The sequence below is a fragment of the Urocitellus parryii genome, chromosome 1 (genome assembly GCF_045843805.1).
Source record: "Urocitellus parryii isolate mUroPar1 chromosome 1, mUroPar1.hap1, whole genome shotgun sequence".
In the NCBI taxonomy this organism is placed as follows: domain Eukaryota; kingdom Metazoa; phylum Chordata; class Mammalia; order Rodentia; family Sciuridae; genus Urocitellus; species Urocitellus parryii.
In genome coordinates, this window is record NC_135531.1 from 70,082,610 (window position 1) to 70,226,788 (window position 144,179).

The 144,179-nt window shown below is 33.1% G+C and overlaps 2 protein-coding genes, 1 long non-coding RNA gene and 1 other non-coding gene across 4 annotated transcripts; 1 reads left to right on the forward strand and 3 right to left on the reverse strand.

Moving 5' to 3' along the window:
* The first annotated feature begins 971 nt into the window (after positions 1-971).
* On the forward strand, positions 972-103,457 carry Rasa1 (RAS p21 protein activator 1). Its single transcript, XM_026409027.2, has 26 exons — positions 972-2,049; positions 45,784-45,936; positions 47,114-47,249; positions 47,860-47,930; positions 52,894-53,011; positions 56,036-56,067; positions 59,325-59,377; positions 62,043-62,193; positions 66,375-66,453; positions 74,133-74,253; positions 75,208-75,364; positions 81,175-81,262; positions 83,610-83,687; positions 85,225-85,382; positions 85,868-85,944; positions 87,020-87,192; positions 87,735-87,894; positions 88,917-89,059; positions 90,649-90,764; positions 91,594-91,680; positions 93,849-93,916; positions 95,618-95,706; positions 96,886-96,963; positions 99,158-99,292; positions 100,493-100,622; positions 101,657-103,457. The coding sequence occupies exons 1-25, from the start codon at positions 1,532-1,534 to the stop codon at positions 100,574-100,576; spliced, it is 3,123 nt and encodes a 1,040-aa protein (XP_026264812.2). The 5' UTR covers positions 972-1,531; the 3' UTR covers positions 100,577-100,622; positions 101,657-103,457.
* LOC113196934 (U6 spliceosomal RNA) lies at positions 23,167-23,274 on the reverse strand. The gene has a single exon (XR_003302632.1). It is a non-coding gene; the product is annotated as a U6 spliceosomal RNA (small nuclear RNA).
* Positions 87,063-91,261, reverse strand: LOC113196923 (uncharacterized). Its single transcript, XR_003302630.2, has 3 exons — positions 91,140-91,261; positions 90,600-90,658; positions 87,063-87,145 (listed from the first exon to the last, which is right to left on the reverse strand). It is a non-coding gene; the product is annotated as an uncharacterized LOC113196923 (long non-coding RNA).
* A 94-nt stretch (positions 103,458-103,551) lies between the features above and the next one.
* Positions 103,552-120,502, reverse strand: Ccnh (cyclin H). The gene is made up of 9 exons (XM_026409028.2): positions 120,245-120,502; positions 118,892-119,014; positions 117,047-117,120; positions 115,568-115,778; positions 113,454-113,617; positions 110,222-110,292; positions 107,318-107,429; positions 104,424-104,484; positions 103,552-103,862 (listed from the first exon to the last, which is right to left on the reverse strand). Exons 1-9 carry the CDS (start codon positions 120,359-120,361, stop codon positions 103,824-103,826), a joined length of 972 nt encoding a protein of 323 aa, XP_026264813.1. The 5' UTR covers positions 120,362-120,502; the 3' UTR covers positions 103,552-103,823.
* Between the last annotated feature and the right edge of the window lie 23,677 nt (positions 120,503-144,179).

The window sequence follows — 144,179 nt, forward strand, 5'->3', positions numbered from 1 at the left end:
AATAAAGCCCCTCTCTTTGGCTATTTGAAGGGTAAAACTTGAATTTATTGATAATTTTGGAAACTATATATAACTGGCACTCTGGGACATTCTTGAGGTTTGACATAAAGGTGCTCTGTCCATTGACACATGCATCTTGGATCATGTTCTGCAGTCTTGCGCAAAAAGCAGGACAAAAGTAGATTTATTTGTCTTCTGCAGCACCTTTCGTTTTCATACTTCTTCATTAGCACCTGACAGACTTGTAATGGCACAGGAAAATACGTTTATGTGAGACAGCAGGGGAAGAAAACATACATATGTGCCAGAAATGTGACTTCACAGCTACTATTTCTACCCAAAATTTCCATCCCTCTTTCTCACATAGCTCCCTTTATCCATTTCGTTTCCTTTCTTGAGTGCCAGGATCTAGTTTATTTATTTTTTTAAACATGTAATTGTTATATGCTGATTTGTACAATGCAATACAAGAACGAAGAGCACGTTAATAGTACTGCCCTGATCTTTGCAGCAGGCTACTCGCCCCTTCTAGTTTCTGTGCCGCCGGCTGAGGCGGTTTTTTCCACAGGTCAGAAAGTAGGGAACTAGCTTCGGGCATTTTCGTTTTCCTTTCCTTCCTCTACACCGCCGGCAGGTTCCTCCAGCACTCCCGTCGCGTTCTTAAGTACTCTTCCCTCCTGCGCATCAGACAAAGCCCGGTGAGGCAGGCGCGCGCCGCTGGCCACAGCGACTAGAGAAGGGACCGCACCGCCACGCGCTCGGAGCCCAAGGGACGCGGCGAGCGCGTCCCCGCCGCTTCCTTCCCTCCCTACTCTTCCCTTTCCTCCCTCCAGACCCGGCCCCTCGGCCCTGCGACTGGAATGCGCCTGCGTAGAAGCTGCCCTCTCCCTCCTCCTTTACCGCCCTTCCTTCCCTCCCTCCGCCCGTCCTCCCCTAACCCGCCTTCCTTTCTCTCTCGGGTTTCACTGAGTGCTCCAGGTAGTGAGCAGTTCAATTTCCCCACTACCCCGCCCCTCTTCCTTCTCTCCTCCCCACCCCTCGCCGCTCCAGCCGGGTGGAGAATGAAGCGGCTGCAGTGGCCCCAGCCCCAGCCCCAGCAGCGGCACCGACTGTGGCTGCGGTGGGGGTGGCCGGAACTGGGGTGGTGAAGAAGCGGCGGCGGCGGCTGAAGGAGCAGCAGCCGTCTCAGCCGCTTTCCCTGGGCTTCCCTTCCTCTTTACTGAAGCCAGGAAGTTTTCCGCTTCTGTGCATGTGTGTGCGTGAGTGTGGGTGTGTAAGGTGAGGTTTGGGTGGCGTTTGTGCTGGCGTTGGGTTTTTTGCCCACTTCGCTTCCCGTATCCCAGGCTGCTCCCGATCTTGGGCTGTGGCCCGAAGAGGGGGCGCGGCGGCGGACTCTCTCCTTTTGTTGTTGTTTCCTCCGCCTAGGGAGCTGAAGTGGGGACGCGTCTGGGTGGGGCGGCTCGGAGCCGGGGCCTACTGGCCCCCGGGGCTCCCGGGCAGGCAGGGTAGGCAGGGTAGAGCGGGCTTCAACATGATGGCGGCCGAGGCCGGCAGTGAAGAAGGCGGCCCGGTGACTGCCGGAGCAGGAGGCGGTGCAGCAGCGGGCTCCAGCGCCTATCCGGCAGTGTGTCGGGTGAAGATACCCGCGGCCTTGCCCGTGGCAGCTGCCCCCTATCCTGGGCTAGTGGAGGCTGGAGTGGCCGCGACTCTGGGTGGCGGAGCTGCTTTGGGGTCAGGGTTCCTAGGAGCCGGGTCCGTGGCGGGGGTACTCGGGGGAGCTGGACTGACAGGGGCAGGCGCTGCTGCTGGCGTGGCTGGTGCTACTGCTGCCGCCGGACCTGGTGGAGAGATGGCTCTCACCAAGGGGACCATTTCATTGCCTTCTGAGACCCTCGGGCCAGGCGGCGGATTTCCCCCTCTGCCGCCGCCGCCTCAGCTGCCCAGTTTGGGCGCGGGCCTTGGCACAGTGGACGAAGGTGACTCTCTGGATGGACCAGAATACGAGGAGGAAGAGGTGGCCATACCGCTGACTGCTCCTCCAACTAACCAGTAAGTCATGATTTCTGTTCTTGGATTGGAGTAGAAGGCTCCAGGCAAGAAGTGGGAATAGACTAAAGCCTACCTTGTTCTTTGAGCTGTGATGTGTTCAGAAAAGTTTTGAAGCTTCAGGTTTCATGGATCGGAATTTAATTTGATCAGTAATCTCCCCTACAGGCATACTCCCTGGTGTTTTCGTGTATTTATTGCTCCTCTGGGAAAATGTAAAAATTTAAGATGGGAAGAAATGTGTATCTAGTGAGAATCATATATGGGTTTGCCCCTCCCAAACTGAGGTGGTGTCCCAGGATTCAGCCCAGCCTGTAGCTATTAAGGCAGTCACAGCCTATAATAACCTGTGTTTGTTCCCCATCGAAGCTGGATGTTTAGTGAGAAACTAAAGTATAAATAATGAAATGAGTGTTGTATTAATAAAATTTGGAAAACGCTTTGGTCAGAATGCTTTCTTTTTGTTAAATTGCAAATCCCAGCTTCTGTCTACCAAAATCACTAAAAGTGATTCAGAAGTGCTTCGATTACTTATGAGAAATCAGAAAAAAAAGTTGTGTGAATTACACATATGATTAAGGCCCTACACTTCCAACAATGTTTGTAACTTGTTCTGTGGAATTTCTGTTTATTAGTATTTGTGTAATACTTTTACATTGAGACTTTGTAAATACAAATTGAAGAAAACCAATAACTAATGGTGCTTCTCTTCAGCACTTTTTGTTGGTGGGCAATATAGTATTCCATTTGAAACTTAATTTTGATAGTTTACTTCAGAACATACAGGACAAATCACTTTTGTATGAGGTAGAACCTATTCCTTACATCTACTCTTCATAAATGAAACTAGGTATGTATTTATAAAGGTGGGCCTCCATGAGAAGAAAATGTTGAGATGTGATGTGGTAATATGCAACACTTGCTTGATACATCAGTTTTTAAATTAATATTAAGAAAATATTCTATTAGGAAAAAAAGATTTGGTTCATATGGACAATTCAAAAGATTTTTTTATAAGCTTCTTTAGAGGATTTAGAAAGGACTTAAAAAACTAATTAGGAAAAGATTCTGTAATAATCATTTTTTACTTAAGGCTATACTTTTTGATAATTAAGGTGGAAAGTAATCTTATTTATGCCAGCCATGGTATAGAAATGTTGTATTCCTTTTATGTTATTCAACAGTTTATTTTTTTGATCTAATTTTGTTCCAACATATATTTGTATATTGCATACTTTCCTGGGAATGTTCTGGAAGTGTTCAAAATTCCATTTTTACACACCTTACAGTTACACAAATATTTATTAAATGCCCAGTACATGCTTAGTACTGTGGTTATAATAAACAGAATGCAGCTTCTAATATTGAAAGGATATAGTCTTGTGTCATTTCATAACTGAATTGGCTTGGGAATATTTAACATTATAGTTCTTACATTGTTTTTAATAGACTTTTTTAGAGAAGTTTTCGGTTTACAGCAAAATTGAGTGGAAAGTACAAAGTGTTCCCATTAACTTTTTAGTAATAGACCTGATTGAGTACTTAGGAAAAATTGTGTTTGTGAGAATTTCATTAGGTGACACTTTTATCATTATATATATTTAGGAATAAGAATAAAATTGGTATGACTATATTGGAATTGCTAATGTTATAAAAAGTACTCTCCATTTCTAGTATTTATTTTTTCCAGTGCTGGAAATCAAACCTCATGCTTTCTTTGCTCATACAAGGCAAAAAGCTCTACCCACTGGGATACATCACCATCCTATTTTCTAATGTAATTATAAAATTTTGTCATTCAGAAATACAAATTTCCTCTTCTCTCCCTTTTAAAAAAAATATGTGCCTTAGATATCAACCCAGAATTCTTGGAGGCAGTAAAGTGTAATTGTTAAGCATGTAGATTGTGAAGTTGGTCAAGATTTGGGATGGAATTTTGTCTGTGTTACTTGATGGGTGATTTGGAAATGCTAGTGTTCACATCTGTAAAATAGGGTTAATAATGGTACCTCTCTTATGGTTATTTTTAAGATTTAATGAGAATTCTGAACTATTCAACACAGTGCCTGGTACATAGTTAAGTGTCCTAATAAATAAGCAGTCCCCCCAAATAACAGTAATATAAGTTTATTGTCAATAGATTGCTTACTAATTCTTTTGTTAGAACATCTTCTTTATTAATAGCTATTTAATTATTTTGAGATAAGGGGTTAGTATATTGCCCAGCCTGGCCTCAAACTCCTGAGTTAAAGTTATCTTTCTGCCCATTCTCTCAAGTAACTGGGACTACAGGTGCTAATACCATACTGGCTCAGAGAGCTGTTTTAGAGAATGTTTTGAACTCCAAAGACAAGCCTACCATGATTGATTTTATTTAAAACTTTATTTTAATTTTATAAGGGCTTCCAGCAAAAGGTAAAACATTTCTAGAAGTGACATTCAAATGTTCTATATAAATTTTTATTTTTATATGGAAGGAAACAGACTTGACAACTTGTTTAAATAATGTCAACTTTTGTAGAAAGAATTGAAGAAGTGTTCTTGGATTAAATAAATATTTGACTACTAATAACTGATCATTTTAGTTATTGATAGTGTGGTATTACAAAGGTGTAGGTCACATTATTGAGAACTAATAGTTTGATAGACGAGGGTTCTCTGGTCAGGAAAATGTTTAATCTTGTTTTCAGCTGGTTTTGTGCTGTTGAACTCGAGAGTCCAGTGGCAGTCTGTAGACCGATCAGTGGAAATATATTAACACTATTAGTATTTTGTAGCCTGTCTGTGTGCATGATGCATCATTAGTCTCATGCTTATTACTAAGCATTTTCATGAATTTGGTTAAGGTTGGAAGTGTTTGTGTAAGTTTAACTATTATTTTTAAAAATATCTTCCTTTTTCAAGTTTTTTGAAATAAAAAAAAATTCTCCCTGTATTTTTTTTTTTTTCCTGCTGTGAAAATTTCTGTATCTAAAACTTCTGGCATTTCTTTTTCAATAGAAAGAAAGTTTAAATTAAAGGACTTTGTCAGTGGTACTCTGTAATTTTATGAAACTTTTTCATAGTCCTTGTTACTTTTCTATAGGACTGAAGGGTGATGATAAATGGGAATTGTTCCCCTAGTGTACCTTTAATAATTTAGAGATTTTTGAACTGTTAGCCTGGAGTACCAGAGACCTTTGATGAGAATCCAACCCACAGATATATAGTTTGCTTTTAGTCTACTTGGAATATTTAGTAATTAGTCGCCATCTTTTAAAAATAAGAAGATGTCACATTTAAGAAGTCTTAATTTTTGTAACCTCTTGAAAAGTCACAGAATGTGGCTATACCTGGTGGCTGTTCCTGATTGAGAGTAGATTGTTAGAGCTGAGTAGTGGTTGCCAGTTTTATATGGGTAGTTGGCTCTCCATTTTGCTGTAGTTTCCACCAGGCATGCTTTGCTTTTGATATTGTTTGCCTGGCATCTGGCTTAGGTCTTGCCCTGGACCTAATAATATTCAGGCATGTAAAGCCTGTGTTCTTAAAGAAGAGAAAATGGAATTATAATAGCTTCTTTTTTTCCTTAAAAATAATTTTACTGTCTTTATAAAAGTAAAATCATGCTTAATTAAGTTAAATAATTGTTGAAGGTTAATGTTAGGACATGTAGCATTCATTAACTTTGTTACTGATTTCATTATAAGTATGGGTGAGTCATTGTTTCTTAATAAAAGTAATGGTGAGAATTGCAAAGATTAGTTATGGACAGAGTAGCTGCTGACCAGGACTCAAGATAATTTTACTGTATTTGTATAAGTGGTAGAGGTGCTTTAGGGGTTATGGCAATGAGTAAAATGCTCCCTTTCTTAATGAGTCCCTCTTCCAGGGAAGTTTTAATTCTAGTAGGAGGAAGTTAAGTAAACCAATAACTACTATATTAAAGCTAGAGTAAGGTTAATATCATAACTGAATTATGAGCAAAGGGAATGGGGGCTAAAATAAGAAATTTATATAATTAAAATAGATTCATTGAGGGAAAGTAGCAGATATAGTTTTCCTGCTGCTTAATTTATTTTCTAAATAAGAGATTATAGGTTCTGATTTCCTTTGCCTAAGGATTATATCGGGTCAAAAAGAATTATGAGTTAAATGAGTGTAATAAGCTTTTGGTCCTTAGTGAGGAGTAGTCTCTGCTGAACTTTACCTGTGTTATAGAGAGAGGTTAAAGAGGGTGCCTGTAGTTACTGAGGTACAGAGCACAGAGCAAAACTGAAGGCTACGATTGGTCTGAATGATTGGTAAGCTACTCTGGGTAAACTAGGCAAACTTTCTTGATTGAAAAAGAACAAGGACAGCCATAAATCAGGAAGAAAAAAGGGAAAATGAAGAACAGTCCTTTCTGGTTGTTTTACTTCTATTTCTTTACTGGTCTCATTAGAGAAAAGAACAGAATGCCTTCAACAACACTACAATACCCAAAACAGTAACTTCAGTAGGGGAAATATTTATTATAATTTGCAGTAGGAATTACCACTGACCTTTTTTTTTTTTTTTAATTGTAGATGGACACAATACCTCTGTTTTATTTGTTAGTTTGTGTGTGGTTTAGGGGATTGAAACCAGTGCCTCATGCATGCTAGGCAAGTGCTCTACCACTGAGCCACAACCCTGGACCCAACTGACCTTTTTTTGTTGTTTACTACCTAACAGGAAATATTCTTTTCGCTTTACTTGTTTTGGATATCTGTTGTTGCATAACTTTCCAAAACTTATTTGCAAAACCACCAACAATTATTTATTTATTTTTAATTATAAAATTCAGGCAAGGCTTGATGGTGACTGTTCCATGTGTCATCTTTTGGCTATAATTCCAAGATAGCTTCTTAACTCATAAAGCTGGTGCCTCAGCTGTGATGGCTTTTAAAGCTGGTGGGTAGCTGGGCATTTTACTGGACATTTCTCCTCTTTCTTCCCTCCCTCTAGCCTCTACATTTAAAGAAATGTGGGCTTTTTAATAGCAAGAAACATTCTAAGAGAACAAGAACATGTTCTTAAAGAATAAACCCCAGTGTGCTAATACTTACCAAACCTCTGTATTCCTCGTGCTTGCTAATGTTTCAATGGCCAGTGCTAGTCCTATGATCCTTTGGAAATTTAGTGTGGGAGGTGACTATATAAGAACACAAATACGGGAGGTGAGATTTCTTGAGGTCAATTAAAGGTAGTAGTGTACCACATGTCTTATTCATTTGTATGTATTGCAGGATAATATTAGATATTAGTGGGAAGACTGGGATGGGAGAAAGGACAAATATAAGTTCATTCCTTAGCCCCAACATGATAAGTTGTCTTTCATTACATGAATCATATCACAACAATAGATGTTATTTTTTGGCTACCATTATCTTAGTTTTAAACCAAAAATATCATCAGGATACTGGATATGGTTTGTTGTAGATATTTGTTTGATGGGTGTGTTATCTCCAAATCACCTGCAATATAATTCAGTTTGGGGCTAAGTTAAAAATAATTGTTACTAGGTACAACTTAATGATAACATCTTCATATATCTTATCTCAGCAGAGTTTGTGGTATAATTTTAGTCATTTTAGTGATTATATGTTTTAATGAGTAAAAAAATGAACACTACATGACAAAATTATAAGAACATATAGGATTACTTAAAATGAGGGATTATTCTGAGAAATTAGATGATAAGAATTAATCTATAGACACATTGTACAGGTAAGTTTTATAAATTCAGAGTATATTTGTTGTAGAGTTGAAGGAATGAAAGACAGTAAATGAAAGAATGATGTTGAAATTTCATACTATAATTGTAATTAGAATTTTTATAAAGTTTGATTACCTTTTGATATGCATTTTAGTGATTGAGGGAACATTTATTGCCCAAGTTTGGAAGCTGACTGAGGTAGAATAGCTTGCTTAAATTCACATAGCAAGGAAGTGGTAGAACTGAGATAGACTTTTGTTCTCATATTTTTTCCACTGTGTCTAGATTTGGGTAAAATTTATAATCAAGTTTTTTTTCTTCCATTTTTGAAGGGACTAGAAGGCAAAGGCCTACTACCCTGCATTTGCTGATCATTTTCTAGATGTCAGGCTTTTACATAAATATCTTATTCAGTTCTTATAACTTGATATCTTATTCAGTTCTTTTAGTTGACAAATATTATCTTAATATTTAATATTGAGAAAACTGTAATGGAAATGGAATTCTAATGCAAATACAGGTTGAGTATCTCTTATCTTAAAAGCTTGGGATCAGAAGTGTTTCAGATTCTGGAATATTTGCATAGACTTTACCAGTTGAGCATCCCAAATTTGAAATCTGAATGAATTTCAAGTTTACAGATTAGATATGCTCAATATGTACTATGCTTTTTCCTTTGCTTTGTTCCCTTTCAGTACATAGAATACCTCACATATATGTATGTATACCATACAAAACAGTATACAGCAGGGTTGGTAGTCAGTTGGGTGTTAGGGACTATATTATGTCTCCCCCTCCCATTATAGATTGAATATCCAACCCTCAATGTGACTGTATTTGAATATAGGTAATTAAGGTTAATGGGATCATAAAGTATAGCTCACAATTCCAATAGAACTGGTCTCCTTATAAGAAGAAACACAGGGGTGTGCATGCACAAAGAAAAGGTCATGTGAGGACACTCAGAAAGCTATAATCTGCCAGCAGAGGAGAGACGCCTTTGGAGAAATTGACTCTGCTGGCACTTTGATCTTTCAACTTCCAGCCTCCAGAACTGTGAAATTTTTTTTTTCTGTTCTTTAAACCTTTCAGACTGTAGCATTTTGCTATGGCAGCCTGCACTGACTAATACATGGATAATTTTGCATATTTAAGTATGGATTTGGATAATTTTGGAACAGATTAAATACAGCTACTACTTGAATAGAGTTCTCACTGTAGAAAAGGAAACCTTGTCTTTACCTTCTTTTTTTATGAGTCAGTGCCTTATATCTCTTGGCTATAACTGTGTTGAAAGATGGAAAGCTTATTTAAATTCATATCTATTTTTTTAGGAAGATCTTTACACATGACTGTGGTAGCTATGGAAAATCTTGTGGATGAGATATCACTCTAGCAAGTTTTCTGTACTTATTGAGTGTTTCTTGTAATAACATTCAATATTACTTTTAATATTTACTTTTAACATCATTAATTATTAACTTACTTTTAATATTATTTTCAATATTTGAAAAAATTCTCTTTCTCTAATATGTCTGTGTCAAGCTTAGGGAAAGACTTAGAGATCTCAACTCTTTTTGTCTTTTTTGTTGGTATAACTCTCTAGACTGGATTCTTACTTCAGACATATAATAAAACGGTATCCCTCTTCTGTCCTTGTTTGTCTATTTAAATATTGATCTCAATTTTAAATTAAGCTTTTTCTTTTGAGATAATTATCGATTCCATGCAGTTTAAAGAAATAATCAACACATGTATCCTTCACTCATTTTACCTCAGTGGTAACATCTTGTGTAACTGTAAAAGTGCAATGTTAAAACCAGGAAATTGACATTGATATAATGCACTTCTTCAGATTTTGCTCATTTTATACATTCACTTGAGTGTGTGCATACATTTGCATGTGGTGTATTTAGTACCATGTAGTTTTATTACATGTGTAGATTCATGTAATCATCGTCATATTAGAGGTACAGGAAAATTTCATCACCACTAGGATCCCTTGTGCTGTACTTCTATAACAAATTTTTTCTACTTCTCTCCCTTCTAACCCCTGGCAATCAATAATCTGCTGCTCATTTTGTCATTTAAAAATGGTTGTATAAATTGACTATGGAATATGTAACCTTTTGGGTTGTCATTAGTCACTCAGCATAATTTCCTCCAATTTCATCTAAATTTTTTTATGTATTAAAACTTTGCTCCTTTTTATTGCTGAGTAGTATTCCACGATTATGGATGTACCACAGTTTGTTTAACTTTATTTGGACCTCTTCCAGTTTTGGTTACTATTTAATTTATGTGTAAGTTTTATGTGAATATAAGCACAAGTTTTTCATTCTTTCGGATAAATGCCCAAGAGCATGTTCACTTTTATAAGAAATTGCCAATCTGTTTTCTAAAATGGCTATGTCCTTTTACAATCCCACCGGCAATGTATGAATGATTCATTTTTTCTGTATCTTCACCAGCATTTGATATTGTCATCATTGTTTTAGTCATTCTGATATATGTTTAGTGATATCTCATTGTGGTTTTGATCTTCATTTTTCACATGATTGCTAATGTTGAAAATCTTTTCACATGCTCATTAACTCTTTTATGTATATACATCCTCTTTGCTAAATGTCTGTTCCTGTATTTTGCTCATTTTCCAATAGGATTTTTTTTTAGTGCTGAATTTTGATAGTTCTTTATAAATTTCAAATATTAGTCCTTTGTTGCATATGTACTTTGCAAATATTTTCTTCCAGTCTGTAGCTTGTCTTTTTTACCTTTTAGTTCTTAATAGAGCCTTTTGTAGAACAAATAGTTTTATTTTGATGAGGCCTAATATATCAGGTTTTCCTTTAATGGATTGTGTTTTTAGAGGTAAGTCTAAGAACTCTTTGCTTTTAGAGGTAATTTCAAAGAATTTTTTTGCCTTGATTAGATCTCAAATATTTTTTCCTGTTTTTACTGTTTCTGAAAGTCATATAGTTTTGTTTTATAGTAAGTTCATGATCCATAATAAGTTAATTTTTGTATAAAATATGAGGTTCAAATTGAGGTTCATTTTTTTTTGCCTACTATAGTTGAATTGCTCTAGCACCATTTGTTGAAAAAGCAAGTATCCTTCTTCATTTGTTCTTACACTTTTGTTAAAAATCAGTTGGGCATATGTGTGTGGGTCTACCTTTTGATTTTCTGTTCTGTTCCATGAATCTGTGTGTCTCCATGTACTAACTAATACAGTAGTCTGCATTTACCCTGTTTCACTTTTCTCATTTTCATTTTTCATCAGCTGTGGTCCAAAATACTAAATTGAAAATTCCACAAGTTAATAATTCATCAAGTATTAAATAACTTTTTAAAAAGTATATTGTTATAATTGTTCTATTTTGCCATTTGTTATTGTTGTTAATTTCTCAGTGTGCCAATTTGTAAATTACACTTATCATAGGTAGAGAAAAACATACTATATATAGGCTTCAGTGTTGTCTTTGGTTTCAGTTACCCACTGGGGGTCTTACCATATATCCTCTGATATGGGGGGACTACTGTATCACACTTGATTACTATTGTTGTTATGTATAATGTCAAGTGGAGTGATTTCTTCCCTTTATACTTTTTCATTATGTGTTAGTATTTTAGTGATGTTGCCTTTACATTTAAGTTTTAAAACATGCTATTCCATGTTTACAAAATCTTTGTTGAGATTCCTTTAGGAATTGCATTGATTTATGGATGATTTTTGGCAGAATTGATGTCTTTATTGTCATGGGTACACATGGGATGTGTGCCTTCATGTATTTCTCTAAGTCTTGTTTTTTTTAAATGAACATTTTATAATTTTCAGTATATAAATCCTGTAATCTTTTTTTAAATTTATATTTAATCTGTTTATTTTATTTGAAATGTTTTGTAAATGTTATTGTGTTTTAATTTTAGTTTCCACATGCTCATAGTATATAGAATGTCATAAAAAACGCAATTGGTTTTTGTATTTTGGTCTTTTATCTTGCAGTCTTGCCAAGCTTACCTTTTAGTTCCTAGAATTTTTAGATTCCATGGGATTTTCTATACAATCATGTCACCTGTAAATGTGGACAGTTTTCTTTGTTTCTGATGTGTGTGCCCATGTTGGATAAGAGTGGTAAGAGTGGAAATCCATGCCATGGTTTGTTAGTTGTCTTAAATAGAAAGGATTTAGTGTTCAACCATTAAGCATATGATGTTAACTATAGGCTTATAGTTCATGTAGTTGGTAGGTGCTCTTTATCAGGTTGAGGTAGGTCACTTTCTTCTGCTCTTCTGAGAGTTTTTATTATGAATGGTTTGTTGGATTTTGTTAGATGTTTTTCCTGAGTCACTTTTTATGAGCAAATGATTTTTTTTTTTTTTAAGCTGGTTGATGTGGATTTTTGAATGTTAAGCCAGCTTGCATATCTGGAATGAATCCTACATGGTCATGGTATATAATCCTTTTCAAAGATTGCTGAATTCAGGTTCCTGATAACATGTTGAGGATTTTTTTGTCTTAAGTTTAAGAGAGATACTGGTCTATAAGTTTCCTCCGTATGTCTTTCACTGGTTTCAGTATTTGAACTATACTGACCTAATAATATAATGTAGGAAGTTTTCCTTCCTCTTCTAGTTCTTCAAAGAATTTATGAAATATTTATTAAGTGTTCTTTAAATATTTGGTTAAATTTACCAGTGAGACCATCTGGGCCTGTGGGTTTTTTTTTTTTTTTTTTTTTTTTTTTTTTTTTGTATTTTGGTCTTTGCTCCTCCCCCACTTTTTAAAAGGTTTTAAATTATGAATTCATTATTTTAATTGTTACATGGCTACTCATCTATTTTGTTCTAGTTGAATTTTTAAGTTGTGGTTTTTGAGGAAATTGACTTATTTCCATTTATTTAATTTGTGAGCTTAGACTTGTTTGTAATATTCACTAATTATTCTTTTAATGACTGCAGTTTATATGGTGATACCCCTTTTTGTTCTTCATGTTGTTAATTTGTATCTTCTCTCCTTTTGACAGTCTTGCTAAAGGTTTATTAGTTTTAATATTGATAGACCATGGCTTCAGTCTGCCTTTTTATACTTTATTTTCTATATCTGTTCTTCATTTCTCCTTATTTAAACATTTGTTAGGATTACATACTGACTTATCTAGGGTGTTTTTGGATGTATCATTTTGCAATATTTTCTTAGTGGTTGTCCTGAATATTAAAATGTATACATAATTACCACAGTCTACTGGCATAAACATTTTATTTGAAAATGTTTAGATACGTATATACATGCATTCTGAAAGGTTATCTCAGGCAATACAGGAAGAAACTTTGTTGTCTCTGTACAAGCATTTACTAAAGTGATGGAAATAACTTTCTTAAAGTTGAATGGGAAGCAATGATAGGCCTTTTTTTTGCTTTGTTTTCTTAGGTTATCTTCTTTGAAGAGAATATTTTTTAAACTAAATCATTGTTAACTTATTTATTGAGCAACAACTGTGTAGAATATTGTTTAAATGACTAGGTATCTCTCTACATTTGTAGATAGATAGACAGGTACATACTTAACTTTTTGTATCCACCTAATTTGTAATTTAGGGTGGCTGCCAAAGCACAGATTCAGAGGATTTGCTAATCACTGGGTTAAATAGTGACCATATGAATATTTAGGAATATTTTATTGCTTTTTAGTTCCTACTTAAGAAAGGCAATCTAGGTATGTAGAGTGGAATTGTTACTATATTTATATTATTTATGGGACACCTTGCAATGCTTATTGCTGGTTGTAGGAGAAATACAATGTTAATAGAATCACTTAAGAATTCTCTTTGCCATTGCTGGCAATTAAAAAGGAGTTAATTATGTGTTTTGGTTTTATGTGTTTGCATTAATTTATTGCATAAAACTGATTATTTTCTTATGGGATTTGGAAGAAAGAAACACTAATCTCAGACAGACTGCAGATTAAATCCTCTAGGTAAAATATTAGAATTTGTTTATATTATCCTCTTTTTATGATCTTAAGATCAGAATGTTTTTATCATGAAGCCTTTTAAAAATATTGTCAAATTGAATTGAAAATAATTAATATTTTTATTGACATTGTGTTTAGGGTTTGTAATATGATCAAATAACATGTAACAGTACAGTTTAGTGTTAGAAATCATGTAGTGTCTTAGATTGCTGTGGGGGAAATAGTACTTTTAATCACATAAGAGTTTATTTTTGTGGAAATAGTATTTGCCTTCTACACAGGGCTTATGAAGGAGAACAATAAAAGAAAGATGAAATATAATACCTTGGAGACCTATTGTATTATTGAATGTCATCTTAAGGGCTTATGTTTAGTAGTGTAGATTTGTGGAATCCATAGAAATTCGATCTTTTTCTTAACCTTTAAAAATATATATTTTTTTATTTTTAAGATTTCTCCTTCTCTCTCATTCTGGTCTAATTAGTTGCCAAGATTGTTTATTCTACCTCCTAAATTGCTTTAGAATCTTAACTAACATATCTCTCTCTCTCTCTTTCTCTCTTTCTCTTTCTCTCTCTCTCTTTGTTTCAAACCCTCATTTTCTCTTTCTTCCTATTGAAGTAGTCTGTTAATTTTCTCCTTGTTCTTAATGTCTCCTTCAACCAATTAACAGTTCTCATTATTAATGATTTTCAAAATGTTTTGACTTCAACTGAAGTGAACTTCTTTATACATTGTGACACAGTACTTGTATGTGTCAAAATTGGAAAAAAAAAAGAAAGTAAAATTTAATGAAAAAATGCCCTTTTTAATTACTATTCATGATGCATCCTATTCTTATTTTAATTTTGTTCTATTCTACTGAAAACAAAAATTAGTGGAAAGCAACTAAATTGAATTTGAAAAACCACTTTATATTGTTTCCAGCATGATCTTGTTAAAGACAAATCTTAGATGGTCTCTTGAAACATTTTTGAGAGTCTCCATTGTCCAGACAGTAGTAGCTTTCAAACCTAATTTTGAGGATGACTCAGAGAAGAAATAGGTTCTACTTCTCATGCATGGTAGCAAGTGCTTTACCTCTGCACCACAACCCCAGCCCCATCCTTTCTTTTTTAAATGCTAAATCTTCGTGAATTTTCTAGGAATAGGGAAATAACTTTCATAATCAAATATAATGAATTTACTATCAATATAATATTATGTATAGACGTTCTTAATTGTTGCTATAATGTCCTTTATATCTGCTTTTGATTTTAATGAATTGCATTTGTTATGTCCCCTTAGTCTTCTTTAATTTAGAACAATTCCTTCAAGTGTTTTTTTCTTTCATGGCATCAACATTTTTGAAGAGTCCAGGATAGGGTCCCCCCACCACCACCACCGAATATGTCTCAATTTGTATTTGATTGCTTCCTCATGATTAGTTTTGGGTTAACTATTATTAGTAGAAATAGTTCATTTGTCATTAGTTCTTAATGCATAACTTACAGGTACAGATGTCACTTGTCCTATTAATGATTTGCATTAATGATTTGAGCTTGTTTGTACCATATTTTGCCATTATAAAAGGTACGTTTTTCTTTGTAGCTAATAAGTAGTCAGTAAATACCCAATTGTTTCAATATCCATTGATGATTTTTGCCTGAATCATTTATTTTCCTCTTGTAATGATGTTGTGAAGTGGTGATTTCTTTCCCCCTATTAATCACATCTTTGAAATTTACCAGTTGACATTCGCCATTATAAAAGTAATGATTAGAGTTTGGCTTCCCCTCTTGTCAGGCCTGCCAGGGAGGTTAAGCTGGGCAGAGAGATATGCAGACATTGATTTTTGTTAATGGATTAATTGTCCTTGTGGTTTCTTTATTAATTACTTGTGACCTTTGTTAGAATAGATCCACAACCTTAGGTTCAGTCAATTCTTCAAATTTGACTGACTCCAGATTGAATCGTACATACTAAGTCACCTTGCTCCCTTGTCAAATTAGTTGATTACATTTATTTATTTTTAAAATATATTTTCAGTTGCCAGTGGACCTTTATTTTTTTTTTAAACTTACTTATATGTGGTGCTGAGGATCTAAACCCAGTCCCTCACAAGTGCAAGGCAAGTCACTGAGCTAGAGCCCTAGCCCTGATTATATTTATTTGAGTCCATTTTTGTTCTCTGTTCTGTTGACCTGCTTATATATCCTTTTGCCAATACCACATAGTCTTGATTATAGTAGCATTATGGAAAGTCTCAAAGAATGAATTTCTAGTCCCCCAACTTTGTTCTTTCAATATTACAATGACTTTTCTGGATCTTTTTTCCTTTCCATATAAACTTTAAAATTAGTTTGTTGATATCCACAAAATAACCTGCTGGGATTTTGGTTGGGTTTGCATTGAATGTGTATATCAGGTTGAAAACTCACATTGTGATAATATTGAGTCTCCCTATCCATGAACATGGACTTTTTTTCTTCGTTTATTTTGTTGTTTGCTGGTTTTTATCAGAACTTTACAGTTTTTCTCATACAGATCTTGTACATATTTTGTTAGATTTATACTTAATTATTTTATAATTTTTTTGGGTGGTAGTATAAAGGTAATATGTTTTTAATTTTCAAATTTTGCGTTTTCATTGCTGGCTTATATAGGAAAGCCATTAACTCTTGTATCCTGCAGCCTTGCTATAATTGCTTGTTAGTTCTGTAAGGTGTTTTTTTTTTTTTTTTTTACATTGACAGTCTTGTCATCTGATATGTCTTTATCTGACAAAGATAGTGTTATTCTCAATCACTAAGCCTTTTATTTTTAAAAAAGTTTTTTTTTTGTCTTATTGCATTAGCCATCACTTCAAGTACAGTGTTTAAAAGTAGTGGTAGAACAGATAAATGGTAAGGCAAATCTTGCTTGCTTTGTTCTCCATCTTAGTGAGATAGTTTTGAGGTTCTTACTATTACATGTGATGCTTGCTGTAGTTTTTTTTTTTTTTTTTTTTTTGTAAATGCTCTTTATGGAAGTTCCCTCTATTCCTATTTTGCTGAGCAAATATTTTAGTCATAAATGGATTTTGGATTTTTGTCAAGTGGTTTTTTTGTATCCACTGATATCTTGTGATTTTTAAAAATTTTTCATTGTGATTGCTTGCATTAATTGATTTTTTAAAATCTTTAATCAGCCTTGATAAATTGGTTATGGTGTTTAATTCTTTTTATACATTGTGGGATTTGATTTACTAGTATTTTATTGGAGAATATTCACATCTATGTTAATGAGAGATATTGGTCTGTATTTGAACTGTGTTCTTAGGAATTGTTTTGTATAATCTTCATGTATTGAGATTTTCCATCTTTTTTTTTTTTTTCCATTGATTTCCAGGTTAAATTCATTGTGGTCTGGTAGAAAATATTGTGTGATTTCTATTTCTGTAAATTTGTTGTGGTACCTTTTCTGTTCCAGAATGTAATATGGGGCGTGTTGGTCAATGCCTTGGGTACTTGAAAAGAATGTGAAATCTGTTGTTTGATGAAGTAGTCTATAGATGTCATTTATATCCAGTTGATTTGAGAATTCTGTTGAGTCGATGATTTTTTTGCCTGCTGGATCTGTCCATTTTTGATAGAAGCATGTTGAATTCTAAATTGCAGTTTTGTTTTTTTCTTATGTATTTTTCTTATGTTAGGCACATACACATTAAGGAATATGTGTTTTAGATTATTGACTCCCTTGATCACTATGAATACCCCTTTGTATCCCTGATGACTTTCCTTGCTCTGAAATCTTCTCTGTAGGAAATTAAAATAGTGATTTCTTTTTTCTTTTTCTTTCTTTTTTGGGGGGCGGGGAGGGTAGTGGTCACTGGGATTTAACCCAGGGGCAATTTGCCATTGAGCTGCATCCCAGCTCTTTTTATTTTTTTCTGGGTACCGGGAATTGAATTCAGGGTCACTTGGCCACTGAGCTACATCCCCAACCCTATTTTGTATTTTATTTAAAGACAGGGTCTCAACTCCCTTTTGCTGAGGCTGACTTTGAATTCTCAGTCCTCCTCCCTCAGTCTCCTGAGTTCCTGGAATTGCAGGTATACACATCCATGCCCTGCCTCTGTTTTCTTTTGATTAGTGATAGCATGGTGTATTTTTATCCATTCCTTTGTTTTTGATCTGTACATATTGTTAAGTACATATAATTGAGTCTTGTTTTTCATCCACTCTGACAATATCTTTAAGTTAATATATTTAGACTACTGTTGTCTAGGGTAGTGAGTTTAGACTACTGTTGTCTAGGGTAGTGAGATTAATATTCACCGTATTTATTATTTATTCTATCATTTACCCTTTTTGTTGTACATTGTGTCTTCCACACTTTTTGCTGTTTGTGGTTTTAATTGAGTATTTTATGTTTCTATTCTCCTTCTCGGCATTTTAATTACATTTTAAAAAAGACTTTTAAAAGTATTTGCTTTGGATTTTACAGTATACATTTATAACTTATCCATGTCCATTTTCAAGTAATAGTATATTCCTACATCTGTAGTGCAAATACTTAACAAAATATTGCTACTTCTTACATCTGTACTTATATTCCTGCAGTCATTTGTTCTACTTACAAGTATGTATAATTAGATCATGCATAATTAGATACCTTGTTGCTATTATGTTGAACAAATTGTTACCTATTAGATTAAGAATAAGAAAAAATTATTTTACCTTTTATCTTTGCTTATTCATTCTTTTGTGCTTGCTATTCATTCTTTCCTATGCTGTTTTTCTTTTTATGTAGATCAGAATTTCTATCCATATCATTTTCCTTTTCTGTGATGAGCTGCTTTAACATATTGTGCAAGACAGATCTGTTGACAATAAATCCATTCATTTTCTCTTTGAGAATATCTTTATTTATCCTATACTTTGAAGGATAATTTTGCAGGGTACAAAATTTTAGGTTGATGTTGTTTTCCTCTTAGCTCTTTAAATTTTTATTCAATTTTTTTTTGCTTGCCTTGTTTTTGAGATGCTGGGTGGAATCCTTAGCTTGGTTTTCTTTAGGTAAAGTATTTTTCAATTTCTGGCTTCTTTCAAGGTTTTTTTCTTTGATTTTTTTAAGTTTGAATATGATATGCATAGAAGTGTTTTTTTGTGGGGCATCTGTTTTGTCTGGAGTTCTGAGTTTTATGGATCTGACATTATTTTGGGGAAATTCTCAGTCATTATTGTTTCAAATATTTCTTGTTTCTTTTTCTTTAACTTTTTATTTTCATATTATACAGAAATTTGTACCTTTTGGGAAATAGGAGGAGGAAAGTGGGGAGGGAGTAAAGGAGACACTGGGGACTGAAATGGAGCGAATTAAATTAGCATGTATGATTATTTCAGAATGAATCCAACTATTATGTATAGCTCAAATGCACTAATGAAAGTATTTTTTTCCTTAAGTTAGACCTTTTGTGGTTGCTTAAGATTTTTTTTTTTTTAAAATCAGTCTTTTTCTTTCTTTTCCCTTTTGGAAGTAATATCTATTGTCATAACTGTATGCTCAGAAACCTTTCCTCAACTGTGTTCAGTCTACTAATGAGCCTACTAGAAGCATTCTTCATTTCTGTTATAGGGTTTTGATTTCTAGGGCTTCTTCTTTATCTTTAGAATTTCCATCTCTCTTTTTACATTATCCATGTGTTTAAATGTTGTCTTCCTTTTCATTAAAACACTTAGCATAAAATTAATCATGGTTTTAAAAAAATTCCCAGTTTAATAATTCCCAAATCTCTTGATAATGTCTGGTTTTGATGTTTTTGCTGTCTCTTTAAACTGTGTTTTTTGCCTTTTATTAGTATGTCAGTAAAGGGAGCTGGAGTCGTATATTTCCTTTTTCCTACAGGTATGTTAGGCTTTGGTAAATTAGTTTTGCTGAAGGCAGGCCTTGTTAAGAATATAGAATGCTCTGGTATATTTTAAAATTGTTCCCCTTCCACTTCTCCCTATCACAAGCATGGGGAGATTTATCTCCTGTATTTGCTGTGGGACCTGGGAGAGTTCCTGGAGATGAAACCATATGATTGGGTTCTCTGGAGATTTTAACTCAGACCTGTTCATACTGAGTCTCCTCTATTCTGGCACTGGTTCCCAGGCAAGTTTCTCTGTGGGTTTTCTTGTGGGTTTCTGTTCTGGTGTGCTGTGATTTTCTGCATTTGCCAGTTGCTCAAGTTTTGGAGCAGTGGTTTGCCCTGAGGTCACTTCTCTGAAGAATTTAACAAGAGTATTGATTTTTCAGTTTGTTCAGCTTTTTACTTTTTTGTTAGAAAGAATGAAGTGGTGACTTCTAACTTTGTTATTGCCAGATGGGAATCTGGATGTGTCTAAAAGAAGGGTGGTGGTTGTTTGTTTTGGTATTAGGGATTTAATCCAGGGGTTCTTAGAGCCACATCCCTAGCCCTTTTCAATTTTTAAATTGTGAAACAGGGTTCTCCTTGCATTGCTTGGGGCTTCACCAAGTTGAAGAGGTTGGCCATGAATTTAGAATTCTCTTGACTCAGCCTCCTGAGTCCCTGAGATTATATGCATGCACCAATGCATCCAGATGAAAGGAATTTGAAGTTATTTTTTTTTTTAAAGAGGTTGGAAAGAGATTCTTTTGTGGGAATTTGGAAGTCTTTTAAGAGAAGGGTTGATAGAGGAGATAGCCAAGTAAGAGGAACAGTTTTTTCAAACTAGCAAAAAGATGAAATTTGATAAGTTTTTAAAAAATTCCTATTTATAAATATTTAACTGTCTTTTTAGATAGTTATTGAGCTTGCATTTCTTCTTTTTTACTTCAGTACATTTGACAGTGATGCTTTATTTTTAATATTTATTGAAATACTTAATCGAAACTTAAAAAAAATATGGCAGACATTTTATCAGAAGACAGTTTTGAACAAATAGAGGGAACTACTATTAAGTTAACAAGTATTATCTGTTTCATAAGCTTGTTAGAATTTTTAAACAATGCACTTTGTTGTGTAGTTAAAGGAATTTGTATTCTTTGACCTTTTTGACAGTTTAATAATTTGAGAACTTCTGAATTTTGAGTCTTGTTTATTTTTTTTCCTCCTTTGCAAATCCAGAATGCACATTAGCAGAGGTGTTCTAAAAGCCTTATTATACTAAACTGCTTTTTGTTTAACTCTGCTTTTCCTAAACTTACATGCTTAGTGAAGAGAGCATGTTCTTTATTTTTTGTTTTCTTTTTTTAAAAAAATTTAATTTGTTGTATATGAAAACAGAATGCATTATAATTCATATTACACATATAGAGCACAATTTTTCATATGACTGGTTGTACACAAAGTAGAGTCACATCCTTGTGTCTTTATACATGTACTTAGGGTACTGATGATCATCTCATTCCACCTTCTTTCCTACCCCTATGCCCCTTCTTCCCCTCCCTTCCCTTTTTCTCTTTGCCCTATCTAGAGTTCATTTAATCCTCCCATATTCCCCCTCCCCCTCCAGCATATTATGGATCAGCATCCTTAAATCAGAGAAATCTTTCGGCATTTGGTTTTTTGGGATTGGCTAACTTCACTTAGCATTATCTTCTCTAACTCCATCCATTTACCTGCAAATGCCATGATTTTATTCTCTCTTAATGCTGAATAATATTCCATTATGTATGTATATCACATGTTCTTTGTCCATTCATCTACTGAAGAGCATCTAGGTTGGTTCCACAGTTTAGCTGTTGTGCATTGTGCTGCTATAAACATTGATGTGGCTGTGTCCCTGTAGTATGCTGTTTTTATAGACTGAGGTATAGACTGAGGAGTGGGATAGCTGGGTCAAATGGTGGTTCCATTCTCAGTTTTCTAAGGATTCTCTATACTGCTTTCCATATTGGCTGCACCAATTTGCAGTCCCACCAGCAATGTATGAGGTGTCTTTTTCTCCACATTCCTTGCCATCACTTTTTGTTGTTTGTATTCTTAATAGCTGGCATTCTGACTAGAGTGAGATGAAATCTTAGAGTAGTTTTGATTTGCATTTGTCTAATTGCTAGAGATTTTGAACATTTTTTTATATATTTGTTAATCGATTGTATGTCTTCTGAGAAGTGCTTGTTCCTTGGCCCATTTATTGATTGAGATATTTGTTTTTTTGGTGTTAAGAATTTTGAGTTCTTTATATATTCTAGAGATTAGTGCTCAGTCTGACATGCATGTGGTAAGAATTTGTTCCCAATCAGTAGGCAGTCTATTCACCTCACAGATTGTTTCTTTTGCTGAGAAGAAGCTTTTTAGTTTGAATCCATCCCATTTATTGATTCTTGATATTAATTATTAAGAGAGTCTTATTAAGGAAGTTGGGGCCTAATCTGACATGATGGAGATTTGGGCCTACTTTTTCTTCTAACAGACGCAGTTTCTCTGGTTTAATTTGTAGGTCCTTGATCTGCAGGTCCTTGATCCGCTTTGTGTTGAGTTTTGTGCATGGTGAGAGATAAGGGTTTAATTTCATTTTGTTGCATATGGATTTCCAGTTTTCCCAGCACCATTTGTTGAGGAGGCTATCTTTTCTCTAATGTATGCTTTTGGCGCCTTTGTCAAATATAAGAAGGATGACTGTAAGTATGTGGGTTAGTCTCTGTGTCCTCTGTTCTATACCATTGGTTTTACAAGTCTATTTTGGTGCCAATACCATGCTGTTTTTGTTACTATTGCTCTGTAGTATAGTTTAAGGTCTGGTATAGTGATGCCACTTGCTTCACTCTTCTTGCTAAGGATTGCTTTAGCTATTCTAGGTCTCTTATTTTTCCAGATGAATTTCATGACTGCTTTTTCTGTTTCTATGAGGAATGTCATAGGTATTTTGATTGGAATTGCATTAAATCTGTACAGTGCTTTTAGTTGTATGGTCATTTTGACAGTATTAATTCTGCCTATCCAAGAACAAGGAAGATATTTCTATCTTCTAAAGTCATCTTTAATTTCTTTCTGTAGCATTCTGTAGTTTCATTGTAGAGGTCTTTTACCTCTTTCGTTAAGTTCAGAGCATGTTTTGAGAAACACAGTAATTGCAATTAGCTAAGTTTCTGTATATCTGGTGCTTGCAGTAAAAGTAGATTAGAGAAAGGACCCATATTGTAGGCTTTGGAAAACCTGTATGTTTTTAGTGAATTACTGTACTGAAAATAATTTTATCATGATTCAGCGTTTACTTTTGTGTATAATGGTAGCATTTTACTTTTAAAAATTTATAGTGATGTTGACATTTAATTTTCAAAAAGACTTTAATAGTATGTATTTTACATATAAGATTTTTGTATGGTTCTTTTTTCATTTTAAATATAAATTTCAGATATAATTTGATATTTTGATATACATATGTAGTGAAGTAATTTTTACAGTCTGGTAAATTGATATATCTGCTCTCTGTGTGTGTGGGGGGTATGGTAAGAATACTTTAAAAATACAGAGTGCTTCACAAATTTGCATGCCATATTTGAGCAGAGGCCATGCTGATCTTCCTCTGTATCATTCTAATTTTTAGTGTATGTGCTGTAGAGCAAGCATTGTGTATATGGTTTCTAAAAAGGGAAACATTTATCTTTTGATGGTAGGTGAGACTGATGTGAATTGTCATGAGAATCAGAAAGTTGTTTTTTTTTTTTTTTTTTTTTTGTGGTACTAGGCATTGAACCCAGGGGTGCCTTACAAAGGAGTTTCACTCAGGGACTGTGATTGGCCTCAAACTTGCCATACTGCTGCCTCAGACCCCACTGAGTATCTGGGATTACAGGTCTTTGTTACCATGCCCAGTGGAAACCTATATAAATATTGAAAAAGTAAAGGAGTCAAGTATGTAAGTGAGTGGAATGTTAACACTTACATAGAGACAGTAATGCCAAGAAATCATGTTGTTTTCCTGTATTTTTTTTTTCTTGACACACTATCATGTGTGTCCAGGAAGAGATGACCAAAAGGCAAGAATAGATAACCTTATTGGTACTTGTTTAGATTTGGAGGGAATGAGAAAGTCTTCTTAGCCAAGAAGGTTATTCTACTTATTGATGACAAATATTATAGAAACATGACAGAAAAATTTTTGAATAAAATCACATGCATTTGTTTTTGAAATATCTACAATTCTGATTGTTTTATTCTACGCATGCTGAAATGATGAGTTCTAGAATAAGGACTATTGAGGATGGAAGAACATAAAATGTGACGATAAACCATTCAGAGTTTTTTTTTTAAGTTTAAAGTGTGATTGATATTATTGAAGTTTATGTAATTACTTAATGAACACAGAAAGTGAAAAGTAGTGACAAAATCCTAAGAGGCAAAAAAATACATATGCTAAATGAGTAGAAGCATGAATTTCTGTTATCTCTCTGATCTCGGTGAATATGAGGCAGTAGTCATGTAAAGGCAGGAAGAAATGAAGCAGGACTCAGGCCTGGCTTTGTTAACCTTTAGTTCAGCTGCTAATGCTGACTAAAGTTTTAAGTTATAGAACAGAACATGAGAGAATTAGCAGAAGTTACCAAAGTATTGGCTTATATAAACATAAGGCAGTATTGGGAGTTAAATACAAAAAAATGAGATATATGAGGGGAAAGATTATGTCTGGACAGAGCACTGTTATGAAGTGTTTACAATATATATTTGATTGCCCAATAATTGTTTTATAGACATGTGTACTCTAATGCTAACATTTTAAAATAATATTTTTAGTTGTAGATGGACACAATACCTTTACTTTATTTTACTTATTTATACATGGTGCTGAGGTTTTTAGGGGATTTTTATATGTATTTCTATATAGAACTATGTATAGTTCTATTTATAAGTTATGTATTTTATAAGTTATGTATTTTTATGTTGCATTATTGGGTATATGCACATTTAGAATTAAATTCCCGATGAATTGACCCCTTTATTATTGTGAAAAGCCCTTTATTACCTCTAATAATAATTTTTATCTTAAAATCTAGTTTGTTTTGCTAGCTAGCTTTTCATTGCTATAACCAAAATACCTGACAAGAACAACTTAGAGGAGAAAAGTTTATTTTGGTTCAAGGTTCACAGTTTCAAGACTTCAGTCCATTGTTGACTGGCTTCAAGGCAGAAACATGTTGGAAGGGTATGGTGGAGGAAAATGGCTCAATTCATGACAGTTGGGAAGCAAAGAGAGAGAGAGAGGTAGAGAGAAGTGAGGGGGCCAAAAACAATTACAGTCCCAAAGGACATGCCCCCATTGCTTCCTTTGCCATGTTCTACCTGTCTGTAATTTTCACAGTCTTTCACTAAATTCATTCAAATTATTGAACAAGTGAATTGATTCACTGAGGTGGTCATAGCCCTCATGATTCAATCATTCCTCTTCTAAATATTGTTGCATTGCTTAACACATGAGCTCTTAATTAGCAATAGTGTGGTAGAATTTTTTCTATCCTTTTAAAAATTTCTGCATTCTTATTAAGATGTCTCTCTTTAAAGTGGATTTAAAAAATACAATCTGCAAATCTTAGTCTTTTAGTGATTATCCTAGAGATTACAACATATTGTTGGCTTATTATAGTCCATTGAAAATTTTTGTTTTTCCTAACAATTTTAAAAACTTAGAATCCTTGAACCTTAGTTATCCTTCTCCTGATTTTTAAATAAATGTCCTGTATTTTCATCATACATATGTTTTAATACATATTAAATTATTGTTACTGCTTTATAAATTCAGTGTATATTTAGATTCACCCATGATTTTATTCTTTTTATTCTTTTTGATGCTCTTCATTTTTATACTGCATTTCCACCCTTCTCTGTAGGAACATGTTTTGGCTACAGATCTTCTTTTAGGATTTTTTGGTAAACATCTATTGTCAAACAAATTTACTTTTTGTTTATCTGAAAGCATACTTATTGTGAAGGATATTGTCTCTGTGTTCATAATTATTTTCCTTAAAAAATGTGAAGATATTCCATTTTGTCTCACTTGGAGTACTTTTTTAAAGTTAGCAAAAATTCTTATTGCTATTTCAATGAAGATAATGTCTTTCTGATTACTTTTGTGATTTAGTCTTGTTTTTGGTTTTTAGCAACTTTGCTGTAATGTGCCTTGATAATGGCATGTGCTTATGTGTTTTCCTTCTTTCTCTTACTGGGTTCAGTTCAATGCTGTGGATTAAACTCAGGGCCTCAGGCACTCTAGGCAGGTGCTGCATTGCTGAGCTATACCATCCCCAGCCCCAAATAATCGTTATTTTAAAGTCCCTCATTTTAAAAGTTACTCACCTTTGGATCCAAAATTGATACTTTGTGACATTTTCATCTTTGATCAGTCTTGCTAGGATTTGTTGATTTTATTTCTCTAAGAACCATGTTTTCTTTTTCTCCTAAACTTTTATATTATACTTTTGTTTATTCCTTCCCTGCCCCCCCCATTGTGTCCTGTATCTTGGCATGCTATTAAATTTTAATTAAATGCCAGACATTGTGTTTGGTAATTTATAGAATATCTGAATGATAGTTTGCTGTAAAAGATGGCTTTTCCTTCTGTTAAGCTGATAGAATGCAATCAGATCACCTGGATAACAAAATTTCTTACTCCCTTTTTGCTATATAGACTTTGCTTCATTATTATCAGTATAGCTTCAGAATTCAGTGAAGATGTCTAGAGGGGAAATAGACTGTGGTTCAGTTCTCTGTTTCCCTTTTATGATTGAAATCCTGGCCCTTTACAGCTTTTAATAGTTGGCCTACCAGCTTTGTGAGATTGACTGAAAATTCAGCTGAATTCTTTTCTTCCTGTTAGAATCCAGGCAGAGGATCTGGGTCTTTTGAATACATTCTCAGAATTGTGACCATAATAGACAATATTCTGAGGGAAAAAAGTATCAAGTGGCTCCTGAATAGTGCAGTTACTTTTTGAGGTTCCTACTTTTTCTCAAATGTTGATTCATGAAGTTCTGATTTCCTCAACAGCTCTTAGATGATTAAAAACAGTCAGCTTTCTTTTTATTGACTTATTTTTGTATTTTATTTTCCTTTTCTAGCTTTTCTTGGTTGGAGGATTATTCTGCTCTAAGTAATGTGAAAGTATTATGTGATAGCTCTTGTTTAAAAACAAACAATGCAAGGGGGACTGGGGTTGTGGCTCAGTGGTAGAGTGTTTGCCTAGCACATGTGAAGCACTGGGTTCTATCCTCAGTGCCACATAAAAATAAATAAAATAAAGATATTGTGGCTGTGTACAACTAAAAAAAATAAAAAACCAAACAATGCAAGAAAAAAGTATCCACTCCCTAATCTTATTGTTTCTAATAGTGATCATTGCTATTGTGCATATATACATGTATTTATATATGCATATGTATAACTTATATACATTATTGTATATCTATGAAGTATGTGACTGTTATGAGGAATCTTAAATTTTCCAGGGCTGTGGGAGTAGCTTGGTAGTAGAGCACATGCTTAACATGCACAGGGTCCTAGTTCTCCTCCCCACCCCTACTACCTCCTACCTCCATCACCAAAAAAAAGTTTTTCAGTAGGCAGTATACATTTATGCACAGGAAAAAATGGAATATATACATTTGTATTTTTTAATTAAAAAGATCCTCTTCTTTTATTGACATTAGTTCCCCAAATATACTTTCTGTGGTCAACTCTTGGCCACATTTCTGTACATTTGTTTAGCAGATTTTTTTTTTTCCCTAACTTAATGCTGGGCTCTACCTTTTTCCTTGCAGGCTACATTTTGCCAGAAGAAGAAAAGTAGTAAATATCATAAAAGAATAAATTGTATAGAATGTGAAAAGTAATAAGTGCTATGAGAAAAAAGAAAACAAACAACAAAAGAATAAAGGGGTATTGGCAATGCCAGAAGAGAGAGTAGTCAAGATAGGTCTCACTGAATGAAATTTTTGTGCATAGACTTGAAAGTAGTATATGGTAGTTTATAAGTATATGGTAGTATATAAGTATATAAGGCATTGTTTATGTAAGTATATAAGGCATTGTTTGTATATTTATGTATGTTTGAATTATTTTATTCTCTTAAGTGGCTACACAGTTTTCTATTGGATATACATAATTTATTTACCTTGATTTTTTTTTTACCTAATCCTATGATATTGCACTATAGTGATGATCCTTGCATGTATATGAGCACATGTGCACTTCCTACTTTTATTTTGATATACTTTTTATATTGTTAGGTCTTTGTTATTTTTTTATCTGTTAAGTATTTTTGTCATCAATATTTTACATATAAACATTTTTATAGTTTGATAAATATAATTATTGGCATTTATTTTTGGTACAGTTTTAGAGTATGTTGATTATTTTTTAAGCATGAGTGTTACAGCAATATTTACTGAATACTTTTGTGATGTGCTTCCCATTATATATTACAGTTTTATTTTATGTGATAGGGTTCTTTTCTAGGATTGATGTGTACATACTAGTAGAAAGATCTGCTACCTGTTGGGTAGCATTTTAGGGGAAGGAGAGATATATAGTCTTAACCAGAGAATAGTCTTAGGTTGTGGACTGTGGCAAGTGATGTCAAGGAGCTTGTTGAGTTTGAAGATCAACTAGGTGGTAGGTATTCTTTTTTTCTTAAGGCTTTTTTTTTTTTTTAAATACTTGTCTATTTTGAAGTTTCTTTGTGAATAACTTAGAGTTTATCTGTAAGACTTTCCTAAGTTGTTGCTGAAATTATATTAAAGGTAAAAAATATAGCAAACCATCATCTACAAAGGAATTTTAAAGAATTCCATACATTAAAGAAAAATTAAAAGAATTTCATGATTTAGTTAAGGAAAATTAGTAATTTGAAGAGACTGGAATGGATCATTAAAATGTTTGTAAGCAGAATGCTGCCAAAGCTAAGAAGCTTAACAAAATTTGAAATATATCAATAAAATACAATGTGAATTGAATTACTAAATTACATGGAAATGATTTATTTCCAAAATTTCTATGCTTATTTCTTATAACAGACTTGATCTTATTTAAAAGCAATGATAACCAGAAATTCCATAACTAGTGGAAGCTTGGTGGGCATGGCCTAACAAAATAGAAAGGAAGGAATTAAATTAAAACTTTGGTTATAATATTGAAGATGTTTGTGTCTTTTGTGTGAAAGTTGATAGATTTAGACTATTCAAAAGAGCAGTTGGAATAGCTTTCTTGTAATTGAGTCTTATTTAGTCTACTTTCACTAGACTATTTGTTCCAAATCCTGGAGTTCCCTGAGACTCTTTCAGGAGATTCATGAAGTCAAATGAATTATGTAATAGTAAGGCATTATTTGTCATTATCACATTCTTGACATTTGTTCTGGTGGTACAAAGTGATGAGGTAAAATTTCTGTTTCCTTCTAATGCAATGATACCTCATTGTACTAACCAGTCATCATATTCTTTGCTACCACATACTTGTGAAAAAGATAAAAAAAAAAAAGCCTGTCTCAATTTAAGGGTGTCTTTGATGGAACAGTACAAATTAATAATTTATTAAGTTGCAATCAGAGTGTATGTCTGCTTAATAGTCTGTTATTGAAAAGGAAAATACATATAACACTGCATGTGGAGGTTCAGCATCTTGAGGAAAAGCAATTATGTGATTATTTCAGTTGAGAGCTGAGCTAGCCACTTATTTTATGGCTCACTAGTTTTGCATTGAAGAATGACTGAAAGACAAAGAGGTTTTTAAGACTTGAGTATTTGACAGACTTTTTCTTGAAAAAGAACTGATGGTATTTGACAATTTTATGCAAAATTAGAATTTTGGGAACCTTGTATCTGCAACTGAGAATTTAGGAACTTCATATTTAATGACTTTTCTATGAAATTGATTTTTTGGAAGTCTCTAAGACAACATTCGGGTTTAGTCATTTGCTAACAGGAATAACAGAACACATAGTAATAGTTTGGTAAACTATTACCTAAGTAAAGCATTATTATTATAGTAAAAAGAGATTAAAATCAGCAATGACCAAAAGCTGCATAGCGAAGAGTTCAGGAAAGACTAGATAAAAACTTCTAGTTTTCCTCTTCTGGAGTCATATGGATAGTGCTTAATTTTCCAGCAATAATGTATGTATGATAATATTAATGAAATGTCTACAACCAGGAAAACACACCTGACCCTTGGTGTCTAAGATTTTTATTGGGGGTTGATTATGTGGGCTGGAAACACCCATGTGGTTTATGTTAGTAACTTTTGTTACTCCCATCATTTTGACGCCAGATGTGAAACTGATTTTGAGTGGACCAAGGCCCCCACCATAAATCACATTTTTAGCATAAACTCTCTGGTGTGGATCAAGGCTCCCAGTAAGCAAAAGCACTCTTATTAAGTAGAGTATTTCAAAGGCTTAAATGCTAACTCCCATGAGTTGGGCTAGAGCCAAACCTTTTTTGGGAATATCAGTATTTGTGTAATAATGATATAAGGAATGTGATGCTTTGGCATTGTAAATGAAATAAAAATTGTAAATTTTCCACCTGGAAAATCTATATAGCTCAGCAAACCAATATTTTTCAAATGACCATTGCATAATGCTACAAAATACGTATGAGTAAATGACAGACCAATGGATTTAATGGAGTGGAGTATAGATGTTTTTAAGTATGGTCAGATTGAACATTTCATCTAAATTAAAAGTAACTATGTTAGGTTATATCTTTATGTACTGTGAAACAAAACATACAGCAACAGGTTAAATGCAGAAATGGATATGAAAATCCAGCTGTTATTAAGTTATATATTAAAGAGTTGTGCAAAATGTAAAATAGTGCTATTCTTTACATAATTTTGTTATAAAAAATGTTTTATGTAAATAATACATTAGCCATATTAACAATAACTCCATCATCTGTTATTTTAAAGTTTATATTTAAATTGTTTAAAATATATTTTTAATTTTTCCATTTTTAAGTTGTATTAGTTTGGAGGCAAAATTTAAAGATCTCTACAGTGGGATGGGAGGACTATGCCGGCTGAGGAAATAGTTTGAGTGGGAGAATACAAGACTTCTTTAATTTGGCTAGATAATGTGGATTCCAGTGAGGGATTATGACTTTATAATTTATGTGTAAGCAAGGGCTACTATCTTTATGGCATTGTGCCAGGTGATAGAGAATTGTGAATATGATTTACTTGTTCCCAGTGTCCTTAAGTACCTTTGATTTAATGGTGAAAATGACTAACAGAAAAAAAAAAAAAAAACACCTCCCAAAAAAGAACTAAGCAAGGGACATGATATAAGATTAATTGTGAACAATCAAGGAGATGGCACTTTAGCTAGGCACTGAATAATGAAATGAATTTCTTTAGGCAAAGAGTTGGCAATAAGGGCATTTCAGATTAAAATAATAGTATGATCAAAGGGATAGAAGCTTGAAAGTGCATGATTGGTATGTTTAGGAAGTGGCAAGTAGTCCAGTGGAAATTGGCCAAGATTACTGAATGAATACCATGGATTTCAATTTATAAGCAATGGAACTGTTTAATATCTCAGTTCAAGTTTTGATTTGTGATTTACGGCTTAGCCATAATATTAGAATATTACAGGTGTATAAGGAGATAGACAATCAGTAAACTGGAAGATCTTTTGTGGGAATTATTACTGGATACTATGAGAAAGGATATTGACAGGAAAAGGAAATGATAAGATGGAACAAAGAGCATTGAGAAAGTGGGATTGCTAAAAAGGCTTTTTGACTGATTGAGTATGAAAGAAATAGGACAGAGGAGTAAGACAGATAAACTCATGAGAAGTGTGCAGTATGTTGAATTAGATGTATTTCTTTAACCTTATAAAACAGCAGATGTTCTAATAGCTTGGTTGACTGGATTGATGTAAAGACAAAAAGTAGAAGAGGAAGGCTGTAGGAAGACTATGAGGTCTTTTTTTTTTTTTTAATATGTTGGATTTAATTGTTAGTTGAGATATCCAGATTGAAAGATTCACCAGCTGATAGAAATGCAATACTGTCTTTAAAGTTGATGGGAGAGTTAGAAATGATTTAAATTGTTGAACACTTTTTATCATGACACTGGATAAAAACAATGGTATATTTGTGACCTAGATTATATAAGTGGTAACTTTAAAGTTTGTTTTGGAGCTCTTAAACAAAACCTCCTTAAATACACATTTTGGGATGACATTTGGGGTCAAGGCAGAGTGTTTCCAAATTATTTAAGATACAAAGGGTTTTAATTAAGGTGATTATATTATTTTAGTTGTCTTATTTACTCTTCAAAATGAATATAGAATCATATCACAGCTGCTGTTAATGGTACAGGTAAAAGCTATTATGTATGGTTTGGTGGGGAATTTCAGAGAACAACTCGAATCTGGAGTTAATATAGCATATAGAGTACTGTTTAATATCTCTTATTGAACTAGGCATGATGGTACACTCCTACAATCCAAGCTATTTGGGAGGCTGAAGCAAAAGGATCACAATTTCAATGCCAGCCTGGGTTGCTTTGTGAGACCTTGTCTCAAAATAAATGGGGGATAAAATGACCTGATATAGAGCTTAGTGGTAGAGTGCTTACCTACCACATGCAAGGCCCTGGGTTAAATTCATAGCAATATAAAAACAAACCCAAAATAAAGAACAACAGAGCAAACAAACAAAAGCTCTTCATATAATAATGCTTGTATAGAAGAGGATTGAACAATTGTTTTTTTGTATTACTTTATGTAGCAAATGAGAAATGGTGACTTGAGAATATCAGCCTGTTAGCTTTTCTATTACAGTAAAGTACACTATAAGTGAAAGAAAAGTTTAATTTTTAAAAATTAATATGTAGACTGGTACTTCAGCAATTCCTTTCACTCTGAACGTCTTTCTTCTCCAAGATTTCTAGACCTTTCTTACAGAGATTAAAAACTGAGTGGAGTGTGGAGTGTTGGAATAAGAAAGTTGCAAGATCCTTGGTGTATCTATGTTTTCCCTGTTTTGCGGGAACTTCTGCACATAAACAATCAAAGCCTCTCATTATTACAGATGCAAAAAGGTGGTTTCTGGTAACTATGGACTAATTTCTTCTTCCATGTGGGAAACGATCTTTGGAATTAATACTACTCTATACAATGTCAAAGAGGATGAGTTTCTGGGGAAAAGTTACCTGAATGTACTACTTGGATACTACAAATTTGTGGTAACTTTTTCAGTGCCTTTAAAGCGGCTCTGCAGAGCTTTTATTCATATTTTCCAGACTTCTAATATATTTTTTATTTTAACATACTGCTGAAAGCCTATTTCCTTCTTCATGTCCTTGACTACTACTTTATTGAGGCAGTTGAATATTGGGAGTTGAGTATTTTCAAATTCATTTATCCCTTTACTTACTTGAGACCTTAAAAAATTAAACTAGAATAAGACTGAGGTTTCTTCCTTCACAGAAGTTTCATCTCAAAATAATTTTCTCTACTTTTTGCCTTCAGGCAGTTTTATATTTGGCCTTTTCCATTCCAGGATTGCAAAAAATATATCTTTATCCATTGTCTTTTGTCTCTTCTGTTTTTAAGGAAAGATAATCTTTCTCTTTAATAAAACTGACCATTATTCACATAGTTGCAGAAAGGATGGAAACAGTATGAAAAAGGAAAGAGTGCCTGAATTAATCCATGAAGAAATGGAAATTGAGGAATAATCTGAAATAAGTTGTAAGTGCAGTCTATAAATGGGCAATAGCTATATGGTTAGGGAGATGGGAACTAATCAAAGTTGATTTTGAAGTTTTGAGTTTGGCACTAGGAAGGATGCTGTTGGCTATTAAAAATATGAATGAATAAAGAAGAAGAGCAGCAGGTATGTGCACCTGTGTATATTTATAGAGGTTGCAGTTTTTTAGATGCAGCTATATTCTCAAGATAAAGTTTCTTAACAGGTAACTTACCGCTGGAGCTTAGAGGGGAAGTCAGATTTAGAGAGGGAAATGTGGAAATTATCTTCATAGAGGTTATAGTTTGAATTGAAATTCATAGGAAATGCCTTAATTTTAGGATGACCTTTGAGTAAATCATAATTTTTTTCACTTTCATTTATTAAAAATGAGAAAGCATATAGGGAGAAAAGTAATGTTTAAAACAGTGCCTGGCCCACTGTAGTAGGTGCTTAAAAAATCATTGTTTGATGAATAAATACAATTTGTTTCGGATACAGGGTACGTCCAAGAAAATAATAAACGTATTTTGGAGAAGTTTGAGATAGATAATATCCATCCTTCACACCCCTAATAGGGTTGTTGCTGAAACCAGTTTAGAGGGTAGGTCTGAAATATTTTTAACTTTAAAATTTTTCTATGACTATATTTCTGTTTGAGGAACTGAAAGAAATTTAGCAAGATTATAAATCTCTAATTTGAAAGCTTATATTGTTTCCATTTCCTCTTAAATGATAGTTAAGTTTATAAGGTATACTTTGAATGTTTAGAAGTATTTTGTTCATATATCTGTCGATAAATCATAAACTTTTTTTGTCTGATTTTCTCTCCTGTGATATTATTCTTGCCTACTTTCTCAATTCTTTGCTTTTTCCAAGTAAGTTGTCACTAATCTTACAGGTTTCGGTTTATACATCTGCTTTTGTCAGGAAGGGTACACTAAAATCTTAAGATTGAGACAGGCGTTTTCTATGTGCCCCTACACCCTACTACTTATTACACAAGATTGTAATATCTTATTTGTTTTCTCCTCTGTATTATAAACTTCCATGTCATAGTGCTCTTCAGTGTTTGCTGCTGTATTTTTACAATAAAGCATAATGAGTGGCACCTAGTTTTTTGGAAATGGACTGAATAAAAGGTACTATTAGGAGCTGGTGGTCCATGCCTACTACTGGGGATGCTGAGGAGGTAGGAGGATCATTTTTTTCAAGGCCAGTGTTAGCAATTTACCAACACCCTATCTTTAAAAAAAAAAAAAAAAAGTTAAATTTGCTTTTAGCCTTCAAGTTCAATGGTTTAAAGATATTTCTTAAAATAAAGGTTAAGTGTTTTAGTTGCACTAGGTACCTAATGAACCAATATACTTTCCAAAGTTTAAGATTGAACATTGTCAAGAAAAATAATTTTTTTTCTTTTTAAGTAAAGGATTACTTCAAGGTAGTGTACAGTGATGTTGCAACAGTGCATTGGACCAGATGGTCACAAGTCATTTCCTTGCCCTGTCTTCATGTGCTGAGTAGTATGATACTGTAATTGTTGAAGTTCCAAGAAAAACAGATCTGTAAAAATTAACAGTTTTTTTTTTTAAGAATTCAAAGTACACAGATATAATAAAAGATCAGAAGATGTGATGTAGGACCCGATCTTAGCTTTCTGCTACATGGTAGTGTACTATTTCTGTCTGTCTGTCTGTCTGTCTCTCTCTCTCTTTTTCAACATTTGATTACTGCATGATACTTTTGAGAGGTGTGACTTTTTCTATTCTGCATTATCTTTCTAGGATGATGGGAGTTAATAGGGAGTGAAAAATGGTGCAATCTTGGTTGAGTGAATTTCAGTATAAACTAACACATGGATTCTTAATTTTGATATTAGTCTTTCAGCAGACTTAATTTTGGGTGGATAGAACATATAGGACAGTGCTGTCTCTCTAGAAATACTTCCTCGAAAGCAAAACCTGTTTTTGGACTCTGTAAATATGTTATCTATTGCAAAAGAAATTGTATTTCAGTGGGCTGTGGTTGTAGCTGAGTGGTAGAGCACTTGCGTAGCATGTATGAAGCACTGGGTTTGAACTTTAGCACCACATAAAAATAAATAAAATTTATCAATTTTTTATCTACAACTAAAAAAAATTCAAAAAAGAAAATTATTTATGCTCTACCTTTAGGTAATTTGGTCTGAGGTACATAAATACATTCACGCACGTGTGTGTGTATACACACACACACACTCTTGATACCTGCCTTGAACATGCCAAGAGTATCCAGTGTATACATACAAGTATTTCTTGTCAAGTTTAAGTAATGTACATAGTTGGTCGAAGGTTTACTATACTTATTTTGCTTATTTTGCCATCTTTGTTATGAACATGCACATAACATCATTGGATCAATCTCACTCGCTGGTACTTTCCTTTTCCCTTTCTTCTTCCCTCCCTCTAATATGCTTGTGCTCTTCTATTATTATTGTTGTTATTTAATCACTGCATTATCATTATATATATGTAGCGGGATTCATTGTGGTATATTCATATAAGGACATAGCATAATTTGGTGAATTTTGTTCCCTAGTACTTCCCTATGCCTCCCTGCCTCCCTCCTAGTTGGTCCCCTTCCTATACTCTATTGGTCTTCCAAATGAGTCCACATTGGTCCCCAAAATCTATTTTGGTGAGATTCTGCCCTCTTTTATTTTATTTTTTTTTTTATTAACCCCCATCACCAGCTTCAACATACGAGAAAGAACTTTCTACCCTTGACTTTCTGAGTCAGTTATTATGATGTTCCCATCCATTTACTGGCAAATGACATAACTTTATTCTTCTTTATGGCTGAGTAAAACTTTGTTATGTATATATACCAAATTTTCTTTATCTATTTGTTGATGAGCATCTAGGCTGGTTCTATAACTTGGATCTTGTGAATTGTACTGCTATAAACATTGGTATGCATGTATCATTATAATAGGCTGATTTTAGTTTCTTTGGATAAATACCAAGGAGTTGTGGTTCCATTTCTAGTCTTTTTAGGAATCTCCATACTGCTTTCCAAAGTGGTTGTATTAGTTTGCAGGGCCACTAATGAAATATATGTACCTTTTCCACATTCTCACTAGCAATTATTGTTATTTGTATTCTTTCAACTTTTTTGAATCAGTGCATTATTATTATACATAACAATTGAATTCATTTTGACACAATCGTACACTCATGAAATTTTATTTACTCCATTTTAGTCCCCAGTTCCCCATCACCTACACCTTTCCCTTCCCCTATTTTCCTTTTACTCTACTAATGTTCCTTTCAGTTGTTTATTTTTGATTGATGCTTTATACATGTACATAAAGGTAGAGTTTACTGTGATATGTTTATATGTCCATAGTATGACTTTTGTTAAATTTATTATTCATCTTCTCCCCTTTCCCATACCTCCGTCTTCCCTCTTGGTCTACTTTTTATACTCCACTGATGTTCCCATTATGTTAATGATATCTGATTCCTTCTCCAACCACTGTCTTTTCTTTATTTTGCTCTAGCTTCTGCATATAAGAGAAAACATTAGACCCTTGATTTTCTGAGTCTGGCATATTTCACATAGTATGATGTACCCATGTACCAGTAAATACCATTATTTTAGTCTTATTTACGGCTGAGTGAAGCCATTTTCTTTACCCATTCATCTACTGAGGAGCATCTGAGCTGGTTTCATAATTTGGCTATTGTGAATTGTGCTGCTATAAACTTTGATGTAGCTATATCACTGTTGTATGCCGATTGTAGTTCTTTTGGATAAATTCCAAGGAGTGGGATAGCTGGGTCATATGGTAGTTCCATTCCTAGATTTCTGAGTAATCTCCATACTCCTTTCAAGGTTGTGCTAATTCATAGTCCTACTAGTAATGTTATTATTTGTATTCTTGATGGTTGTCCACATCCTTGCCAGCATTTGTTATTATTTGTATTCTTTTTTTTTTTTTTTTTTTTAAAGAGAGAGTGAGAGAGGAGAGAGAGAGAGAATTTTTTTTTTTAAAAGAGAGTGAGAGAGGGGAGAGAGAGAGAGAGAGAAAGAGAGAATTTTTAATATTTATTTATTTTTTTTAGTTCTCGGCGGACACAACATCTTTGTTGGTATGTGGTGCTGAGGATCGAACCCGGGCCGCACACATGCCAGGCCAGCGCGCTACCGCTTGAGCCACATCCCCAGCCCATTTATTTGTATTCTTGATGGTCACCATTTTAACTGCAGTGAGATGAAATCTCATTGTGGTTTTGATTACATTTCTCTGATTGCTGAGGATGTTGAATATTTTTTCATATATTTGCTGGCCATTTGTATTTCTTTTTTGAGAAATGTCTGTTTAGTTCATTTGTTCATTTATTGATTGGGTTATTTGGGGGGGCATTAAGTTTTATGAGTTCTTTACATATGCTGGATATTAATTTCTTATTGGAAGAATACTTGGAAAAAATGCAATGACATTTTTCACAGAATTGGAGGAAATAATTCTAAAATTGTAGGGAAGGAAAAAATCTGGAATAGCCAAAGCAATACTGATCAATGACAGTAATGCTAGAAGCATCATAATTTCTGATCTCAAATTATACTGCACAGCTATAGGAACAAAACAGTATGGTGCTGGCACAAAAGCAGACTTGAAGACCATGTAATAGAATAAAAGACACAGAGGCAAATCTACATAAATACAGCCAAAAATTTGTCTGATCTTTACAAATTTTTGACAAATTTTTCAAAAATATACATTGAAAGAAAGATAGTTTTTTAACAAATGGTGCTGGGAAAACTGAATTATCTATATGTAGAAGAATGAAGCTAGATTCCCTGTCTCTCATCCTGCAAAAAAATCAACTGGAAGTGGACCAAAGACCTAGGAATTAGACCAGTAACACTCAACTGGTAGAAGAAAACATTGGGTCAACACTCCCAACATGTTGACACAGGCAGCAAGTTCCTTAACAAGACTCCTAAAGTTCAAGAAATACAACCAGGATGAATATGTGGAATGGCTTCAAGTTAAAAAGTTTATGTACAACAAAGGAAATGACTAAAAGCATGAAGAGAGAGCCTACAGAATGGGAGAAAATCTTTGTTGGCTACTATTTTTCTTTACCTTTATCTCAGCCTATAAGATTATAGGAACTGTTTGTTAAAAAGGAAATAAGGAATGTTAGATTTATAGTCAGCAAATATATACTTTGTACAATAATCGGAAATAACCAGTTTAATTTCAGAAAAGACATGTATAAGTGTGTATAAGATTGAGAGTTGCAGAAGACCTTTATGAGTAGGCATACAACCACTTGGTTCATGTGAGAGGAAATTTCCTAGCAATTGGGATTTCTGGATATATGTTTTTCTATAAGAACTCTGGTGTCAACAGGGGTTGGGTGGGGCGGAAGGGGGCAGGTCTATAATTCCAGCTACTTGGGAGGCCAAGGCAGGAAGATGGTAAGTTCCTGGCTAGCCTGGGGAAGTTTAGGGAGACCTTATCTCAAACTACAATTTTAAAAAAGGCTGGGGGTATAGCTCAGTGGTAGAGTACTCATGGATGACACAATGGGTTCAATATGTAATAACAACAAAAACCTTGTGCCTACCAGTAATATAACTAAAAGGAAGAGCATATTAGAAAGTAAAAACAATCTGTTGGGAAATTCAATTTCCTTTTTATTAAAAAGCAAGTCTGTAGATATTAGCATTATTTTAGTTGTTTTCTACTGTGGTAGACAGTTTCCATTTAGGATTGTCAAGTTAGTTTTAAATTATTGTACAATTTGAATGAAGTGTCTGTTTATATTCACATTGGTTGCTTTTTCATTGTGTAGATTTCTCTATTATTTCCCATCAGGGAAGACAGATTAAAAAGTACAAATATCCTCTGAGGCTTCTCAGATATACTCCAACAGTACATGGCACACATTAATAAAGACTATTAATGCGATTTGACATTTAAAAGTAGAACAATTCCTACAACTTATCTAAGGTGTCTCTTTTATTGTTCTTTTATGTAATGTGTAGTTTTATTTTGGATGTTAGGATATCTTAGATAAATTAACTTGTGAGTCTAATAAAATGAAATCAAGGACTCTATATCTACCTGTAAGATTTCTTGACAAAAATTTGCAAAATTAGCTGAGGGGATAGGCATTTTACTTCTTGAACTTATTGTTTCTTTTCTCCATCTTTCTTAAAAGAGAGAGACACACAGAAAAAGAGGGATAATTTATTTTTAAAATAGGAAGGAAGACATTAAGTATTTTTTATTAAAGTGTTATATTAGACAAATTTAATTCACAACATCTAAAATGCATATCATCTTGCCATCTCTCCAAAGAGTATATGCACCTTGGGAAAACAGTAGGGCTGTTTAAGGATTTCCTGTGGAATTGCAAAGACAAATGGAAGAATTTCTAGTTTATGAATACGATGGCATGTCCTACCCTAATTAGATTAATGTGTAAAATCTCTGATGTTCAAAAACCATTTTTTTAAGGGGGGGGGATTTTTAAATATTTATTTATTTATTTTTTTAGTTTTCGGTGGACACAACATCTTTATTTGTATGTGGTGCTGAGGATCGAACTGAGCGCCGCACACCTGCCTGGCGAGCGCACTACTGCTTGAGCCACATCCCCAGCCCCCCAAAACAGTTTTGAAAGTAGTTTTCTCCTAAAATCAATGCTTTAATAGAAACAAAGATTAGTTTCTTCTTTTCCCAAAATTAAATGGACAGTAAGCAAGACTGGGAAAAAAGGAAGATAATTAGGACTTAAGATAGTTTCCAGTTGGATCATCTTTAGGTAGCAGTCATAAAATAGAGTTTTCATTGATAAAGTTACATATTCAGTTTTATAGACTTTAGTGCCCTTTATTCCCCCTTGATATTGGTTTAATAATAATTAAGTTAATGTTTAGTGGGATTTTACTATATATATTATCCTCATCTAACTATCTTTATGTTTTAGCTCACTGAATAATACAGGTTGAGTATTCCCTATCTGAAATGCTTGGGACCAGAATTTTATGTCAGATTTTGAAGTTTTTCATGTTTTTCATAGACTTTACTGGTTGATCATTCCTAATCCCAAATCCAAAGTCTGAAATGTTCTAAAATCTGAAAATTTTTGAGTGTCACATCAGTGTTAAAAGTTTTGGATTTCAAAGTGTTTGGGATTCTAGATTTTTGGATTATGTATGCTCAGCCTGTAATATCAAGCCAACCTTTAATGAGGTAGGCACTATTATCATATATCCTGTTGTAAATTAGGAAACTGGAGCACAGATTAAGTAATTTGCAACAGGTAGGTGGCAGAGCTGTGATGGAAAGTTCCAGAGTCTTTACTCTTAACCATTATACTCCATAGCATATGTGATATTTTTTGTTTTTGTATTTTATGAAAGGAGTTTAGATTGAGTATTTAATTTATACTGAGGTTGAATCAAGTTATTTTCCTTATTTTTACAAGTGATAGTAATTGCATAAAAATATATAGTCTTTCTCATATTTGTGAAGAAACTTTCTGACAATTTGTATCTAGTAAGTCTTGGTCCTCTATTGGTCAGTTTAGTTTCTTTTGGAAGAAATTTAGGGGATGTCAGTATAACCATCCTTCTTTGAGTTGTATTAGCCTAAACTGTTCTCACATTCTTTTTGGATATGCATAATAGCCCTCAAAGATCAGAACTTTGTGAACACTTTTTTTTTTTTAAACATCAGCAAGAAAGTTAAACTAAATAACTTGTGTTTTACATCCTTATATTTTATGATTTAATACTTCTTCCCCCAGTCAGGAAACATTTTTGAAAATTATTCCTATCTCTGAATTACAATTGCCATAAATCTCAGCAGATTTGTAAAGTTTAGGTGATTGGGCTTGCCATTACATTATTTTAGTAATCTCGTGTTATACTCAAAATATCCTTATTTTCCAATGTAGCACTTTTGACTGTGTTTGAAGTTTTAAATATTCTGGATCCGAATTGAAATCCCCCCACAACTTTATTTGAAAACAATCACCAGCTACCCTTAAAAGAGATATAATAAGGCCTTGACTGTAAACACTTGGACATAGTGGGGTTGATTAAATATTTTCTTTTATTTCTTTGTAATGCTGCTGCTATAACTGTTTGCAAAGGCAGAAAGCCTAGCATATTTTTTTTAACTGAATATTTTAGTTATCTACAGGGAACTGTCCATTCTTGGGGAGTATCATATCTTTGTTATTGAGGATGTGTTTTTTTAAGAAGCAATATTCCATATCATTTTATATCTAAAATAAAATTGCATTATAGATATAAGAAAGTTAAAAGTAGCAAATTTTTTGGCTTCTGGAGTTCAGTAGAAAATATGATCATGAGGAACTGCTGCTACCTTAGGGACTCTGAGTCTCTTGAATGTTTATAAAAAGAGATTTATGGATGAAAAAAGATTGAGAAGCATTATTTTTGAGTAACAGGCCTAGGTTTTAATTGATATAGAAATTTAGTTGGGGGGTTGGGGTTGTGACTCAGTGGAAGAGCGCTCACTTAGCATATTCGAGACCCTGGGTTCAAACTTCAGCATCACAAATAAATAAATAAATTAAATAAAGGTATTGTGTCAACTACAACTGAAAAATATTAAATAAAAAAAGAAATTTAGTTGGGTTCTATAAATCTGTGAAATGTCTGAATTAAATCACACCTCACTATTATTTGTAAAATATTTGTTTTGGTTGCATATTATATTGATATATTCAATTTAAGTGACTTTTTAAAATCTAATGTTAACTATTATTTTGATTTTTTAAATGGGATACAGACTTCATGTATCAATGTAGTTAAAGTGCTTTTTCTGCTTTAAAAGTAAGTTACAAGGGATTGGGGCTATAGCTCAATGGCAGAGTGCTTGCCTAGCATGTGCGAGGCAATGGGTTTAATCCTTAGCACCATATACAAATAAAATAAAGGTATTCTGTCCACCTACAACTACAAAAAAATAAAAAATAAAAATAAACTTAAAAAAAATAAGAAGTAGTTACAAGTATGTGGGCAGAGGCATTTAAAATATTTTTGTTGCTAGGATTCACCATGATAATTCGAAGTAAACAATAAAATAGTTAAAATTCTCATACTTAATTTTACTTGGTTTTCCCAGATCAGCTAGAGGTTTGTAGTATTAAAATATTTTAGAACTTTCTGAGGAGCCGGTCAATTACATATATTCTAGAAGATGATTGATTGTTGGATAACTTAATTGCAGTTTATTGTCATAATTAAGAATTGACATATTTTACTTTGTTTCTTTAGAGTTACATACTTTTGGCATAAAAGGGAATCAGCAATATTCAGGAAATAAAGTTGTTTAATGTCTGTTTTGAACTAATTACCTATTTTTTAAAAATATTTTTTAATTGCAGATGGACATAATACCTTATCTTATTTATTTATTTTCATGTGGTGCTGAGGATCAAACCCAGTGCCTCACACTTGCCAGGCAAGCACCCTACCACTGAGCCAAGGCCTCATTCCTGATTACCCATTTTAATGCTAAAATGTTGACATACATAAAGGTAAACACTGAAAGCCCAACTTGTGTAATACTCCATGAAATTTTGTATCATCTTATGCTAAATTTACAAAGTGGAGATTAAACAAAATCTTTTAATCTTATTATTTTGCGTAAAACAAAAATAATGGTTTGCTTAAAATTTTCCTTAATTTTTCTTCCTTTGATGTGTAAATCTGCTTTGTGGAATATCTCCATAGCATTAGGTAATGAAAAAAATCTGTATTTTATATTCTAAGAATGTCTCATACTTTCCTAATTAAATAAATTTCTAGCCTGAAATTTCAAACTTCTGTCTTCATATGTCATTAAATTTGAACTCTTGAAAGGGACCTTTAGTGATCTCTAGTTGTTGTCTTCTTACTTGAGCGGGGAGGGGGTACTGGGAATGAACTCAGATGCAATCAACCACTGAGCCTAATCCCCAGCCCTATTTTGTATTTTATTTAGAGACAGGGTCTCACTGAGTTGCTTAGTGCCTTGCTTTTGCTGAGACTGGCTTTGAATTTGTGATCCTGCGCCACTGGGATTACAGGCATGCACCACTGTACCCAGCTAACTTAACTTTTCCTTTTAGATTAAAAAAAGTGATAAAAATGAAACAGCTCTTGAAAGTAAAATTTACTTTGTCAGTCACATTAAAGATAATGAGATATGAGATTGTTTTTTCCCTTCTTACAGTTTATAATTACGTTTTTCTTATTAGGTTATAATGACAGTACGATTGTCTTATTATTTTATTTGCAATTTTATGCACAGGCCTCTAAATAAATAGACTTGTTTTTAGAAGAAAACAAAAAATAATTCTTTTGAGAAATTCTCAATTTTGTGAATTTAAAAAACAAACTAGTCAAGAATAATCTTTCATTGTATCAGGCTTATAAAAATAGAGTAGTATAACATTTTTATTTATCATTCATGTTTTAGTCAGTGTTTTTGCTGCTATGACTAAAAGATCTCATCAGAAAATTGTAGAGGTGGAAAAGTTTATTTGGGAGCTCATGGTTTCAGAGGTCCTGGTCCGCAGACAGTTCCTCCATTCCTCAGAGTTTGAAGTGAGGCAGAACATCATGGTGGAAAAGTGTGGTGGAGGGAATCATCTCACATGATGATTAGGAAGCAGAGAGACTCCACTCAGATACCAAATATATAACCCAAAGGCAGCCCTTAGGGACTCCCCTCTTCCAGCCATGAAGTACAAGTATTCAGTTACTGGTCAAATAATCCCCTCAGGGGATTAATTTAATTTACTAATTGGGTTAAAGCTTTCATATATAACCCAGTCATTTCTTTCTTTAAAAAAATAAAATTAATAAAAATTAATAAAATAATAAAATTAGTTCTAGATGGACAGAATGCCTTTATTTGTTTACTTTTATGTGTTGCTGAGTATTGATCCCAGTGCCACACATGTACGAGGCAAGTACTCTGCCACTGAGCTACAGCCCCAGCCCCTATCATTTCTTCTTTCAACTTTCTTGCATTGTCTCACCTATGAGGTTTTGGGGGACACCTCACTTGCAACCATAACAATTCACTTGTATATTTTTGGTTTTTTTTCTGAATAGTTTAAGTGAGACTACCAATACGTAAGAATAAGTTTAGCACATAAAAAAAATGTAAGAATATTTTATATTTACTTTATAGGTTTACTTTCTCATGCCCATATAATAGTTCTCTTTCTAAGTATGTTTCTGTTTATATTGATTCATGAGGCTTTATAAGTATAGATTGAAAGCGTGGATGGTCTAGTTTTAGGTAGTTATTTAAGCAGAATATCTGATAGCTTAAAGGGACAAAGGAGCTATTTATTCCCCACATTTTATTTTTTATTTTTATAAACTTAGGAAGTTCAAATATGTGGTCATGGAGTAGATCATGTTAGAATCAAGGGGGAATGATCAGCTTTATTTAGAAATAAGAAATTATTAAAGCAGCATCCTGGCTGTGGTGGTGTACCTCTATAATAATTCCAGGGACTCCAGAGGTGGAGAGGAGGATGTCAGGTTCCACAGGCCAGCCTCAGCAATTTAGCAATGCCCTTGAGCAACTGGGTGAGACCCTATCTCAAACTAAAGAATAAAAAGGGATGAGGATGTAGTTCAGTGGTAAAGCATCCTAGGGTTCAGTCCTCAGCTTTAAAAGAAGGAAGAAAAGAAAAGAGGGAAAAAATAAAAGAAGAAAGAGAAAAAAAAAGAAAAGGAGATAAAACAAAGGAACTGCAGCCTTCAGACAGCATAATGCTTTTTTCCTGTCACAGGGCACAGACACTTAATTAAAACAGTTTATTTTCTCATAGGTTCCTGTGCCTTGTTAATGTCAAGTATTGGTTCCTTAATGCATAGATTAGTTGTACATAAATAATTTCCATTTATCCATCTTTTATTTTTCTAATTGATTCCAGTAGTGTTTGTAATTTGAATAGATGAACGTGGAGGTTGGAAGATGGGTAAAAATAGAAGAATTTTTCAGTTATTTTTTTTAATTGTTTATGGACCTTTATTTATTTATTTATATGTGGTGCTGATTGAGAATTGAACCCAGTATCTCAAACGTGTTAGGCAAGCTCTACCACTGAGCCACAACCCCAGCCCGAGAAGAGGTTTGTGTATGATTGGACCTGAGTTTATAGAACAAACTTAAAAGTGAGTAAGTGCATATATTTAGAGAAACTGAGAAAAGGTAAACAACTGGCTCAGAGTAAAATATAAATGTTTTAAGTTACATGTAGATATTTAAAATTTGTGATATGTTTTTCAGCCAACTTAGTAATTTTATGGTTGCTGTTTTTATTCTCTTTTATCTTTTTTGCTCTAGGTGGTATCATGGAAAACTTGATAGAACTATAGCAGAAGAACGCCTCAGGCAGGCAGGGAAGTCTGGCAGCTACCTTATAAGAGAGAGTGATCGGAGGCCAGGATCCTTTGTACTTTCATTTCTTAGCCAGACAAATGTTGTCAACCATTTTAGGTAAGTCTTTATTCCTATTGTGAGGTTGCATAGTATAGTTATTTTGATGCAGTATTCATAAATATGACTGCTTATGAAAATGTGAATGACCCAGTGATATTTAAGTAATAGAGGAGAAAACTTATTCTCAATTAAATGATTTAATCAGTAGTTTAGAATAGGCATTGTTTATATTTTTTGCTTAAAAACATGATTATTGATCATTACTGTACTAATCCCCAAATATACTTACCACTTTTAAAGTACAAAGAATTAAAAATAAACTCTGAAAAAAATTTAAAGCTGAAATAAAAGAAATGTGTACGTTTAAGACTACAGAGTAACAAAGCACCAGAAACACTACTTAAAAACAAGATTAGCTTCAATGTTCTGAAATTCTGTAGACATTTGCTTTAGTGAAACAGGTATATGTTTTTTCAAGTACAGATACCAAAATATGTGTATAAAAATATATTTACATATATTATTCTATTTAATTTGTGTGGGAGAAATTGAAAAAAATCATCTATTGCCAATAATGTTAACTTATAAAATATTCATGTATCTTTGATGTTTAGATTTTAAAATAAGCTTTAAGAGTATTATCATACTTCTTACGTAATATTTACATAAAGTATAATTTTACACAATTTAATAGTAATCTAATTTAATATTTGATAGTATAATAATTTCTTAGGTAAAATTATATTTCTATATAAATTTCAAGATATCTTTGAGTGAATTTTGGGTAGAGAAAATTTACTAAAATTGCTAACTCAATCTTAAATATGGAAAATGAAGGGGAGATAGCAGAGAATGAATTTTTAAATACTTGATTGAATTATGTAATTGAAGTTTTTAAGTCTGATATGTATTTCATATCATATGCTTCTATATGTATATATGTTTTTTTAAAAAAATAACCCCAAGTAATTTGCCTGTGGTTAAGATATTAGCAAATGATATTTTTAAAGCAGGGATATACTTAAAAGAATATGAAATTTATAGTTTGATAATTTCTTTGTTAAATTTGGTCTTACAAATTGACTATAGAGGTTGGAGTTATAGCTCAGTGGTACAGTGCTTGCCTGGAATGTGCTAGGACCTAGGTTTCATCCCCAGAACCACAAAAAAAAAAAAAAAAAAAAAATGGCTGTAAAGATTATTGTTATACTGTATTTTTTTCCTGTCCAAACAGGATTATTGCTATGTGTGGCGATTACTACATTGGTGGAAGACGTTTTTCTTCACTGTCAGACCTAATAGGTTATTATAGTCACGTTTCTTGTTTGCTTAAAGGAGAAAAACTACTTTATCCAGTTGCACCACCAGAGGCGAGTAGAACTTGACTAAAATATCTTTGAAACTTAATTATTTCACTGTAATATGGATTTTACCCATTTAGTTTATGATATTTATTATTCAAGAAGTATTTGTTATTAAATTTTAATTTTGGTTATAATGTCAGAACAACACTAATAACTTCTTTTAAAAAGTATTTTTTCTTTAATTTTGTATTTAGGTAATACATTTAAAAAAATTATATTCATAGCTTCACAAATATTTTTTGAATATATTTGGAGTAATTATGATTTCATAGTGCTAACTGGGAAATGGCTGCAAAAGTTGGCTTCTACATCATGGCAGAAAGGAAATTTATATGTTGCATGTAGATTACTTAAAATTAAAAAAATCATTTTTATTACCTGATAAAACACATATTGATTAGACTTTTGAAGGAATTTCTATAAAAACATAAAAATAAGAGGATCAAACACTTTTAAGCTTTGAGTATTTAGTCAGTAAAAATTAAGTTGAATGATACTAGGGAGTATAAAACGTGGACTTTATTGGCTATAACTTTGTTTGGACATACCTCTTTGACTTTGAAGGATAGATGATTTGTCATTTTTAAATCTTGATTTTTTTTTTAATAATTTCTAGCCAGTAGAAGATAGAAGGCGTGTGCGAGCCATTCTGCCTTATACAAAAGTACCAGACACTGATGAAATAAGGTATTTTATAATGTTTCTCATGTAGTAGGCACCAGAAACAGGCATTTCAATGAGCTTGGAATTGAAGATTTGTTGCTCTTAGACTAGGAAAGGTTTGGAATTTGAGGGAATAGCATATAAAAAGGTAAAACTGCCAATATTTGGGGGTTAGTTGTTTCATACTACTGGTTTGGCTTATCAGACTGAAAATTTGAATCTGGCTAGCCACAGTGAAAATGACAGGGGAAAGAACAGCTTTTATTACACCCTATCTCTGACAGAGTAAGGAGAGTTCTCTTATAATACATACTCTGTTTTAATTTTTATTACACCATGACATTTATGCCTCAGCTACAAATGAAATTATAATGATAATTAAGCTTCTATATTATGTAATGAGTGAATAATTTTAAATGTTAAGAATGTTATAGAACTATAGACCATGATAGTTTTCTATTTTTATTATTTTATATAATTTAGTTCATTCTATAATTTAATAACCAAATTATCATTGTCATTTTATAAGCTGTTTAACTCTTCAGTAGAAACTTTGTTTTTTACCTATAAGTTGTTACGACTATTTCTGAATTATTATTGATTCTGAGTAGTTTCTCTTTGAAATCAGTAGCAGCTAAGATGGACTAAGATGGACTGCTTAGGTTACAGATTTCACAATTCAATCATTTCACTTCTAAACATTTCTGTATTAACACAGATTTTGAGGGACACCTCATATCCAATTCATAATACTCCACTCCTACCCCTCTAAAAGTTCACATTTACCTCACAATGCAAAATGCATTTAATTCTTCTTCAAGAGTCCCAAGGTCTGAACAGTCCCAAGTTTGCCCACAAAGTCCAAGTCCAAAGTCTCCTTTGAGATTCACAGCAAACTTTTGGATGTGAGTCCTGTAAGAATCAAAAGCAACTTACATATATCCAATATATAATGATATAGAGTAAACATTCCTAGTCCAAAAGGAAGGAGTAGGGGCATAGAAAGAAGGGATTGGACCAAAATACAACTGGGCAAACATGTCCTGTAACTCTAGGACATGTGGTGGCAAGATGTCCTCTGAAATAGGCTTGGATAACCCTACTACTTTGACCTCTCTGGTTGCAATGCAATGCCCATGGGCTGACTTTTAGCCTGGGCCACTCTATAGCCAGTAATTTTCCTTAGCAGCTAGTCCACACTACTGACACCTCACTGCCAGTATGCCCCCAAAGGATTCATCTTTCCTGTGGCCTCTTTTCTTCTTCTGCATCCTGGCTGTCATGAGGAAAGTAACTTCCCTCTGCTACATCCTTCCACCATGTTCTCACCTTAGGCCCAGAGAAATGGACTTGTTTGGCTATGGAGGAAATCTTTGAAACCAAGAGCCAAAATGAATTTTTTCCTTCTCTAAGTTGTTTTTATCAGGTATTTTGGTTACAACGATGCAAAGATGATTAACACAATATCATTATTTGTAACACATCTAAAGTATGCGTTTTTACTGTAGACTACCCAAATAAGCCAAAATAATTTGATTTTTATATGCAATGTCTTTGTTTATTTTTTTGAACTACATAATTTTCAAATATTATTTTGTATAATAAAAAGTGAAGTTCTAAATTTAAGTAAAGAAAATATGTTACAAATTAAAAAATAAGAAATCAATAGCAGCATTTAAAATGTAGTGAAAACTTTGTGGTACTAAAAATTTCTGGAAAGACAGTATTAAAAAATGAGATTCAAGAATCTCAGTCTCAAAGTAGGAATTCCATTTTTATGTGATTATCTTCAAAATAATGGCTTCTTTTTAAGTTACTGTTGACATATGTTTATTTGTGATCTTTGTCTGAAAGGCCAGTTAAAAAAAAAAAAAAGAGGGAGAGAAAGGAACCAGTGCTTTTAATAAAGGAGAACTGAGCTGAAGTACAAACTAAGGAGTTTTAGAAAATTTGTCAGTTTCCAGTGGGATTATGTAGCAAGTTCTCAAGATATATTCTGCATAACTCAGAGGATCCTTGATACCCATTCAGGTCCATGTATTTAGCTGCAGTTCTCCAGAAAAGATTTATTTGATGAATTGGCTCATACAATTATGGAAGTTCTGTGATCTGCCATATGCAAGCTAGAGAGCCGGCCGGGGAAGCAGTGGGATAATTTATTTATTCCATGTCCAAAGGCCTGAGAACCTAGAGTCAGTGGAAATCTCAGTCTAGGGAAGGAGAAGATGACAGGAAATGTCCCAAATTAACCAGTGAGGCAGAAAAAAAAAAAAAAAAGGCGAATTCCTTTTTCTTTCATGGTGTTGTTTTTTTCCCCCTTCCTATTCAGACACTTAAAAGGATTATAATGATGCCCACCCACTTGGAGGGTAGTCCACTAAATCAAATACTAATTTTATTCAGATGCCCTCACAGACAAATTCAGAAATAATTTTTAATCTGGGTTTCCTGTGGCCCAAAGGATTTTATACATAAAGTTAATATTTTGTTTTAATTTTTTTGGTACCAGGAATTGAATCCAGGGGGACTCAACTACTGAGCCCTTTTGTTTTTAATTTTGAGGCAGGGTCTGATTAACTTGTTGAGGCTGGCCTTGAATTTGTGATCCTTCTTCCTCAGCTTCCTGAATTGCTAGAATTATAAGGGTGTCCGTCATGCCAGGCTATGATCAATGTCTGATGTTAGAAAACTATGCATAGGTAAAAGATCCAAACAAAGTACAAAGTAGAACAGTGGATGTTACCAGAAGGCATATAGAAAGTTTCTTGACACATAGTTTTAGTTTCCATATTATGCAGCTTATCCTCAAGAAGGTACCGATTCTTGAGTTTTGGGTATAGTATCATAGAATATCTATAATTATCAGAAAATGCTATTGAAACTAACAGTTCATAGCTACATATTTGTATGAACTTATATTTTCTTCATATACCTCAAGCAAAAAATCATGTAGCAATAGATTACAGAAACAGATTTGAGTATCTATCAGTTTTCAGTTAGATCAGACATTAAGAAATTTGCAAAAATGTCAAACACTGATGTTCCCACCAAACCCTCAAAAGTTAAAATTTTTTAATTTTTTAATGTAATGGGATATATTAATTTCATTAAAGGAATTAGTAAGCTGGGCATATGTGGCACATACCTGAAATCCCAGTGACTTGGGAGGCTGAGGCAAGAGGATCAGCTGTTCAAGTCCAGTGGTAGTAGCTTGGTGAGGCTATAAGCAACTTAAGGAGACCCTATCTCAAAACAAAAATAAAAATGACTGGGATTATAGTTCAGTGGTAAAGTGCCCCTGGGTTCAATTCCCCTGTACCAAAAAAAAAAAAAAAAAAGAATTGATAAATACTTAAAAAGACCTATGTTTTAAATTTTAATATGGTAAATATCAATAGATATTAATAATGATACAGTTGTAATAAAAATATAATTCATATACATAAATGTCATCTAGGAGTGTAACAGGGTCCTGGAGATGACAAACAAACAACAAAAGGAACTACTGCTCTAGGGAAATAGGAATTTAATTAGAGAGGGAATGTATAAATTTTAATTTGATGATATAAATTCTTATGAAGTCATAATTGTAATTTTTAGCTTTATGCATACCTTTGAATTTATTTTTGAAATAAAAACATCTGAAAATGAGATTTAATGAAATACTTTAGCTTATTTTTTGGGGGGGGCAAAGCAAAATAATATAGAATGAATTTTAGGTTTGTACAAGTAAGCTTTTGCTTAAAATTTTTTTTTTATTCCATAAAAAGTTTACATAGCAGCAATAATAACTGAAACTTAAAAATCAAAAAATACTCTTATGACTGCTTTAAGCCAAGAAATGAAATTTGCCATATTTTGGTTTTTGGTTCTTGTCCATATGCCCTTTTGATTTTCTTTTCCAATTGTTTTTTCTTTTCTTTTTTTTTGATACTGAAAAATGAACCCAGGAAAGTTCTAACAATTAGCTACATCCCCAACTCTTTTTACCTAGACAGGGTCATGCTAAATTGCCTATGCTGGCCTTGAACTTGGTGATCCTCTGCCTCAGTCTCCTAGATAGCTCAGATTACAGTGAAGTGCTACCATACCTAGTTTTTGTTTTTTGTTTGTTTGTTGTGATGCTGGGGAGTGAAGCCAAGGCCCCAAACATGAGTAATGTATCATTGTACTACATTCCCAGTAGTTTTTTTTTTAAGTTTCGTCAAATGTTTAATGTTCATTTAAACCCAGAATTTTCGTTTATTTTTTTCTTTCAATTTTTATGTTTTTAAAAACACTTTTATGGAGAATTACAGTTGTAGACTTCATTGTGATATGTCTCTACTTTGTTTTTTCCCTCACATTTTTTATTGGTGCACTATAGTTGTACATAATGATGGGATTTGTTGTTATATATTTGTACACAATTCATCAGAATTTTCTTTAATGTGCTTATTTAGGTGGTTCTGTAAAGGAATAATTTATTTGGCACTAATGTTTTGTCTAGAAAAGTATTGATTGATATGAGCATCTACATAATAAAAGCTAGTTTATCTAATATTTTTCTGAAGTAACTATTTCTCATATATGTATTATGTATTGATTATATTTATTTTGTGTTTACTTGTATATCTAATCTACTTCTGAAAGCATAATAACATTGAAACCTAAATTTTTAAATTTGATTATCTTGGAATTACACCCCAAAACATGCAGAATATGTAATCAGTGACTGTTTACAAATAGTGATTTTAATTTGAATTTCATAATAACCCATAGTGTAGGTAATATTATTAAACCCATTTTATACATGAGGAAATTAAGATTCAGATTATTAAGAGTCTTCAGGTTATAGATGACAGAAGCAGAACAAAAATCCAGGATATTTGACTCAAATCCTTTACATTTTTCTAACATCATACTGTTTCTGTGTTGTGGTATATAAATATTCAAATGTGTATGTTTAAAATTTTTAACTTTAATAAATTTACAATTGGCATTTTAGTTTCTTAAAAGGAGATATGTTCATAGTTCATAATGAATTAGAAGATGGATGGATGTGGGTTACAAATCTAAGAACGGATGAACAAGGCCTTATTGTTGAAGATCTAGTAGAAGAGGTGGTAAGTTTTTTTTTTTTCTTTTTAAATTCTGAACTCCACATTCCAAACATTTCATTAAAACTTGGTAATTACCTAAGGATTAAGTTCTTTTTTGAAAGATTTTTTAAATATATGCATATATATAGAAGGAGTTTTTCATTAAAATGTATTTACTCTTAGTAAACTACTTGTTTAAAAAAACAAGCTAAAATATCATAATATGTAGCTGCTGGTTTTCAGAAAGCTTTCATGATTTTATGAATTAAAAATGTTAATATTTGTGCTTATTTTGATCCATCTTTTGCCCTCCTAGGCTTCCTTATAAATGAAATTGTCTAAACTAATTAATGGAATCCCTAATGGTTACACATATTTAGTTTCAGATTGTTTTATTTTCCAAATGTACAATTTAACCTTGGAGAAATTCTCTTATATTACACATTTATTATCTCCTGATTTTATATTTTGAATATTCCCCTTGTTTTATTGTCATAATATTTTGTTAGTCATGTTAGCATACAGTAAAAATTATCCTATATGTCCATTTTAAGATAGGATTCAGCTGTATTTGTACTTCAGAGACTGTATTTAATACCACTGAAATACTTTAAACATTATGTTATAGTTTTGAAATTCACTCTTACCTCTCATATTTGTCTAGAGAGAAGGGATGGCTTTCTGTGATCTTTTATAACCCTCAGAGCTCCTGTTCTTAAATTATGCCACAGGCCTGATAATGTACTGAAACCTATGCTTTTGATTATTGCTTCAGGAAGATGTCAGTAAAATATACTTTGCTACTATTTTTCTGCCTATTCTAGCAAATATGTCTTAGTTCACAGAAGTAAAATATACTGAGGAAAGGTGGAAGGAATTGAAATGGTATGATATATAACACACTTGTTACTTAGTGAAAGAGTTGGAACCCCAAGAATAGTATTCTGTATTCTACAGTAGTTATTCATTCTGCATAGGTGAGAAATGTTGAATCTGAAGCATTTTTCTGTCTGTGCTGGTTTTCTTATACAATTTCTTTGAATTTTTACATTATGATTCCTTTTCCCTGTTACCACCTCTTCCCTATTCTGATAATTTAAAGGAATTAAAGTATAGTTGAACTTTTCCTGAACTTTTAAAATTCTGGATCAAATTTAGCAAGATAAACTTTAATAACGATAAGTGAAAGTTATCTATTTTTGCAGAAAAATAATAAATAGCCTCGTCTGAGATAAACGGTCCATAAATACATTCCTTACATAAATATAAGGAATGAAAAAGAAAAACAATTCATTGTGAGTAAATAGTGTGATGTGGCTCTTAAAAATGAATATAGTCCTCTTTTGAATTAAGAGTGGAATAATTCCAGGTTAAACTTCTGAACAATTTTTATTCAGATATTTAGAATAATTTTCACAATGGGCTTTACTAGAAGTTAGTGAATTCCTTGTAGATTAGAAAGCTATTTGTACATTGTCTAGACAACAAAGATGTTTCAGGCATTTGTTTAGTAGCTAGATTGAAGAAATTTCCCTTTCTAGAATTCTAATTACTGTTCTTCAAGCATATTTATGCTATTATGTCTTAATTCTAGAATGTATGTGGAATTTTGTTCTCATTTGCTGATACATCCCTATTGCCTAGATTAGTATCTGGTATTAGTAGCCATTGAGTAAATCTTTGTTGAGTAATGAATGTTCCTATGCTTATATATTTCACTCTTCCTTGACATTCTGCCATTATAGATTGCCTTGTAAAATGTGATTCATCTTCATCAGCTAAGTTCAGATGTCCCTCCTTCTTTCATAGAGATTTTATGACTTCCTAGATTCTTTTGAGACTAAATTGTTTCCTCCTGTGTTTCCATAGCACTGTGTTAGTTCTGTATTCTATTAACCTGTATTTAATTAATTTATTGTGTAAACCTCTTCTAAAAGAGGTCAGTGATGATGCTGTTCATTCGTACAGTTTTTTTTAGCATACTGCTTTACATATAGCTAGCATTCATTAAGTGATTTTATTCTATTTAGGTATTTAATGAGTGAAAATCAATTGAAAGACACAAATCCATGTATAGTTAGACCATTTTTCTATTTTTTCCTTTATTATTTATTCATTGGCAACTCAGTGCCAGGTACTTTAGGTACTAAGACTATAGTTTAATAGATTTGCAGTGAAAACTGTGTAGTGGCCTTGTGCTGGTGCTTATGGTGGTAGTGGTGGTAATGATGATGAGAACATAGAAATTTAGGACTTGAGGTGCTTATAGCCTTTATTATGGAATGAATAACAGTAGGTGTGTCTTAGAAAACTGACATATAGAATAAAATAAGTTTCAAAAGATGGTAAAAGGAGAATGTCTTTTGAATTCAAAGCAAAAGTTGATATTCACTTTTTAGGGTCTCAGAATGTTTCCTCAAGGAGGTAGCATTTGAGATAAACCCTGCATGGATGGTTTAGGTTTTATCTAAGAGGCAGGTGGTGAGTGGAAAGGACATTCTAAGAACAACAATGACAATAACAACAAAAAAGCCTCAGTGGTGAGAAAATGTAGGTTAACAAATGGATATTTTAGGCGTGATAGTGGTATAGATACCTAGAGAATTGGTTGTATGAGACAGGAGAAGTGTACTTGAGTGAGGTTTGTGGTACAGAATGAAGTATTTGTAGACTGGAAAAAGGAATTAAATATTTGCTTTTAAAAATTTGTTTTATTTGGTTTGGTTGTCTTAATGCAGAACAAAGCTACAATTGAAACTGATTCAGATTAGAGTGGTGTTGTGGGATATGGAGGTAATTGTACTGTGTAGTTGAGCTATAGAAGTAGTTTGATAAAGGGGAAAAAGAGGAATTAGACAAATGGCAACATGATGAGAAGTGTACGCCAGAGAGTTCTGGGGAGAGAATTCTTGATAAGTCTTTTCTCATATACACATAAATATGAAGAGCATTGTGGAGATGTGTTTGAAGATATGATTTTTATGAATTTTTTGAAAAGTAGATTAATAGTTAATTATATAAAATACTGTTTTAATGTCTTCCCTTTAGGGCCGGGAAGAAGATCCACATGAAGGCAAAATGTGAGTTTTTGTTAATTATTAAAAGAAAAAAATATATTGTAAAGCTACTAATTGGAAAATTGCCAAAAAATATTTTAAAAGCCAAATATTTAAAAGTCAAAAGAATGACTTATACTTTCTTTTTTTTTGCTCAGAGAACTAATTTATAAACACTTTTCTTAAGGACCTAGTGTTAAAGTCTTATTTTTAAATAAATGGTGGCCAGTTACCTATGTATTATTCTTATATCATGAAACTAATGACTTTCGGGTAAATATTACATTAATAACATTAGTGAATGTCATAATTCCTCTTAATTTTCTTACTGATTCTCATACTATTTCTTGTTTTTGTGGCCACACCTTTTATTGTTTTTTTTGGTTCAAGTTCTTTTTCTTTTTGCCAGAGAACTTTACCCTGAGATCAGAGTTCTACATAATTTTAGTAAGATTAAGAAAGGATTTTCTTTTCATAACTGTTTTAGACTGATTTTATGTATATGAGTTTTCTTTATAAGATTTTAATATTAATCACAATTCTGTCTTGTTTGTATTGTTTTAATATACTGCTAATCTTCTAATACCTTTTTAGAAGATTTTTTCCCTTCATAACCATCCTATTAGCATTTATGGATAGAATTTAAAGCTTGCCTCAACTATTTGCTTTTTCTATTCTCTAACCATTTTTTAATACACTAAACTGAATATGTTCTGTTACCTTACTTAGTTTCCTGCTCTTCCTTAAGTAGAATATATGAAATATTTTCTGTTTTTATTTTTCCTATTGTTGTTTATAGCTACAAAAGGAACTGCATTACTGAGACTAGTTGAATATGTTATTTTGAAGTCTCTTCCCTACCTATTATTAGAAGTTATAAATTCTAATGCTTGGAGGAGTTAGATAATGTAAGCAAATGAAGTTTGGGAGACATACACACACACACACACACACACACACACACACACCATTTGTCTCCATACACAATAATCATAATTTTTATTATTTTCCCTCTTTGATACAGATCAAGGTACATAGAAACTGTTCCCCTCTTGTCAAAAAACAACAGTTTAAGAGTGATGATAAATGGCATCTGACCCTTACTCTTGGTATTAAGATTGTGGGAGATTGAAAACTAGAAAGTTGTTGCCTATTGTAATGTGATCTATCTAATTGATGTGTTCAAGAGTATGAGTCTAGAATGAAATCCTCCCGATTTTTAAGAGGCACTATAAACATACATTTTTATCTGTACTTTAAAAATAGTGTAGATTTAGTTTTAAAAATATAGGTCAAATGCTATAAATATTTGAAGCCACATCCAATTTTCCCATGGTGTCCAAGTGTGATTCTTTATTAAGTGGGTAGTCTTTTTTAAAGTAGTCTCTCATTTTTAAAGATTTCATAATTTCTTACTTACTGGGTATTTAGCACATGCTAAATTTGTAGTGTTGATTTATTTTATGTGTATTCACATCCTGTAATTTCTTAGGACAAAGACTGTGGCAGTAAAGTATCTTAAATCCTTTAAATATCATTTGTAATACCGAGTCCCCTTTGAGATTAAATAGATGGCATAACTTTGGCTGAGTTTCTTTACAGCTCCCTGATTCCATGATGTAGATACCAAGTTCTGATGATTTTACCTCCTAAAATATTTCTTAAATGTGTGTCTTCTTCTTAATATTAAGTAATTATATTCAGCAGGCCCTTTCTTCTCTTATTAGTACCTGATACTGCAGTATCCCTCAAGTTTGTCTCCTGAGTCTTTTAGATTGCTCAGATTCTCTCTTCCAATAGCCAGAATGTTTTACCTAAAAATACATGATCTGATGGTATCACTTTCTCACCTGAAATTAACTAATTTTTCACCATATTTACCTTGGCAGAGCCTACAAAGACCATCTGTGATCTACCTACTGTGTCTTTTACTAGTGTTATCACTTGTCATTTCTAGTTTTATACTCTGTAGTTTATAGGTCTTCAAATGCATAATCCTGTTTTTCCTCCTTTATGCCTTTGCTTAATCTGCTTTGTAGGCCAGTATTTTTCTTCATTCATTATGCATTTATTGATATATGTCTTTACTGAATGATTTGGTATTCCTTCATTGTTAACTCTTATACACAGTTAAGAATTGGTGCCTTTCTCTTTTGTTCCCAAACTACCCTCAGAACATACCAATCACTGCACTTGATATATTTTGAACATTGTTTTATTTTTTCTTTTTTTTTTCTAAGTAGAATGGGGATCTCTTAAGAGCAAGTACTTATCTTTATCATTTGTGTAAACCATGTACGTGCTTGAATTATATGAATTTTATATAAGAATAACTTCAGATACTGTCATTTGGGCTTTAGGATATTTTGTTCATCTCTAAATCCCATGTATTGCTTTTTCATCCTCTTCTCTTTGAATTTTCTTCTTTTACTAGCTATGCAAATATAGGACTGACCTTGGAGGTCATCTAGTTGATATTCCCTTAGAATAGGGAAGTCATGCTGTAACATTTGTAGCAAATGGTCATTTAATTTATACGTGAAAGCAATATGGAACTTCTACCTTTTAAGGCAGTTCGGAGTACTTTAGTCGTTGTATTTATGCTATTCATTATTCATAATGCCATTTATAATAATTTCTAGAGGCTTAATTTCGGAATATAAAATATAAAATACTTTACCAATCTAGTTTAATAAGCTATTAACTCACATAAAATTAGGAACACTGTGTCCTTTTCTTTTAGTACTTAATGTTGGTATTCACATGTTATCATCATCCAATCTTATTTACTGGCTTTCACTAAAGTATGCATCAACATTTTCATTTTATTGGAAGAGAGAGATTATTAAATTATAGGTAAATTTATTATGAGAGAAATATAAGAAAAATTAATTCATTAAGTATTTTTTCTGGAGCAGTTCTAGGGTGGGCTCTACCTGTACTATCCTTTTTTTCCCCTCTGCCCCCCAAAAGAAAAAAAGAGCTAACTATGATGTAAGCAATTAACAGACATTATGAAGATTAAAATCATTGCTATTGGTAATTAATATGGAAATTGTAGTTTGTACTTGGTAGTTCCTAGTTTTTCCATATTTTGTTGAAATTAAGCATAATATGTTTACAAAATGTAACAATGTATTAGAACTGAAATAATTTGGTCAATTGTGTTGCATTTATTTCACATTTCTGTTTGAATTGTGATTATGTTGATTTCGTTTTGAACAACTGATAGCAACCAAAAGGACTTTTGATTCATATATTTAATTTGTTCTCTTTTTAAGATGGTTCCATGGGAAGATTTCCAAACAAGAAGCTTATAATTTACTAATGACAGGTACTTTTATATTCACTTGCCTTTTTAAAGTCTGTATTTTAAAAGAATAAAAAAGTGAACCAATCAATTTTCATTCATTGTATATGCCTTTAGCATTCAATTAATGTTTATGCATATTATAATTTCTTTCCCAGTGCTGAGAAGCTTGTATTTTGTTTATTTGTTTCTAGTTGAAACACACATGTGGTGTCTAATTCCATAAAATGTGTTATTCTTTTACCCTAGCCTCTCTTTACCCTTCCCCTGATGTGACACATGTTGATAATTGTTGTTTTCTGTTTTTAGAAGTGTTCTGTGTTTATATGTATCTCCCTTTCTTACCCTTATGCATACATACACTTATAAGAACAAGTAAAATACTTTTTTCCATATTAGTGTATATATTGGGAGAGCATTCAAAAATCTACAGATATAAATTTTTATTATATTTAATAGCTGTAAGTTTTCTATTCTATGAATACCATAATTTGCCAGTCCCCAATAGAGGAGTGGTATGTTGGCACTCTTTTTTTCATTTATCTACAGCAAACATTCTTGTATTTATTCTTATACTTCCATGGAATTATATAATTGAGTCTTACTTAAAATATATTAATTTTAACATATCTCAAAACTCTTGTGGATGTAAGAAAACACAAAGACTGACTTTGTATTGTCGGTTTATTATTTAAAATAAAAACTATCCTGTCATTTTTATTCTTACTAAGACAAAGGCTGAATTAATTTAACTACCAAATGTTTTTTCAGTAAACCATATCTTATAAAGATTACAAGACAGATTTAATCCATAATATATAATTTAGAAGTTTTAATTCTTTAAGATTTGCTTGATAGTTTCTGTATTTGGTACAATAGATTCTCTTACTGATGATTAAGGGTGATATTATTAAACATTATTAAGATTAATTATTAAAGGTTATTAAAGATGTAATCTGAATTGTTTTAAAGTACAAAAGGTATTACATTTTAAGTTAATACTTAATCTTTTGAAAGATTTGAGGCAATATTTGAGGGGTTTATATAGTTAACCTATATTAAGTAAGTTCAAAATATAAATTAAGGAACATGATAATACCATGTGGTAGTAATTAAGAGCAAACACCAAACCACAATGACATGCTATCTCCACTTTCAAGGTGGTACCCAAAAGGTATATTTTAGTGAATTTATGTTTATATTTGGAACTTGCATCACTGAATACTTGGGGTACCCCTTCTTGTTTTACATGTTAATATGAAAACTTAATATCTTACATTAATTTGTATTTTTTGAGTCGTGCTATTTTGAGAATCTGGTGGAATTTTCTTCCTTGAAAACTGGACTTAAAACTTGCATGTACAATTTTATAATTTCTATCTCACATTCTTAAAGAAACAGAGTATCCTGGTTTCTTGTCACCAAGATTTATTGTATCCAATTAGAAGTACTTTCATTGTAGCCTGTATTAAATTCCAGTCAGTTTCTTGCAACTTTTATGTTTACTTTGTATTTAGCCCTTTAAGATTCAGTTTAAGGAGGTTTACTTTTTACTTCTTTGTATTGAACATGAAGTTACTTGATCATGGTTAGATCAGAACTATTAATAATTTACACAGAATTATATCTGATATTCTAAATGTTTCTTATGTTTTCTTAAAAATAAGTCCTAATCTTTTTCATGTTATTAGGTCTGAAACAGACAAAAGGCAAAAGCATCTCAGTATTAGGAGTCATTGCCACTTGAAGATGTGAAAAGTCTAAAATTGACTTGAAGATACTTGATGTATGATAATTTGCTTCCATGTGTATTTTTAGGATCATATTAAATAAAATGTAGTACATGAGTATTGATTTTTGATAATTACTCATTTCAGTTGTTTTGAATCTATTTTTTAATCTATTTTTTGGCCATTCTTCTATTATAGTCATTTTTTGTGTGTTTGGTACTGATGAAATAGCCTTTAATTTTTAATTGGAAACACCGATTAAGTATAGACTATTCAAATGCAAAATTGGTTTTCTTTTTAGAATGTTTTTATTAAGGGGATTTACAAACAGTGTAGCAGTTTTAGTCACTATCCCCACATTTCTGGTTAGGTAGTTCTTTCTAAGTTATGCCAATTACAGACATCATTGACCAGAAGTTACTGCTGCAGAATTTCTATTCTGCATTTTTATGAAATAAAGCTTTTAACAAATATCTGGAATGTAGTAGCCAGTCACCATGGGTGTTTGTGAAGCATAACTCAGGAAATACAAAAAGATTGTCTTAAAAATCAAGTTCCTGCTGGGCTCAGTGGCGCACACCTGTAAATCCCCGTGAATCAAGAGACTGAGTGAGGCATGAGGGTCACAGGTTTGAGGCCAGTTTCAGCATCTTAGCAGACCCTGTCTCAAAATAAAAAATAAAAAGGACTAGAATATTACTCAGTGGTAAAACAATCCTGGGTTCAATCCCCAGGACCAAAAAAGAAAGAATCCTGAAAGAAAGAAAGAAAGAGGAGTAGAGGGGGAGGTGGGGGAGGGAGAAGAAAGAAGGAAAGAAAGAATAAAAGAATTAATTTTCTGGTGAAAATTTGAAATTTTGCATATGGTTATGACTTTGTACTTTATAATTATACTACTTAACATCTTTTCTTTTTTATTTGATAATTAGGAAATAAAACTAACAGCTTAATTTTTACAGTTGGCCAAGTCTGCAGTTTTCTTGTGAGGCCTTCAGATAATACTCCTGGTGATTATTCACTTTATTTTCGGACCAATGAAAATATTCAGCGATTTAAAATATGTCCAACACCAAACAATCAGTTTATGATGGGAGGCCGATATTATAACAGGTAAATCTTGAGAAATGTTTAGTTACCTTTTACTTTTGGCAAAAATAGTTACAATATTGAAAACAAATTAGATTCAAAATTAAGTTCCTGACTTTTTTACTATAATTTAGTAGTAGTCATATCCAAGAATATTTTACACAGTGTTAAAATAATAACTTATTTCCTTCAAAATAACTTGTGACTTAAAAAAAATTATACACAAGCTTTTTGTAACAAATTTGCTAAATCTATATACTATCTGCATGAAGAGTAAAACATCTAATTTAAGGAAAAGAAAATCTAGTACATTCTTTTATCAATGAGCCATTTTAATAGCAAAAAAGAAAATAAAGGTTCCTCAAGAGTTACCTGAGATTTATACATATGTTACTACGTAATTGTGCTGTTCTCCAGTCAGTAGTTTTTATATATCATGATTGGTTCTGACTTCTCACCTTCAAAGTAAACTCTTGTCCTGAAACTCAGAATGAATTTTAGTTGCTTGATTATGGAAGTAAAATAATAGAGGAAACCATATGATAGCATGTCAGTATTTTTTTCTGCAAAAGAAAAAGTCACCTCTTCATTACTGAATGAAATGTTTTCTCATACTCTAGAGTAGACCATCATTTTGCTCCTTTGGAGGCTATGGTGTAATCTTATTTTAAAGAACTGACATTTACGTGATTAATACCTTCATACCACTCTATCTTTCTCCTTCCCAATTAGAATTTTTCTTATTTTCAGCTTGACCTTTAAGTAGATGCAGATCTAGAAGCTGGTTTATCTGGAAAACAAAACAAAAAATTCCAGTGGCAGATTCTTCTGGTTGCCTACCAGAGGGTCAGTGGACAGTTCTAAAACATCAAATGAAAGATAGTTTAAGGTAGTTGGACCCTTTTGCATACCTTATATATAAACTGTGTTTGAATACATTCTACATTGCAATCTGGGTTCTAGACATCCTCACTGAAAATCTAGGTGGCTGCAATTTGAGCTCTTTATAAATTAATTTTTCCCATTGTCTAGTTTTCTAGAGATTTGGAACAATATAAAATTAAAAATTGAAAATAAATATTCTTAACTGAATAAATGTTCAAATTTAGATTTGCTTAGGATTAAATAATTTCATAAGTTTTATTTTTTGTAAGTTTGGTTATTGATAAATATCCATACGTTATTGACAGACGTTATTTTAGTTATTAACAAATGTCCATGTTCTGCAACAATGGGAATTCTTATTACTCACTGAAGATAGTCTGTAAAGCCTATAAAGGTAGTCTTTGTTGATAAAGACCATAATGGAATAAGAAAAGAATTTGAAGTATATTTCTTTCTCAACTGTTATAGAATTATTAGTCTGGCTGCAAAATGAGGACTTTTTAAAAGTTAAATACAGTAGCCTGACTCTTCCCCCAAATCCTTGACTTTTATTTCCTATAAAATTCAGATGTCTTGTAGTTTCTAGTTTTAATTTTTTTTTTAAAGGAAGGCCAAAATTGTAACTCTGATGAGGGGAAAATGGCAGTTTTTATAGTTGTCTTAGAATTACATATTCCATTCCAGCATTAATGTCAGAAACAGTTTCTAGGAAGATATATCTTCATGGTTAACACTGTTTAGAAATAAATGTGTAAAACTCAAGATTGTTCAGTAAGTCTGACATAGCCATGCTCTGCTATAGTGTCTCCCCATTAACTATTTGTGCATTAACTTTGTAATTAAGAGAGTAGCAGTTATGTCTGTTTCTTTTAGAAATTATTGAGACATAACATGTTCCTATATTCAAAAGTTTAGAAAATAGGGGAGGAATTTAGCAAATTTAATTTAATAAACACTTATTAGATAATCTGTTGTGAAATACACTGCATAGATCCTATACATACACATTAAAGAAAAAGATACCATTTCTGAATTATTAGTGCTCAGGTTTTTTAGGAAAGATGGTAGGAATATAGACTGATAAATTGAGAAGATGTACAAATATGCACAAGAGTAAGAATAGAGTAGTTCAGGTAATGGTAAGAGGGAAAAGAAAGGATTTTCATCAGACCTTGAAGATTTTTAACATTTATCTAGGTTTCAACAAGAGTGGCACATAGTTTTATGTATTAAGTACTTAACTGAAATTACAGGATATAATGTCTTTAAAAACTCACATTTATTTCACCAATAAGTTTATACTGAACACTCTGAGATGTAAGTCTGCCTGATTTCATAGCTAGAACTCTTATGAAATGTCTAAGAAATTTTAGTTTTTGCTGTCTCCCCTCACTGCTTTTTAAGGTGCATCTGGGTATGAAGTGGAGTACTTTTTTTTTTTAATCTTGTAAGCCTAGTTTTTTGGTGAAAAGTTATTATTTGCTACACACTTTTAAATTGCTCCTGTATATTCTGAACTATATACGTTATTACAGAGTTCACGAGCTATATTCCTTCAGCTCATGGAAAGTATTATATTATAACACAGAGTGGCACACAAGATTGATTGCATTTGATAGTTACTGACCAGAAACCATTGATATTTACTAATTTTTATAGATTTGATGTTTTTTTACTGTATATAACACAATTGTCTCTGTGGTAGTATCTAGCTACTTTCAGTTATATTTGGTGATTTTTTTTCTTTTAAACATTTTTGGATTTATGGGGTACTGCATTTTTCCTTTAAAAATTTATAACCAGCTGAGTGCAGTGGTATATGCCTGTAATCCCAGCAACTAAGGAGGCTGAGGCAGAAGAATCACAAGTTTGAGGCCAGCCTCAGCAACTTCTGGATGCCCTAAGCAACTTAGTGAAACTCTGTCTCAAAATGAAAAATAAAAAGAACTGGGAATGTAGCCCAGTGGCAAAAGGCCCCTGGGTTTAATCCCCAGTACTATATATGATAATACCTTTTTACTTGTCTCATTTTTAACCTCACCCCTTTGCCTTGTGTTGAATACTGCCTCTGATATTTAGTTAATCTTCACTTATAATTATTTTTTATTAGTTTTCAAGTTTTGCTTTTGAATATTGTTTACATTTGGTTTAAATTAATTTTGTAGTATAGGAAAGATATATTTGGAGCCATATATACACACATACATATATATTCCAGTTGTGACATATACATATGTATTCCATGTATCAATAGGAAATATAATGTAAAAAAAATCAAGGGGTAGGTTAAACCAGACTTATTTGGAGAAATGTTTCTTAGCTCCCTTAAAAATACCCATTTCTCTATTATATTAAAGGAAGGTTTAAAATTCAAGGATTTAAATATTCAGGGCAATAAAGTGTTCTAGTGATAATAGAGAAGCACTTATTTATTTATTTATTTATTTGTTTATTTATTTAGAGAGAGAGACAATTTTAATATTTATTTTTTAGTTTTCGGTGGACACAACATCTTTATTTTATTTTTATGTGGTACTGAGGATCGAACCCAGCGCCCCGCGCATGCCAGACGAGTGCGCTACCGTTTGAGCTACATCCCCAAACCCAAGAAGCACTTTTATATATTGAAAAACTCATTATGGCAAGCTAAATTTTGTGTTAAAATACATTATACCATTTTAGTTTTAGTTTTGTTTTATTTGTAATATTTCCCAAATATTTAGAACAGTTGATAATACTTTTTTATCAGAATCATCAGTAAGCCTTTCTTGGTCTGGTGCTAATCATACAGGTGAAATTAGCTCTTCACTCTTATTTTTTCCTTTCTTCCCCTTTCTTCTCCTCTACTTTCACCTACTGTTCATTTATGACCACTGCATCTGATGGGAAAGCATAATATATAAATATTTCCACGATAAAAATTGTTAGTTTATCTGAACTCTACTTCCTAAATAAATGCCATTTTTTTTCCCTGTCAGTTCTTAATACTCAATATGTTTTAAGTACTCTGGAATAAAACAAAAAATATGGTTGTTTAATCATTTCCTGATGGTGGCTCTGAGTATATTGTTGACTTGACTGTTCACTTGATGTAAATAGGAAATTAGAATCTCTGGCTCACTTCTTTTGACCTGTGAACCTATGTTAGAAACATTCTTCTTTTTCTAAAATAATGTAAGATCATTTATTCTATTAATATATCCAAGTTACATGCTTTGAAAGAAACTTGTGAATAGATGATCCTTGGTAACAGGATATAGTTGTATTTTAAAAGATTTAGATATTTTGTGAAACCAATTATGTTATTTTTATTTTAACAGCATTGGGGATATCATAGATCATTATAGAAAAGAACAGATTGTTGAAGGATATTATCTTAAGGAACCGGTACCAATGCAGGTCAGTGTTATTTTTCTTTTTTCATTAATTAGCATTGTATTTTAAAGTGCATTTTGGTGATATTCAATTAAAACTAAACAAGATTTAGTTTACTGCGATTCTTTCAAAAAATGAATCCTGAGAGAATTTCTTAGTTTTTATCTGTGTTGATTCTAGATAATTAGGAAGTCCTTGGTGGCTTTTTGAGAATAGAAATGTGATGGGGACAGAAGCCAAGAAGCATGGGGTTAAGGAGTGAGTTATTAGAGGCAAAAGTGGAGGTAGCATGGATGAATCACAACCCGAAATATCTAGGTAAGCTCAGTAGGAAAGGAAATGAAACACACACGCACACACACAATGATGGAAGAGGACTAGTGCCCAGAGGGGTTCCAGTTTTTTTATTTCTTTGACTATAATATTATCGCCAGAGAGTTTGAGTATGTCTGTATACTCTTCGTAAACTAAGACTATGGTAAAGAGGAAAGTGATAGTGATGGGGAGGGGGCAGATATGTAGTGGCAGTACCTGTTGTACAAGGCCCAAGAGAAGGTATGAGCGAGTAAAATCCAAAACTAAAGAGGAGTGATTAGCCTCAAATTAGCCTGTTAAATCTTGGTTGCTCAATTTACGGGGTGATTAACCTCTACTTTTAACTCATACTTTCAGAAATATGATAGGGAAAAGGTTAGACAAAAGTGCTTTACAGAGTAATTTAAGAAATTCCAGTGTGTAAAATAGAGGTATTGATAACTCAGAGATTAAAAAGGATTATGTAAGAGGTTTGGGTATACAGCTAAATTGTTCATTAATTTGGAATGTCTCCGATTTTCCAGTTTTTGTCTCCTACCAGCAAGTTAATTTCAGATGGTTGTTATCTACAACTTGTTGTAGTTACTAAATGAGAAATCACTATTTTGAAGCTGAGCATAAATTCAAGAATCATCATAATCTTGTCACATTTTAATACATCTGCCTTCATTTTCTCATGTTTTTCTAGTAGAATATAAGGTCATGATAATGATTTTTCCCCCTTTGAATTGTTTTTCCTTATTCCTTAAATAGTACTTGACACCATTAAATAATTCATAAGTATTAGTTGAATGAATGACTACGTTCTCTAGAATGAAGCAACCACTTTTTTCTACCTGTATGTTGCTAAATTTTTTTATTATTATTTTTTAACTAAGTGTTTTAAATCTATTTGTACTCCTTTCTGTCTTCATGTCAGTCTCTATCTAAATGCTTCTAGTTTAAAATCAACCTTAAATTTCACTTCCTTCTTGAAAACTTTCTAATAATTAGTCAACACAGATGCACCATTTTTTTTTTTTTTTGGTAGTTCTGTTGAGCTTGGCTGCTTGCTCTAATTTTATGTAAAACAGACTTAAAAAAAAAACATACAGTATGGTATATGCTTTCTAGAAACACTACTAAGGCCTTTTATTAGGGGTCAGAAATGACTTTGTCTTCAGATGACAGATTCTGCCATACAGAATTGTATGAATAGAATTAAGAATATTGAAATGTAACAGATTCTAACATACATCTGTTACATTTCAATATTCTTAATTCTAATTCATATTGACTGGTTGAGTTAGTGGTGATTTAAATTTCTTTCATAAGTCTATAAATTATATCTGTCCACACAATAAATAATAAAAATTTTCATCCTAAATTTTTGCTTGTAGTTTTCTAATATTTTATAGTTAGAAAAATAAGTAGTATGTGGCATCTGACACTTTTAATACATGTTGCAAGGTTGTTTTAAGAATTACTTGAAATAAAGTACCTCACTCTTATTTGTCTTGTTTTATAACTGAATAAGCTTCAAATTGCTGCCCTTTGCAGAATGTCTATAAGTATAGAATACCTAAAAAATAACTTATTGCTTATTATAAAGCAATTTGATTGCTATATGGGCACTATTAAAACCATTTGTAGTCTATTATTTTGGTCCTGAAGTAAAAGTAGGTTACAACAGAAGTTGGGGAATCAAATACTCACTTAGCCTTTTAGTAGGATTCTCACTATTAGAGAACATAAAGGCAGTAATATCCTTTTGCTGATGAACAAACTGATTAGTAAAATCAGCTCACTTATCCTAATGTAACCCTGCATTCCCAGACTCAAGCTAAGATGGTGGAATGGAAACAGCAGAGTTCTGAACTAATGCTTCTTGAGACAGGCTCTAGAAAAAAAGAGTGAGCCTTTTGAGATAACACACTTCACAATAAAAGTAACTAACATTATTGAGCACCATATTCTAAGCACAGGTTTTTATACATGTTAATTCTTTTAATTATTTCACAATTTGTTGAGGTTTACACTGTGACTATTTTACAAATAGAGAAACTTAGACCAAAGAGGTGAAGTTAATTACTTAAGGCATTAAAGTCATCTTGACTCCTCTCTTTCTTTTCTGTACTCTGTATCCAACCTGTCAGGAGTTTCCTGCTAACTGTGCTTCAAAATATATCTAGAATGTGAACAACACCAGAAACTGACTTTATCCCACTGTGTCTACCTTTGTCCCCTTATACCACACAAAAGACCGAGGGATCATTTAAAATGTGAGTCAGATCATGTCACTCCACTGCTTAACACTTGCAGGTGTTCTACATTTCAGTTAATAGTTAAAGCCAAAGTCCCTACTGTGGCATACAAGGCTCTACAGTGGTGTTTCATTAGTTCTCTTACACTCATCTCCTTCTACTATCCTTTTCTGTCACTCTTTTACATACATACTTGCTTCAAGTGCTATTTGTTTTTTAAATGTCATACTTTTTCCTTTCTTAGGATATTGTCACTAGTTTTTCACTCTGCCCAAAATTATTTTCTTTCAGAAATCCAATTGCTTAACTCTTGTCTTTCAAGTTTTTGCTAAAAAATTAGCTTCACAATGAGAGTTATTTAGATACCTAGATGTGTCACTGCAGCTTACTCTATCTTGTAAAGCATTTATCATCTTTCCCTGGTTAGAATATAAGTTCCATGAAGATAGACATTTTTTATTTGTTCACTATTGTATCTCAAAAACTAGAACAGAGCTAAGCACAGTGGCAAATGCCTATAATTCCCTGGCTGAGGCAGGAGGATCGCAAATTTGTCAGCCTTTAAAATTTAGTGAGTCCGTGTCTCAAAAGATAAAAGGACTGGAAAATATATCAGTAGTAAAGCACCCCAGGTTCAATCCCAGTACCACAAAACAAACAAATAGATGAGCAAAAAAAAAAAAAAAATAAAAATAAAACTAGAAAAGGCACCTGACAATCAACAAACATTTATTGTATTGAATTATTAAATGGAGTTTTCCTAGCCATTAAGTGACAAAGGCAAGGTTTGTTATTGAAGTCTGGCTTCAGGAGCATGCCATATCTCTATGAAAGACTTGTTTCAGTGGCTGTCAGACTCTCACTAATCGGACTATCTTCTGTGCTTTGGGAGACATATGTCAGATTTGTGATCTCCCTCTCTAGAACTATGTAGCAAGTGGGCTGAGATAAGGAACACATAGAGAAACCTTCCCTTCTATCTGCCACTGGTTTTTCTAGAGCTTAGAAAGCAAAGTTGTGTTCTTCCCCATAGTGTCTTATATTTTATTAGAATGTTTTAGCATTTGTGGGGTTAAAATAACACAACTTACCTTAATTTAATTTTTAAGACATAAACAGATTATCTTGAAATCAGGTATTTAGACCCAAATATTAATGTAGTATGTCTTAATGACAAATATGACCTATTCTACAGCTAAAACAGTCTTAACACCACTGAAATAAAGATCAATCAGTATAAATTTGTATTACCTGGAAAGTGGTCATCATGATTTACCGTTTTGTTCTTTGTAACCTCTTAAATTTTATATTCATAAGTATCTTTACACATAATTTATATAGGTAAGAGTAAAATAATATCAAAACAATTTGTTTTCTACCTCCACACTTTTTTTTTAAATTAGTACATTATAGTTATACATGATTGGGGGTTCATTTTGTCATTCATAAATGCATTAGCATAATTTGCTTCGTTGCTATGTGCATGTACAAATATATCACAATGAATTCCAATTTTATGTAAAGTACAATATACCAATTAAAAAAATGAATTAATAGAAGGAAGACCAGTAGAGTAGAGGAAGGGGTCCAAGGGAGGAGGGAAAGAAAGCGGGTAGTACTGGCAATTGAAATGGACCAAAACAACTTTTTTAGAAAATGTGATTAAAAACTGAAGTTTAGCAATTTTTTTTTGTTCTGTATTTCCTTGTTTCTATAGGTTTACATTCCTGAAATAGACAAGTCTTTTGAATGCAGCTAATTGTTCTTTAGCTCTTTTATGTGTACTTGAAACATATCCAACTTTAAAAAAAATTTTTTGTAGTTGTAGATGGACAGAATGCCTTTATTTTGTTTATTTTTATGTGATGTTAAGGTTTAAATCCAGTGCTAGGCAAGCACCCTCCCCCAGCCTGGAACATACCCATTTTATATTGGTAATTCTAGATTTCTACTAAGTCCTGCTTATAATTACCATGACTCTTGAACTTTTACCATAAAAATGCAATACTAGTAGCAGATTTTAAATACATTGCTACTGAGTTCTCCTAGCTTATGGTTCTTTCTTGTACTTGTATCATCAAATGTAATGCTTTTTAAATTTTTTTAAAATTCTAATTTGTTATATATGTCAGCAGAATGCATTATATAACACATAGAGCACAATTATATAACACATAGAGCACAATTTTTCAAGTCTCTGGTTGTATACAAAGTACATTCACACCATTCTTGTCTTCATATATATACTTGGGGTAATGATTTTCATCTCATTCCACCATTGTTTCTATACCCCTTGCCCCCTTCCTTCTCCTCCCTCTCCTTTGCCCTTTCTAAAGTTCATCTAATTTTCCCATGCTCCTCCTCCTAACCCCACTATGAATCAGCCTCCTATATCAGAGAAAACATTTGGCATTTGGTTTTTGGGATTGGCTAACTTCACTTGGCATTATTTTCTCCAACTCCATCCATTTACCTGCAAATGCCATGATTTTATTCTCTTTTATTGCTCAGTAATATTCCTTTGTGTATATATACCACATTTTCTTTATCCATTCATCTACTGAAGGGCATCTAGGTTGGTTCTATAGTTTAGCTATTTGTGAATTGTGTTGCAATAAACATTGATGTGGCTGTGTCCCTGCAGTATGCTGTTTTTAAATCCTTTGGGTAGAGACCGAAGAGAGTGACAGCTGGGTCAAATGGTGGTTCCATTCCCAGTTTTCCGAGGGGCCTCCATACTGCTTTCCATATTGGCTGCAGCATTTTGCAGTCCCACCAGCAATGTATGAGTGTGCCTTTTCCCCCACATTCCTTGCCAACACTTATTGTTGTCTGTATTCTTAATAGCTGCTGTTCTGACTGGAGTGAGATGAAATCTAAAGAGTAGTTTTGATTTGCCAAATGCAGTGCTTTTGAAAACATTAAAGGCTCATAATTTTGTTGGAGAGTATAGTCTTCTTTGTTCCATAAGTGTAAGATAATTGTAATGTTTAGGTTTATAAATACCAAATTAGATTGACTATTCCAGTAAATTAAATTTCTACATCAGCTGTTTTCCTTCAATAACCTTTTTTTATGCAAAGTGCCTTCCATATTTTTCCTACTTAAAATTTATGTTAAAAATCTGTGCACAAAAATTTCAAGATTCACTCTCATTTTGTTTAGCAAAACAGGATAATCCAGGTTATCCCAAAATATTGTGTGATAATGTCTTTTCTATTAAATTTCTAACTAGATGATAACATTGTATTTCCTTTTTCCCCTTAGAAATAATATGGCTCACTCATTGGTTTTTTTAAGTCTCAGAAAAGTGATTAAGTATATTATCATGTGAGGACTCATAGTCGTAAGATTTTGATCATCAAAATCAATTTGCCATCACAGTAGAGTCCAGTGTGGACCTGTTTCTTTAAATTCATCATGTTATTTTGATAAATGGTAAACATTTAATCTGTCAATCTTTTCTCTTTATCAGTGCAGATAATTAAGAGTTATGAATTTTTAACTTTCTTCCATGAAAGCTAATAAAAAGACAACAAAGGTAGCCTTTTATCTTTGTTCAAGAGATGCTGCAATATTTGGCAACATAGTAAAAAAATAAAAGAATGATGCAATAGAGCTGATTATTTTAGTATTGCATCATTTCCTAAGCCAGAGGTTGGTAGAGTATTTCTGTGAAGGGCCAGATAGTAAATATTTTAGGTTTTGTGGACATTCAATCTGTCACAACTGCTAAACTGCATTTGTAGTTGAAAGCAACCACATATAATATGTGAAAGAATGAGCACAGCTGTTTTCCAGTAAAACTTTATATACAAAAACAGGTGGTGGGCTGGATTTAGCATGCATACTACAATTGGCCACCTCTGCTCTAGGTAATTCATGCTTCTATTTTCTTACTATTTTAGTATATTTTTTAGCATATTTGGGAATAACTGTTGAGTAATAATGAAATAAAGGATGATGAAACAATAGAATGTCTCAAAATGTGGGACAAAGAAGATTATGAAAATCCCAGAATGCATCTTAGATTTATAAAAGGATTGAATGGACTCACAAAGTCTCTTAAGACTAAAATTTATAAAATATCATTTCTTGCAAATGTAAGAACTGGTTCAAAAAGGAATCAAAACACTAAAATTGAGTTAACAGGACCCCAATCAATAGTAAATTGAAGATTGATTTATTCTGGGAAGATCTTGATTGAAAGCACTCTTTTCTTTACATTCTAACTTTATTCTTGGCGTTATTTGGACATTTTAGTGATTAATATCAGCTGTGCTATAATGTGATACATGCATTTCTATGTATTAGCTATGCTATAATGTGATATATGCAAAATCAAGCAATAAAAACCACAGGGCTTGTGAGGAAGGAAAGTGAAGTTAGAAGTCTAACACTTCTCACTTCATCAGTGACACATCAAAAGACAGGGTTCCTAATAAAAATGTGGCATGACTTTAAACATTCTAAATGATTAAGAAATATATAAATATTATAATAAATCTGACACTTTTGCTTGATTAAAAACTTGAAGTTTATGTGTGGAAGTGGGGTGTTGAAACATGAGAAAATTGTGAAGTGGTAGAATGAGAATTATCTGAAGTATAACACCAGGCGTGGATAGATAGATGGGTGAGACAGACATATCACACTGTAGTGAACTATGCGAACTGTATTTGAGATGGGGGTGTGTTTTGTTCAGGTGTTTAAAGTTCAGCTGGGTTCAGTTTTCTATGTTCACTTAATTTTTTTTTTACTTGTACATAAGCAAACAATAATTTGCTTTATGTTTCAGATTGGCTACTAATTTACCAGTTATGTAGGACAAATTAATATTTATAAAACATAATTTGCTATAAAATAACAAATTGAAAGTAGTGTTTGAAATGGCTTATTTGTCTTCCATGAGATATGTTATTAGGAAATGGTATGGAAAATTTCTGGGAAAGTTGTCCATGTTCTTGAGAAATAATAAGGAAATCTTTCTGAGAATTTCTTTGGAAAATAAAGAATCTTATCTGTTAGGTACATCTGGATTTTAGTATTAAAACCCTTTCTCTGGTTTTTAATTGTTGATTTGGTATATTTTTTCCTTATTTAGATTAAGAATTCATGAAATAATTTAAATATTTTTAAACTCAGGATCAAGAACAAGTACTCAATGATACAGTGGATGGCAAGGAAATCTATAATACAATACGTCGCAAAACAAAGGATGCCTTTTATAAAAATATTGTTAAGAAAGGTTATCTTCTGAAAAAGGGTAAGTGAACTTTTAGAATAAAGATCCAATTTAATATTTTACTATTAATCCATTTGATAGAGAAATTGCAAATATCAGACATAAAATTTAATTGTAATTTAGTAAGTTGACATCCTTTAAGCCCAAGTATATGTATATTGTCCATATTTCCAACTAGGGATTTAGAAAACAGCCTGTGTATTTCCAAGAATGTTCTTAAATTCTCAGGTAGTTCCAAGTGTTTCTTTGCTCCCTGTATCCATGCCTTTTTTTTTTTTTTTTTGTAAACAAAGAGAAACTACTTGCACACTCATGGTATTGGGGTTTTTATTTTTGACATTAGGATGATTTGAGGAAATGGAGTTGTGTTTTATTGGAAGAATTCTTTCCTTAAGACTAGAATAAAGTATTATGCCCAAATAACAATTTTGAACATTTTATCACAGTGAAATATCTGAAGATATAGTTAAAATATCTTTGTCGTTTGTTCTTTGATTCATTAAAATAAGCAGTATATAACAGAAGGCACTTTTAAAAAGAAGTTACAGTGGGCTAGAGTTTTGGCTCAGTGGTAGAATGCTTGCCTAGAATGCATGAGGCACTGGGTTTATCCTCAGCACACATAAAAATAAATAAATAAAGGTACCGTGTTTATCTACAACTAAAAAAGTATTTTAAAAACAAAAAGAAGTCTCAGAAATTTTCTCATTCAAGGATTGGTATAGGGGCTGGAGTTTTAGCTCAGTGGTAGAGCATTTACCTAGTATGTGTGAGACACTGGGTTTGATCATCAGTGGTGCATTAAAAATAAATAGATAAAATAAAGGTGTTGTGGCCCACTCCCTCCAAAAAGAATTGGTGTATTATTTAAGTTTTATAATAAAAATTGAAATGTGTTTAATAATCATCAGCTTTTTATTATATGTGATTTTACAATTCATGCTTGGCTAAAGGAAAACAATTATTTTTTAACAGGCAAAGGAAAACGTTGGAAAAATTTATATTTTATCTTAGAGGGCAGTGATGCCCAACTTATTTATTTTGAAAGTGAAAAACGAGCTACAAAACCAAAAGGATTAATAGATCTCAGTGTTTGTTCTGTGTATGTTGTTCATGATAGTCTCTTTGGCAGGTAAGACTGGTTCTCTATTTTGCTTTTGTAATTATTTTAATAAAATAATATGTATATTCACATCATTTTAAAGCACAACAAAAATGCTTTTCAGAACATAAAATCATCTAAAAATTTTAGATTTACTTTGTAGAATAATTTTTGTTTTCCTTCTTTATTTTAGACTAGTATTTAAAATTCTACTCCACTATATTAGGCAGAAATCTTTTCTTTTTAAAACATTAAATCAAGTTTATTTACCCATGTTAAATATAGAAATCATCAAAAGATAATTAGAAAATAATCTATTATCATCAAAAATAGTTAATAAAATATTCTTTTTTAAAAATTATTTTATTTATTCTGAATCTTTTGACATTTGTAGTAGTACTTGATCCGTCTATAACCTGTTTTCTCTCTGCCCCTGTTAATAATCCTTTAAATGACTTAATTTGGGTCTTTTCACCTATTCTCTAATTTTATCACATTCTCTTTTAACTCAGTGATCTGATTATGCTAGGTATACTCAATTCTGCTTTTTGTAGGCATTTTCCCAAGGATCTCAATTTAAAAAAAAAAAAAAAAGCTATAATTGTTTCAGTACAAAAAAAAATTTCAGATTTGAATTTTCTTAATTGATTTCAACGTTTTTGATTTTAAGTCAAATATGAATTTATAAGCTAAATACCAAGCATTACAAGACAAATCCATCTTGTAATTATATTTAGATTTTTGCTTAAGATTAATGGCTTTACCTTTCACCATAAGCTTTATCAATACTTTGTGCTAGAGTCTTCGTAGAGGTGCTCATCACTTTTATTACCTATTGAAGTATTTTGTAAGTTCTATCTGCCTGCAGTGGTCTCAGACTATGAATGGACAATGATAGCAGGCAGGCCATAGTGTGGGATTTGGTTTTGCCTTTTTGCTGCCCTGGTCTTGGTGGACTATGGGCTCTGGATGTGACCCATCTTGTATGAGCTGTAGACTGTCCTATCTATCCCTTCCCTAGTCCTAGGAAGCACAACATGGAGAGAGTCATTACATGGGGGAAGAAGTCTAAGTTGTTGCTTTGGAGTCTGGCTGACAGAACCCATTGTGTCTGACCATAGTGACTGTGGACAAGACATCAGGGCCCCACCCTGGTCCCAAGCTGAGGGTTATAGACAAGAGGACTGTATTACAGTTTTTTACCACACATCTTCTCCCCCCCCATGCTGAACAATACACTAACTTGAATTTGTAACAAACTTGGGCTTGGGGCACCCTCTAGTGTTGAAAATAGTGGCATTGACTGCAGGGTCAGAAAACATAGTAAACAGCTTACCTAGACTTTCTGGAAGGGCAGACACAAATTAAAACCATATTGTAAAGACTGGAGTAAATTTCTAATCCTTCAATGTGAGATACTGTCAAATATTAAAAAGAATCCATTGAAAGGGAACCAGTACCTAATCTAGTAGAGAAAAAAATGTGCCAGAAATCAACCACATAGCAACTAGCATGTTAACTTTATGACACAAAATTCAAAAGAGTTGTTTTAAGAAACTCAATGAAATTTAGGAAAGCACAGTAACAGTTTAGTAATTTGCCAGTTTTTTTGGCAGGGATGGGATGAGATGGGGGGATGGTGGTGCTGGGGATTAAACCCAGCACCTTCTATTCCTGAGCTGTACATACTCCAGTACCATTAGAGAAGTTTAATAGGCAGATTGTAGTCATTTTTAAGAATCAGACTGATATCCTGTAGTTGAAAATACAATAAATTAAATGGAAGATGCAACAGAAGACATCAATAGGAGAAATGATCAAACAGAAGAAAGCAGTAGTGAGCTCTAAAGCTATGTAAAAAATATAGTCAGAGAAGAAAAAAAAGAGAAATGAAGAAAGCTTACAGAATTAAGCTGTAAGCTGGGACAGTATTAAAAGAACAAGGATTTGGGTTATTGGGGTTCAAGAGGGACTTGATTGCAAAGAGAGAATAACAGAGAACTTCACAAACTTAGAGAAGTACACAAATACAAGGAAAAGGAAGGTCAGAGGTCATCAATCTTAAATTCACTAACTCTTATCCCAAGACATTCTAACCAAACTCTCATGAGAGGATTCTGAAAGCAAGAGAAAAGGAATAAATTATGCATAATGATGTATCAATTTACCTGAAAATTAATTTGTCAGCAGAAATCAAGGTGGAATGGGAAGAGAGATTTAAATAAAAAACTGCCAACCAGAATATTGTACCCAGCAAAGCTGTCCTTCTGAAATGAGAGATAGACATTCCCAAATGAAAGCTAATTTATGAGCACTAGACTAGTCCTAAGGAAATACTAAAGGGAGTTCTTCAAACTGAAAAGAGATGCTGAATAAGAATAAAATATCAGAAGGTATAAAACTTACTGGTAGGATTAATTATACTGAGAAGTTCAGAACATGCTAATACGGCAAAAATGGCACATAAATCGTGATGTCTTTAATCAAGACTAAAAAACAAAATAATTATAAATAATAACTACTTTAATATTAAGTTCAGAGATAGACAATATGAAAAGATGTGAAATGGGACATCAAAAATTCAAAATCTGAGGAGGATAAAGAGCAAGAGTAGATTTTTTATTACTATTTTTAATCTGTGTGTTTGTTTTCCTAACTTTACAAAGTTAGGTGATTGTCAGTTAAAAAGTTTGTTATAATCAAAAGGTATTTTATTGTAAGCCTCCTAGTAATCAAGTAAAAACCTATAATAGACACATGAAAACTAAGAACCAAAAAAAGGCTGGGGTTGTAGCTCAGTGGTAGAGCACTTGCTTCACATGTGTGAGGCACTGGGTTCAGTTCTTACACCGAATATAAATAAATGAATAAAATAAAGGTCCATCAACAACTAAAAACAAACAAAAACGCTACTAGACAACATCACTTACCTACAGAAGAAGACTATTAAAGGGAGAAAGAAAGTCAATATGCTTATACCAATTTTAATATTACACAGTGAATACATGTATTGAGACAGTCACATGGTATTCCATAAAAATGTACAATTTTTGTGTCAATTAGAAAAATATCATATGGAATCTTGGCCTTTACATGTAGTTGGTTGGCTTCTTTTCTTTAGTTTTGCTCTGCCTTTCTTTATTATGTTGCATTTTCTTCAAAACCAATTTCCTACAGTATAGGCAAACATTCATTTCCTTAATTGTTGAAAATATTGGGAATACAGTCACCTCAGAACCATTCTTAGGATTGAGATGAATGAGATTACCCTGATGAATGTGGCTTTTTGGTGGAATTGATCTATGAATAATAAGGCTGCTATATTTACTATATATGTGTAGGTAAAGTAGATGTTGGGGATCCAGCAACAGTATTCAATATCAACTAATGCAGTTTATCAATACCTGTATTAGTGCTAAGTAAGGATGAGATGTTAGGAGGCAACTGTACTGAGATAAGTAGTCTGCCTCTTCTAAGTCTGGGGGATTAGTTCTACCACCATAAACACCAAAATCCACAGATGCTCAAGTCCCTTATATAAAATGGCTAAGTAGGACTGGGGATATTGCTTATTGGTATAGTACTTGGCTTAGCATGCATGGTATTCTGCGTTTGATAACCAGCACTGCAAAAAATCTCATGAAACCCCCCAAACAAAAAGGTATTGTATTTGCATAGAACCTACATAAATCCTACTATGCATTTGAAATTATTTCTAGGTTACTTGTAATTCCTAATACAATGTCAGTGATATGTAAATAGTTTTAAAACTGTCATTTAAGGAGTAATGAGAAGGAAAAGTCTGTACTTATTCAGTACAATTAGTACAGACGTATTTAGAAAAAGTAATTTTGGATCTGTGTTTGGTTGAATCTGTGGGTTTGGATCCCATGGATATGGAAGGCCAGCTATAATAGGAAGTAGGTGGTTCTTGAGCTGAGATGGATGTAAATTCTTTGGAATAGTTAAGCAGAGCTTCTCAACCAGTGTGCTATGGGTCATTAAGGTACCTTTTGAGATCTGGTAATTTTACAATGTTATTATAATTAAAATAGTAAAAAAGTTTTTACATTTCAAATTAACACTTAATTTGAATTATATGGCTCCCTCTATAATCTATTAAATCATTATTTTATTAGAGCAAAAGAACTGGTGTATAGCATTTGCAGACAGAAAACTCTTTATAGTGACTATACTTCATTATTTCTGTCTTTCTCATTAAATCACTGATGTTCTAAATATTATTTAATTCGCCTGTTTTGGTCAGTCATTAATGATATTTTCTTTTCATGTTGATGCATAAATTAGTTTGCTTTTACATTTAGTTTATTAATACAATTTAATTTTTTCATTATTGTAAAATATTTATGAGTTCTTGAAAAGAATATAATTTAGATATTTTTTCATTGTTACTTTTACAATTTTTTTCCCTTTCTTTTTGTACCAGAGATTGAATCAGAGGTGCTTGAGCCTCTGAGTCACATCCCCAGCATTTTTTATTTTTTACTTTGAGACAGGGTCTTACTAAGTTGCTTAGGGCTTCCCTGAATTGCTGAGGCTGGCTTTGAACTTGAGATCCTCCTACCTTAGCCTCTTGAGCCACTGGGATTACAGGCATGCACCACCAAGCCCAGCTACAATTGGCTTTAATGTACAGATACTTTTGAAACCACTATAAAAGACAATTTGGTGATAATACTAAAAAAGTCATTAGTTTCACAGGATAAAATAGTAGCCTATTTAAAAGTAATTCAACCCACTTACTAGGCTACTTATAAGAAATATTCTAAACTTTGATTTCTAAACCCAGTAAATCTTTTTCTTCTCAACCTGAAATTTTATTTGTATTAGCATTTCTAAATAAGTCAGTGATGCCAAGTGCATTATAATGGCACAATGCCACTAAATATCTCTTTCTTGTGGGAGGACAAAAGTTGAAATGTAAACTTCAAATGAAAAAGTTTGTTTCCCCCACCCTACCCCTTCTTCTTTTCTCATAGATATATTCCTGTGGTATCATGTTAAACTTGTGAAGCTTGTTATGAGATCATGTAATTAATAGCTAAAGCTGAAGCAATAATGCTTCACACGGAGCTGGAGAATTACTTGTTTTACCAGTCTTCATGGAAACTGCCAATTCTGTTTGTGGTCATCACTTTTAAATAGTAGTAGATACTACTCAGTATTTTCAGTAAAAAATTTTCAATTTTTGTGAATTGAAAATTAAGTTGTACATATGTATCTAGAGACTACATTTTCACTACCGACAGATAATTGTATAGATATTACAGAAATATTTAGAAGAAAATCATTGACTGTTCAGAGAAATATTTATATAAGTATAGTGAGTGAATGTTTTGAAACAAATGTCTATGAAAATTCTATTTAAGTTTGTGACTGATGATGAGGCTTCATGATAGGAGCATTCAAATATTTTAGATCAAGAATTCCTTCTGGCCAGGCATGTTGGTGCACACCTGCAATCCCAGCGGCCTGGGAGTCTGAGGCAAGAGAGTCACAAGTTCAAAGCCAGTCTCAGCAATTTAGCAAGGCCTTAACCAACTTATGTGTCTTTTTTCAGCACACAGGAAAAGTTTGTCTTTACACAGTACTTTATACTTGGAAAGACTGATAAAATTTTAGTAGTATTAACAACATTTTCTAAAATACATGCAGGTGACATTTTCTTTTTAGTCATGTTCTAGTAGCCATGGGGTATTGTTTCTCTAAATTAGGACAGTTTTATATGTATAAGATTATGTATTGATTTTTTTAAAAAAGTTGATGTAAATATTTTAATACTTAGGTTTCTTAGTATACTTTTTGTTTGTATTTTAAAGGCCAAACTGTTTTCAGATAGTAGTTCAGCACTTCAGTGAAGAACATTACATCTTTTACTTTGCAGGAGAAACACCAGAACAAGCAGAGGTAAGATACTATTTCTTGAGCTGGGTTGTGACTTGATAGTAGAGTACCTGGTAACATGTGTGAGGCACTGAGCTCCATTTTCAGAACCACATATAAATAAATGAATAAAATAAAGATTCATCAACATCTAAAAAAATACTTTAAAACAGATCCTATTTCTTTAACTACTGGAAATCTTTGTGTTAGCTCATGTTTTCTTTTAAATTAGAATAGAAAACTCTTACCTTTAAGATGTAATAAAAGGATGTCTGAAATCTAATCTTTTTTTATTTTAAGAGAACTTTCACATGTAAAAAATTTTTTTGAAAGAAATGCAAAAACAAATGCAGTGAAGGGTTATTTTTAATTTAAAATTGAACTTTAAAAACTATAATGTCAAGTCTTTGAATGTTTATATAAAATCTCTGCATTAAAGATTATAGATAGTCTCAATGAAATCCAAAGTTAAATCAGTTAGTTTTGTTAACTATTATTGTTTACATTGGTTAAACCCTTGTATGAACAAAAAGTTCAATCATCAAGAGGAAAAATATTTTAGGGATTTTCTTTCTACATATTCTCTTAGTCTAAGTATAATATCTATTTTAGCATTAGCCGTTGACCCATATGCAGTATCATTGTAACTTAAAATTTTTAAGTAAGTCTTTGAAGAAATGTTTCCAAAAGTCTCCTTTTAAAAACATTTTCTTTAAATGTTAATATTTCTGGCATGCTTAGTTGTATTTTGTACAAATATGGATTTATTTCTGCTTTTACTTTGTGGAAGGAACTTAAAGATGGCTAAGAGGCAACTAAAGTGGCTTCATTGGATTGGAAGTAGAACAGATTTGCTAACCATGTATATAAGGCAAATGCTCTTCAAACCCTGGGAGACTGAAACAGGAATTGCAAGTTCAAAGCCAGTCTCAACAACTGAGACCCTTTCTCAGAATCAAAAGGGCTGGATGTAAGGCTTAGTGGCATAGAACCCCTGGGTTCTATCCCTAGTACGATAAAACATAACAAAACAAACTAATAATAATAATTTTAAAATCCTGTGGATCCTAGTATGGGCCCCTGACTCAAAAATTATGAAAATTCAGACTCAGAAAAAATATAATGGATGATGAGTCTTAGTTTATAGTTTGTCATATTTCAAATCATTGTAAAATAGTTCAAATACTTATTTTCCTAATAATGCCATGTTTGTTTGTAGGTATATATTCCTAATTTTAAGATGAGAAAAGTAGGGCTCAAAACATTTTGGTAACTTAGATTTTTTTTTTTTTAATGATAGAAATTGATTTAGGGATAGAAATTTAAATGCGAGTTTCCTATCTTCTAGATATTTTGTCATTTTCCTTCTTTCTGAGTAAAGATGTGTCACATACCTTGATGACATTTCAGTTTTTTTCCAAGTCTCACTTAAAATGTTTTTATATGCTTTTTCCATAATCTACTTTCCATGTACCATAAAAAGTCCAAATGAGGGGTTTTTCACTGGTTGAACCCAAGTCTTGAAATAAAAGTTCAGTCATGAAGAAGAAAAATACTTGTCAATTTGTTGGGGTTGCAGGGTGACTGGTTATTCTTTTCTATTTCTGAAAGTTGTGATAATTGATTTGGATTGGATTTGCTCTCCTTTAATATTCTTTAAATACAGACGGTTTAGATTCATTGAAAGAGCGAACAAACTAGACAAAAATGAAAATAAAGCAGTATGGAGTCTTTCAGAAATTTGTAAGCTAAAATAAATATTTAGATTTTTTAATAAACCTAAATTGTTCTTTTTTTTCCAGAGTAGTAGATGTTTAACATTTAAAAATGTAGTTATAATTTAAATATCAGGCCAAAATGATTTGTAAAATCTCATGTTATATCTAAAGGGCTGGAAATAACCCAACTCACTTACATGTTTCTACCTTTATATTGTGGTCTGAGGTAAAAATTAGAATGCTTTTCATATCAGTCATCACATTATCAGTTGGTTTTGAAATTGGCCTTCTCTCCTCATAAAATGTCAATTTAAATTCTGCCATAGATAGCCTTAAATGTTAAAAGCTTAACTACAGACAGACATTTCTTCCAAGGTAGTACTTGTTGAGGAGACACATTTGGTTAATTAATGGTCATTCATTGATATCCTTAAAATCAATGTAGGATTCTACATAAATTCAAGCAATTTTTTAAGTATATATATATATATATTTTTTCCTTACTCCATTGGGGCACAAATATAGTATAGTATAGTCTTAGACTAGAAATGGAAATCTAAAGAAAAAAAATTAATTTGAAGAAAATAAATTGACAGTTGGAAACCAAACAAATTAATGTGTATGTCTTTCAAATGGTATGTTATTTTTTGTAGGATTGGATGAAAGGTCTGCAGGCATTTTGCAATTTACGGAAAAGTAGTCCAGGAACATGTAATAAACGTCTTCGTCAGGTGAAACTTTATTTGATTTGTAATTGTCAAGTTTCATTATATTTCATTTATTGCTTTTTATCTTTTTATGTTTCTATCTTAATGTTTTTGTAACATTTTTGTAGAAAGGTTAATCTTTTCAGGCATTTTAAAGCCTTACTACCATTTGCTTTAGTAGTAGAAACAATGTGTTATTTCTTTATGAAAGACAGTGCTTTCTGTATACCTACCTCTGGTTCTTAGTCTGTTCTTGAAACCAAGAAAAGTAATGTATTCAGTTGGGAATTTTTTTTCCTTCAAAAAATTATTTTGGCCTATTCCAAAAACGTAGAAATAAAAGTATTATTGAAAGGGTTATCTGACATAGAGTACTAACCTCAGTGACTTTTGGGCTTTTTACTATATAGTGATTGTTTTGAAACCTACTGCATAACTCTTAAGGAATCTGAAACATTAACAAGGCCCCTACTTTGATTTTTGGAAAGTGAAGCTAGGAGTTCTCTTTTTATATGTATGTAAGAGCAACTTTATATTCTTCAGCTTTTAGATTTTTTTTCTTCATAAGAATCCCTAGATTATTGGGGGAAAAATTGTTAAATTCTTGGGATTTTGAGAAAGGCTTAATATAATACATAGTTATTGACCAAAGAATTTCCAAACCGCTTGTCAAATTTAATATACTATTCTATTGGAAATGGATAAATGGCAATTTAAGTAACCAGACCCTTAATCCAGAGTCTGGCCCTTCTTGCAAGGACATTTAATTATATACATAATCGATATATGTCATTAAAACATAAAAATTTTAAATGTTACAGAAAATCAGATTGGATTTTTTCAAATAGCAGCAAATTGTATGTTGTATGAAACTTATAATTGTAGCTATAATCATAGCTAACATTTGTGAGCCTTTTTTGTGTGTCAGATACTCTGCTATGTGCTCTATATATACTGTTTCTAGTCCTTATGACCTTCAGTGCAGTCTTTATACATTTTATACATGAGAGAAAGTCAAGGCTCAAACAGACTGATTTGTCCAAGTTCACACATGTAGATGATTAGAGAAAAAGATGACTTGATACTAGGAGGCAGAAGGTCTTGAATTTTGGACCAACACTGATAAGCAACTAAGCTTCCTTGGATTTGTATCCTTTTCTGTAAAATCACAAGGCAGACACAGTGTTTGAAAAACATTTTTTTAGCTAATGAATTCTCTTTTGTAGTGATAAAATCTTTCAGGTTAGTATTATACATCATTCAAGATTTTGATTCAGGGTAGTGACAGGTGTCTACTTTTTCTATATGGTAGAAAGGTGTATTTCATTACTCTGCAAGAAAATAATAGAAATAACTTATAAAATTTGCGTTTTTATTTGAGATAAATTTTAAATGAGAAGGATTATTTTAAATGCTTAAATGTTGCATTCTGTAGTATGTCACATGAAAGAAGACAAGCAGAAAAACAAGTCACTATTTTTTATTATTTCATAATAATTGTTTTAGAAACCTAATGTATAATTCTTTCAACCTGGGGTAATCATTTTTGTGTTTTCTTCAGGTCAGCAGCCTTGTTTTACATATTGAAGAAGCCCATAAACTACCAGTAAAACATTTTACTAATCCATATTGTAATATCTACCTGAATAGCGTCCAAGTAGCAAAAACTCATGCAAGGGAAGGGCAAAACCCAGTGTGGTCTGAGGAGTTTGTCTTTGAGTAAGTTTTATTTTATCATTACATTAAATCACTTAAAAAAAAACTATATTGCATTTTCTTTCCTTTTTTGGAGGGGAGTCTCTGTAATCTATACGTCAGAACAAAGAATCAAGTCTAGATGTTATTAATATAACTCTTTTGTGTTGCATTTGTTCACTTTTATTAGTAAAGTGCTATGATCTTGGCATTTTCACCTAATCATTAATATAAATTAGCATTATTGATAAGCCCAAAAACATACAAAATAATTACTAGGGTTTCTATGACCTATTTGAATGAATTATTGGTAGTTTAGGACATTAAAAATGGTAGAAAGTGTGCTTATAGGCATTCCTGTATACCAAATAATAAAATATGTTGTCAAATCTAGATTTTAGTGTAGCACACTTGTTTTTAACAGAAATTGAGGATTTATTTAGCATTAATACTGAAGAAATCAAGTAGTTAGAACATATTGTTAATTCTTTTTCTCCTTGCTTCTGTAGTGATCTTCCTCCTGACATCAATAGATTTGAAATCACGCTTAGTAATAAAACAAAGAAAAGCAAAGATCCTGATATCTGTAAGTTGATATAGAAACTTTCTAAAGTACAAATAGCATCCTTTATTTATTTTTAGAATCACAATGATATATCTTAAGATGGAAATTAAAAACAAAATGAAAGTACTGTAATTCGAGATAGTTTCGTACTGTAATCTAAAGTTTAGATTATTGAGAGGGTGTATCTAAAAAAAAAGAAAAAAATAGCTAAATTGTACATATTGTAAACTTAAGCCCTTAAGACTAAAACAGACATCTTTCTCCAGCAAATAAAGAATAAATGGTAACAGTGGTAATTTTTCTGTGGGACTTCCCCTCTCCCTTCTTCCTTTCTACTTTTTCCTACTTTCCTGTACTTAGCATATCTAAGTAAGAAAGTACTCTATTAAAAAAGGATTCTTTGAACTAGAGTATGTTATTTGTTCACTCTAATCTCCAAATGCTCCTAGTTCTTGTTCTCAGCAGCAGCACACTTCTCAGACTATTGATAGAACAGATGTCACTGGGATTTAGCATTCACATCAGGGTGAATTAGGTTAATACCATCTTAAAACTCAAGCTTAGGGAAGGAAGTGGTATGTATTAACTGATAGATCAAAGCCTGAATTTATCTCTATAAAATGTTTATTCTGTAATTGCTATACTATTTAAACATAACATTTTTTAGTGGTTCCCCATTACTTTCATGTGCCTAGTAATCATAGAAAAGGAAAGCCATATGTCCTATTTGAACTGTAATCTTTCTTTTTTCCCCCTCTACTTTTTCACTTATCCTATTACAAATCAGCTCAAGGGTTACCTGTTTGGAATGAATTTTTAATTTTCCTAGGCTGAATTAGATACTGTTTCTTTAAAAAGCATTAACCACTATTACAGCACTTATCACACTATACCATAATCGATTTCTTGCAAGACCCTGTCTTAATCATCTCTATATCCCATGCCCATCCATCACAACCTTGCATACAGTAGGCATTAAGTAAATGAAGTAAGCTAGTAAGTACTGAATTTGTGGTAGAAAAACCCTTTAATAAAAAGGGTGTAACACTGTGGAGAAGACTGAAAATTTAATGAAGTCATTGTTTTCCTTTCAAAGTATTTATGCGCTGCCAGTTAAGCCGGTTACAGAAAGGACATGCCACAGACGAATGGTTTCTGCTCAGCTCCCACATACCACTAAAAGGCATTGAACCAGGATCTCTGCGTGTTCGAGCACGATATTCTATGGAAAAAATCATGCCAGAAGAAGAGTACAGTGAATTTAAAGAGGTACTGTGTTATTCGACAGTCTAATTATTTTTAATGACATTCTTAATAGAAACATTTACCATTTAATAAAAGATCCATTAAGTTAAATATAGTAATTTCAAAGCTTAGTGGCATACTGATAACCAGAGCTTAAAAATCATGTGGTATAATTTTGATCTTACAAGACTAGAAATATGGCCAGGTATGGTGGCTCATGTCTGTAATTCCAGTGACTTGGGCTGCTAAAGCCAGAGGACCACAAGTTCAAGTCCAGTCTCAGCAATTCAGTGAGCCCCTAAACAACTCAGTGAGAACCAGTCTCGAAATAAAAAATTAAAAGGGCTTGGGGATATAGCTCAGTGGCAAAAAGCCCCTGGGTTCAATCCCCAATACCAAAAAAAGAATTAAGAAATATGTAGGCATCAAACATTGGTATTTTAAATAAATTTATTCAGGACCTACTTCTTTAAAAATAACATGAAAAACAACTATTTCCTGTTAGTCTCACCGAGAATATGTAATGCTCTGAATTTTCAACCATCTTTTTTAAAATGCCATTTTAGCTTATACTGCAAAAAGAACTTCATGTAGTCTATGCTTTATCACATGTATGTGGACAAGACCGAACACTACTGGCTAGCATCCTACTAAGGATTTTCCTTCATGAAAAGCTTGAATCATTGTTGTTATGTACACTAAATGACAGAGAAATAAGCATGGAAGGTGAGTATGGATGTGTAAAAATGGGCTAATAATTATAGATTTATATGTTTATTATATAAATATGAAATATCTGGGCTCTGTCTTCAGATAATTAAATCATAGCAGAGAAAAGTTATTCTGTTTTTTCTTCATTTAAAAATTGCAATTGAAATGTCAGTATTCCTCCTTACATTGGTTAATATGGGAGGCTAATATTTCTAATATGTTCCTGATGTAACAGGTATGTATTACAAGCTCGAAGAAAGTGATTTCTGAGTCTAGATCAATGGCCCAATGAGCTTCTCTATTAAGAACACTTTAGTATACTTGCTATATTGTCTTTTTACTTACTAATGGACATTTGATGTCAGTTAAATTTTATTTCTTGCTTAGTAGTTCCCAGGCCATGGGACACACAGTCCTTTTAACCACTTGACTAATAATGTCAGAATAATCTATTTCCTCCCAGTACTTTGATTTAATAACAGTATTTGCTTCTAAGTTCCCTAAAAACATTGCAAAGTCTAGAACTATTTCCTTTTAATCATAAAAATTGTAAAAATACATAGATTTGTCAAGGAGTAGATAAAATAGTAGTATATATTTTACAGTGAAATTCTTTTCCAGTAATATTTATTAAAATGTTTCAATAACTAATAATTTATACTCGGGTTTTATGTTATTATTTGGAAATGGACTCAGACTTTTCAAAGCATGAAATGAGATAGCAAAGCAGGCATTTTTTGGTTTCAGTCTTATCACTAACTAGCTAACTGATCTGAGACAAGTGATTTAACAATTCTGAGTTTTCCTTTTTTTCATATGAAAATGATGGTGTTAATTCCTTCTTCTTATGATCTAATTTTGTTTACCACACATGAAAGTCTTTTACAAGAGTTGTTAGAATTATGTCATTATAATTGATTACTTCAGTGCTGCATAGTGCACTTAAAGGTTATAACTGTTGCAGAAAAATAATTTCTAATTTGGTCACCTTAGTAGAGTCCTCTACAAATCATCTTTTAATATAAATGTTTGTGTAGATGAAGCCACTACTCTATTTAGAGCCACGACACTTGCAAGCACCTTGATGGAGCAATATATGAAAGCCACTGCTACACAATTTGTTCATCATGCTTTGAAAGACTCCATCTTAAAGATAATGGAAAGCAAACAGTCTTGTGAGGTAAGAATTTAATGCTTTAAGTATTTCAGCAAATAAATTGCATTTTAAGGAAAATACATTTTCTGAAACTATCCATCAAAGCAGTTATACCTTCTGTAATACATTTATAAAATGTATTTGGACATGTATGTAATACATTTATAAAAATGTGAAAAAGACTTTTTTAAAAAAAAGAGGTACTTCAGGAGTAGGGGTTTAGCATGTAGCTCAGTCATAAAACACTTGTTAGAATGTGTACGGTACTGAGTTTAATCTCCAGCATCACACATGTGCTTTATTTTGGAATTAGAAACTATTAAATTGTACCAGAAATTCATGATTTTCTCCTACTATACTAATGAACAAGAATGTGCTACTTTCATGTGCATCACATAAATTTGAGTGTTTTAGGGACTTTTATTGAACAGATTGAGTATCTCTTATCCAAAATACTGGGACCAGAAGTATTTCAGATTTGGGATTCCCCCTCGCCCCCGATTTTATACATTTCCATGTACACAAAACTAATTTATATACTTTATACACACAGAGGGTAATTTTATAAGATATTTTTAGTGTGCTTGTGCTTTAATTAAGATACACCATATAAAGTCAAGTATAGAATTTTTCACTTGTGGCAACATGTTAACACTCAAAAGTTTTGTAACTAGGTACATTTCAGATTTTCGATTTTCCAATTAGGGATGCTTAACCTGTAAAACTACATAACACTTCACAACACAGATTTGTCCTTGGAAGGTCTTTTGGGGAAAGGTGATTATAAGAAAAGCAAATAAAATCATGTTTTTAGTATGATTAAAGCTTCATTATATATAAGATGATGAGTAGAAACTCACATGGCTATTATATTATTTTCATGGTGGAACAGTTAAAAAGAAAGATATTGATTATACCTTTTTGAATAATAAGGAATTTCTTTTAATGTTGGAACTGTCAAAATGTTAATTCTGGGGCTGGTGCTGTGGCTCAGTGGTAGAACGCTTGCCTAGCATGTGTGAGGCACTGGATTCAATCCTTAGTACTGCATATAAATACAAATAAAGATTCATTGACAAAATATGCACTAAGTTGTCAGTTCTTATTTAGTAAAGGGAAGAGATGAGTGATCTGGCGTTGAAAATCTGGGATAATGCGATAGTTGATCTAACCATGAAAGATGATGCAGAAATGCAGCAAGTCTGTAGAGAATCCCTGAACCCCTAATAGAAGGAATTCATATTTTCTTAAACCCACTCCATTGACACCAGTCCAGAACTTAAATTTTAAGATTTCAGTTTTCAGAAAGGATTATGATTCTGCCTAAAGCATTGGTATTTTCATTAGCCATTATATAAGTCCCACCTCATTCAGAAAAGCCTTTTTATTTAATCATTTTTTCTTCAGATAAATAAAATAAATAAAATTCATTAATCACTGCTTGGTTTTCAGTTGAATAGTTGGGAATGAATGGTAAAGCAGCTACTTAAAATTCCCATTTATGCAAAGTAAAAAAGGAAAGACGGATACAATAGAAAAATTGAGAATCTTGAAAACTGTTTACCTTGATTTATTTGTATTTATCATTGCCATTATATTCATCTGTTCCTTAGTTAAGTCCATCTAAATTAGAAAAAAATGAAGATGTGAACACTAATTTAGCACACCTATTGAACATACTTTCAGAACTTGTGGAGAAAATATTCATGGCTTCAGAAATACTTCCACCGTAAGTAGTAAAATCTTCATTTGAAAAAATTGTTTTTCTAAAATATATGTAAGCTGTCTATTCCTGATATTATTATACTCTGAAAAAGTTATAGTTTTAAATCTTTATAAGGTGAACTGTACTTAAGGAAAAAGAGTGAAAGTATCCAGAGAAAATTATTATTAAAGAAAGTCGAATGAAATACTTAGATTTGGAAAACAAACCATGTATTTATATAGGTTGCTTATCTAGTGTCTTGTGAAGTGAATAAAGGGGGCCTGTCACCTCAGATTTAAGAAGATATGAAAGACATGTTGTCTATTTAGTCTGTTTGAATTTCTTGTTCAAAATGTATACCAGAGGGTTAGGAATGTGGCTCTGGACTAGTGTGCTCACCTAGCATGCACAAGGCCCTGGGTTCTTTCCCCAGCACTGCAATAAAAAAGAAAGAAAAAAATTTAAAAATGTATTCCAGATGTCAATATCATTCTATATCTGCTTAAGGGCCTCCAGTGTTAGTGAACGTTCTTATTCAAGTAGATGTAATTAACAAGTCAAAGTGTTTTTCCACAGAACTTACACCACAATAGTTATCTATCCTCATTCCAATACTTGTTCCATACTTTCATTAAAGACAGGCAGTCTAAATTGGATCATGATAAACTCACTGGATTATGTTTTCCTTACCTCTTGCTAAATGTGTTTCTTATTACTTTTCCCAAAATACCTTTTTGAGGGGAAAGGCCAGTTGAATTAAAATGTGGTGTATTTGGGTAAAACTTTTGGCTGCCGTGAAATCAGTATTTTTTACTTTTTTTTCTGTATTGAGATGATTGTGTTATTTTGGCAGGACACTGAGATATATTTATGGGTGTTTACAGAAATCTGTTCAACACAAATGGCCTACAAATACCACCATGAGAACAAGAGTTGTTAGGTAAGGTTCATTAATTCATTGGTTACAACATTCTATATAGCACACACTGATTTTTTTTTTTTTGTGTGTGTGTGTGTGTACATACACATTTATGTATTCGTACACATATACACATATAGAGAAAGAGAGACATTTGGTGCTAAGAGAGAAGAGCAATAATTGAACCATTTATATACTGATTAATTGATTTGTAACACAGTCTTTTACTTCCGGCTGATCTTCAGCCAAAGCCTCCAGTTCCAAAGCTTGTTTCAGTTTGCTCATTGAACAATAATTAGGTAAAACTGCTTTGGTAATTCTTTGGAATTTGGGAGCTTATATGTGGGAACTTCGTAATTATCATTCTAACTTACTCTTCCAATGAAGAAACAGATTTAAAGAAGTTACATTGTTCACCTAAGAATATATGGAACATTAGTAACCAAGACAGAACTAAAGCAAATTCAACCTGATATCTTTAACATTGTTGCAAGCTTTTGTTCGTAAGCACAACCCTACCAATACTACATCATTGGAAGTTTAGTGCAAATGCATCAGAAAATGAAGTAGTTTTCTAATAATTTATTATGTAAAATATATACTGTCAGTTATGTCCGATCTCAAAAAAATAGGTAATTGCTAAAAGACACCAATATATAATATTATATTATATTATATATTGGTGTCTTTTAGCAATTAGTTTTGAAATGTGTATTAGTCCTCCCTCCAATCTAAGTTTTTTCAAGTGTTTCTACTTCTCGAACACATGAAATTTTTCTTGGGTAGGTAGGGGTATAGCTCAGTACCAGGGCAATTTCCTAACATATGCAAAGCCCTTTGTTAGACCAGGTACCACTATTATGCAAAGAGAGGAGAAAAAAAAAAAAAAACCACCTCAAAATAACTCTCTTGATTGGTTATATTTAAAAATTATAAATTCTCTACTTATTGGTTATAGTGGTGACAGAGGAAAGGAAAAGGATTACAAACAATATTTCAATAGTTATGTTTATCATGAAAATTAACTGTTAAGCACAGTAGAAAATTCTCCTATAATATTGATATAGTATGACAAGGTGTTTTAGGGGCCAACCTTTTAAATATGTGTAGGTACTTACATATTCCTTTCAAATTTATTCTCTAAAAACTAACAAAGTAGATTTGTCCACTTTTGCATTCTTACATGGAGCCAGGTTAAGTTTTAGGTTCACAAAGCCTACTAGAGTGAAATCCAGATTTAAAGATTTAATTATAGTTATATAATTGCTACAAATGCTGTTTGAGAAATAGCATTTATTTTCTAACAGTCCAAAATTAACAATATAGAATACGTTTGCAGGTTAACATAAAACAAATAACAAAGACTGTGCCAGTAGTCTCTAGATGGACTTTTTATAAACTATTTAGGGAATAATGCTTGTCTTTTAGTAGGTCAAGTATTAGTATGGATTCCTCCTAAAAGAAAATAATCTACTGGACAATATATATAGTCTTGGTACAAGTGACTAAAGGAAGTACAGTAGGAATATATATATATCTATATATATATCTATATAATAAGTTAGTTAATTGTTCCCTGAGTAAAATCAGCAGATAAAATCTCATCATTATGCCATATGCTTTCTACTAATTTTTGCTATTTTATGAACTTTATGAATTCTAAAGTTTATAAAAACTTATAAAGTTTTTTTCTTTATTAAGAGCTTTTCATCATTCTATTTACTGTAGTAAACACTTTCATTTACCAATAAAAAGTCCCTTTGGATTTCTATTTTTATGACTCATCAACAAAATTGATAACAACCAAGTTGATTTAGAACAGACTTTACTGGGATGTTTTGTTTATAAAAAAAGAATCAAGAGTAATAGGAATACAGAACTGTATATCTATGAAGAGTTTATTTGTACTACTATAGCATCTCAGAAATTCTTAGCTAAGATAGTAAATGCTGTATGAAATTTAATGTCTTCCCAAAATTAATCTAAATCCCAATTTGGAGAAAATGGGTAATATATATTCAAGAAGTAGATATACATGTTCTCAAAATGCAATGCTTTGATTTACTTTTTTCTTAAATTTTCTATCTTTGGGCTGCCCTGCGTTAATTCAGAGTAAAGGTTGTGGTTCTATGAGTATTAATAATTGTTTATATTTATTTTCTAAAAAAGAAAATTTCCCTCCCATTCAGTGGTTTTGTTTTTCTTCGGCTTATCTGTCCTGCCATCCTGAATCCACGGATGTTTAATATCATCTCAGGTAATTAGCTTTTGATGAATTTTGAAATGAAAATAAAATTAGCAAACAGCTCATATTAATTGGTAAGAATACTCTTAAATCTGATTTTGGAAAAATTATCAAATTCTAAGCACCCTTCCCTTTCATTCTTTACTTCTTTACCTTTTCTATTTGGCTTCCTAGCTTTTCTTTCATCTACTATTTTAAGGATGAGATGGCAGAATTATACACATTTCACTTTCTTTCCATCCCTACTTGTGTCTCAAATTCTTAAACATTTTACAGACTATAATTGGGCCTTTGCAAGTTGGGAAATTTTTCGTGCTTAATCCATGCTCAATTGATGTACACTGGAGTGTCTTTTTAAGATCTAATTAAAATTCTACCTCAAGTCACAGTACTGCTCTTTGTTTATGTTAGAGCTGGTTCCTCCCATGAAAATTTGTTACCAGTTATATGATGTTAATCAGCCTTTTTAACCACCAATAACACGTGACTCAATTTTTCTTATTTACCTACATGTTCATTATAGAAAGACTTTTGGATATACTTGTAGGCTTCTTTCAAAGAAAGAATAACTGTGACACTTACAATTTCAAATGTACTAATGAGCCATTATTAATAGAAGACATCAGATCTGTTTTTATCCTAATAATTTAAAAATTTTTAGAAAATTTTTTGCAGTTTTTGGGATTGAATCTGATTGCGGTACTTTACCACTTAGCTACATCCTCAGCTTTTTTCATTTTTAGAGACTGGATTTCACAAAATTGCTCAGGCTGGCCACAAACTTATAGTATTCTTGCCTCAGCCTCTGGGATTACATGCATGCACCATTGCACCTGAGTGTCCTAATAATTTGAAGCTCAAAACTAAAATATTTTGGAATATCTTGACTTTTACTTTTAGAGCCACCACATCCCAGTAGTTACTTTTTATTGCTATTAAAATGAGTAAATCTATGAGTCTGTTAAGACTCAGGAGTTTAGAATTCTTTTGGAAACATTTATCTTAATGTTGGCCTCTTATCTGCTACTCAACAATATTTATAGCTCAGCTGCTTTAAGAGTATGATCTAAAAAAATCAAGCAGTCAGGGAGACTGCCTATAGGATATTGCAGGTAAATAGTTATATTAATTTTAATATTTCTATTTATAATATTTACAACATAAATATTTATATATTTAATAGCTAAAAATTTTATTTACATTCAACTGTGTTCTACAGAGAAGTGTTTCCTAACTGAACTTTAAAATATTTCTGAAGTTTATTAATAAATAAATCAGAGGTCCCAGAATACCTTTGTTCTTGTTCTTTAAAGTGAATTATCTGTAGATAAATTTGAAATAAAGTTGGGAGCCAGAAATTGCTTAAATTCCAAATTGTTTAGTGGTTTGAAATTAACTTTGTGAATTGTTCTGAAAGATATGTGGACTTTGAGAATTGTTGTGAAAGATATGTGGAATGACAGTTTTTAGGAATAAAAATCTTTTTGAGGTATTCTGAAACAGTTTCAACAAGTTTGGAATTTCTGAACTTCATAGTGCCCTTTTCACAAAACTAGAAGCACAGTAAAGTGTATTCCTTTTTTCCCCTTTGAACTCAAGTTATTTTTTTCAAGCATTATGAGTTCTTAATAGAAGAATGTTAGTATTTTAAGAGCAATGAAATACTAAAGTGCTAAATTTAGAATTGTTTACCTGTGCCCACTTCTCTTATAGATTCTCCATCTCCGATTGCTGCAAGAACACTGATATTAGTGGCTAAATCTGTGCAGAATTTAGCAAATCTTGTGGAATTTGGAGCTAAGGTAAAAACAATTTGTTTAAAATGTCATTTGTGAAGGAAACTTTGACATGATAAAGTCATAAATATAGCTCAAATAAATTTCCAGTAGCAGATATTTTGTATTAAGTAGTAGATACCTATATGGTAAAAATAATAAATTTCACCAGTATAGAAAACAAATTTCTCAGGATTCCCTTGCTTTTAAATATAAAAATCATGGAACAAAGTTATTAGTAAAGTCATGTGTCACAATAAATAAATTAAAATTCAGGTGAGTTTTAAAAACACACATGATTATACTAAATAACTATTAATATTCTGGTTGGGATCATATTGTCAACTGCTTTTGCACTTAATATGTGACAGACTTCTTTCCATACCTGGAATTAAATCACTTTGGGATATTTACATGGTTATTTATCACTGTTATTGCTATAACAAGTATCCTTTTATACACTTCCTTTCAGGCTTCTTTATTTCCTAAACTTTGAAGTAGGATTACAAATTGAAATAAACACATTATAGCTTTTGCTATGTAATATTGCCCTAAGATTTTTTTGCTCCCCATAGCCTTGTCAAAACTCAGTAGATATTTTCATTTTTTCCCATTTAATAGGCATAATGTTGCTTTGTGTCTCATTTCATTACTCTTATTCATGTCTACACCTTTGGAATTGCCTGTTGAGGTGTTATTGAACTTCTTGTTCATTTTAAGATGTATTAATATTAATCATTTTATGTTTTATAGAATATTTTAAAGTATTATTGGATTTTAGTTTAATAAGTTCAAAAGCTAAACCATGTTTTATAAACTCCTTATCTGAATTCTGAGACAGGTTATAAATTATATATTTTAATATTGTGGAATGTTAACTGTATTTTATAAATTCCTTATAATCTCTGCTGGTTCTAACATCTAGATGGTTTTTTAGTAATTACTTTCGAATGTACATATAAGTAATTTGAGTCTACCAGACTAATATTATGATCTGTGTTTTGGTCCAGAACTTATCATTCTTTCATTAAAAATGTCATAGCTCTCTTAGCATAACAGTTTATAAGAAATATGGTGTCATGTGATTAAGTCCTATAAACTGCTATTTATAGACATTAGATTTCTAGGAATTCCTGCTACATGTGTAGTTTTTCAAGCAGTTGTTTCTGATGGATATGGTTAGCTTTTAATTTTAATTATTTTTAGGAGCCTTATATGGAAGGTGTCAATCCATTCATCAAAAGCAACAAACATCGTATGATCATGTTTTTAGATGAACTTGGGGTACGTATATAATTTTTAAGTACTTTGAAACCTGTACTTAAAAATCTTTAGGAAGATTTGTATCCAGAACTGAAATACAGATTTTATTTTTGTTTGAGTCATAAAGACTCATGGTTTATGCTAAGCATACATTATTATGGCTTTTGACCTACCTGTATAATGTATTAGTTTCTGTCTTGCTGTTCATTATCTTCTTGGTTATTCCATATCAGTAATTGTGGTATTTATTATCTCCTTAGCTTTCACTTTACATCTACTGTAAGATTTGAAACAGGATGGGTAATCCACAGTTCTGACCAGATTAAAAAAGTAAATAGACTAGAGACTGGGTGTTCTTGTGGCTTTTCTAGGAATAAAATATGGATTTGGTGTTTTGCTTCAGTGTTTCTACCTATGCCTCATACAGGCCTTTATAAATAATAAAGCTCAATTATAAAATTAAAATGAGGATATATTTATAATTTCTAAGATCCTGCATTTTTTAGGAAGCTTAAATTTTATGGATTATGTAGAATTTTTTTTCACATTGAATCAGTTTTAAAGTCAGTATGTTAGTATTTTCAGGTGTGAACTGAGCCAAATATATGATGTTAGGGAATGCTAGTCTGAGGTAGCATTTTTTACCTTACTTATTAATAACCATGTTTTACCTTACTTATTAATATATTCAGATTCTGTTAAAATTTTGAGTAGCAATCACAGCACTGAGACAAACAAATTAGAATTGTCTGTGGGCTCCTAGTTTACAAGTCAGGTATAAAAACTAGTGAGAAAGAATTTTAGAGCAAATATCTATATTTATAAGGAGATTGAGAAATAAAAGGGTGAATGTTAAATGTCCATTATGTTTCTATTTGTGAACTCCTGAGCAAATTTGGAGATAGAACAACCCAGAAAAATACAGTTGGTTAGTGATTAGAGAAAAAGATTTGTTTTTGTTTTTAGTGAGCTGTTTGGGAAATGCATGCCCAACTTTAAGGCTGGATAACTTATTTTAAGATATATTTCTAGGTTTTTAGATTCGTGGTTTGAATTCCATTTATTTTCCATAATCACAAATATCTGTAGTCCAGCTTTACTATCATTCTCTAGTTAGACTGTGTAATCTGGCAATATTCTGATATCCCTTCAGTCTCCTCAGATTCTTCTTTCCTTCACTACTTGCATAATTCAAATTAATTTGCATAGTGCGAATTCCTAAAACATCTCTCTATTCTGCTTCCTTGGTTTCCCCCTGCATATCTATGATACATAACTGTTGCTATGACTGGTTTAATTTTTTTCCCTTTTCACTAAGCAATACATGTCTTTAATCCTTTAGTCACTGAATGAATAACAGTCAATAAGAATGAATGTATTGTTCTGATCGTGTTTCTATACCAAAAAAATATGTTTTCCAATTTTTAGGAATGTATAGAAAACATTATCATTAAAGAGGCAAATGAATTTATATAAAGTTATTGATAATCCAAACCCATGTTAAATTTTATTTCAAAGTTTGAAATAATTCTAGCATTTAGTGCTAGTCAAAAAGTTCTGTAAGTTTACCATAATAACCAAGTTACTTAATAAACCTTACTTAAAGATAGTATAATTAGCAATTGTTTTGAGCATATTAGCCAGTTACAAAACAGACAAAATTTTTTATTGTACTGTAATTTAGTTCCTACCTATATGTTGATCAATTTGGACAAACTACAGTAGTTTCATAAAATGCATTTAATCTAGATTAGTAGCTAATCCATATACTCTTTATCTAGATGCTAACTTATAGGAAATCCATTGTTTTAGATTCATAGTGTTGTGCCATATTCTGCCATGCTGTGGATGAAAATGGATCCTGGCTTTCATGTGATACAGAAGTTAGATAATCCACATTTTTAAAAATTTTTTTCTTTTTAGTTTAGTTGGACAGAATACCTTTATTTTTATGTGGTGCTGAAGATCGAGGGCATCGCACATGCTAGGCGAGTGCTCTACTGCTGAGCCCCATCTCCAGCCTGACAATCCACATTTTCATCAGAACTTTTAATGCTGAATATTTCAATAAGAACCCTTACAATTTTAAAAATTCTGACATTTAAATATGAAGTTATTATGTTGAAAATTCTGTTTACTATATCCAGTTAAGAACATTTCAGAAGAGATTATAAAGATTTGTATTTCTAAATGCAGTTTTATGATTCCTTTAAAGAATGTACCTGAACTTCCGGACACTACAGAGCATTCTAGAACTGACCTGTCACGTGATTTAGCAGCACTGCATGAGATTTGTGTGGCTCATTCAGATGAACTGAGAACACTCAGTAATGAGCGAGGTGCACAGCAGGTAGGTTTTTGCCAGCTACCATTAACAATGATGTTTTATTAACACTTAAGCAAAAATATCAGCATAAGACTCTGAGATGCAGTAAATAACTAAATTCTGATCAACATTTTAATAGTTATTAAATTTTTAAGAATCAACCAAAAAAGATCTCAGCAAATATTTTTTGATAGCAGAGTTGCTCTAGTCTAAATTTTTAACTCTACTAAAAAATGATGGTGTTCATACACTTTCACATAATGGCATATGTGAAAATGGCAAGTGAGTTGATTAATAGTGTTATTTTTAAAAAATTTTTATTTCAGTTACTCTCTCTCATACAGAGTACACAGCCAAAGTGATTCTCAAATTATGAAACATGAGAATTATTAGGGAAGTCTGAAATAATTACATATTTCAAATTCCATATCCAGAGATTTTGTGGTGAGCTTTTGAAACTACATTTCTAATAAGCTTTTACAGTGATTTAAATACAAGTGGATCATAGCTCACACTTTAAGAAATACTACTTGATATTATTAGACTCAACATATACAGATTGGAATACTACTCAAATAAGTCCTTTAAAATTCTGGTTCTTCTTTATCTTGAAGCAGAGAACAAAATGAATTATGTTTTCTATGGCCTGAACTGAGATAACGGCTACTTTCAGGAAGTTAAGTGGGAGCAGTTTTATCAAAGTACACACTACATATATCTGACTCTATTCTTCCACAGTTTCAAGAGACAGTGAATATTATTGTTACACTGGATAATCATTTGGGATTTTGCAAAAGAAATTAAAAGCAGTGCATTTAGTGATTGAGTTGTCTTCAACCTGGTATTCTAGATATTTTCTTTTTTCCAAATTAAGTTAATAGTCTCCCTCATTAGAATTCTACTTTAGAATTTTTTTGATAACTTTAGGTTTTTAATGGCAAATATGTATTCTGGCAAGATGATCTACCTAGAGATTATTCTAGGAGATAACAAAACACAAACAAATTTTTGTTATTCTTTATCTTGGTCACAACTAAACATACTTTCAAAGTCTGAATAATAGGAACCCAACGATTTTATGCTTGGGGTAGATTGCTAATGAATCTGTTTTATGAATTCCTTTTCTTTGATGTGGCTCCTTTCAAATACAGATTCCCAACCTGAATTTCAGCCCAAGCTTTCATTTATTTACTAATTATTTTCACACTGTTTCTTTCTGTCTAGCATGTACTGAAAAAGCTTCTGGCTATAACAGAACTGCTTCAACAAAAACAAAACCAGTATACAAAAACCAATGATGTCAGGTAGCAGCCTTTGCCTCGGTGATCTGCATGGATTCAGCATGCCCAACATGGTAATTCACATCAGTATAATTGTCTCCTTTGCTCTTGCCAAAAAATAGCACACTTTTCCACATTCCAGTGATGTGTGAGCTATGCAAACAAAACCCAAGATTCTGTCGGTAATAACTGTGCCAGCCATTTTGTAAGTTATCTGTGCAGGATATTTGCACTTTTTCCACATGGAATCTTTACCAAACTCTGAGCCTTGGTGTACAGATCACCTTTCACAAAAAATGCTATGACTGTATCTTGAACTTTGAAAATATATTTTCAATACACCAATTGCCAAAGTGTTGCTGTCTCTCGGAAAAAGAACTATGAAAACAACTGAGGAGGAAAAGCATTCTCTATTGACAATTGCATATAACTGGATTGCAGACTGTTCTTACTGTAATTCCTTCCTGTTTAGGAATATGACCATTTGACTGTTCAATGACTTCATTTGTATTTACAGTTTCCAGAGTTTGCCATTATAATAGGAACAATCTTTGCTGTATACTTTTTTAAAATACTGTGCTATTTCTCTTTCTGGAACTGTTGAAAGAAAATATATAGAATTGATCTATTGCTCATCAGCTTTATTTTTTAAACATACCATTTATTTTGTTGAAATTGTCAAAGACTGTATTTAGAGCTTGTAATGCTTTTGTTAAATGTTTACAACAGTAAATAGCTTGAACTCAGTAAATATTACTGGTCATTGTACTGAATGCACGTTACTCTTTCAGATATTTTATAGATTACCAGTTTTGTTTTGTAAAAAAATGCTCCAATGCTTTTAATTACAAGTTGATTTTTCTATGTTACCCCTTTGTGCAAACAACCTCATCAGCCACTAAACAACTAATCCATCTTTGATCTGACTACTTGTTGCATCTGCTGGATATTTAGTTTGACTGTATAGTTTTATTTACTTATTTGTGTATTTCTGTGAAATATTCACAAGGGTTAAGTTAAAATAAAACCAAGGGATATCTTGCTTAATTGATTAATTATATCTAAATATAGCTAAGCATTTAATTTCATTATTTTCTTCTTCCTTTAGGGGCAGTTCAAACTTTAGCACCAGAGCAAGGCCCAGGGAGAAGATGAAACTTCAGTCAGTATTTTTGCTAATGGTCTCTTTTGAAAAGGGTTCCATTTATTCATTCCATATGTATTTTTTTTTAGCAAAATCTCCTTTCTTCCCATTACTGGACAGGGGAGATAAGACATATGAACTATTGTTAGTAAACAGTTTTGAGTGAGACAGGATCCAAGCAAGGTATGAAGACCACAAGTTCACACAGTAACGAAAAGTTTTCTAAAGGCCTAGATTTCAAGAGCAACACTTGAATCTACACCTGATATGTATGAGTGAAAATGATGATTTGTAATCAAGGGTTTATTTTTCTTTACAGTGCAAGGAACAGAACCTAAGGCTTTGTGCATGCTAAGTAGGCAGTGTTCTACCACTGAACTATGCCCCCAGTCCCAAGATTTAAAATATGGATACTTAGTATCATTTTTCAGCAATTATCAAGGCAATTATCCTGTACTCCTTTTCTTTTTATATCAATGCATTTCATTCTCTCCTTTGTTATTTCTTTATCCTATCACTTCTTTCCTCTTTTCCATTTCTTCTGTTTTTTGGCTAGAGTTCCACAGTTGGTCTATTTTCTGTAGGTTTACAGGATAGAAGACTAAGAGATAAGGACTAGTGATATCTCATAATATGTTTTAACAGGAAAAAAGGTCTGCACTCTAGTTCAAGGGATTGTAATTCCCTCCCAATAGATATACCTCAGTCTATAGCCATACAAATTTATCTGCCATTCTGTAGTCTGAAATGCTTCTCCCTTTTCTGCCACTTACTAAAAACAGAAACCTGAAAGACTTAAGAGACTCCCTTAAATTGGAATGGGAAACTTGTTACTTACCTTTGTAGACCCTGTAGTAACTAGGTAATCAATGTTATAAAATCTCTCGAACTTTAATTTTTTTTAATGGGGCTGGGTAGGAAATTTTCAGAGACAAATGTGGACCTTGCTCTGATGCCAAGGTTTATTGATCTGAAAGAAAAGGAAGAGATAAATTGTGAACACTTTGGAATTCTATTTTGTGTCTAGCATAATACCATTTAACCTGAACTATATTGGAGAACCATAAGCTTTGGCTTCTAGTTTTTATCAAGTCCCATTTTGTCAATTTTATTCCATTCATTCCAGAATAAGAAAGAAACAAAACAAAAAACAAACCCAAAATCTCAAGCCTAAAATATAAAGAATTATTAGAGATGGATACGCACATAATAAATACTGCTGTCATATACCAAGACAAAAGTAAACTGCTACCTACCTTCATAGAGAGTGCAGCCTGGGATGCGCCAAGTCTGAAGTGTGTGTGTTCATACAATTGAATTAGATTCAGGGCAGTTGAGTATTAGCATATGCAGACACTGCTTAATCCTATAAGGAGTGGACATTATCTTCCTATTTTCAACTTGGAAAATTGGTACACAGAGGTTTAGTAACTTAAAAAGTCATATGGCAAAGAAGAGACAGCCCTGATAAATACCAAAATAATTTGATGCCATATTCTTCAAAACTACTAATAACTGTAACACCTATTTGTCTGGATTCATATAAGGTACTATAGTAGATGATAAGTAAATTCTTATCTAGACAGCTACTCAAGAATGCATATTGGATTTTTAAAAAATATATTTGGAAATGTTTTCTGATAACTAATTAAGGACAAAAAAAAATTCACTACCTAGGATGACTGCTTTTCATTACCAAGTAATAGTTGCAGTATGTTGTGCAATTCAGTAGTTATGCACAAATATAAGTGTATCAGGCTAGCATTTACAAAAGTTTCCAGATGGCAAAACACACTCCTTAGCACTTTTAAAGGTGACCACTAAGTTTGGATTTTAGCGAGACCTTTTTTCAAAAAGGATAGGTTTGCTTATCACATTTTGTTTAAAACAATAAACACGTTACAGTTTTAATTTGATACTAGTTGTGGTTGGGGGCATGATTGTTCAAATTAATTCCTTCCATTTTGGCTTTTATAAAGACATTTTTTATACAAAGCAACTTCACAAAAGGAAAATAATAAAAAAGTTTAATATATTTTGATATTTTCACATTATACTTTTTAATAAAGTGCCACATACGCTTCCTACTTCTGCTACTTTAGCTAGCACTGACAATATTGACTTCAAATGGTTAGAGAGAATCTACTAGGTCGTCATCAGTCCATTCTTCCTAAGAAGGAAAAAACAGAAAAGAAAACCTGTTAAGGATAAGATGTTGAAACAGAATCAGTGCCTTTTACCTCCTTTCCTCTCCTTAGGAAAATATTCTTTTTCCTATGCTTATAGAAGATAAAACAGAAAAGTTTATCATAATCTTAATAGTAATACTGGCATGATCTCACCAGAGCTCTCTAATCAGGAGTAAAGCTTATACTTGTGACCTTTTGCCTCTGATTTTTCATTTTATCTCTGGCTTGCCAATTTTAAAGAAAAGAGACAAGGGAAGAATTCTTGAAGAATAAGAAACAAAGCAAAAACTTAGCATGTGTTTGTATCCCTGCTGCCTTCTAGGAACATAGGAAGGATTCTTCATCAAATAACTATTACATGCTTCAGAACAGGCTAAGGCAAGCAAGAAAAATCCCTTATGTAATGGACAGTATACAGAAAGAAGTATGCAAAAAATGAAGACTTGGAAAACCTAAATCTCCATCATAATCCGGAACAATAAATCTCAACTATATGTCATACTGGAATGTATGAGTTAAAGTTCATTTTGTAGTAAACATACCTCTTCTTGTTTGGATTTCTTTGATACATAATCATCATCTTCATAGCCTTTCCTCTTCTTTCTGTAATTAGGCAATTATCAATAAACAATCTGGTATTGACAACAGAAACTAAAAAATATAAACTGGCAATAAACTAACAAGGGTAATCTGAAATTTTATGTACTGAAGAACAGGGCCTGGATAAGTGGAAAGAGAAAGAATTATGGAAAGACATTACTTTTCAAATCAATGGTTAAATTGAATGCAGTTCTAATTAGTTTTTTTTTTTTTTCTTGGAACATGTCACTCTACCACTGACAAAGGAAAGATTATGGGAAGAGAATCTGAAAAAGAATAATGTTAGTTATCATCAAAAGAAACTAAAAACTAAGGTAATTAAAAGCATATTATTAATAATTATACATCAATGATCAAAGAAGGTAGGAAATGACTATATACATAGGAATTTAATCTGTCAAAGAATAGTTCGATTAAATGGGAAAAACAAAATATTTAAAAGCAATCGGGGAGAAAAATATTTGGAAAAAATTTACCAAATTCATAAGCAATTCCAAGTGGTTTTACAAGCTGAACAAAAAGAAAAATACTAAAGACATTCGGATATACAATTATAAAGCAAAAGAAATCATATATGAAAAAGTGAGAACAAACAATAAAATAGTTGAATCACATATAAAAAGATGAGCATACAGAACTTATATAAAGCATTATAAAAACACCAGAAAAGTGAGAAAGGTCATAAGTAACCAATATGGAAGAAACATAAATGTTAAACATGGAAATATTAATGCCTCATTGTAACTAGGGAAGTTCAAATTAAAATACAAATGTGAAGGTTATTTTCACCCACACTTGCAAAGATTAATATAAGTGTTGTACAATATGTTTGACAACATACAAAGGGAAAACAGACATACTTATTTCAGACACACACACACACACACACACCCTGATAAAAGTTGGCAACAAATAATGATAAGTTACTTCTGAGATCCTGAGATTTGGGTTTTGGTCAAGGGGACCTTTGATTTTACCCGTCTTGACTGACTAACTGACAATATAGTTCTTGTGTAATGAAAAAAAAAATAAAATAATTTTAAAGATCAAAGAACAAATATTTTGTCTTAAAGTAGTACTACTCATAGTGTGGTTCTTGAACTGTTTCCAGTTTGCAGTGAGATAAGTAGTACAGAAATCGTGTATTTAGAAACTTTCATATCAACTTAACAATTTTGACTGTTCATAATAAAATTTAAACTTATATTTTTGTATGTCTCATTTTTCTAGCAAATCATTTTTTATTATATTTTACAAAAGTATGTCTTAAATTTTTTAGAAAAATATTTACAATTTGAGAAGCAGTCTTCAGGTGCTCATGTACAATCTCAATTGTCAAAGAGTCTTAAGCAGATGATAACTTGGGAGTAAAATGTAAAATTCTGGCAATCAGGAATTTTGAATGAGTTGCTTAGCAAGAATAATAGTTTAATAGTCTAAATAAAGCAGTGGTTGAAAACTTTCTTTAAAGGGCCAAAGAGTAAATATTTTAGGCTTTGCAGGCCATATAATCAGTTTGTCACAACACTCAACTTTCCTGCTATGACATGAATACAGCTATAATAATACGTAAACTAATGGATAGCTATGTTCCAATATAAACAAGTGAAGGCTAGATCTAGCTGGTAGGCCACAATCTTCTAATTCCTGGTTTAAGCCCATTTCAAAATCAACCTGAAAACCCAATGAGTTCTCTAATACTTTTACTCATTAAAGGAAATGTTTTTATTTCTTTATAACCTTCTAACACTTCTATAGTTACTACCGAAATCCAGGAGTGTAATTTACCAATTTCAAGATCTACGCTAAGCCATGCAATTTATAGCTATGATTATAATAAAATAGTATCTTAGTTGGGCACAGTGGCGCACACCTATAATCCCAATGGCTTGGGAGGACAAGACAGGAGGATCACAAGTTCATAACCAGCCTCAGGAACTTAAAAAAAGGCTAGGGTTGGGGGGCTGGGGATGTGGCTTGGTAGTTAAGCATCCCTGGGTTCAATCCCTGGTACCAAAAGAAAAAAAATAGTTCTTTAATTTGTATACTCCATACATTTCTGGATATTCCCCTACTACAACCGTACAGTTAAGGAATTCTGAGTCATAATACCTGTTCTGAATGTTCTGAAAATGTCATTCAGGATTTTCATACATATCCATTAGCATATATTCACCAAATATAGGAATCAAAATATTTCAAATATATCTTAACTCTCAGATGCCACAGCTAACTCCCACTATAAATCTTAATAAAGTAGAAGAAATTTCTAATTAGAATGCAATCCACCAAAGATGTAGAACATTTTAGTTTCATCATTCCTATCATCTAAAGGTTAAGTGGATCCTTTATATAAAACAGTGTAAATTTTATGGTTATTCCACATTAGCCTACAAATTAAGAGACATTAAGGATATTCCCGTGGCTGCAGGAAAAGATCTAATAGCACATTTTCCTATTGGTTCTATCTTCAATATAATTTGTTACTGAAAGAAACTATTAAACCATATGCTTGCTCCTCACAACAAATGGCAGGAAAAGGTTCAGGAGTTCTCTAGAAAGCCTGCCCACTGATTTCCTACAAGGAGGAACAGAATAGAAAAAGACCTAAAAGTCAAAGCCATTGGTGAAAGCAGAATCAGAACTGTACAAGGGAAGCCAAATCAATTATTATGTTTAATCCTATTAGAAATGTACTCAGCTAAAAAAAAAAAAAAATCTGATCAACAAGTCAGTTTTTCCCACATGAACAAATTTTTACAATAAAATTACAGTCTTAAAACTAGTTGGATTAGATAACAGCTATAAGTATATCTGAATAATTCTTTCTACTTACGTAATTACATTAAGTGCAAACTCTGCAGAATGACATCGCTCCAACTTCTGTTTTAGAATGGCAACTTCTTCAGATCTGGGTGGTTCATACTTTTTCACTAAGTTTCTCATGCCTGTGTGGAGATAAAAAATGATTTACACTGAATTATAAAAAGGTTTCTCATGGTAAAGGGAGTGAATAATAATCTCCCGTCTTGTTATAGCAAATCACAAAAAAACACTTGACATGATTAACAGGATTTGTTATTCTGGATTAAAATCCAAGAAGTACCACACTTAAATTCCAGTAATTTATAGCTGACTGCTCTTTATCCCATCCATGTGGTACATAAAGATAAACATGTATTTTAATGTTTTTACAAATATTACCATGTTCACTTTAAGTTTTTAGCTTTTCTTTTTAAAAATTCCTACACAAACATAGGGAACATACTTTGTATCTTAAAGATGGTGGGTGAGGAGTATACTTCTTGTTTACAAAAGAAACTGTTACTTTATAACATGTAATAAAAAAGGAACATTTAGTATAGTAAAAAACATGACAAGTTGGGTGTGGTGGTCCCTGCCTGTAATTCTAACACTCAAGAAGCTGAGGATGAAGGATCTTTTAAGTTCAAGGCCAGCCAGCTTGGGGAATTTAGCAATAACCTCCTCAAAATTTAAAAAAATAAATAAATTAATCAAAATAAATTTTATATATATACAAATATATACTTTATATAGGCGTAGGGGCCGGGGGCATGGAATCAGGATGTAGCTTAGTGACACAGAGTTACAGTGCTCCTGGAATCAATCCCCAGTGACGCTACCACCAAATAAATAAATGAATAAATAAACCCATGTCATATCTTCCTTTAGGTTAAAAGAAAACTATTAGTAACTTTATAACTGTAAAAAATAAAATAAAATTTTAAAAAATCTTCTAGCTGATCTTGTTGTTCAAGTGTAATAAATCAAAGAATATAAATTTCAAGGTTAGGGAAACAAAGATCTAGGCTTATTATTAGCCAGCCACATGCTCCAAATGGATAACTATATTACTGATTTATTTCATAATGCAAACAAAGTAATGTTTTCAACTGAATTAATACTTAGAACTCAGTATACTTGTTGTGTTAAACTCATGAATATTTAACGTTGTTCAAACTCAGAATTTTATGGAGAATTATTTTTTCCTATATAAATAAATGGAACAAAATAAAGGTACTGAGAAATTAATAATAAAATTCAAAGCTTTAAATGAGTACAGTGGTTTATCTTTAAGGCTCCCTTCCAGGTATCTGGCCAAATAACAATTAGCTTTGGAAGTGAACCCTCTGGTGGTAAAAGTGAAGACCTACAGCTTATGATCAAATCCATCATTCTCAAAGAGGAAAGCCCTCAGCCCTCAAGATCACTTTGGAGAAATAAGAAATGAAGTCTATATGCCCCAAAGCATCCTAACTTTTAAAGTAAACATAAGAATGTTTATATTTACTGTCATCCCAAATCAAGATCTGAAATCTTATATTTTATTGGTTTAGTCAACATTTAGTTACAAATTTAATTATAATAATAGTCACAAAAATTTTGTGAAAAAAAGAAATTTTAACCCTAAGGAGTAGTCTAGTAGCCGTGAGCAATCAGTGTGTCACAGGCAAGAATAAGAATGATATGTAGAGATTCTACTCGGTCTTTAAAACAGGGTTTCTCAACACTAGCACTAATGACATATTGGGCTGGATTATTCTTTGCTGTAAAGGGCTAGACTAGTTTCCTGAGGCTGCTATTAAAATTACCATAAATGTGGCATTTTTAAATAACCAAAATGTATTCTCTCAAAGTTTTGTAGCCCAGGAGTGTGAAATCAGGTTCACTCAGCCAAAATTAAGGTATGGGCAGAGTAACTATCTCTAGAGATTCTAATGAGGAATCCATTTCTTGCCTGTTCCAACTTCTAGTGGCTGCCAGCATTCTTTGGCTTGTGGCCACATTCCTATAAATTTCAAAACCAGCATCTTCCAATTCTCTGCTGTCTAAACATTGTGTGTATCAAATTTCTCTCTACCTTTCTCCCATAAGAAACTTTATAACTGCATTTAGTCCTCACCTCAGTGATCCAGATCAATGCTACCATCTCAGGATTGTTAAATTATCCACAAATACCCACAATCTCACTTTGTTCTTTTTTGCCATAGAAAGTAACATTGACAGGTTCCAGGGAATAGGGCTTGGATCTCTGTTGGGAAGCCATTTTTTTTGCTTTCTACAGGAGGTCTCCTGTATACTGCATGATGTTCAGAAGCAGTCTTACCTCCACCTATTAGATGCTGTTAACCATTACTACCCTCTAAATTGTGACAGTCAAAAATATCTCCAGAAATTGTAAAAATTACCCCTAGTTAAGAACCATGGCCTTTGTTATTATCAACTAACAAAATGACCAACAAGTGACATATTAGCTAGTTAAAATTGACTTATATATACAAAATAGACATGCTAAATTTAAACATTATCCATAAGTTAGTTTCCTTTGATCTTTCTTAGTGCCTATCACATGATTGTGTGTACTTTAAAAGAATCTTACTGGCTCACAAATCCCCTTCTGAATCGGATTTTCTTTTCCTGATATGTCTGAAGACCTATATATGCTGTGGTGGTCCCTGCCTGTTATTCTAACACTCAAGAGGCTGAGGGTGAAGGATCTTCTAAGTTCCTTCACTGAATTCAAACATTATCCTTAAGTTAATTCCTTCCATGTACCTTTTATCTGTTCTGCACCAATGTATTTTTAATGCTTCTATAATACAAAAATCCAATATAAGTAAATCTAAACAAAAATCTGCTATCTTAAGTAAATACCATATATTTATTCAGAAAACAGCTTTGTAACAGACCAATTTGTAAAGTATTCTGTTTTACTTACTTTTCATTACATCTAGTAACTGTGACAAGCAAGTTCTATTTTCTCTCAGCATTAGACTCTCTGATAAATAACTGGCAAAGAAAAAAAAACAGTTTCAATCTACTGAAAACATATAGCATATTAGAAAACTTGACATTATAAATTGTTTGCTTCTAGGTTCATCTCTTTATCAAAAGCAATTTTAAAATTAATATATTTTTAAAATATTATATAACCCTTTGAACTCCATAAAATTATAATTTATAACAATTACAGTCTTAAGGATTTATTACAACTCATTTGAGCTTAAAAATATTCACTATTCAAAGTTAACTAATTCAAATTTTATAATGCATAATCTTTCAGAGGGAAAATAGTAAGAAAACAGCAATAAGAATCAATATTTATAATGTTTATAGTATCTGATTTAGAATTTCTGTAAGTCTAACTTCATTTGATGGATAAGGAATCTTAATTATAGGGATGGACAAATCATGACCTTGTTATTTCACCAAGTCATAAAGCTTGTTACCTAATAGACCTAGAATTTGGCATTAGTAAGGATTTTCTCTTTGAATATCAAGATCAGGTTACCTATAATTGTACTTCTAAGGAATAAAAGGCATTCAAACCAATGACAATATCACCCCATGCTTTATAAATCTATTACATCTTATTTGTATCAAGTCCAATCAAAGGTGTCAGTACTTTTCCATCAATGTGATATAAAGCCTAATTATATGTTTTTCTAAGAATCACTATAATAGTATGAAAATACAATTTGTATGTTTAAGTTTTTACTTAGTCTGAAGTTTAATGTACCCAAAATTGGTCTATAGTTCAATAAAAGCCTAAGTGAACAGATTCTTAAAGTGTAAATCTTTGAAACGTAAGTACAAAAAAAGTTTTTCCCTTGGGAAAAAATAGTTAAATAAACACTTTAAGAACTGCTATCGCTATTCAGATTATTTAAACTTTATTACAAGGTTTAACACCATCTTGAAAATTTGATATTATATCTTCATTGTCTATTATGGGAACTAATTTTGGATATGGAAATCAATAACTTTTTTGACAATTAATGCATTTCTGGTCATAAGTGATTCAAAATAACTAGTCATTCCCTTTTGCCTTCTTTCTGCCATCTTTGTTTCTTTTTATTCCTCCTCCTTTCAATTTCTTTTTTTTATTCATTTTTTGTTGTTGTCAATGGACCTTTAGTTTATTTACTTATATGTGGTGCTGAAAATCCAAGCCAGTGCCTCATACATGCTAGGCAAGAGCTGTACTACTCAGCTACAACCCCAGCCCCTCCTTTCAATTTTTTAAGCTTAAGAGTGATACACTTGGTTTTGAGAGCTGGCCAGAGTCTTTAAATCTAAGAAAGTTTTTAAACTCAATTCCTGAGTTGGACTTTTAATATTTGATCTGTTAAAAATCCACAGGCAAATAAGAATACTTAACAAGTCAAACCAGTAAATGTGAAATAAAGCTCTATATCCACTGAAAAGAGAACCCCAAAATAACATTCTATGAGTAGTCATTTGAGGCACTGTCCCAAATGTAAACAATATCACAAGAGCCTTCCTGTTAACCAATAAATGTAAATGGCAATTCTGACATATCCCAAAAGATTGCCTGTAAATCACTTTTAAAGTTTATAATGAATGGAAGTATTTCCCTAATAGGGCAAAAATGCTCAATGTCTACAGTCCATGAGAAAGTCATAAAAGCTATTTAAGCTGCAATGAACCAGGGTACCACAATTTCATTTTTTTCTATTTGGAATTATAACTAAACTAAAACTGTAATCTGGACCTTAGAATACTTAACTAAAAATATCACTACATAACTCCCACATCACTAAAATCTCACCACAAAAAAACCCCTGCAATATACACTGAATAAGATGCTTCAACAGATTAAATGACTTTTGGCTATCTAAATTGTGGGAAAAAAATGAAAGTTCCACACCTAAACTCCATAAATATCAACGATTTACATGGCTATCTTTCCTAAGTAGGGCAAGGATTTATATCTTGTTCATTTTCACACTCCTAAAATGTAGTACAGTTCACAATAGGACCTAGAAAGCAGTTAATAAATGTTATGGCTTAGTAAACAAATGGAGTATAAATAATTTTATGATTAAATGTACATGCTTATATACAGTTGCTTAGTTCTTCTTTGCAGAGAAGCAAACCATAAATTAAAAAAATAAGCCCACAATCCCTTATTTTGAATGCAGATGTATTTTAAAATTTAGAATTATTCATGTTTTAGAAAAGTAACCTGGTATATACTATAATATGCGAAATACTTCAGAGATATCTGAGGCAAAATCCTTTATTCTGCAAGGAAACATAAATACTCCTACTAAGTGGGGTAATAACTGAATCACATTTCTTCATGCTTGCTACCACCTCATTTGGACTTCAAAATTCTAGATACATAAACATATAAAACAGTTAAAGTTTAAAACGTTCTATCTTCCTTCCTCAGCTATTTCTAGGAACAAAACCACAAGAATTTTAAAGATCATGAATAAAAAAAATAAAGAAAGTAAAAAAACAGTCTAATTTGATAAGCAACTGGAGTATAGCAAATATGTCTGTTACATCATTATTCCTCCTCTCCAATTAAACAAATTATAACCAGAGTACTGGTAAATTCATTTATGGACATAATCTATAACATTTAATTAATCTTTACACACAGTACCATTGAGAGAATCAAGTGATTTTAATTCATATAAAGTGCTTATCATACAGCCTGGGTCTCGGTGTGTAATTTATTTGTTAGCTATTACTATTTATGGTTCAATTATAATTTATTTGGACATCATCTAAAGTATTATTCTTTCCACAAACCTTTACTGAATTCCATGTTTCACATATGCTTTATAGCAGAGCAGTAACGATTAAAATAAAGCAAATACACTTGCTATATTCAAGATGTTTACCAGTTTGTAAACTTATAGATTCTCCATATACTAATAAGTATATCAATCTTTCCAAGATTACCTGTTTTACTTTAGTCATAAACGTATTTTCTTAATTCAACAATACTTTGCTTAATTCTTAGACTTCTTTAAAAGGCAATTGATCTCATTTCTTCCCTCATCAACTTTTTCAGAGGCTACAAGGAATATACAGAACTAGAATCACAAGTGGACCTTACTTAAAAACTTAAACTCCAGTAAGAATTAAATCAAGTGACTGAATCTGACCTAAGGTAAAACACAAATTAATACCTTTCCATAGCAATCCCAGCCCTGGAGGCACTAGATAATATGGCAGTCAAGGCAATTTGCGAAGGTGTGTACAAAAGATAAGCATCAGTCAATGCAATTCTATTAAGAAAGTCATCAGCTGTTTTCCTCAAAATCTCTGGATTCTCCAACATGGGATAACGGGTCTAGAAATAAAGTTTGCAAATGTTACCATTTCTGTTTAATATAGTACTTACAATTCAAAAATATTTATATTGACTAGAAAGTGTTTAATATAAATGCTAAAGAACTCCTTTTCCGTATACCACAACAAGAAATGAACTTTTAATATGAGATTATTTTGTATGCACTATTAGAATGAATAAAATTTAAGCCAATAAATTCTGAATATCAAACAATATGTCTTCTCTGATATTATCCTTTAACTCAGTGATTTTCAAACTTTTCTGAATACCTCAGTAAGAAATATATGCTTTAAGATAACATCAAAAGTTTCCAGCACGGTAGCACTTGATGCTATTTTAAATTTATGTTAATCCCTTCTCTTTACCCTTTTCCACCTGAGATTCAGATTCTAGAGATTCAAGTAGATTTAAAGTAGATCCAAGAAATGCATATTCCCAGGTAGACTTTCCAAGTGATCCAGGTGATTCAGATAAAAGGCCACATTTAGGAATCATGTCACCATATTTTGATAGGAAATTTCTTCTAAAGTTTACTTTAATGATTCTTGAATCTACTAGACTTCTCCGAAAACATACGGAATTATTTTTAGAATAGGCCCGAGATATATGGAAGACCTTATATTTCCTGATAATTCTTCATATCCTTTAAGATGAACCCTAAATCCTAAACCCTCTTGTTAATAACAGATCTTCATAATCAAGACCTCAAACAATATGAAATCTGCCTAGACTTGGGAACAAAATATCCAGAGTTTTAACTGTGTAGTCCACACAGGCCTATCATTATCCCAAATGCCTGACCTGATATGATGATACACTCTACTCTGAGCACTAATGTTCTTTCCCCAGTACACTGGCTTAATACTTCACAGCAAGTCTCCCTGCTTAGAATCTCTGGTCACGCATCCCTGTAATTGATCCCACTTACCAGTGTTCTCTAATCCTCACTTCCTTCCTGAATTCCCTTCTCCAATAGATTGCCAACACATTTCTACTTAACGTCAACTGTATTTGATTGCAAACAACCTTCTGTTCTGCAACTATGCCTAGATTTCTGGGTAGTACCAAGAAAATCATACAGCCAGAAGTCTGATAATGTTACTAAAAATTCACGTTTAATGACTATGTTAAGTTTCTTTACACTACTGAGCAGAGATAATATTTTCATAGAAAATTTTTTTTCTAATTTTTCAGTGAGTATGGTCAACATTTCCATCTGTCTCAATGTCTTTGATAATTCTCAGAAACTCGATCATTCTCAGAAAATTATTTTTGCTCTTAACAAAGAAAGGCACTATTTCCTGCCATTACCAAATTCCCAGGCCTAACAATATCCTCATCCATACTTTCTTTTCCTTTTGTTAAAAGGAAGGGCTATCATTCCTTCCAATGCTAATTCTTCCTTGCATCCCAGGCCAACCCCTTCTTCCTTGCTCCAAAAGAGAAACTTGAGCTATATAGTTTCCATTTTTCCTTTAATCTTTCTCTCACTATTAGTTCCCTAGATTAGTAGTGAAACATGTATTAGTCTCTTCCACAAAACAAAAACATTTCTTCTGTTTCTACCAGTTACCACATTTTCTCAATCCTTTTTCCACTTCAAAGAGCAACTGTTTAATTCAAATTACATATTCAGTTATGTGCTACATAACAATTCCTTCAGTGATAAACCACATATATGATGATGGTCCTAGAATATTATTATGGAGCTGAAACCTCTTATCATTTAGTCATTCCACAGCTGTTATAAAGTCATAGTACGATGCACTACTTTCTGGTGATGCTGGTATAAACAAACCTACTACTGAAAGAGTTACTTAGTTCCTCATATTATTTACACTGACACACAAGAAGAGAGAAATTCAGGATGATTAAAGGTTATAAAATTCTAGATTCTTTAAAAGAATAGGAAGTAGTATACTCACTAGTTTACTTCATATAATAAGTTACCTTTATATCAATGAGGAAGCCCTCAAATGGTCTATAAGGATTGTGAACAATAAGATGAAAATTAAGCTGTTGTATAAGGAGTAGCTCGTATTCCAAAATCTGTTCCAGTGCCTTCTCCTGTCCAACAGGACTCTCCCGAAGGTTCCCAACAAACTGAGGACTAGACACATTGAATTCATCTACTTTGCAAGCCAAAAATGCACAAGTAAGCCTACAAGAAAAAACAAGGGAGAGTGAAGGTGCATGCATATACTTTTGAGAAATAGCTAAATGTTTTAGTTCTAAAAGTACTTTCTAAAATTGCCTAATATTCACAAGTCATTACATTAAATATTGCAGAAAATTAGTGGGGGGAGGGGGAGTTCCTCTTCAACTTCTATCCATTAGCATTCATAAGACAAACTATAAAATCAGGTTGATCTAATATTGCCATGGCATTCGGCCATTGACTCAATGGTAGTTTCATATAGTTCAACCTCAAATCTGGAAATACAAAATAATTGAGAAAGAACAGTAGTTTTTATCATGAAATGTAGGTAAAAGAGTTAAAAAACAGAACAGTATACATGTATGTACCATATGACTATGGAGTTAAAAAAGAAAATAGTATATATGTATGTACCATATGACTCTGGAAAAAAGATTTAAGTTAAAAGAACATTTCAGGGCTGGGGTTGTGGCTCAGAGGTAGAGCGCTTGCCTAGCACGTTCGAGGTTCTGGGTTCAATCCTTAGCACAACATAAAAAAAATTAATAAAGGTATTAAAAAAATAAAAATAAAAGAACATTTCAGAAGGCCATCAGTAGAAATTTCTGAAGTCATCTGAGCAGTGGATGATGAGTTCATGGGCAAACCTATAAAATTCAAGTGGTGACTATATGAGTTCAGAGTCAAAAACCAGAAGAAAGCTACTTCAGAGAGCTTTTGGAAGTTCCAAAGGATCAAAGACCTGAGCTTGACAGGTGGGAATGGGAATGAAAAAAAAAAGAAAATAAGTAGGAACAATGTGGTTTTAAAGTCTTGAGTCTCATACTATTTTTATCTTCATTAATGAGCACCATGCTTAGCAAAGAAGAAACAAAACAGACCTCTGTTTAACTAAAGTTAAAATGAAGTTACAAGATCCGTAGACTGAATGGGTGGGGACAGCAAGGAATCACCACAAATGATTCTGAGCTTAGCAACTGAAAGAACAAAAGTGTCACTTAAAAAAAAAAAAAAAAAAAAAAAAAAAGCAGTATTAAGGAAATAGTTTGAGAAAAATAATATGAATTTGGACAAGTTCAGATGCCATCTATATTATAGGAGACAAAAGTAAATAAGGATTTTAAATTCTGAATATGAAACATGAATGCCAATCTAAATTGCCTTAGTGAGAAATTCCCTAGCCCCTCTGCCCCATGCCCCTGTCTCTTACATATACACACACCTCACACACAAATAAAGGTCTTTAATGAAAATAACAAACTTTTACTCACATTATTATCCGTGGGTGATATTCCATTACAGAGTTATTTAGATAAAAACGCTTGAAATACATGCAAGCTGTACCCTAAGGTTAAAAAAAAATATATATATATATATATTATCAGGCTCTATTGGCACATGATACATGATAAATTTTGTGAAAAAGAACTTATTTGTGCAAAGGTTTCTCTGAAAATGCTCTCCAGACAAATATCAATAACTGCTAATTTTCCTTTAATCAAAATAAATTGTGATTAAGTATTATGAAAATTTCATAGTTAGAAGATTCTTTCCCACCCTTTGGCCATCTGACAGCAAGCCTTCTAAGTAATCCTTATGGTCACTGGATTTTAAAACATACATATTTATTTTAGAATTAAGGAGTTCAAAAATGTCTAGAGTCAGAAAAATACAAATGGTCACAAATTAACTAACCAATGTTGGAAAAGTTCTAACAGAAAATCATAGTTGGTACAATAAACCTGCTCTCAATCCACTAATCCAATAAGATATGACATAGGAGATCTGAGATATAACTGTGATCACTGCTGCTGAAATGAACTGTAAAAGCAGCATCTACTATTTACTAAATGTGTCCCACTCTGTGGCAAGCACAAAACTATCATTCTATTTTAATCCTTACAACAACTTGGTGAAGTATTACTATGTCTACAGGAAAAAGGTTAAGTGATTTATTCAGATAGCTAATAAAGAATAGGGCTGAATTCAATGAAGAGCTGTCTATATTTTTAACAAACATGTTATTTGGCTAGAACTAATGAAATAACCATTTAATCTATTTTATGACAGAAAAAAAGAATATTCATTTCAAATATTTTTAAAAAATTTTGTCATTTTATATAAAAAATTCTTCACCAGTCATAAACATGTTGCATAAAGACAAATTCTACATAATTTAAGGATTGCTTCTTCATCCTAAAATCACTTATACCTACTACTTCATTTTATACTTCCTTTAACAGCAAAGAGCCAAATTTCAAGATAGAAACTAATATTCTAAAATTCTTTGTGAATCTTTAATATCTCAGATAAAGATCTGTGAGTTAAGAAATAACATAAATATTTTTGAACTTATATTTTAATATACTTCAATTTTTTTCAACTATAAAAATGAAGACACCTAACGAGAGATTCTATACTAGGTCATAATAACACTTAATATATATTGACTTTTGTATTTGAGCTTCACAACAAACCCCGTGAGATAATAAGCAAAGTAAAAATGTTTTACACACTCTTCCACTCTGGCTTTTGTCTTTATCATTCTGCTTTTTAATATAAGCTACCTATTTCTCCTTACCATTATCTTCCCCATCAAAAACAAACAGGGATCTCAGAACTGTATCTACGAAACAACCAGAAGACAATTTCTAAATCAAAGATAAATCCCCAGCTTCTACTAATGAAGGTTTTAAAAAATTTATGGCATGAGTTTCAACTGGGACATGATTACTAACTATTGCATTATTCCAATGCATTATTCCAATCATATATTGAGTGTGATAGAATTGAAAAGTACTAATCTTTGTTCCGAATTCTATTGTTCACTAGTTGAGAACCTGGAGAGAAAATGTATCTTTTTCTTTCTCTATAAAATAAGGATGTTATGGCTTACCCAGACCTCAAAATTGTATAAGATTTGAAATACTTTGCAAGATATGATACAGAAACTCATAATTTAAGGGTTTTATTGAAAGATATGATAAAAACTAAACAAATACAACCTAAGATGAATTTTTTCAGATTAGAGGGAATAGGGAATTTAGAAATTTAGAAAAGGTAAGATTTCATAAGCCAGGTAAAGGACATCATACTTCATTACTATAATAACTTACCACAACAGACCGTGGCATTGCAGGCTTAAACACTGAACAGAATTCTAGTAATCTTTTTTCATAGTATTTGCAGAGTGTCATTTCTTCGTGAGGTTCAAGAAAGACTGGATCATTTGGAAGCACCTTTAGAGCAGAAATTACAATATAAATTCAGTGAATTAATTGTAAAACTGTCTTCTGTTCACATTATAACTGCAACAAAGGAAAATATGCCACCCACCATTCTCTTTATAGATTTGCTAAGCATAGCACAAAATATCTTTATAAAAATACCGATGAACTAAAACTATACCATTTCACATGTAAGCTGGATGTTGCTTCATGAATACATAAACAATCATGATACAGTATATGCTTGCAGGTTTAATGTCATTAATTGTAAATTCAAAAGAAGATACATGTTTTTCATGGATGGAAAGTTTTCAGCATCCTTTGTCAATCACTGTCACACGAATTGAGATTTAAAACAGCAAATGTCTCAGTAAATTTCTATGATTTTAGTTCCCAGTTCTTGGAGATTTTTTTTAAAGCCATCCCTAACAAAGTAATACAAGTACTAAAATATGAAATCAGTTAAGTGTAAAAGGAGCTCAATAGCAACAGGCTTGGAGGCATGGAATAGGTGGGGGACTTGTAAGAGAGATTAAAAAGGAGGCTGAGGGCTGTACAGGGAGTTGGCTAGGAGGTCACATTGCAAACCATCTTCAGTCAAATGGTTTGAAGGTTTTCTGTCTTACTCCCTCAAGAAATCCATTCACCTCCAGGTTGCCAGAGGGCTCTTTCTATAATGAGGACCTGATATGATTAACCTCTCATTTAAAATCTTTCAAAAGTTCTCCATAGTTTCTGTATAAATTTCAAAGTCCTTACTTTGGCTTAAAAATTTCTTGCCTATTTAGGCTATTGCTGCACAGGTACTCAGTTTCAGCCAAACGTCCTCAAACATTCCATGCACCTGCCATGCAGCTTTTGACTTTCCACTCTACTAATGCGGCTGTTTGTCGCGCATGTTCTTTTCCCATCTTCTTCCCATCAACTACTGAGAAAAGCTTTCCCCGACATCTCTGACAAGTAAAAGGCTCTTATCCTCCACTGCCTCAGCGTCTATGGTCTGTTCTTCGCCATTTTACAACACGTAGTCAGCCTGCCTCTCCACTGTGGGGACTGCTTTGCTAGTCCCCGTACCCACCGAGCCTGGCACAATGCTCGCCTACTTATTGGATAAACACACTCCGCACAGCGGAGGCGGAAGCGGAAGCGGGAGTGAGAGGTTGTGTTGGAAGCCCAAAGAGCTCCCGCAGCTGCTCAAAGTTTTGAGGCCGGGGCTGAGCGGGTGGCCGCCAGAGACCTCACCTTCCCGTTTGCCACCACTTTGCATTTGAATTTGCGATTGGCGTCGGCCCGCAGACGCGTCAGCTGCTCCTCACTGGCGAAAGTCCAATGTCTCTTTTGGCTGCTGTTGTGGTACATCTTAGCGTCCAGGACCAGGCCCAGAAGGAAGGTCTGGACAAAAAATAATAATAATAATAATAATCACAGCAACACTTTAGTGTGAAGCAGACGTGACTCCACCAGGATCCCGCGGAAGTCTGGAGCGTCAGGCCGGCTGGCGCGGGCGCGCTGACGTCACGACCACGTGCTGAACCTGCTGACAGAGGCGTTTCCGGAGCCGTCTAAGAGGGGAGTGTCTTTGGTGTTCTTCGGCCGGCAGCCGAGGACACAGGTGGGCGGAGCCTAAGGAGCCGGTAGTTCTGGTCTGAGTCCTTAACTTAGCTCCTCCCCCTAGCCCTTCCCCTTTCAGGCAGGATTTAAAGAAAGGACAGGCAAGGGTGTCCAGATGGGATGTAGTAAATTGGTTGGAGTAGGTTGACATAAATTCACATTAGGTAATAAGAAGTGGGAAAAAGCTTGCAGAGTGTCAATGTTTAAATATTGACCTTAGAGGGAAAATTACATTTGAGCAAAAGTTTGAAAGAGTTAAGAAAGTAGCAGGCCTATTGGTTATCTGGAGGGATGTGGAGGAGTTGAGGGGAGTGAGAACAGTAAAGGTCCTGAGACAGAAGCATTCCCAGCGCTTGCTCGCTTCTCTCTCTCTCTCTCTCTCTCTCTCTCTCTCTCTCTCTCTTAATATTTACTTTTTAGTTGTAGTTGGACACAATACCTTTATTTATTTATTTTTATGTGCTGCTGAGGATCAACCCAGTGTGTGCCTCGCACTCGCTAGGCAAGCATTCTACTGCTGAGCCACAACCACAGCCCCACTCCCAGCTCTTTCAAAGATGGGTGTGGCAGCCAAGGAAGGAAGAATTCTTGGACCACTAGGAGAAATCTTTGGGAATGGAACATGGTTGGAAAACTAAAAACAGTGGACGTGACTGGTCCTTACTGTTCTGCTGCTAAGGTGGCCTTTCCCTGTACTTTCCCCCTTACCTTTCTGTTGATTATTAGCTAATCCTCTCCCCGTTTCTATCTTTGAAGTCAAAGTGTATGGTAGTTTTAGTGTTTTCTTGAGAGTCCCATCTTCATTATTGCTTCTAGAGAATCTTAGCATTATAAGCTATCATTAATGCTTAAAAGATTTACATTTTATTATGACTTTTTAAAAATGCATTTGAGAGATAAAATTTATAACGATTCCAAAAGTCTTTACTAGTTTTGACTTTTGTCCCACTTGGGCTACCTTATCTCCTGTGTATTGGTTATCCTGTGTATCTCCTGTATATCAAGTGTATTCAATATATACCAGAAAGATGTATTTTCCCTATAGCAAGAAGTTTTCCTAATAAAGGACAAATAAAAAACAGATAAAAATGACAAAACCTAGAGCCATACAGCTAGGCAAGATGGCAAGATAATGTAATGCTGCCCTCTGTGAAAATGTAGTTAGAGGATTAAGAAAGGGAGAACTTTTTGTTGGATGTAGTTATGAGTAAAGTTTGTCACAGTTATTTGGACTCCTCAAATTTATACCATTTGTGGTTTATAAAATTGGAGATACATATACTTCTCAAACATTATTGATAATATGGACTAGTAAATTAGCTAAGAAAATTGAAAGAATGAGAAAATAAGTTGACACTAAAAAGGACATGGCAAGTAACAAGTCCAACAAATTGTGGACAACCTAAAATGTGGCCTAATGGAGAAAGAATAATTTTATAATAATTTTTGTGCCTTTCAGCACAAAAGATGGGCAGAAAAAGAAGTGATCTAAATAAATGAACTTGTGAAATTAGACTCATGACAGCTATGTATATCGAATCAATTCTCTCTCTTTTTTTTTTGAAAGATATTTGACAACACCTAAGTTTTATGCCAAGGCAAATGAAAAGGGGCATTTGGGGGAATTAGCAGAATATGACTTCCATAGTTATGTGAATAAAATTGGTGAATGTCAATGTCATAGTTCATTCAGGAAGATAAATATGGAAAAGCCTATATCACTGCTCTAACTATATTTGTAAAGTTTAACAAATATTAGTCAATGAAAATTAACATCGACCATATTTTTTCAGGTAGCATGGAGATTGGGCTGTATCTGAATAAACTATCTATAGAATAAAGTTGTTTTTGATGTCATACATTAAGGCTTATATATGATTTATTCTTATTAAAGCAGGCCAGAAGGCTGGGGCTGGGGCTGAGCAATAGGACAATAGGGCACTTGCCTGGTGTGTGTGAGACATTAAATAATAAAATAAAGGTTTATCAACAACTAAAAAATATTAAAAGAAAGAAAAAAAAAAGCAGGCTAGATGGTGCATTAGTCAGTTGGCCTGAATGACATTTTCTGTTGAACTGGTTGAACACTGGTTTGTTTGGTATTTTTACAGCATAAGATAGAATAGGGACTTAGAATTTGGTGCCTTTATCTATTGCTGTGTCTACTTCAAGAAAAAAGCATCTAGTATTTCACTCCTATTTTGTTTAATTAATTTATTTCTAAAGAAAATAAAGAACCTAGAGAAACATATTTCAATAATTGTCAATACATGGCCAATTCCCCTTTACCCTCTACTCCTCACCTATTACCTTTAAGTCACTGCTACTAAATTTCGCTGCTACTAAATGGAAATGGCTGGAACAAATTTTAAAAAAAAGCAGAATCTAGTCTTCCTGAAAAGTAATATACAAATTCACAACTTGACAATGAAAATATTGCTATTTCATTACACACTACCTAACAGTGAAATCTTAACAAGAAACATTTCATCGACTTTTAAAAAGTAAACACAATGTCTTTGCGCTTCAGTTCTTAAAATATGTTCCAGTATTATTTTTAGTCAGATTCTTAATATTTTGACTGCAAGTATTACATCTAATCCCTAGGTTGCAGAGGTCAGGCTTTGCAGAGCAAGTGTCATCTACTAGCCACCACAGACTTGCTTAAAGACAGTCTTTCCTCTTTTTCAGACTCTACTCTAGTTATCTTAATATTTTGGAAACAATGAAAGTAAAAAACTCAGATTTCCTGATGCTCAGAGTAAAGGAAGAAAAAGGGAATTAGGAGGGTAAGGGAGAACTGGGCACAGAGGTGTATGCCTGTAAGGCCAGCTACTGGAGAGGCTGAGGTAGGAGATTGCCAGTTCAAGTGACATAGGAAGAACTTGTATGAAAAGAAAAAATAAGTAGAGGGCAGGGGATGACCAATAATATTTTGAGTTAAATAAAATGTCTCATTCAGTGGCTTGGTTAATTACTTCTTATTTTCCAAACACATTAGCATATTTATTTCCATATAGTTTCTGTTTCAGGGCCACAAAGAAAAAAAAGTGTAAAAATTAACATTGATCACATTTTTCAGGTAGAGTAGGAATGAAAAGGAAAAAAGGTGTACAGGAGAAAATAAACTACATCTATGATCACAAAACAATATCCTTCTTATTTTAAAATCTGTCATGAAACCCTAACCTTTCAGCTACTGACTGGGTTTTTGACATTTTAAATAAACCTTTGCAATTAGTTTTCTAAAACCTGAATCCCTTCACAATTCTCAGACACACAATTAACATTGGCTCTAAAGTGATATTCTACTTTTATTCCCAGTTGTCAGGATACATCTGAAAAAAAGAAGTTTCCTATAGCAAATACCTAGTTTCTCTGAAACAGAATGGTACTAAAGGAAAGTAAATAAAAAAGAAAGAGAATATTTTCAAAATATCATTCATTTAGGATTGAAATGCTTTTTCTTTTGTTTTAGGACTATTCAAAATAAAGAAGGCTTGATTGTAAAGAAGGCTTAACAACATACTAAAGAGTAACTTCTCTAAAGTCATGTCCAATTCAGCATAAATCACTACTATACTAAAGGCCTGGTACTAATTGTTACATAGTAGTGATGATGGTGATAGGGACACAAAAATTATTATTTCATAATCTCTGCCCCAGGTGTAGCAAAATTAATACAACATGCACAAATGCAGTCTCTTTTCAGTGGCAGTGACCTTGGATAGGATTGATAATTATTCTCTCCTTTGATTAAAACTTTAGTCAGGCTTTTCTTAATTCTTCTCTTGAGGAGTCCTGACCCTGAGCTTCCCTCTAAGTCATTGTAGAATCTAGTGTGAGCAAGAATTCTCTAAGTCGGTTTAGTGAAAATCTCTAGCCCTTAGAATCTCACCACACTCAATCTCTGATGATCCTTTAGCAATAATACTATCAAGTCTATTTAGCCAGAAACCCCTCATCTTTAATGTTTAATTTTAGAAACTTTTCATCCTGACCCCCGCCCAGCTCCAGGCTTATAAATCCCTATTTCTCTTTATTAGAATCAGAATATAGTCTGATCTCTCTCCTTCACTACAAGACCCCATTGCAGTGACCTCTGTACCTATTTCCATGACCCCCTTTGAATAAAGTCTGTTTTACAATCTTTCATAAATACTATAATATTTTTTCTTTACTAGGGTTCAATAAAGATCTATGTAATAAGATTTTTGATCCCTAAGTGTTGATACTTAATGCCAATATAGGTGAGACCTTTATATGGTTTTAATGCAGTAGAATGTCCAGAGCCTGGTTTATTTAGCTCTAACCAGCCATGGTTCAGTGTTAAGACATAGTTCTCCCTCTATTAGCCAGAGTTATGTGGTCAACATGAATGTAATTCTTGCATTAAAAAAAATCACTGTTAATCCAAAACACAAAATGACCTTAACTCTGTTACAACCACAATTTAGAGTGATCTATTACTACCTTTTCCATTTTTATATCAATTAAGAATAAATGCAGGGGCTGGAGTCGTGGCTTAGTGGTAGAATGTTCGCCTACCACATGAGGCCCTCCATTCAATCCTTAGCATCACATATAAGTAAATAAATAAAATAAAGGTATTGTGTTCAACTACAACTAAAAAATAAATATTTTTTAATAAAGAATAAGTGCAATTATGATACATAACACCACATGATTATTTCAGTACAGTTTTATAGCAACTTACAGATGGAAAGATTATATTGTGATTCAGTAGATCTTGTAATTTAGAACTCAGGATCTGAAGTCAGAATCACAGCCTCATCACTTGCTACTGTGAGTTGGAAGTCATTTCAACCTACTTAACCCTAAGTTTCATATTTTATTCAGTTATAGCTACCGCATACGGTGGTTGTGAGGATTAAATTAATTGATGAAGGGTACTACAAAGTGTTAAAAGCTACTTATTACTTAATTGATACCTAAGGTAGGCTAATAGGAAGATATAACATTTATGTGAATTTGTGTTGATGCTGAGGGAAGGAACACTCTATGTGGACAGAATCTGCTTGGGCAACCCCAAAGTGGCACAAAGCAACAGATGTGTCTAAAGACTCAGGAGTAGCGTGGTTTGACTAGTTGGAGAATAAGCTGAATTATTTGAGATATGAGCTAGCAAGAAGATTTGAATGTCAAGTTGAGTAATACTTGGACATAATGAATAAAAATTTTTGAGTGAGAAGGTAAAATGATCAGAATTGCACTACTTTTTATCTGAAAATTATTTATGACTATTCTGAAAAAGAGGACTTTATGAAGTCCATATTAAAATAAATTAATCTAGTACAAGGGGATTAATTCTATATTGATACCCAAATGTCTATTGACTGACTATATCAGATTCAAATTTATAAGGTGGATTCCTCACCATGCCCCTAGAGAAAGAATCATACATCTATCTCACATTTTTTGCATGTAAAGTTCTGAAGACAGGCCTGGGAATCATTGTTCATAAAAATTTTTAAGGTTTTTCTGGAAATTAGCAATAGGTTTGGAAGTTTTTGCAAAGGTGGAATTTATAGGAGTCAGTAAAGTCCTATAGATAGGATTGGTGGTGGGATGAAAGAGAAGGAACAACTCTACAGTAGTAACTTTCAAATATGAATCAACAAAATCATATGGGAGCTTTGGAAAACACAAACTGTTAGTGACTAGGAAGGTATTTGTAAGGGAAATCACCTACGCTGGATGTGTGTGAGGGCCATGTGAAGGATATTTAATGTCCTCCAAAGGATATATGCTGAAGGCTTGGTCCCTACCTTATGGTATTGTTGGGAGATGGTGGAAACATTAGGAGGCAGCCTAGTGGGAGAAGGCAGGTCATGAAGAACGTGTCTTTGAAGGGTTTGTTTTGTTCCCATTCCATCCCATGCTTCTTACCTGATGTTATGGTTTGACTATATAGTGGCCCCCCAAATGTTTATATGCTGAAAAAGTATTATAGTTAAATAGGGCCCTGCTAGAGGAAGTAAGTCACTGGGGGCATACTCTTGGGGATGATATTTTGTCCTTGGCTCCTTTCTGTCTCTCTGCTTCCCAGCTGCCATGAGCTGAGCAATGTTCCTCTGCCACGCCCTTCTGTCATGTTGTTTTATCTCATCTCAGACACAGAGCAAAGGAGTTATTTGACCATGGACTAAACCTCTAAAACTGTGAGTCCCAAGTAAACTTTCTCTCCTTTAAGTTGTTCTTGTCAGGTATTTTGGTCATATGATACAAAGATAACACACACACTAACACACACACCTGCCATGGGGTAGGCAACCTCTTCAACCACATATGTCCTACCATCATGATAATCTCCCTTGCTTCAGGCCCAAAGCAATGGAACTAGCTGACCTTGGACTAAAATTTATGAAACTGTGAGTCAAAATAAATCTTTCTACCTTTAAGTTGATTTTCTCAGTGTATTTTGTCACAGAAACAGAAAGCTGACTAAAACACATAAAAAATGGTACCGAAGTGAGGACATTGACATTGCTGTGAATTTACCTAATAAGGGGGTTCAGAAGCCTTTGAATTAGTTTGTTGGAGGAGTTTGAAAAGGATTGATGATGCAGGATAGAGAGGCCTTATGATGTTGTAAGCATAACTTAATGGGTAATTCTGGTGGTATAATGGTTAATTTGAATTGTCAACTTCGTTGGATTAAGAGATGCCAAAGATTAAGAAGATTATGGGTTTGCCAATGCGGGTGTGTCTAGGAATGATTTCCATGTGGGCTAGCCAACTGAAACAGAAACTCTCCCTAAGCATGGGCAGCACTGACCAATAGGATGATGGCTTGGAAGGAATAAAAGTTGGAAGAATAAAGAAGCAGCAGCAGATGCAAGCTCTATTCTTCTTGAATGGGTTCTTGATTGCTGCTGTGATCCTCTGAGGTTATTGGATTCTTGCTTCTTCACTCTTCCAAAGCTGACTCTGATGGTGATTCTCTAGAAGTCCTAGGTCTCAGACTAGGGTAGCACCATTGATCCCTCTTGTTCTGGGGCTTCAACCTCTTGAACTGTGCAACTACTGGTTCTCCCAGCTCTCCAGCCTGCAACTGACCCTTGTGAGCTATCCAGCCTCTGGTCATGTAAGCCAACCTAATAAGTCCCCTTTTTATAATTATACTTCCTGTTGATTCTGTTCCTTTAGAGAACCCTGACTAGTACAGGTAAGAACTCAGAAGACTTGAATGTTGATAGGAATGTGGGCAGTTAAAGCTGTGCTCAGGAAGCTTCAGATGAAAATGAGGACTTTACTGGGAATTAGAAAAAAGGCCATTCCTGTTACATCTAGTAAAGAACTTGTATGCATTTTGTTCATGCTCTGAGACTTTTTGGAATGATGAATTTAAAGGCATTAGACTAATTAAGAAATTTAAAGGTATCCCAGCATTCAGGCTATAGCATAGCTATTGCTGACTGCTTTTAACATGGATTGTGAGCAAAAAGCAGAGCAGAAAGAATTTAAAATCTTGCAGTTTGTCCTAAAAGAAGCACAAATTGGAGCCAAGGAAGATGTGGTGGCTGAAGAGATTTTCACAACTGGAAAGAAGCCAAGTACTTTGCACCAGTATGATAGGGCATCACAGGAATTGGCAGGAATCCACCCATCACAGATTCAAGGGTGTAAAAGTGTAAATTTGAAAGACTTTGCTTTGAAAAGAAAACATGGGGTAACTGCTTGCCCAGAGCCACCTAAGAAGTTGTTTCCTTGTGATTTGTTTCACTGGCCTAGCCATCTAAGCACTCAGAGCCCACTGCAACTATAGTCCAAGTGAGCTCAATTGTCATTCCCACTGGCAACAGACCTTGGCATTGTTCCCATGATGCTGGTTTTGCAGGCATGCAGAATGCAAAAACTGTGGATTCAGGGAGGATTCCATCCATATTTCAAAGGAAGGCCTGGGAGACCAAACAGTTTGCAGCAGGGTTGGAGACTCTGCGGGCAGCCTTTGAGAGGGTGATGCATGAAGCTGCAATGGAGACATAGAATATATGCTGAGCAAAGCCACAGGAAATGAGAAAAACCAGACCAAGATTGAAGAATGGCTAAGCTGAAGCCAGCAAAGTCATAGAGGGGGATGACCCAAACCCTTTGCTCTTCGCATCACACCACCATATGCCACAGATATGGGATATGAAGCTATAGGATTTTATGTCTGCCCTACTTGATTTTGGTCTTACTTTAGTCCTATCATGAAGGGGTCTCCTATTCCCTCTCCTTTTAGAATGGGAATGTTTACCCTGTGTCATTGTATGTTGGAAGTATATTGCTTGTTATTTTTACAGGGTCTTATAGCTAAGAGTTTGTCTTGAATCACAGAGAAGACTTTGGATTTGGCCTTTTCATCAATGCTGGAACAGTTATGACCTTGGATATACTTGCACCTGGACTGAATGTTGTTTTTAATGTGAGATGTACAGGAGACTTTGGGGACCAGATGAAGAAAGTTATGTTCTGGATCTTAAATCTCACCTAAGACCATGTGCTAAAAGCTTGCTTCCTATCCAATGGCATGTTGGGAGACAGTGGAAACATTAGGAGGTAGGATCTTGTTGGAGGGAGTAGATTTCAGGTGGCATTCCTCTGAGGGATTTATTTTGCCTCCTGTCTGCCATGAGGTGAGTAGCTTCCTCCACCATATGCTTCCACTGTAATGGAATTCTGCCTCACTTCATGCCCAATGGAGCCAGATGACCTGAAGTCTCTGAAACTGAGCCAAGATAAATCTTTCCTCCTTTAAGTTGATTTTCTCAGGTATTTTGTCACAGCAACAGAAATTTGACTAATTGTTTAGTCAGCTTTTTCACTGCTGTGATTAAAAGACCCAACAAAAACAATTTTAAAGGAGGAAACATTTATTTGGGGGCTCATAGTTTCAGAGGTCTCAGTCCATAGACTGTTAGCTCCATTCCTTGGGGCCCAAAGTGAGGCAGAAAACCATGGCAGAAGAGTGTGGCAGAGGGAAGCACCTCACATAATGATCTGATCAGGAATGGGGGGGGGGAGAGAGAGAGAGAGAGAGAGAGAGAGAGAGAGAGAGAGAGAGAGAGAGAGGGAGGGAGAGAGAGAGAGGGAGAGAGAGAGAGAGAGAGAGAGAGAGAGAGAGAAAGAGAGAGAGACACTGACTAATCTCAACTCACAAAACACATCCCCCAATGATCCACCTCCTCCAGCCCACCCTACCCACCTTCAGTCACCACTCAGTTGATTCCATCAGGGGGATTAATTCACTGATTGGGTTAAGACTCTCATAACCCAATTATTTCTTCTATAAACCTTAATTGTTTCATACATGAACTTTTGGGGAACACCTCACATCCAAATTCTAACACTAATATAGAGGGTTCAGCCCCTTTAAAACACCTTACAAGGAACTAGTCAAAATCTCTGAGTCACTCTGACTCACTCTTTTTAGGTAATATAGAGTAAACTTTGCTCCTTATAATATTAAGTTCTCCATCTAGAGGCATTACTATCAGCCATTTAAAAATAATATGTGACATATGGCATTGAACTAAGTATGCTCAGGAATGTGGTTCCCTCTGTGTGTAATGATGAGTCTTTTCTGTATGAATATGTAAAAAAGTTCCTTGCTTTTTGGATTAGCTTTCCATCACTGTGACAAAATACCTGACAGAAACAAACTTAACAGAGGAAAGATTTGTTTTGATTCATGATTTCAGAGATTTTGATGTGTGTTCTCTTAGTTCCATTATTTTGGGACTATAGTAAGGCAGAACATAATGATAGGAAGTGTGTGGTAGAAAACTATTGCTCACCTCATGGTAACCAGAGGGGCGGGGAAGATAGGAAGAAGCTATACCCTTCAAGTACAAATCTCCAAAGACCTAAAAGCATTCAGGCAAAGAGAGTCAATTCTCCTTACTCTATCTTTTGTTCTATTTATACCATTACATCCATCAGATTGAATGTAATGACCTACATTCTCCAATGAGACTTCCTAAATTTTCCACTGTCTCCCAATAGTGCTATGAGCTATGGACCAAGCCATTAATAATAAGCCTTTGGGAGACATTCCAGTCCAAACTACAACATTTTCTTTGTTCAAAGGGGGTACTGCTCTAAAAATTGTCTTTAATGAGCTCCTTACTTGCTGAAGTAAGCCTTTTTTTACTCTTTCATCTCCTGGTTGTACTTGTTGACTTTGCACTCACCAAGAGGCAAACTTATTGTGTTTGGTTACAAAATCAGAGATTCAAATTTATTAGATCTAAAGAGCCCTAAGAATATTTCTCTCAAATTCCATGGTTTTTAAACTTTAATGTTCAACAGCTTCATTTGCAGAACTTGTTAAAGCACAAATTGTAGAGTTTCTGATTCATCAGTCTTGGGCACACCCAAGAATTTGCATTTCAACTAATTTCAGGTTGCGATTGAGAACATGGACCACACTTTGAGGAACACTACTCCAGTTGATTTTTATAGCCTGGTTGATGGGAAGAAAGATGATGTTATTATGAAGAGTCTTTATCTTTTCTGATTGAAAGAAACCATAATTTCATTCCTTATTATAAGAGGGGACAAAAAAGAAACATGATCAACACTTTTTTGACCTTACACATAACTCACGACCATTGTGAAATTTAATATCCATTTTAAAAAAACAATGGAAATAACCACACTCTCGTTGGCTATAAAAAGTGAAGAAAAAATTAATTCCCCCACAGATTAAAATAACCTTTGGTTATAAAGTAATAAAACCTACCAACCTCTTTTGTTATCCTTCTGTTGTTTTAAAATCTAGAATTTAGATGATAAAACAGAATTGAAGGGCTAACTTGTTTTCAGTTTTTCTATTGACTGCTCATATCTTAAGACAGGTATCAGTAAAGTACGGTTCATAAACCAAATTGAGCCAGTGCCTGTTTTTGTGTGGTTTGAAAGATAAGGATGGATTTTACATTTTTAATTGATTGAAAAAAATTCAAAATAATTACATTTCATGACACAAAAAATTATATAAAATTCAAATTTTTGTATCCATAATTGTATTAGGGTTCCCTAGGGAAACAGAACTGACAGGACATATAGAATGGATGGGATGGGATGGAATGGAATGGAATGGAATGGAATGGAATAGAAGGAATTGACTCACATTTGTTAAATCATGAAGAAAGAGAAGTATCATGCTCTCCTGCCTGCACACTGGAGTCTTGGGAGAGGTAGTGGTATAAGGTCTAGTTCAAGTGCAAGAGAAGATCGAGGCCCCAATTCTCCCTTGACGACCAATTCTCCCTTGCTTCATCTTTTGTTCCATTTAGACCTCCAATAGATTGCATGAGTTCTGCTCACATTGGTGAGGGCAATTTCCTTTACTTAGGCACTGATTCAGATTTTAATATCATTCATAGATATCTTCAGGACAAAATTAATCAAATATCTGAACACCTCACCATCCCATCAAGTTGGCACATAGATTTAATGATCACAAATCTGTCTTTTGTTAACTTGGAACCAATATATATTTTTAAAATATTTTTATACTTTTTTTAGTTGTAGACAGACACAATACCTTAATTTTATTTATTTTTATGTGGTGCTGAGGATTGAACCCAGTACCTCACACATGCTAGGCAAGTGCTCTACCATTAAGCTATCGCCATAGCTTCATATTTTCTTAATACTTAATCTTGATAATCTTCAAATGAACAACAGCAGTGTCATAATTTTACTTAACATGATACAACTATTCAAATTTTTAGTACGTATTTGTACATGCACAATATAATTTATGCCAATATCACTCTCCAACACTTTCACCCTTCCTCCAGACCTCCTATCCCCTGGTCCCTTTCTTCTACTGATCTCCCATTGATTTACATAAGATTTCCCACCCTTCCACCTTTCTCTTTCTTTTTCATCTCTAGCTTCCACATATGATAAAAACATAAAACTCTTGACCTTCTGTTTGGCTTATTTTGCTTAACATAATGGCCTCTAGTTCCATCCATTTTCCTGAAAATGATAGAATTTCAGATATCTTTATGGCTGAATTAAACTCTATTGTGTGTATATATCATATTTTTTAAAAATCCATTCATCCATTGATGGATATTTAGGTTGGTTTTGTAACTTGGCTATTGTGAATTGTGCTGCTATAAACATGGGTATGCATGTTTTACTATATTATGATAACTTTAATTCTTTAGGATAAATACTGAGGAGTGGTATATAGCTGGGTCATATGGTGGTTCCATGCGTAGACTTTTGAGGAACTTCCATAATGATTTCCATAGTGGTTGTACTAATTTACAGTCCCACCAACAATTTGAAAGTGTTCCATTTTCTTCACATCCTTTCTAGCATTTGTTATTGTTTATATTCTTGATGACTGCCATTCTGACTAATATGAGATAAAAATCTCAGTGCAGTTTTGATTTGCATTTCTCTAATTGCTAATTATGTCATTTCATATTTTTATATGCTTGTTGATTATTTGTATTTCCACTTTTGAGAAGTGTCTGTTTAATTAATTTGCCTATTTATTAACTGGGTTATTTTATTTTTTGGCATTAAGTTTTTTGAGTTCTACATATATTCTAGATATTAATTACTATTAGAGGATAGCTATCAAAGATTTTCTAGTTCTATACATTCTCTCTTGACATTACTAATTGTTTTATTTGCTCTGCAGTAGCCTTTTAATTTAATGCTGTCTCATTTATTAATTCCTGATGTTATTTCCTGAGTTGTAAGTATCTTATTAAGAAAGTCACTTCTTGCACCTATATGTTGGAGTATTGACCTTATATTTTTTTTCAAGGAGTTGCATACTTTTTGGTCTAATTCCTGGGTCTTTAATCCATTTGGGGTTGATTTTTGTTCAAGATGAGAGATAAGGGTCTAGTCTCATTCTTCTACATATGGATAACCAATTTTCCCTACAACATTTGTTAAAGAAGCTGTCTTTTCTCCAATGTATTTTTTTCAAGGATCAGATGACTGTAGATGTGTGAATTTGTCTCTGTGTCTTCTATTCTGTATCATTGGTCTATGTGTTTGTTTTTGTGGCAATACCATGCAATTTTGTTATTATAGCTCTATAGTATAATTTGAAGTCAGGTTTTGTGATGCTTCCAGCTTTGCTTTTTTTGGTTTAGAATTTCTTTGGCTATTGTGGATCTTTTATTCTTCCAAATGAATTTTAGGGCTCTTTTTCTAGTTCTGTGAAGAATGTCATTGGCATTTTTATGAGGATTATATTGAATCCACATATTGCTTTTGGTGGTATGGAAGTTATGATAATATTAATTCTGCCTAACCATGAACATTGGGAGGTCATTCCATCTTCTTGTGCCTTCTTCAATTTTTTTCTTCAATGTTCCTTATTATAGAGGTATTTCACCTCCTTGATTAGATTAAATCCTGGATAATTTTTTTGAGGCTATTGTGAATAGAATTGTTTTCCAAATTTCTTTTTCAGCAGATTCATCATTGGCATATAGGAAACCTATTGATTTTTTTGTATGTTGATTACTTTGTTGGATTTATTACCTCTAGTCCTCTTTTGGTGGAGATTTTTTTTTAATCTTCTAAGCATAGAATCATATTACCTGCAAACAGTGATAATTTTACTTCTTCCTTTTCTATTTTTTCCTTTTATTTCCTTATTTTGCCTAATTGCTATGGCCAGAATTTTTAGCACCATGTTAAATAGGAGTGGTGAGAGTGGACAACCTTGTCTTGTTCCAGATTTTAAAGAAGATGCTTTCATTTTTTCTCCATTTACTATGAAGTTGGCTTTATGTATGTTTTTACACTTAGTTTTTATGATGTTGAGGTAGATTCCTTCTATCCCTAGTCTTCAGTTTTTTTTTTTGATTGGATGTTGAAGACTTTCTCTATAAGTATGGAGATGACTAAGTGATTTTGTCCTTAATTCTATTTATGAGATGAATTATATTTATTGATTTGGGTATTTTAAACCATTCTTTCATCTCTGGAATAGTACCAACTTGGTCATGATGTACAATCTTCTTAACATGTTGCTGAAAATTATTTGTTAACAGTTTATTAAATATTTTTTAATATAAGTTAACCAGGGATATTGGTCTGTAGTTTTCTTTTCTGGAGGTGTTCTTGTCCGGTTTGGGTATGAGTATTATACTGGCTTCATAGAATGCATTTGGAAGTGTTCTATCCTTTTCTATTTCATGGAATAACTTGGTGAGTATTGGCATTAGTTGGTGTTTAATGATCCGGCAGAAATCAGCTGAGAATACAGCTGAGAATCTATTTGGTCCTGGGATTCTCTTTGTTGGGAGACTTTTTATTTCTATTTTTATCTCATTACAAGTTATTTGTCTGTTTAGGTTTTCTATGTCCTCCTGGTTCAATTTTGTCATATCATGTGTGTCAAAAAATGTATCCATTTTTCTAGGTTTTCCAATTTCTTAGAGTATAAATTTTTAAACTAGTCCATAATGATTGCTGGATTTCTGAGATGTCTGTCCTAATTTCTCTCTTTTCATCTCCAATTTTATTCTTTTTCTTTTTGTTAATTTGGCTAATGGCTTATCAATCAGGTTGATGAGGTTTTGAAGATTTCCTGTTATTTTTTCCCTGAAGATGTTATCCATTCTGTCAGTCTACATCTCACAACCCTCCTCAATTTCAGTGATTCTTAAATTTGGTCTCTTAATATTGTCCCAAAGTTCTTGTATATTCTGGTCATGATTACTTATTTTCTTTAATACTGTAAGAATGTTCAGGGTTGGCCACTTTTTCTTCCAAATCTGAGATTCTGTCTTCAGTATGGTCTAATCTATTAGACAGAATTTCAACTGAACATTTTATTTGATTTATTGTGTCTTTTATTTCCAAGATTTATGTTTGGTTCTTTTTTAATATACCTATCTCCTTATTGAATTTCTCACTTATATCCTGCACTGACTTTTAAATTAATTTATTGTTTTTCTGTGTTATCTTGGAATTAATTGATCTTTTTTATAATTATTCTTTTGAATTCTTTATCTGACATTTCATCCACTTCAATATTTTGGGGGTGAGTTGCTGGTGAATTCTGAATCTTACGAGGTATCATGTTACCTTGTTTTTATATTTCTTATATTCCTGTGTTGAGTTTTATGCATTGCTTAGGAGTGATTTCTCTTCTACTCTTATGTGTGGACCTTTGCAAGGCTTTATCTTCACATCAAATTGTCCTAGAGTGATCTAGATTGAGACACCCTCATAGGTGTGGTATCTATACACTTTGTGTCAATTCTCTCTGTTTTTTTGCTATAACAAAGGAGTGTCTAGGATTGGACCCTGAGGGCCCACGCCTAGTCATTTCTACTTGGATCCTTGTCATTAGTTTGGGGTTTTGTCTCTTCTAGTCTTTGTATTAAATTATAGCTGAAGTTTGAGTGTCATTAATTTGTGTGTGGAACTAGGTGTGCTGTCTTTTGGCTGAGTTTAGTTCAGTAGTAGAGTGTCTACACTGTGACCTGTAGCTTCCCATCACAACACATCACATGATGGGGGAAAAACCACAACCGATGTAAACAATATATAGCATTAAAATAAATACCTGATTCCTACTATTATATCTACATTGTTAATTACCACAAAACAAACAAATAAACAAACCCCTCCCCCGAAAAAACACAAACCAGAAATGGTAGAGTCAGCAATTTCCAATAAAGAAATTAAGTAATCATTATCTAGATCTGGCATTAAAGCAAACCAGCAGTGTCAACTATGTCATCCATAGCAGTAATAATCGCACCAGCATGAATGGTGGGGACAGGAATTATAGAAACCAATTAGTTCTAAAAGATGGCAAAAATACAGTAATTAAGAGAAAAGAAAATGTGATAGGAAGATAGAAAAGAATTAACAATTTCAAAAAGTGAACAGAGAGAAGGCAGAAGAGGTATAATAGGTAATGGTTATAAGGAAGGAGGAGATAAAAATGGAGAAACAAAGTAAAGAGAGAAAAAGAACAAGAGAATCTGGCTATTAGCAGAAGCAGAAAAGAGAGAAGGAGAAACAAGAAATATAAACAAATGAAAACAAAACAAAAATATACAAACTAAAACTCTAACCTTCTAAAGACAAGGCAAGAGAAAATAACTATTTTTAGGATTAAAAATGCTATAAACAAGAAAACAAACAAATAGGTCTATGTGTCCATGAACCAGTTAGTACAGCAAGAACATGCACACAACACACATACACACAAGAAAAGATTCTTAATGAAAATGAGGGAATTGTTTCCACTGAGATGGTCAAATAGTCGATGAGTTTGGATGGTCACTGCCTATGCCCAAGTGCCCTTATTTTCATTTCCTCTTGAACTGTGGAGAGAGAGAGAGAGAGAGAGAGAGAGAGAGAGCGAGCGAGTGAGAGAGCGCTCCAGGCTTGTTAACCTAATACCCTTTTGTGTTCCTCACTGATTTGCCAGTTGGAATGGCTTAAGACTGAAGATGGTTGAAATAATTCTGAGTTTCCCTTCTCACCAGTATAAGGTAGAATGGAATGGGAAGCACTGTCAGTTGGAGTTTTAAAGCACTCCCAAGGTGGTTCTGCAGGGTTCTATGGGAGGAGTTCCATTGGTTGGGGTTTAGGTCTAATCTGGATTTAGGGGCACTGTTGGGTAGTATTTCTTCTGGAGAGATTAGATCAACATACCACTAGGACTAAGCAGATGCTGAGCTCTGTTGGAAGTCTGGATCTCAGGAGCCTCCCAAGTCTTATACTCATGGGGCAGGGAGCCAATTCCACACATTCTGCTGCACACAAACCAGCCTTCCCAGGCTCAGTCTCTATGTGTATTCATGCCCACCTGTTCAGATTCCCTTCAGTAGGCCAAATGAGGCACTAGACTTGAAGGAAAAGAGAGTTGTGCTCCTCTTCACTTTTCAACTAGAAACCCCTTGGGTACAATCTTCGATGTGCCTGCTATGTGAACCCTTTGCCATGTGGTAGGCACTTACTGGGACAGTATGGCAATGTTTGCTATGATCTTTCAGCTCCTTCAGCAGAGCTTCAGCATGGCCACCTCAAGATGGCTCCTACCTCAGCTCTCCAAGGTTAATTGAGAAACACAGAGCACACTTCAAATACTAGTTCACCAGAAGAGTGCTCTGGATCATCTAAGTGCATACTGTTTTTTTTTTTCCTCAGGTTTTTCTGTACTAAATATGTCCATTGTGCTTCTCTCTGTGTCCTCCCTCCTCCCTGTGGTGAACTAACACCACTGCCACTGCTGTAACCAATTTAACTCCAAAGTACCCTTCATTCTTTGTTCAATGTATCAAATTTCTGGTCTTTAAGACACTCTGACTGTCCAATGTTGAATTTTAATAAAATTCCTCTCACCCAATTTTCTGAGATACAGTACTCCTAATGCTTGAATTCTGAGCCACACAGCAACTAAAAATGCATCCTTCCTCTAATCCACCATCTTGAATTGCAGCATTCCTCTCTTTGGAATACGACCTCTAGGTCAGTAGTGCATAATGTCAGGGGAAAAGGAAAGACTAATTTTGTTAGATAATTATGAGTAATAATGAGTGATGACACTATTTCTATTTTCACTCTTAGATTCCTAGACCCATGAATTCTTGCTATGGAAGAAACATATCTATGTACTAGTTACTAATTCAGAGCATGTACAGCTCTCTGGAGAATTTTACCCAGCCTTGCAAAGTATTTCCACATAGCTGATGCTATAAGTAAGCCCTCAAAAGGCCATTCTACTGTTTGATCAAATCAGGTGTTTTGGTTTGAATTACATGAGCAGGAAACCAATTACCATATTTCTTTGGCTTTGATGTGAGTTCCTTGGTCAGAAGCAATGCTTTGTGGAATATTGCGTCAGTGGATGAGGCATTCTGTAAGTTCACGGAGTATAGTTTTGGCAGAAGAATTGAATTCAGGGAAGGCAAACCCATATCTAGAGTAAGTGTCTGAAGTTCCCACTGCAAGGTATATCTTAGAAGAACCATGGTAAAGTTCTTCAAGAATGCTGTGACCCCCTTCACCAATTCACCTCTCACAGTATTAGTGAAAGCTATGTATTCTGTGAGTGAGTGGGTCTGAAATGACAAAGCTACTGTAACATTTCAATCTCCCTAGGCCTTTGAATCCTTCCCCCCGCCCCCCCTGTATTAAACTAAAACAAGCCTAGAATTTCCAATTTACTCATGGTGGGCCATCTTTTGGAACATGTTTCTGTTAACTAACCAGTTAGAGCTCTTTCTAACTTTCTGAGCTGCAACATTAAATGGAGACCTCTACTTAGTGATCCCAAATAAATAAATTTGGCATGATCCAACTTTATATTCTCAACATTACCCTATGCTCTTAGTATTCATTCTTACACAATGTTACTGATTTTTGTGTGTAGAATTAGAAAACTCAAGCAATTCTTCTGGTGTGCATCATACCTCCTTGTGGGTTACACTTTATACCTCACGTTAGGGGCATACTGGAGTTTGAATCTAATAAGAAGCAAAGAGGAGAGGGATGGTAGAGGGTGGGTATTGAAAAGAATCTGCATAATAGCTGCCTCAAAGGAAGACATTACAGTTCTCTCAGGCAGTACAGGCTTAATCTCCTCATATTAGGATGGAGATGTTGATACTTATGGGAGTGGAGAGGCTACTACCACGTGTGGAAGTGGCGATGCTGCTTCTACTAGGGAAGTCTCTTCCACTGACAAAGACTCATCAGAATTTAGGTACTCAAGTTCCCAATTTCATTCAGGTCTTTCCACACATCACCATCCCAACTTATAAAATCTAAATTTCTTTCCCATTCAGTGTTCTCACTTTAAAAGTAGGCATCCTGGGAGGCTTGCAGTTCATCCTGAATTATAATTCAGTCAGCCACAGGATTAGATTATGCATTTGATTTTCAGTAGTCTCAGCTCTGCATCCACAGGAGATAAGGGATAGGTCATTCATGTAGTAACTGAGTGGAGAAACTGAACTTCTAAACTCATGCTATATCTTTCATCTTTTTGTCCAGTGATATTACAGCAACCTGTCACCCTCATTATGTGGGCTGGTTAGTTGTTTTTTTTTTAATGGTATATTCAAAGCCATTCAACTCTTAATTCTTATAATTGATTGGCTGAGAGTATCCACTGCAGATATTTTATGTATTTGCATTAACAGTTCATTCAGTGGAATACCAGTATATCTTATGCATAATCTATTATAGTTATGGAGGCTGAGAAGTCCTATGCTCTGATATGCCTTCTGCAAGAGAGAGCTCAGGAGAGCTGGTCATGTAGTTTTAGTGAAGGTCTGAAGGCCCAAGAACCAGGAGAATCAAGTATGTAAGTTCTAATCAGCATAAAAGAGAAAAATACATTGGGATAAGAAAGCATTTTCTCCATTACCCTACTCTTGCCTTTATTTTCTCCCATTCAAGCCCTCAATATATTTATTGGCTGAGGCCCACTCACATCAGAGAGAGTAACCTGTTTCACTCAGACTACTGAGTCAGATATTACTTTCATCCAGAAATACCCTTACAGATACACCGAGAACAAAATGTCTGAGTATCCTCTCATTTCAGTCAAATAGACAAATAAAAGTAACCATCACAATAACTAATAAAGTTTTACTGGAGCATATCCATATTCATTTGTATACATGTTGTCATTGATGGCTGCTTTCATGTTATAGCAGCAGAACTGAGAGGTTGAGACAGACCATATGATCTGCAAAGCCTAAAATATTTATTACCTGACTCTATATAGAGAACATTTTGCTCACTATTGGCCTATTAGAGTGTTTTAAATTTTTAATATGCATATAAATCACCGCAGATCTTGTTAAAATGTTGATTCTGATTCAGTAAGTCAGAGCCAAGATTCTTCATTTCCATCATGGTACTGGGTGAGGCCAATGTTGACAGACTGGAGACTATATTCTATTTCTCAATTTTTACTCTCATTATAGCCCCCAACTCAGTATCTTGGTCTCCTGCTTATACCAGTTTCCTTTAGGTTTTTCTGACTTAAATACTGTTATTTCTATGCACTCTGCAAACTATTCCAGTTTTTTGTGATTTCTTCCTCATTGCATTTTGTTTCACTCTTTTACCTTTAGATGTACTCTGTGATGCCTTGTTTGATGTTAAATGTATGACAATATTAACTCTTCCCAAAGATTTAAACTCCATCAAAGTAGGGATCCTGATTTTAAACATTGAAAGTTTATTATGTTCACATAGTATTTCACATATGGCAGATGGTCTCAAAATATTTATAAAGTTAATTACTGTCCCACATCTAGAAAAATATATTTTTTTTAAAGAGAGAGTGAGAGAGGAGAGAGAGAGAGAGAGAGAGAATTTTTAATATTTATTTTTTAGTTCTCGGCGGACACAACATCTTTGTTGGTATGTGGTGCTGAGGATCGAACCCGGGCCGCACGCATGCCAGGTGAACGCGCTACCGCTTGAGCCACATCCCCAGCCCTAGAAAAATATTTTTATTGATAGGATGTCATCACAGTAAGTGAGATGATATTCTTTACCAGTGACCTCATTTTTAGAACTAAATTATTTTTTTCTCTAGATGGTAAGAATTACGTTTCTTCCAGAACAAAAACAGTGTTGAAGTAAAATTCAAGTCTTTGGGTTCATATATTAAATCATACTATGGAATTGAAATTGAAATTTGATTCAAGCCTTGAGATGAGGAGTACACCTTAATTATGAACTAAAAAACTGCTTACTGTGCAAATTGTCTGGAGGCTGGTGAATTAGAAATGCAATGTTAATTTCCTAGTTTAGTAATCTCATTTTCAGAATTTGCTTGAAGAGATATTGATAAATTGCAATAGCCAATCATGTATGAAAGTTTACAGACTAAGAAAATGTTTTATTTTGTCATTAAACATCGTACATTCCAGCTTTTGAAGAGAATTATGTGAGTAGTTAAATAAGATGAGAAACTTCTGTAGTCATAAAAATAAGTCAATTTATTTTGCTCTTCTAATCAGTTTAAATTTCTACCTGAATTATTTCAGTATATCCTAAGAATAAGAGTAGTATGATTATGAAGCTACTTTGAAAGAATCTGATAGACATAAAAAGCAGTTACAAGTGGTTGGCATTTCAAAAGTCCTCAGAGCAACATTATATCTTTAAACAAAAAAATTATATGAGAACATTTCACTATTTAATATGTTTTAGAATTTAAAATATAGATACCTTTTCCCTAAGTGTGCCCAAGGAAAAATTATAAAGAAATTTCATTTGTGAAGCATTGTATCAGGTTTTAATAAAATATGTGATTGATAAATATTTTAAAGTGTCAATACATTTTTCTTCTAATCAGCACATTGTTTTTAGCTTTTAAATTTATTTTTATTAGGATCCTCATACTAACAGCAACCACAATCAGGAGGAAGGCAGTCAGCCGCCTTGGTACATCACAGTTTATCCACAGGGTGGAGCCATGTGGCTAGATCCTGGAGACACCAATTTTATTACACTCATGATTTTGAAATAACTCATGGTAAATCCAACCCACCAAATTTCTTGTTTCTGCATGCAGTTTTCTCTGGTATTACTAGTTTAGCTCCTTATAATCTGTCACTTTAGCATAGTGCCATCCTGTTCCATTGTAGTCTGTCTTCTCTAGCGGTGGTTTTTCCAACTTTGGCTGCACACTAGAATCACCTGGGGAATTTTTGAAAACTGTTATGCTGGGGGTCCTATGTTAACCTAATTGAACAGAAATCTTTCCAGTGTGGAGTCTGGCCACTGACATGTTTAAAGGCTCCACGGGTGATGCTATCCTGACAGCAAGGTTGCAGACTCACGTTCTGCACTACCACTGTAGATCTTTTCTAGTTATAAATTTAATAACTCCACTCTTCCAGTCCAATCATTCATTGGCTCCTCATCAACTTTAAGGTAACATCAACCTCCTTGATAAGGCAAACAATCTCTTTTCTCATGTCATTACCACCATCTCCCACTCCCCAACACATGCAGTGACCCAGCCTACAGAACTGTTTGTGGGCTTCTAAACTTCATAGGTTTTATAACACCTCCAGGTTTGTGTTCATATTCCTAGCAATAAATACAGTAGGCTAATTAATATTTATTGAATGACTGAATGAATAATGTAAAATGGCTTTCTCTTATTTAGGATAGCACTATTTACTTCTGTCAAATGCGTGGCCAGTGTTTACTTACCTTTCAGTGGCTTAGAATATAGAATATGGCATCTAATCAACTAACAAATGTTTAACATATTTTAAAGAAGACACCATGTTATGCCAATTTATTCATATGTTCTGCCAAATAACTCAATTCAAAGGTAACATTTGAAACTTTTTGGGAACAGCTGCTTCTACATTGTACTTCTTTTCAATCTAAATTTCTCAACTCTTACTTTATATTTAAGGCAACAGAATGGACTGCTTGCATGGGTGATGGTGTGAATATTATGTTTAAATTAGTGGGTCCTTATACCCCCCTGGCCAGTTACTCAGAATCTGGTCTTAAAATAGTTTTTATTCTAGAAATGCCATGACCTAATTGAACTATGTTTTCAGATGTAGGTGGTATGATTGTAGACTGAACTTCAGTTTCAAAGTATATATGTGTGTGTGTGTGTGTGTGTGTGTGTGTGTGTGTGTATGTATGTATGTATGTATTTATTTAGTACCAGGGATTGAACCCATAGAGCCTTAACCACTGAGCCACATCCCCAGCCCTTTCTTTTATGTTATTTAGAGACAAGGTCTCACTGAATTGCTTAGGGCCTTGCTAAGTTCCTGAGGCTGCTTTGAACTTGAAATCCTCCTGCCTCAGCCCCCTGAGCTGCTGGGATTACAGGCATGTGCCATTGTGCCCAGATCAAAAATGAATATTTTTGATGACTAAGTTGTGTGATTTTATTCAGATCCTTTTTCTCCAGTATGCAAAAGGCATAGTATCTAGGGACTACAATACTTTCAAAGTCCATGAATATGTTTTAATGTCTTGTAAACCAGAATAAACAAACTTTTAGGTCAAAGAAAATGTTTTAATGTAAAATAGTATTGTATTAATCTTTATGCTAATGCAGTGATAAAATATAATTGGTGATTATTTGTATGGATTAAGGGGCTCAAAAAGTGGAAAGTGTCTGGGAACCAGAAAGGGCATATGGCTCTCATTCTAGAGAAACTAGGGAAGAGGCATCCAGCCCTAAAATAGTTCCTATATATGCCTGCTGGATGACATACGCTATTAGCATCTACTAGAGCATCTTGGTCTTTATTTTAAGACCATCAATATCTATCTCAGTATAGTTTATTTTTTCTAATTTTCTAGAAGTGAATTTGTCAAACACCATGGAATGTGTCCCTAATCATAGCTCTAAACTTAGATTTCACAATGCATGTAACTTTTTTATGTCTAAGTGAGTAATTTGACATGTGAAAGTCACTTTTTGGAACATGCACATCTTGATGATGTGCACATCTTGATGCACAAACAGATGACAGTATTAGATACGGGTACAATAGAAGAAACATACCATCTTGTCGTGTTCAGAAAT

Coding starts and splice junctions, on each gene's coding strand:
- Ccnh (XM_026409028.2), bottom strand. CDS start 120,361: ATGTACCACAACAGCAGCCAAAAGAGACATTGGACTTTCGCCAGTGAG. Junction 117,121..118,891: donor CAATGCCACGGTCTGTTGTG/GTAAGTTATTAT, acceptor TTTTAACCTTAG/GGTACAGCTTGCATGTATTT. Junction 115,779..117,046: donor TATCACCCACGGATAATAAT/GTGAGTAAAAGT, acceptor TTTTTCTTGTAG/GCTTACTTGTGCATTTTTGG.
- Rasa1 (XM_026409027.2), top strand. CDS start 1,532: ATGATGGCGGCCGAGGCCGGCAGTGAAGAAGGCGGCCCGGTGACTGCC. Junction 47,250..47,859: donor ATCCAGTTGCACCACCAGAG/GCGAGTAGAACT, acceptor AATAATTTCTAG/CCAGTAGAAGATAGAAGGCG. Junction 99,293..100,492: donor ATGAGCGAGGTGCACAGCAG/GTAGGTTTTTGC, acceptor CTTTCTGTCTAG/CATGTACTGAAAAAGCTTCT.